The sequence below is a fragment of the Tamandua tetradactyla genome, chromosome 15 (genome assembly GCF_023851605.1).
Source record: "Tamandua tetradactyla isolate mTamTet1 chromosome 15, mTamTet1.pri, whole genome shotgun sequence".
Lineage (NCBI taxonomy): Eukaryota > Metazoa > Chordata > Mammalia > Pilosa > Myrmecophagidae > Tamandua > Tamandua tetradactyla.
This window is the reverse complement of record NC_135341.1, coordinates 90460388-90604566: the sequence shown is the minus strand read 5'-3', so window position 1 is coordinate 90604566 and position 144179 is coordinate 90460388. Positions and strand designations below refer to the sequence as shown.

Sequence of the window (144179 nt, the reverse complement as noted above, 5' to 3'; positions counted from 1 at the left end):
AAGAGGAGCATCAGACACAGGGATTTCACAATTACATAATCCTATTTTAAAAGCTAAGAATCAAGGCTACTGGAACAGAGCTCAATAGTTTCAGGTACTTCCCATAAACTAAAAAGAATCTATATAGTATTGAAGAATAATCTGCAGGATAATGTCTCAACTCTGTTGGAAATCTCTCAGTCACTGAGACTTTATTTTGTCTAATTTTTCCCTTCCTCCTTTTGGTCAACAAGTCTTTCTCATTCCCATGATGCCAGGCTTCAACCCATCCCCAGGAATAGATCCAACATGGCCTGGGAGATTTGCACCCCTTGGAGTCATGTACCATATAGGGGAGAGGGCAGTGAGTTCACCTGCCAAGTTGACTTAAAGAGTGATCTCACATCTGAGTAGCCAAAGAAGTTCTATGGGGGTGGTTCTTAGGCATAATTATCAATAGGCTTAGCTTCTCCTTTGCAGGAGTAAACTTCATCAGGGTGAGCCCCAAGATTGAAGGCTCAGCCTATTTGATTTGTTGTTCCCACTGCTTGTGAGAATTTCAGAAATTCCCCAGATGGGGAAGTTGAATACATCCTCCTTTCTCCTCAGTCCTCCTTGGGGACTTTGCAAATACCTTTTTATTCTCTGAACACATTATTCTGGGATATATCATGGCATTATGCTAACCTCTACAAACCAATAAGATTCATGCCTTATTCAAGATTCTATGTAATTATGGTGTTCAAATAAACTGACCATAACAGTTAAATTAGATAATGTAGTCCCAAAAATGCAAGTTTTGGTGTGTGTGCTTTCCAAGTACAGATGCACACTGACTTTAGAGTGCATTGTCACTCAACTAATAAATTTTTTTCTTTTGTAAACATAAAGCGTACTTTCCACATATGTTAATAGAGTGGTAATTCCTCTATAGATTTTTCAAAGCTTTTTGACAAGACTAATAGAACTAGCTGATAAAACACAACCTTACCTCCTTAGTGTTCTGAGGTGATGAGAAAGTTGAGGTAGACAGCATCCTTCTTATTGTTTCAGATAATATTATCATTAAGAAGAATAGGCAGTGTGAGTTCATTTTGGGTAATCTTAAAGAGAACTCCTGAAGCTGCAGATTATTTGGGGAATTTACTTCCATGTAAAGCTATCAAACCCAAGAACTTTACTTTTACTATATTATAAATAAGATCAAAGTAATTAGCCAAAAAAGGTAGCTAAACAAACTTTGGTTAACTTTTATTCTCAGTTGTAGTAATAGTAATTTTAGTGGGTTTTTAATCTGTAATGAATGTACTAGCACTCAGCATATTGAAACAAGGATTTCCATATATTCATCTTAGAAGAAATGCTATCATCAATTCATTCAAGTATGAAAGTACTTATATAGGAAATAAATGTATCAATTATCACCATTAAATTACCCTATTAAAAGAAATCATTCCAAAATGAATACTTATCTTCTTCAATATGAAAATTAAAGACTTTGGTTTTGAAGTTGACAATCACTTCCTACTCCTGGGTGTACACCATTTGATAAATGGAGCAATTAGTCTAATGTTCATTAAATCAACAGCTTTCTTTTTTTTTTTTTTTTACCTTCTTTCAATTCAGGTTTTATTAAAGTAGTTTATGAACATTTCATTTCACTCTTAATTTCTCCAATTTTGTTTTAGCGTTTAAAAACCTTTCTTCACCGAATTCATTTGCCAGGAAAGAGAGCACCCCAACACCAGCTGATGCATAACAGATGAGTTCATGCTCATGAGGGTCATATTTGTCACCAATGGGTGTCATCTTCTCCAGGCCATGCTTGGCAAACATGCTTTTCAGCTTTGCTTGCAAAAGTGACAACTCTTGAAAGACCTCCTTCAGAGTAAGTTTCTGCTACCCAGGCTCTGTTTCACCAGAAATGCACTCTGTAGTCTTCTCCTAAATGTCTGCCAGCTCCACCAAGTCCATACAGAAATTCTAGATTCCAAATATCTTGGCATCTTCTACACATCTTTGGGTTCACCTCCTTAGGTTTTCAGAATCAGTGACAGATCTCTAGCATCTCACTGTAAAATCCTGGACTTCCTTCTCCAGTTTAACAGCTTTTAGCCTTAAAGTTCATTCAGTCAGAGATGGCCCAAACTCATCAGGTGTGTCCTCACAGCTGCAGTCCCCACCAGCGATCCTCTGGGTGGCAGTGCTAAAAGGATATAGCCATTCCTTGCCATAGGATGTGGCAGTCCAGCCCAGGAGGCTCTGAACCCCATACCTGGCTACTAATAAGGACTGAGCAGTCATGATCCTGACCACCTGCTTTCTTAATGATGTACCTGGCTTGAGGATGTGTGCTGCACAGAAAGTCTATGTCTATCAGCCAATCCCATTTCTGTCACAGCCCTGTGTCTAATATTTATACATCTGGCCTGATGATGCCACAATCTCTAAATAAAAACAAACATATATTTAACTAACAAGACTCTCCTGTCTTGTGTACAATAGTAAATACATTAGCTTCCTTGAGTATAAGGAGTCCCTGGGCAATTTTCAATCTTAAAGTTGGTATCCTATAACTCAAATACTGTAACATGATGTTATAAGTTATGTCATGTGTTAAAGGGATAAAATAAGGGAGAAAACAAAGATAAAGATATTTCCTTTGTGTACACATACAAAAATATAACAAGACAAAGAAGAAATATTCATAATCATTACAAGCCTCATTTCTGTAACTAGTCACATGGTTGTAGCTCATTTTTAAACTACCTTCTTTGCCTACCCATCCTATATTCAATTTATCCTCATCAAATATATTAGCTGGCCATGGTTCTTTATCAGATGATGTGAACCAAATATTCATTCCTGAAGTTTCTGAGTCGTCAGTAGTCTTCCCTGGATTTGGTTGCTGCATTTTTTCATTGAGTTTAATCAAAAGGCATGGTAGTGCTAAGATGCCCTAGGGAATCTCCTGCATTCCAGGCATTCTCTTATTTATGACCATTGTGTAGTTGCAGTCTTATTTTTCCTTGATAATCAAGATCAATCACTGCAACCAGTACAGGATGCCCTTCTTTGCCTGTTGATTCAGAGGCATGAGGAGCCCAAAGTGTCCAAATGGCATTCTTAACATCCAGTTCAGTGGAATCATTATTGTGTCTCCTGGTGGAAGCACACTTACTTGTGGAACAAACACCTGTAATCCAGCAGAACTTAGGGTTGAAGGGACTGGAAACAAAAATTTTTCTAGAGGATCACAGTTAATACTGAGTGGTGTTTCTTCCATTGCTACCCCTTGATTCCTAGACCCATGAATCCTGGCTATGAGGTAAACCAACCATAGAGTAGATGCTGATTTAGAGCATATACAGCCCCTTGGATAACATTGCCCTAGCTCTGCAAGGTATTCCCACCCAGTTGGCATAGTAAGTGAGCCTTCAAAAGGTCATCACCACTCTATCAATCCACCTACTACAGGAAATAGGGAATATGGTAAAACCAGTGAATTTCATGAGCATGTGTCCATTACTGCATTTCACATACCATGAAATTAATTCCTTGATCAGAAGCCATGCTATGAGGAACACTATGATGATAGATAAGGCATTCTTTCAATCTACAATGATGGTTTTGGTCAAAGCCCTGCACACAGAGAGGGAAAACCCATACCAAGAATATGTAACCAGGTGTTCCCTGATGGACATGGTCTAATATAATCAACTGCTACCAGACAGCAGGCTGATCTTCTCACAGAATGGTGAGAAATGAATGTTGGTCTCTGTTTCTGGCAGAATGAGCACTCAGCTGTGGCTATCTTGGTGAGTATAAGTCCAAGTTGCTACACCCATGCACAACCTCCATCCCTACCACAATGGACACTTTTTCATGAACCCATTGGGCAATGGCAGGTGTAGCTGGGGAAAGAAGTTGACTAGTCATTACAGGATGGATCATCCTATCCACGTGAATATTAAAATTTTCCTGTGATGAAGTTGTTCTCTGTTGATCAGCCACTTGGGACTCATATCCTCATGCTTTTTTCCACTTATAAATTTCTATCTATATAAAAATTTCCCCCAGACCTCTTTGCCACTGATTTTCCAATCATCTTTCCATGCCCCTGAGCACCTAGCCAAGGCATTGGCAGTAACCCATGAATCAGTATAAGAAGGCACCTCCATCCATTTTTTCCCTCCAAGCAAAATGAACAACCAGTAGCACAGCTTTAAGTTCTACCCACTGGGAGGGTTTCTTTTCATTACTTTCATCAAGAAGGTAGCAGTTGTGCTAAAGCTGTCTACTTTCTTATCATAACTGTATATTGTGCAGAACCATTGTAAAGCAGGGCTAAGTTTTCTCTTCCTCTGTCACCTTATTGTAAGGAACCCCCCAAGAGGCCATAACTGTGTACTGTGAAAGAGACAGTGATGTGGCAGGAGTGTGGATCATGGATATTTGGGGCAATGTCTCATGTAATTTGCTTGTGCCTTCATGGCCTGCCTGAGCTGTATTTAACATATGCCACTTCCATTCTATGATGGAATGTTGCTGTGTATTCACAACAGTATGGGTTGTGGATCAGATAATATGCAGGTCATAATGGGAAATTCTGGTCTCATGGTAACTGGTGGCCTATAGGTTAAGCATTTGGTCTCTAAAAATGTACAGTAGCAGGTCAAAAGCTGTTTCTCAAAAAGATAGTACATATCTGCAGTGAATGGCAAGACTTGTCTCCAAAATCCTAAGGGTCTGTGTTTTGATTCTCCTGTAGGGGTCTACCAAAGTCATCAGACAGCATCACTGTTTGCTACTGACACTTCCAGCACCACATGGTCTACTGGATTACATGGCCCAATAGAGAGCAGTGTGCAAAGCGATCTTTTCAATCTGTTTCAAAGTCTACTCCCCACTCAGAATCAGACTTTTTTGAGTCACTCAGTAAATGAGCCAGAGTGTCATACCCATATGAGGAATATGCTGTATCCAAATTCAAAGAGACCAACAAGGCAAGACACTGTGCCTCTTTTCTAGCTGTGGGAGAAGACAAATGCAACAGTTTTTGATTCACTTTAGAAGGGATAGCTCAATATGTCCAATATCGTGGAACACCTAGAAATTTCATAGAGATGGATGGACCTTGAAATTTTTTTCATTATTCTCCACCCCCTGGCAAATAAATGTCTTACCAATAAGTCTACAGTAGTTGCTACTTATCTTTCACTAGATCCAAAGATGTAGTGATGTCTTATAGAAGGGTGAGACACATATGGGTGTGACACTCTGGCCCTTTTACTGAGTGACTCAAAAAAGTTTGATTCTGAGTGGGGAGTAGACTTTGAAACACATCTAAATTGCTTTGCACACTGCTCTCTATTGGGCCATGTACTCCAGTAGATCATCAATATAATGGACCAGTGGGATGTCTTGTAGGAGGCTGAGATGGTCAAGTTCCCTGAGGACTAGATAATGACATAGGGTTAGAGAGCTGATTTACCACTAAGGGAGGATAGTGGAGATGTACTGCTGACCTAACCAGCTGAAAGAAAACCATTTTTAATGGTCTTTACTAACAAAAATTGGGAAAAATACATTTGCCACATCTATAGCTACACATCAAGTACAGGGATATGTTTTGATTTTCTCAAGTGATGATACCATGTCTGACACAGAAGCTGTATTAGTAGTCAACGCCTGGTTCAGTTTGTGATAATCCACTCTTATCCTAAAATGTCCATCTGTTTTTTGCACAGGCCAAATAAGAAAGTTGAATGGGGATATAGTGGAAACCATCAACACTATATTTTTTAATGAAAATAAGCTTTATTACATCAAGCAATAAATATATGCAAGGATGTAAACAGTTTTAATAATTTTTTTGAGACATTTTGATCAACTTACAGGAAACACAAAACTGACATCTACAGTGTCTCAGTATAAAAATGTCAGGGGGTCCTTGTTAGGTATGATAGGTTACTCTTTTCTCTGTATATATAACTTGTGCACTTTATTATTTTTTTATTAATTAACGGAAAAAAGAAATTAACCCAACATTTAGAAATCATACCATTCTACATATGCAATCAGTAATTCTTAACATCATCACATAGATGCATGATCATCGTTTCTTAGTACATTTGCATCGGTTTAGAAGAACTAGCAACACAACCGAAAAAGATATAGAATGTTAATATAGAGAAAAAAATAAAAGCAATAATAGTAAAAAACAAAACAAAACTAAACTAAACAAAAACCTATAGCTCGGATGCAGCTTCATTCAGTGTTTTAACATGATTACTTTACAATTAGGTATTATTGTGCTGTCCATTTTTGAGTCTTTGTATCTAGTCCTGTTGCACAGTCGGTGTCCCTTCAGCTCCAATTACCCATTTTCTTACCCTGTTTCTAACTCCTGCTGGACTCTGTTACCAATGACATATTCCAAGTTTATTCTCGAATGTTGATTCACATCATTGGGACCATACAGTATTTGTCTTTTAGTTTTTGGTTAAACTCACTCAGCATAATGTTCTCTAGGTCCATCCATGTTATTACATGCTTCATAAGTTTATCCTGTCTTAAAGCTGCATAATATTCCATCGTATGTATATACCACAGTTTGTTTAGCCACTCGTCTGTTGATGGACATTTTGGCTGTTTCCATCTCTTTGCAACTGTAAATAACGCTGCTATAAACATTGGTGTGCAAATGTCCGTTTGAGTTTTTGCCCTTAATTCCTTTGAGTAGATTCCCAGCAATGGTATTGCTGGGTCGTATGGCAATTCTATATTCAGCTTTTTGAGGAACTGCCAAACTGCCTTCCACAGTGGTTGCACCATTTGACATTCCCACCAACAGTGGATAAGTGTGCCTCTTTCACCGCATCCTCTCCAGCACTTGTCATTTTCTGTTTTGTTGATAATGGCCATTCTGGTGGGTGTGAGATGATATCTCATTGTGGTTTTGATTTGCATTTCTCTAATGGCCAGGGACATTGAGCATCTCTTCATGTGCCTTTTGGCCATTTGTATTTCCTCTTCTGAGAGGTGTCTGTTCAAGTCTTTTTCCCATTTTGTAATTGGGTTGGCCGTCTTTTGTTGTTGAGTTGAACAATCTCTTTATAAATTCTGGATACTAGACCTTTATCTGATATGTCATTTCCAAATATTGTCTCCCATTGTGTAGACTGTCTTTCTACTTTCTTGATGAAGTTCCTTAATGCACAAAAGTGTTTAATTTTGAGGAGTTCCCATTTATTTATTTCCTTCTTCAGTGCTCTTGCTTTAGGTTTAAGGTCCATAAAACCGCCTCCAATTGTAAGATTCATAAGATACCTCCCTACATTTTCCTCTAACTGTTTTATGGTCTTAGACCTAATGTTTAGATCTTTGATCCATTTTGAGTTAACTTTTGTATAGGGTGTGAGAGATGGGTCTTCTTTCATTCTTTTGCATATGGATATCCAGTTCTCTAGGCACCATTTATTGAAGAGACTGTTCTGTCCCAGGTGAGTTGGCTTGACTGCCTTATCAAAGATCAAATGTCCATAGATGAGAGGGTCTATATCTGAGCACTCTATTTGATTCCATTGGTCGATATATCTATCTTTATGCCAATACCATGCAGTTTTGACCACTGTGGCTTCATAATATGCCTTAAAGTCAGGCAGTGCAAGACCTTCAGCTTCGTTTTTTTTCCTCAAGATGTTTTTAGCAATTCGGGGCACCCTGCCCTTCCAGATAAATTTGCTTATTGGTTTTTCTATTTCTGAAAAATAAGTTGTTGGGATTTTGATTGGTATTGCATTGAATCTGTAAATCAATTTAGGTAGGATTGACATCTTAACTATATTTAGTCTTCCAATCCATGAACACGGTATGCCCTTCCATCTATTTAGGTCTTCTGTGATTTCTTTTAACAGTTTTTTGTAGTTTTCTTTATATAGGCTTTTTGTCTCTTTAGTTAAATTTATTCCTAGGTATTTCATTCTTTTAGTTGTAATTGTAAATGGGATTCATTTCTTGATTTTCCCCTCAACTTGTTCATTACTAATGTATAGAAATGCTACAGATTTTTGAATGTTGATCTTGTAACCTGCTACTTTGCTGTACTCATTTATTAGCTCTAGTAGTTTTGTTGTGGATTTTTCCGGGTTTTCGATGTATAGTACCATATCGCCTGCAAACAGTGATAGTTTTACTTCTTCCTTTCCAATTTTGATGCCTTATATTTCTTTTTCTTGTCTAATTGCTCTGGCTAGAACCTCCAACACAATGTTGAATAATAGTGGTGATAGTGGACATCCTTGTCTTGTTCCTGATCTTAGGGGGAAAGTTTTCCATTTTTCCCCATTGAGGATGATATTAGCTGTGGGTTTTTCATATATTCCCTCTATCATTTTAAGGAAGTTCCCTTGTATTCCTATCTTTTGAAGTGTTTTCAACAGGAAAGGATGTTGAATCTTGTCAAATGCCTTCTCTGCATCAATTGAGATGATCATGTGACTTTTCTGCTTTGATTTGTTAATATGGTGTATTACATTAATTGATTTTCTTATGTTGAACCATCCTTGCATACCTGGAATGAATCCTACTTGGTCATGATGTATAATCCTTTTAATGTGTTGTTGGATACGATTTGCTAGAATTTTATTGAGGATTTTTGCATCTATAGTAATTAGAGATATTGGTCTGTAGTTTTCTTTTTTTGTAATATCTTTGCCTGGTTTTGGTATGAGGGTGATGTTGGCTTCATAGAATGAATTAGGTAGCTTTCCCTCCACTTCGATTTTTTTTAAGAGTTTGAGCAGAGTTGGTACTAATTCTTTCTGGAATGTTTGATAGAATTCACATGTGAAGCCGTCTGGTCCTGGACTTTTCTTTTTAGGAAGGTTTTGAATGACTAATTCAATTTCTTTACTTGTGATTGGTTTGTTGAGGTCATCTATGTCTTCTTGAGTCAAAGTTGGTTGTTCATGTCTTTCCAGGAACCCGTCCATTTCATCTAAATTATTGTATTTATTAGCGTAAAGTTATTCATAGTATCCTGTTATTACCTCCTTTATTTCTGTGAGGTCAGTGGTTATGTCTTCTCTTCCATTTCTGATCTTATTTATTTGCATCCTCTCTGTTCTTCTTTTTGTCAATTTTGATAAGGGCCCATCAATCTTATTGATTTTCTCGTAGAACCAACTTCTGGTCTTATTGATTTTCTCTATTGTTTTTATGTTTTCAATTTCATTTATTTCTGCTCTAATCTTTGTTATTTCTTTCCTTTTGCTTGCTTTGGGATTAGTTTGCTGTTCTTTCTCCAGTTCTTCCAAGTGGACAGTTAATTCCTGCATTTTTGCCTTTTCTTCTTTTCTGATATAGGCATTTAGAGCAATAAATTTCCCTCTTAGCACTGCCTTTGCTGCTTCCCATAAGTTTTGATATGTTCTGTTTTCATTTTCATTCAACCCGAGATATTTGCTAATTTCTCTTGCAATTTCTTCTTTGACCCAGTCGTTGTTTAAGAGTGTGTTGTTGAGCCTCCACGTATTTGTGAATTTTCTGACACTCCGCCTATTATTGATTTCCAACTTCATTCCTTTATGACCTGAGGAAGTGTTGTGTATGATTTCAATCTTTTTAAATTTGTTAAGACTTGCTTTGTGACCCAGCATATGGTCTATCTTTGAGAATGATCCATGAGCTCTTGAGAAAAAGGTGTATCCTGCTGTTGTGGGAGGTAATGTCCTATAAATGTCTGTTAAGTCTAGTTCACTTATAGTAATATTCAGATTCTCTACTTCTTTATTGATCCTCTGTCTAGATGTTCTGTTCATTGATGAGAGTGGTGAATTGAAGTCTCCAACTATTATGGTATATGAGTCTATTTCCCTTTTCAGTGTTTGCAGTGTATTCCTCATGTATTTTGGGGCATTCTGGTTCAGTGCATAAATATTTATGATTGTTACATCTTCTTGTTTAATTGTTCCTTTTATTAGTATATAGTGTCCTTCTTTGTCTCTTTTAACTGTTTTACATTTGAAGTCTAATTTGTTGGATATTAGTATAGCCACTCATGCTCTTTTCTGGTTGTTATTTGCATGAAATATCTTTTCCCAACCTTTCACTTTCAACCTATGTTTATCTTTGGGTCTAAGATGTGTTTCCTGTAGACAGCAAATAGAAGGATCCTGTTTTTTAATCCATTCTGCCAATCTATGTCTTTTGATTGGGGAATTCAGTCCATTAACATTTAGTGTTATTACTGTTTGGATAATATTTTCCTCTAAGATTTTGCCTTTTGTATTATATATATCATATCTGATTTTCCTTCTTTCTACACTCTTCTCCATACCTCTCTCTTCTGTCTTTTTGTATCTGACTCTAGTGCTCCCTTTAGTATTTCTTGCAGAGCTGGTCTCTTGGTCACCAATTCTCTCAGTGACTTTTTGTCTGAGAATGTTTTAATTTCTCCCTCATTTTTGAAGGACAATTTTTCTGGATATAGAAGTCTTGGTTGGCAGTTTTTCTCTTTTAGTAATTTAAATATATCATCCCACTGTCTTCTAGCTTCCATGGTTTCTGCTGAGAAATCTACACATAGTCTTATTGGGTTTCCCTTGTATGTGATGGATTGTTTTTCTCTTGCTGCTTTCAAGATCCTCTCTTTCTCTTTGACCTCTGACATTCTAACTAGTAAGTGTCTTGGAGAATGCCTATTTGGGTCTAATCTCTTTGGGGTGCGCTGCAGTTCTTGGATCTGTAATTTTAGGTCTTTCATAAAAGTTGGGAAATTTTCAGTGATAATTTATTCCATTAGTTTTTCTCCTCCTTTTCCCTTCTCTTCTCCTTCTGGGACACCCACAACACGTATATTTGTGCGGTTCATATTGTCCTTGAGTTCCCTGATACCCTGTTCAAATTTTTCCATTCTTTTCCTGATAGTTTCTGTTTCTTTTTGGAATTCAGATGTTCCATCCTCCAAATCACTAATTCTATCTTCTGTCTCTTTAAATCTATCATTGTAGGTATCCATTGTTTTTTCCATCTTTTCTACTTTATCCTTCACTTCCATATGTTCTGTGATTTGTTTTTTCAGTTTTTCTATTTCTTCTTTATGTTCAGCCCATGTCTTCTTCATGTCCTCCCTCAATTTATCGATTTCATTTTTGAAGAGGTTTTCCATTTCTGTTCGTATATTCAGCATTAGTTGTCTCAGCTCCTGTATCTCATTTGAACTATTGGTTTGTTCCTTTGACTGGGCCATATTCTCAATCTTCTGAGCATGGACCGTTATCTTCTGCTGGTGTCTGGGCATTTAGTTAGATTTCCCTGGGTGTCGGACCCAACAAGTTTGTAAGATTTTTCTGTGAAATCTCTGGGTTCTGTTTTTCTTATCCTGCCCAGTAGGTGGCGCTCGTGGCACACGTTTGTCTCACGTGTTTGGAAGGGATCCCCCTGGTCACCGTTCTCCGCGGCCTGCAGATTTCCGATCCAATTCTCTCAGTTGGTCCGGGGGGCCGCGCATGGTGGGGGCGTCAGCCGCCACCGCTTGAGGGGACCCTGTGGCTCCTTTATTAATTCCCCTATTGGTGTTTGGTTGGACCCAGTCCCTACCACTGTCGGAAATTCCCTCCTTTCCTTGGAGGGGTGTCGATCGCCGGCCGCAGCGGCTCTTGGAATTTGCCACTGGACCAGGAAGCCGCCCACGGGGGAGGGGCATCCATCACCAGCCTCCGCGGCCTGGGGAATTCGCCACCAGACCAGGAAGCCGCCCGCGGGGGAGGGCCTCCACGGCTTGAGTAGCCCTCTGATCCGAGACTCGTAGCTGGTCCAGGAAGCCACCCGCAAAAGAGGGGCGCCGGTCGCCGTGACTTGGGAAACTTGCCTCTCCGAGACTCTCAGCCAGCCCAGGAAGGAGGGAGGGAGGTGCTCTGGTCGCCAGCTGCCACTGCTCGGGGAGTCACACTCCACTCGGGGGTCTCACCGCAGCAGAATCTCGCAGTCAGTCTAGCCAGACCAGACTGGGGTATGCTGTGTGTCCATTCCCTGCCGTGGCCCCGGGAGCTGTTCTGCACTGTTTCTGTTCACCTAGTAGTTGCTCTGGAGGAGGAACTAAGACGCACGTACCTTACTAAGCCGCCATCTTCTCTCTCCACTTGTGCACTTTTTAATTGACTTCAAAGCACTAATAGCTAATAGTTGTATTAGCTTATGAAAATAAACAAGGAACAATTTAGGAAGCATAACATAACATAAAAGAAGATGAAAGTGAGAAACTGGTATCTTGAAGTCACACTACAGTTCGATGATAGGTAACTTTTCCAATGATTTTTTTTAATCAGTGCTTAAGGAAAAAGAATCCTGGGTACTTCCTAAGTATTTAAAATGCAATCCTAATCAATTGAAAAATCTCTTCTTAAGTTTAAAGCCTAGGTCAGAGCCTAATGAACCACTGGAGGGAAACAGGGAGAAATAAAAGCAAACTTAACATTCTGAGAATAAGAGTTTCATTTGAGCAAGGGAGATGAACTGTAACTTCACAACTTGTAAAATGATGGAAAGCCTTCAAAGCTACCAGGCAGTTAGGATCTGGCCTTCAGTTCTGTTTCAATCAAGCACTCCTGAACCAGTCCTCCAGCATGAGCAATGCCTCATTTTAACTTCTCCATGATATTCTTGCTCCCGGAGTAGGTGGGTCTGCTTTCTTTTCCTAACTCTTTGATGATGACCAGCAACTCAGCACATATGCTTTGGGGAACCTGGCTTTTCCCAGTTCCCTGGATGTAGCCAAGGGAGGGTGGCCCATAGTCACTGGTGGTACTGGGAGGACGTTGTTTTGCTGGTGGAAGGAGAGGGGACACTTCCAGCTGAGTTGACGGAAGAGGCGGGCATGTGTGCGTTCAAGTTTCGTTTGTAAGCCATCCCCTCTGACGGAGTGGGCAGGGTGGATTCCATGGAGTACGCACCGGCAGCAAGACAGCGCCACATCAGGGTCCCTGCACCCATTAGTGCACCCGCTGGCTCCCCCACACTTTCTGTTGTTAACAGTTCCAGTCTCACCGGTAAATATCACTATTGCATTATTAAAGTCCTTGATGTTGGCAATAATTTCCACAAATCCTTCAGGAATGCGGTGGTGCTTTTGATACACTTTGTGAAGTGGAAGCAATTCTAGGGCTTTCACCTGGCCTCTCCTATCCTCAGACCCCTGACTCCACAAGACAGGGAGTCAACTGTGGGTATTTTGCCTGATGTTGAGATTATCTCTTTTAAATATGCATTCTGGAACTGGGGATGTAACCACAGAATAGGACCAGGGACCCACTGGTCCCACTGTGAGATGGACTGGAGGTAAAAGTTCCATTCATACCTGACCACCATAAGCCTCTACACAGACTGTTGGACAAGAGTGAAATTTTGGATCTCTTGGAATTAATGTTATTTTTGTACTGGTGTTAATAATCTCCAAAATGTCTGATCATATATTTTTCTTCAATGCACAGTTACCCTGGTTAAAGGATTCAGGAGTCTTTGGGAAGGACTGATAGAAAGCTTAATGTTACATATTTTTGGAAGTGTAGCCTGGTCCTTTCCTAAAGGGACCCAGCCTTCCACTTACTCAAGGGAACAGGGCTTCAAGTTTCCAAGTTGATTAAGTGGCCATGACTCCATTTTTGTTATTCAAGTTTGAGTTCTTTTCTTTTTACCTAAAGCTCTTTTGTTTATACAAATCAGGTAAGACATTATTAAACTTATTCATGCATTTTACTCTAGGTACCCCATGATCTAAGGCAGACACCTTAAGTCTGTGAGAATCAGTCTATGTTGATTACTTCTTAGAGTCTTCTGTCCATAAAGGTAGCTGTGCATCTTGTCTTTGTTGATTAAGTGCTGCCACTTGGTTTCTGCTGAACCAAGAACCCATCAACCTCATGGTTGCTAACTCAAATTTAACAAAAGCAGCTCCCACAGTAATATCTTACCTACAGAGATGGGAAATCACAGCTCTTCAGGGACAATGGAATTGCTTTCAGAAAATGATTACCCACAGCCCTGGTGAATGGAGCTTCCTCTGAACACTGCTAGGTTGGGTCAGTAGGTCTTACATGATTAATTTACTCGAACATTGTAATCTCTCTAAGCCATTGGACCCCCTCATCTTCATTATACATAGGCATTTCTGGCATTTCACTATCAGGTAATGCATGCCACCTTTTGGTCAATGCTTTAGCCAACTACACAACTGTTTGAGCACCTTTTAAACCCTTGCATTTCAACCTTGAATCTAAAATATCTTAGTGGACCCATATCAATAAATTCAACTTGATGCAATTTGACATGCTCTCATCATTATCCCACACCCTTAATATACATTTCCACACATATTTTCCTGAATTATGTCTAAAGAAATTGAAAAAATCATGCAATTCTTTTGGAGGGTTCATACCTCATCATGGGTCAATAAGGTTGTATCTAACCTTTTGGGACCTATTGGGACTTCAGTCTAGTTGCAGATAGGTAGTAAGTTTAAGTCATGTGAAGAATTAGAAATATCTAGCAAGCCAACTTTCTCAGGACATTCCATTGCAGTTTTATCTCATGAACCATGATAAACATCTTCAGAGGAATGAAGGCTGTTTTCTTAGGGAAGGTGGTTTCAGGTTTCAAAGACACAGCAGGGTTAACATCTTCAATTTGATATTGGATGGCTAATTCTTCAGGGCAGATTGGAGATTGGGTATCTGATTCCAAGGAAAGATCATTACAGGTTTATCTGTAAAGATTTCTCAGAAAGTAGAGTTTCAGTGTCCCCACCATTTTTATTATCAACCCATATGTCCTCCATTCCAATTTTTGAGATCCTATTCCTTTCTAATCAATGCCATAACTTTAACAACAGACACCTTGCAAGGTTGGGGATTCAATTTATATTTTATTCAACCACTCACACAGTGAGACATTTGATCTGAAAGCAGTTCCAGATCAAGGGCTCAGACTATTGATTTGGTTGTCCCCACTGCTTGTGAGAATATCAGAAATTCTTCCAATGGGGAAGCCGAATATTTCCTCATTTCTCCGCAGTTCTAAAGTGGACCTTATACATTCTTTATTCACTGCCCCAATTACTCTGGGATATATCACAGCATCATATTAGCCTGGACAGACCAACAAGATCTCACATATACTTATGGTGTTCAACTACAGGTACCATACACATTAAATTAGGAAATGAACTACCCAATATATAAACTTGCACCAAATAAACATGTCTCCTTTAGTCACACACAGAAGTTTTAAAATATGGATAATATCATCCTTTGCCTTGTATTCTGATTTATCTTAGTCCTATCCAGATCCACTTCATTCAGATGTCTACTCAAAGTCTGATCACTTTTTCAACTTTTTAAACAGTTCCTGTATGGGGTACCACTGGCTTTCATATCTTCAGCACTCTAACTCTGAGTCTTAGGTGTCACATAAATACTTGAAGTTTCTGGGAATGAATGGGTTATAAACAAACAGCTCAGCATCTCAGAATTTAGAAATAATAGTTACAATTCCCTAACAGGATATTTATATATATATATATATATTTCATGAAATTTCTTATAGGAATTGACTTGCATGACTGTGTGGATGGGCAACTCAAAACCCCATACTGCTTTCCACAAGCAAGGTGCCCCAATGAAGATTTTTAATGAATTCACTATGGAGACTGTATGACTGAATTAGTGATCAAAATTCTCCCTTCTGATTTCTGAAGTTATCAGTTCTGCTTTAAAGTCTTCAACTGACTGGATGATACTTCTTTCATTGTTGAAGGCAATCTCCTAAATTGATTATAGATGAAATCAGTTATAGATGCAATCAAATTAATGATAATTTGAGTCCATGGTGTATACTCATTGTAGCAATCAGGCCAGTGTTTGCATAACAAAACAACTGGTCACAATCACCTGACCAATTTAACACATGAATTTAACCATCACAGAACAAAATACTATGTATTTCCCAAAGTGACAGAAATACATCAGTGGTTCCTAATCAGTGGGTACAAAACTGTGTGATATGGGGAGAATTATATCCTAGATAATGCAAATGATCAGTAGCTGCATGCCTACTAATTAGTAAATTCATTAATTTCAAGAAATATAGAAAGATCTGATGAAAGAGCACAAGAAAGGAATTATTGGTTTAGTTTATTTCTCTATATATCTGCTATTTTCTTTAAGGATTAATTTTGAAAAAACCCTGAACTAAGCTTTTTTTCTTATTTACTGATCCCCTTTAAAAATTAAAATGTTTTCTGATACTTTTGAGCTGGTATCAAGTTCATAATTACATGCTTTACATGTGTCAGTAATATTGGACCATCAATTTGGTAAAGTAATAAAGTTGAATGTGACTATTTGTTTAGGGGATATGTCATTATTCTTAAAATTTTTAACTGATTTAATTGGGAGATGTGTTATCTATTTTTCACACTTTGTTGGCTGCATAGCAACATTCAGGTCATTGCATGGGACATACTTCCCTATCTCAAACTGCCAAGCACATGCAAACTTGATTTTATAAGTGGTAAATCAATGTTCTTTTAAGCATGTTGGCTTGGTGGGTTATTGGTTATATCAACAAGAATTTCATACACTGAAACAGAAATTTATGCCATCACTAAACCCAAATGGCATATTGCACAAACACAATTTACATACACAAACACCAACTAAGCAGCCACTGATTTGTTTTGTCACTAGAGATATTAGTTCATTTTCTAGAATTTTGTATGAATGGGGTCATACAATATGGAGTGCTTCTTGTCTACTTCCATTCAGCATATATATTTTGTCTATCACCCATGTTGTTATGTGCTTCAATTGTGCACTTTTAAATTTTTTGACAAGTCTTCCATAGCAGAGGTTTACAAAAAATGTTAATCCATTACTTCCAGTATTTGATTATTAAAACTAACCATCAATTAACATTCTGATAAACAGCTTTGCATGGAAAAATATTTTCTTTTCTTTTGGGTAAATACTTAGGAGTGGAATGGTTTTATCATATGACAGGTGTATGTTCATATTTTTTTCAAAGCACTTTTAGTAATTTCCATTCCTCCCAGCAGTTTATGAGAGCTACAGTTTCTGTATATAGTTCCTAGTGCTTGGTATAGTGATAACTTTTACTATTAGCTATTCTATCTTATTCTTGTTTTAGTTGAAGCACTTGTATGTGTTTATTTCTATTTGAAGTGTTGTCTAATATCTTTGCTTTGTCTTTTTCTGTTAACTATACCTTTTGAGCAGCAGAGTTATTAAATTTGATAGGATTCAGTAATTAATTTTTATGGATTGTACCTTTTATCTCATATATGAGAAATTAATGTCTTACCATGTTCACAAAGATTTTCTACTGTGTTTTAACTTATAAATTTGAAAATTTTAATTTTACCATTTAGTTTCACAGAGTCAATTTTTTATATGGTATGAAATGTGAATTAAAGTCCATTTACTTGAATATAGATTTTTTTGTGGTACCATTTTTTGGACACCCTCTTATCTTTGAACTGTATTTGAAACTCTGACAAAAATAAGTTGCATATGGATGTGTCGGTATGAGTATATTCCTGAATTTGGGATTTTGCTCTAAGGAATTTGTATATAGTTTTCCCAGTACCACCATGTTTTCCTTTCCACAGCTTTGTATTTATTCTTAAAATAAGGTAGTGTTATCCCTGCAAATGTTTTCCTTTTCCTCAGAGCTGTTTTGGTTAATATAGGTTCTAGGTTATTTGCATTTCCTTATGAATTTCATAAGAATTGTAACTTTATAATTTTTTCCCAAAAAAGTCTGTTAATATTGTGATTTTGCTAAATCTGTAGATTAATTTTGAGAGAATTGACATTTTGTAAAACTCAAGTTTTATGACCCCTAAGCAAAATATATTTATTTAGGTTTTCTTTATTTCTCTCATCAGTTTTTAGTGTCCAGCTTGAAATTTAAAAAAATGTATTTGTAAGCATTTCTTTCTCTTTTTTTGGAGTTTAATTGCTTTGCAAATGCTGAGAATTTTCTTCTTTGATATTAGACCAAAATTCAACAAGTGTTAGTTTATAAAGCTTAATTGCAATGTGAATCTGGAATCTTATCAATGAACTTTTTCTGTACTTTTACATCAAAATTCATTGGTCAGCTTGCACTGTGAATAGCTCTTTTACCCACAGGTACTTAGGAAAATATTTTTCATTGAATTATGCAGAACTTCTGTATAGCAACATATCATAAAATAATTTTAAAAGTCACATTAATTTCACCACCAATCTTATCAGAGAAGTTGTTATATATTCAGAAAGTGTCAAGCTCACTGTGACAAATACAAATTTTCCAGAATTCTAATTTTTGAAAACTTAAATTTTATCACTGGCAAGATTGGCAGGCACACTTCATTCATTTTCAAGAAATGCTGGGTAACTACTCAAGTCTGAATACGCAACAATTGTCCGCCAATCATTCTTTCATGAAAAAATGATGTTCCATGCAACTGGCTCAGCCCAATCACACAAATGCTATTCCTTAAGACAACTGTCATACTCCAGTATGCAGCAGCTATGCTTAGAGGATAGGTTTGCATTTCATCACTCAGAATATTAAAGGGATACTTATTAGATAGATGAAATTTAACAAAATTACAGGAGAATTAATAAAATGTTTAGTCCTTCATCCAAAACAGTTTTGAAGAATTTGACCCTTTTGTTTTAAAATGCAAGTGTGCAGCAGGGAATAAGACTGCAGCTACACCTGCTTCAGTTCTGTGCCACTGCCTTGATCCATGCTTTGGTGCCATCCATCTTCTGTGCCACTGCCCTGGCACCAATGGTGCAGACATTAACAAAGTGCTCCAGGATAAACTGTGAGATTCAAAAAACTTTTTTCAGCCCTTTGAATATGTATCACCTCTTGCATGTATTGTCAAAGCATTCTCATAAAAGAAAATATCCTTCAAAGAGCAGCTGGTGCTGGTGCAGCAAGTCCAGCCCAGACTGTAGATCTGCCCATTTATAAGGCAAAAGTAACATTCCATAAGCAAGATATTATCTCAGTCTTCAAGCATGCAGCCAAATCTTTAATTCAACAAGTCACAGTGACACTGGAAGTGCCTCTGACAGTTTTTACTGACTATTCCTCCAGTGGGCATTTAGCAATGTCAGTTGTTCAGGACTTTATTGGTCTCTCAGCTACCGTGTGGGCTTCTCCAACCAAAAGAGGGATAACTTGCCCCATAGGAAACTTCAGTGGCTTTTTCTTTAAATACAAAACAACAATTTTAAATTATGAAATATAATATATATAGAAAAAAGCAAAAATTTCAAAGTACATTGTAACAAGTAGTTACAGATTTCAGAGTTTGATATGGGTTACAATTCCACAATTTCAGATTTTTCCTTCTAGTGGCTCCAAGACATTCAGTGATTTTTTTATTTCTAATTCGAAAACCTGAAACAATTTTGGCTTTTAAATAGGTCATAACGTGTACAATTAAAATGTTCAATTGTTTTCTTCTTTGAACTCCGGATGACTGGTCACAATATAATACTACAATTTCACAGTAGTATACAAAATGCTGTGCTGTATTAAGACATGGTAGGTATTAATCAACATCTATAAGCTGAGAGAAAGATAGCTTTCACTGTTTTCATTTATTTGATTTTTATATATTTTTCCATTTCTCACAAGTTTCAGCATCTTTAACCATAAAGGTTTCAGTTGTGGGTTAATAAAGAAAGTCTTCTAATTCCCTTTTCAAAGCCAACAATCCATCTTCTTGTGCTTCCTTGAAGGCACAAAGAAAATGCTGGGATTTCAGAATAATGGCTCACCGAACAACAATGAGGTTACAGAGATTACAACTGTAGAGGGCTGCTCCATGTTCCTCTCCTTCATGCAGGTAGGAACGTGGGTAGGGGTTTCCGAATGCTGGACATGGTTCCCATATCTCAAACTGAGAAGTTTGGAGAAAGGGGGAGGGTGCGGAGCCCAGCCGGGCAGGTTTCTCAACAGCGAGGGCACCTGCCACATGGTGCATGGTTGGGGTTGCAGGGAGACCAGGCAGCCGCTCCTGGAAGCCTGGGGATTCCCCGCTCCGGACCTCAGGCCCCCGACCCCGGCTGGTCTGCGCCTCTCCACCTACTCTCTTCCGCCACAGCCGGCCGCCTGCCTCTGTCCTGCCCTGCGCTCAGGGGCACAGCTCGGCGCCCGGAATGCAGGGAGCCGCCGCCGGACCTGCTGCTCCCAGCATGTCCACCACCACCGCCTTCTATTTTTGATAATATCAAAAATGGTATAAGTTTAAAATTCGGTTTCCAATTTTTATACCATTACAAAGAAATGATGTATTTTTGCCTTTTGTCCTTAAATCTTACTATTCTTTATATTAATTCTGGTAACTTTGCATTGAGTTTATTGAATTTTCTCTGTAAGCATACATCGAAAATGAGAATAAGACAATTATTTTACGAAGTGAGAGTTTCTTCATTTTTTCTGTCTTCATGGACCACACCACTCAGTACAGTGTTAAGATGGTATGAGAGGACTACTTGTCTTGTTACTGATCTTATGGGGAAACATTCAGTCTTTTATCAACTAGTATTCTGCTATCTGTAGGATTTTTGTTAATGGTCTTTAACACATTTAGGAAGTTCCCTTCTATCATGAGTTTGCTGAGTTTTTACATCGGGGTGGATGCTTGTTTTCGTCAATTGTATTTTCTGCATATATTGATTGAGATGTTTGTATGGTTTATTCTTCAGTTAATGTGGTTAATTACTTCAATTTATATTCTATTTTTTAAAATTATTCTGTACTCCTTGACTGAATTCCAATCCATTACAATACATTATCCTTCTCAGATGTTATTGCATGTGATTTGATATATTTTATTTTTTGGAATTGTTGCATTGATATCTATTATTCTGTAGATTTGTTTCCTTGTGATATTATCTGGATTTGAAATCAGGTGAACACTGGCCTTAAAGAATCACACCCCTTCCAAAATTTTCAGGATAATTTTGTATGTAATTGGCAGTACTTGTTCCTTAAATGCTTGTTAGAATTCTCTAAGTCATCAGCACAGTGAGTTTTCTTTTGAGGAAGATTTTAAACCAAAAACTCAAACTCTTTATTAGAATGTTTGTGCTAGTCAGATGATCTATTTCTTCCTTATTATGCTTTGTTCATTTGTGTCTTTTAAGTTTTTGCCCATTCAATATATGCATAAATTAATTTTATTATTTCCATTTTGACCAGAGAATATCCTTTGTAAGACTTGGATATTTATCAATTTATTGAGACATTTTAACTTCCAGGATATGATCTATATAGGTGAATTCTCCACACACACCTGGAAAGAATGTGTATTCTGCTGTTATTGGACCACAAAGTGTTCCATAACCATCAACTAGTCAATTTGTTTGATAAAGTTGCTCAAGTCTATTATATCTTTACTGAATTTTCTCTATTAATTGTACCATCTTTTAAGAGAAGTAAATTAAATCTTAGAATATAATTGTGGACCATTCTTTCCTTACATATTCATCAGTATTTTGTTCAGGCATATTAAAGCTCTATTATAATAGTCATTTTCATTTAGGATAATATGTCCTTTTGAATTTTAACTCTATTATCTTCCTTAACTCTGTTATAATTTTCTCTGAAGACTACTTTTTCTCACACTGACATAGACACTACAGTTTATTTTGACAGGTGATACTACAGTATATATTTTCCATCATTCTACTTTTGACCTATTTGCAGCATCATATTTAAAGTGACTTAGTCATAGATAGCATACAGTTTCATTGTCTTGTGTCTGATCTAGCAATAGGTGCCTTTTAGTTAAGGTTTTTAGATACTAATATTTATTATGATCACTGAAATCTTTAGTTTAAAGTACATTCTGTTATTTTTTTTCTATTTGTCTCAGCTGTCTTCTTCCCTTGTAGTCAAGGGAAGATAATGTAGTCATTTCTGTTTGCTTTTGGAATAAATATTTTTTAATAATTTAGTTTAACCTTTTTCTTGACCTATTAGTTCTGACTCTCTCTAATGGTATTTTAGAGTTGCTTTATACATTATTTATAGTATACCTCTTTAATCACTACAATTTACCTCCAAGTGACATAATGCCACTTCATATAAACCAGAAGATCAAAAACACATTCGTCCATTTTTTGTCTCCTACTAGTTAGGCTGTTGTGCTCATATATTTTGTTATTTGTTTTTTGGTTTGTTTGCTCATATATTTTGCATACACATATGTTATCAATCCAGGAATACATTTTTGTCATTTTTTGGTACTTTATTTTTAGACACTTTTAAACACTATTTTTAAAACATGTATTTACCAGTGTAGTTATTATGTACATCTTATAAATTTTTTCTTCTACTTGAAAAATTCCTTTAACTTTTGTTTCAATGTAGTTGGATATTCATGGATTATTTCAGATGTTTTATGACTTCTTTTGTACCTTAAAGATGTTCCTGTATGATATTCTTGCTTGCATTTTATTGCAATCAGCTTACCTTTTTTGGCTGCTTTAAAATTTTTCATTTATCACTATGCTTGAGCAATTTGATTGTGATGTTCCTAGATGTAGTCTATTTCATCTTTCTTTTTAACGTTTTTTATTTTACCTGTCTTCTGCTTGGCTTTCATTGGGCTTTATGGTTAAATAGCCATAGGGTTTTCATCAAAGTTGATAAATTGGTTACATTTCTTGAGATATTTCTTTCTACCCACTCTCCTCTACTTCAGAAACTCCATGTATGTGTATATTAGGCTACTTGAGGTACTGAGAACACAGTTCACAAATTCTTTGTACTTTTAGTTATTTTTATGTTTTCTTTTGGATTTGTATATATGCAAAATCACTGTTATTTTTTCCAACAATGATTATATTTCCATTGATTTCAACTAGTGCACATTTCATTTAAAACAAACTATTTTAAAGTCTTCAACTTTGATACGGGTGCTTTTGAGAAAAATATATTCTATATCCTATTTACTTGTTTTGAACACATAGTATATAACTATAACATCTGTTTTAATGTCCTTGTGGGTTCTTTCTGAGATCTGCATCAATTCTGGTTTGGTATAAGTTGATTAATCACCCTCTTTTTTATGGTTTTTCTGCTTATTTGAATGGCTAATAATTCATTAATTAGATTCCAGACATTGCTAATTTTATCTTTTAGGGTGTTGGATATTTTGGCATTCCTGTAAATATTCTTAACATTTGTTATGGAATGTAGTAGCATTAGTTGAAAATAATTGAATCATTTATAATGTGTTACAGAAATATGAAGCAGTGCTCAATCCAGGACTAATATTTTCCACTATAGAGGCAAGACCTTCCTAATGTCTCATTATCTCATAGGTTTGAGTTTATCTCTTTGAGCTCAACTTATTTTGTTCCATGTTTCAGAGATCAAAGTTCTCCAAAGTTGATGCTTGGCATCTTGAAAAATATGATCTCCACATATTTTGTCTGCTTATCTATTTTTTATTGTGGTTATAAGCTATATAAGACATGGTTGAAATATCACCCATATTATGTAATTCTTAGCACATCTGTGCATAAAAACTCATCTTTTTAAACATTTCTTTCCCAGAAGCTTTCACTTTTCAATACATCCCAGAAATGTAGACGATCAGAGGTACAAAAGATCAATAGCTTCTGTGACTAAGAATCTACCAATGACTGACAGAATTGGTGCATAAATAACCCAACAACCATGCCCCCCTGATAGGATAACTCTGAGGTGCAAGTTTTATAGTAGCTCCCAGAGTTCTCTTGTACATTTTTTAAACTAATGTTTCTCAAAGGATTAGGTTGCTTGATGCCTCGTATGTTTTTATCAACTTTCCATTTCCTGTCTCCTTTCTGGAATAACCTTCAAAATAAGGCTCTTCCCTTGAGTCTTTTAAGAGAATTGACATTGGAAATGGTTTATGGAGGCTTTTCCTCAAGAAAGATTTAAGCATTTGTTTTACTCACTAACCAAGTGTCAACTAACTCATTGCTAGTGGAAAGTTAAGGTGGTGGTTGTAAGCTCTGGCTTCTGAAATGTGAAAATTACTCATAATGTCACTGGTGAATTGGCACTTGATATAGTTAGAATGAGTTATGACTGTGATATTGTTTTAACATTAGAATTTTGTAAAAATTTTAACTTTAAATCATGGAATTGTTTGGTCCTGTTTTGCCACTGATTTTATGAGAGCTAAAATGACAAGCTTACATTAGGCAGTTCTTCACTCTGGGCATAGTTTGAAACCAGAAGTTCTCAATGCCAGCATTTAAAGAATCCTCATTATATCCAGAGGACAGAATGCAGTATAAAGCAAGGCTTACACTTGATTGCAGAAGTAGTTAAGCTATATAAATACTAGTCCCCTAGACATAGCAACACTTCTATACAAATGGCATGGCACTAAGAAAGAAGGCATTGGAAATTGAGACTCAAACCAGACTAGATTTCATAGGCAAGGAGCCTACCATTAGGAGAGCAGCATGTACGTGTAGGTTTTGGAAGCATGTATTACTGGTCATCTTTGGAGACATCCTACTTCATCCAGAGACTATGGAAAGACTTCAAATTAAGTTTGAATCTCAGAAGATGGTCTTCCCCTTCTCATCATCAACTTCTAAGTTTTCTCACTTTTTCTTGATCAATAAATAAGATCAAATGTCAGCAAATAAAATTATTGCATTGCTGTAGGATTAAAGGAATTATTCTCCAGAATATCTTTTTAATTTGGATAATATCATGAAATGGAAGAACATTTCTGGAACTAGATATAGATGGTGCTGGACAAAGAGGAAAAGAACAAAAGTCTGTATAAGGGAGATTTTATTATTATATGGGAAAATAGAAATGTCTCATGTTTCTGGATTTAACAACTCAACAGGGATTCCTAGGGCCAAATTAGCTTGTTAAAATCAATGATGTTTCTAGAATGGGCAGAAAAGATTGAGTGAGTCAAGAGTTCCTGACTATCTATGATATTAGACCATAGATAGAATAATGCAAGCAGCATTATGGAAGAATAATGCAAAAACAGGGTATGTTGATACAGTGTCCAGGCTTGAGTTTGTCCTCAAACCATGTCTTATTGATTGAAAAGTATGCCATGTTTCCTTGAATAAAGACCTTGAAAGCAAGTTTATTTAGGCAATACCAATCATTCCAATACTTCCACCAAAACTCTTCAGGCATTTACCATAGTAACTATATGGTGGGAGGCAGGGGAAGAATACTCATAACTTTCCCAGGCTTGGTATATAGTATTTCACTGCACATAGATGGCTGAAGAGAGCGCCTGTTAGAATGAAGACACATAGAGACCAGGTGATAAATAAGACTCTATTCCAATTCCATCTTCCAGTGTTTCATGATATGTATGGAACTACTCTTTGACTTTTCTTCCAGTCCTAGAAGAATATAGTACAGGCTATTATATAGAAGACATACTAAAAAATGGCAGGCAAGCTGTACACATATATGCCAGAGATTTCAATCAAAGATTTAAGGTCCTGCCAAGAAGTGACATTTATAAGAGTCCAACAGTCTGAGTAGAGGGGAGACAACCTTTCAAGGAAATTTTGTGAAACTTATTCCAGTAGACCAGCAAATGAAGAAAATGTTTTTATAAAACAAAAAAGAGAGTATTTTTCAAGTTTATTGCTGTTAATTGTTTTTTCAGCTTACTTCCTCATTGTTCTTCAGACAGGAACCTAGATCACCCTCATATCTGTTCTACACTTAACATCTACAAATTAATATTGTAAGCAAGGACTAAAATTACATATTAAAATAATGAAATAATGGCTTAAGTTCTGAATCCAATAAACTTCTGCTTTTAATAGTTATATGACCATGTACACAATGCATAACTTCCTTCACGTAATTATATATAGAGAAAGATAGATAGAGAGAGAGAGAGAAAGACTTTGAATAAAATATTTGCAATGTTCCTTCCAGCCAAAACATTCTGTATTCTGACTGACAAATTGCTAAAGTCATTTTAAAACTTGAAGCAGTATAGTGATAATTTTACCTTGGCATACTTTGAATGCATTAGCAAATTAGAAATATCTATACATTGAAATGGGTAAACTTTAAAATAATTTTCACTCTGTTCTAATCTGATAGGTTGGACTACTATCTTCTTTATTTTTTCTATGGTAAACACATTCATAAGTAATTTGTGTGAATATAATCAACATCCATTTTTGAACATTTGGAAAATCCCTCAGAGTATCATTCAATCAAGTAATTATTAATCTATATGCAAACAATTACAAACAATATTTTAGATATTTAAATTATAAAGAGTAATTATTAAAATGTGAGTTATTTCAGTTATATTTACAAAGCAGAAATATGATTTTTATTTTAACTTTTTTCTTTTTATGTTTATATAAATATATATATACACAGTATCCATTAGTGTGTTTGTTACAGTATTCATCCATTCATTTAACTGATTTTTCCAATATCTATTTGTTGATAGATTCTTTAACAAACATAAATTTAGTGTAAATAATAAAACATACAAGGATTGCTGTCACAGTGTTACCTATTTCACATTCAAATAAGTGAGAAATACTTATCCAGCATTAGAGGTTAAAATTTGAATGGATCACCATTAAATTCTCCATGGATTTTGTGCTTCTGGGAAATCAAAATGACTGATCAATTGCAATAGGGTGATACATATTTAAGAAAAAAGGATACCCCATAGATTTATAGCCATGTATCAGAGGAGATAGTTTGGAAAGAGTTTGGGAATAATTGGCAATCCAAACATAACCATTGTAGTATTGTAGCATATGTTGGTTTCTATAAGCAGAGACTGGTACATTTTTTGAATTTTGGCAGTTCCATAAGGTCAAAGGGAGATGTAGCATATGATGGAAACGTTTTTAAGATTTGAGTATTTTAATAATCTTTGAGCCAATGATATTGTTCTGAAATTTCATATTATTTACAAGTCATTGGGATAATTTGAAGTATAATTAATAGTAACAAGTATGAATTTGCCTTTATGTTCAGCTTAGTAAATTCTTGTACCAATTTTATTACTTACATTTAATTAACCTAATGAAAATCTAATAACAACTGTTCATTCAAATGCTGACAGTGTAATGTACCATAAGTTGTGATGAAATTCCCAGTTCACGTTATTTAGCTTTAATAAAATTGCTTGTATAAACATTACATCAAAAATCCCATACCTATTATCATTTCCAGCAATCCTGGAAAGAAAATGTGTATATACTAATCATTGCTCCTGTTATCTGTCCCCCCCTTTCATGATTAGCTGAGGGCTGTAAGTTCTGATGAATTCCATTATGAAACAGAGATATACCCCTTTTTGTTACATAGGTGCATGAATGTTGCAGGTTGTAAATGACATGAAGCCTTGTAAGATCAGCCTACAAATTCAATTTATAATTAAGTAACCAATAGGATAAATAATTTCATATACAATATTTCAAATATGAATTCAAATATGTTTTATAATTCATTCTGAAGATAACTTATATGTGTCAGAATAAAAATAATAATATTATAAAGGGAAAAAATCATGAGAAATTTTTGAAATATAGGGTAAGAATATAGCTTAACTATGAAGTGGTGGCTTTGTTTGAGTTCAGATCACTAGGACATACAAGAATTTGGTCTAAATAGCACTGTAGAAAAAGGAAAATTGAGACTCATGCTTGAATTTGTGTGTGTGTATATGTAGAAAGCTATACATGCATTTCAAGATCTGTGTGAATCTCTGCAAATATTTTAAGTCTGTTAAATGTACATTGGATAGGGATTAGGAAGTACCGATTTAGAATACTTGTTCTACTAAATTTCTCTCTTCTTGAATAGTAAAGTTTAAGTAGTTTAATAGTAAAAATAATTTTGTTGCTAGACAGAAAGAGTAATACATATATGGAATTCATTTAAAAGAACTTAAATTTGCTAACATAGTTACATACTTACTGATGGCATCTCTCAGGGATTCTCTGTTGCTCTCTTTATGGAAGCTGTAAATAAAAACATTCAGCCTTGGTGTTACAATAGTATTCTGTTGCAAATTTATTGACATCCATTATATTGCCCTTTTTGGAGAACATAGATGAAAATGGAGTTCCTGTAATAAAGTGTAATGATTGTCAGGTGGGAAACAAGTGTGAAAGGCCCTCTGCCATCCTTAAACAGAGAGAATCCTAAGGAACCCAAGAGCAAAACAACAGAAGAGATGAAGTCTGCCAGTCCTGCCATAGAGATATCTGTACAGACAAGCTTTAGCACTGGGGCACCACCACAGAACTGATGGATTACATTTGGCCCACCAAAAGGATGGAGTTGCTGCTAAGATGGACGATGGTAAAATTGGCAGAAATGCCCCCACTTAGGATCCCAACAGCAACATTATGTACTTCAGTTTGTTCATGATAATAGCATATCTCAATGGGCTGCCAACAGCAAAGTATCTGTCAAGGGACATGACAGCAAGGATGAAGAAGTCTGTGGATCCCAGGAGGAAGTAGAAGAAAGACTGTGAGGCAACTCTCAAGGGATATTGACTTGGTGAGTGGGAATGGTTGGGTGGCATCTTAGGTACCACTGTGGAGATGATGGTGACTTAAAGAAAGGAAAGATGTGCTTCAAAAAATACATGCATAAATGTGGATGACAGTCACAACACATGAGAACAATAATCATTGTGTTGTCAATCAGAGACATCATGTACATGAGCAGGGACACAGAAGATTTGAAATTCTACTTTTTCATTCTGAAATCCTGGAAGGATGAACTCAGTAATACTCTTCTTGTTTCTTTGGCTATACTGTTACCAATCAGCCTGACTGAATGGAAACAGAAGTTTATGGTGGTTTTTGCTTCTTAACCCTGGAAATACCCTACCCATGACAACTGATTAACTTCTGTTTGCATGGAGACATGATCATTTCTCCAGCATATGTACAACTTCTGTGACAAGCTATAAAAGCTCAAGTTTAGATTCATTAATACTAGCAGAATAACTGTCATAGTTAAGTTGTTATAACTAAATTTGGATAAACTTGTGAGCTTCCCTTAAATCTGGGGGATCTAACATTCTAAGTCATTCCCAAGTGATGTAAAATACACTCATATGGGGTTCCTTTTGATAGACATGGTACAGTAGCTTTAATCCATTAAGATATAAAGGTATTTATCTGGTGTGAAAGTTGCAGTAAATATAATTATATAATAATATGTATAATGAGGTATTTTAAGGTATTTTTTCATTAAGAAACCAACTATTTATGAAATAACTGAAACATGTTCATGTAAAAGGCATTTTCCTTAAAGCTCATGACCTTTGACCCACTGACTCCAACCTCCACATTGTCAAATCAACAGCTAAACGATGTGAAATCAGCCTATCTCATCTCCCAAAGAATCAACCTTTAGTGAGAATACTATTTTCATAATTATTTCAAGTGTAAGGGAAAGGGTAGAGTATCTTCATTTTAACCTTTGGTAATATTTCTCTTTGAATTCAGAAAGATAGTGCAAATACTCATAAGGGGGAAAAGAATAATTTTGGAATTTTGAGTATTTCAGGGAGCAGCAACAGCTACCAACTGTAAGTTATTTCATATAAAAATGCAAGAGCCAGCAATATAGAGAAACAGGAAAATTTTTGCAAAAACAGAGATTTTTACTTATTTAGCTGATGTTTTAGAATATGTACATTGCACTCTGAAACTATTTGATGGCAAGAATACAGGTTTAGTGCAGGATGTAATTTCAAATCCAAAATTACAAGACAAAAATGTGTGATGTTGGCAGGTTTTAGGAAAGCTAAATTTAATTGACTGTGTATTTTAATTGCTATTTTTAATAGATGTTTTACCAGGTAGTTTTTAGTAAAATATTATTTAACAGTAGTTAAGTATTAGCTAAAATTTGAGTACATTATAGAGGATAATGGTGGAAATGAGACAAAATTTTGAGATTTTGGATTTGGATTTGGCTTTTCTTTCTAACCCAAAATATTAATCTTCTTATTATTTCACTTGTAGTTATTTTTATATATTAATTTCATAATAAGAAAAATTAGTAAGAACACATATAACTTTCTTACATGCATGATATGCATTTAATGATAGAGGGAGGAAAATTAAGGTTAGATCAATGTTTGAGTTTGTACTGTGATTGCTTAAATAAACCTTCAGAATTCTCTCACACAGGTTCATTATCTTAATTAATAAAACCTGAAATTGTTAATATGGTGAAAAGTTGTGAAGGGGTATAATCAGGTTGTTTTCCTATAATCAAGCTGAAGGAAAGGAAATATTTCAGATTTGGAGGAAAAGGTAAAGGTAATTTTGAACAAAGGGATAATACTAGAAAGAGATTTTCCTGTGATCTGACAAATGGTAGTTTGAATGTGTGCAGCTTATGGGTATGTTTTGAGCACTAGCAGTGTGCAGGGCAGTTAAAAGAAAAGCAGAGTCTAAATGCACGAGTGAAGAGATTAAAGACACAGTCAACACCAAAAATTTGCATAAGGCTGTGCCTAAGTGAAAGAAGAAGAATAATGAACAAGAAGAAATCGCTGTGATAGGGAGAATGAGAGGAATAAGTGGTAAAGGAAGAATATTGAAAACTCTCTGTTTACATGCTGAATTGTACTTCAGAATTTGGGGGCATGCTCCCAAGTATATGGTTTCAGAGACTTGTTTTTTCATGGCTGCATGGTTTGTGTGGTGTCCTGACTGGAATTCCTTCCATAGATTAGGGGTTTTTGGTTTGTTTTTTCTAACAGTCTCAGAATGCCTTGAAACAAAGGAGTGGAGGATACAGCCTTGTCTACAGAACAGTTTATAAGGGCTTAACTGGGAATGAGCTACCTTCTTCACTTGCCTTGTAGCAAAGGCACCCAAAACTGTGAAGTTTCCATCAACACATCTGAAAATCATTGGAATTTGGAGAGAGTGAAGCATGAACCCATTATTGCTGCCTCCCTGGAGCTTCTAGTGAAGTAATGGTCTCCTGAGAATTAATTATGAAAACAAATGCAATTAAAAGAAATGCATTTCCTAAATTGGAGAAGTGAAGAAAACTACTAAACACAATAGCCATGAGAATTATGTTAACCCTAAAAGAAAAATCAACCTCTGTACATGTGTTGTGGTGAACATTCACTACTTTTCAGATTACGTAGTGTCATACATAGTCAGTGGACTAGGAGCCAGTTGTCAGGTTCATCACCATTGTCATTCTTATTATCACCATCATTGCCATCGATGTTTATTGAATACTTACTATATACTAGATATTCCCCTGTAATTGTGCAAATATTAACCTCATGAAAACCATTTGATAGGTTCTTCTTTTACTGATTTATATTAGTTATTTAACCGGATCATGGAAAAATTATAAAAATCTGAGAGAAATTTAAAGATATATATTTATATACTATAGAGCATTTAATAGCATGATAATAATCAAAACTTACTGAATGTTTGGTACATATTCTGATTTCCTGAAACATCATTATGGTTCCCCACCATCAGAAGCATATAATTCAGTCAAAATTTAAAAAGGATGCATAAAAATAGGATAAATTAATATGTAGTAAAGAAAACTATCTTTCTGCATATAGAAATAATATGAAACATTGCAGTAACAACTAATTTAATCCCAATCTTTTATTGATGAATTATTCTTGAATTATTCTGAACTGAAGTCAGTAAGTAATGATGCACAATCATTTTTACATAGCAAAAAGGTTTTAAATTTTAATTCAATTTTTAATCTACATTTATAAATCTCATGAATTTTTTCCAAGTCTCACTTTTACATTTAAGTTTTGTCAAGTGATGTAGGGAGTACCTCATAACATCCTATTAATAATAAATGTTATGGAAGATTTGAATCTTTTGTAATAAGAGCTTTGATAAACTTGGATTGTATACATTTCAACATGAATTTTCTTGGTGGGAAGATTTCAAATTAGTTACATAATTTACCTTGTTTTAGTTTGTAAATGCAGCCAGAGTGCAATATACCAGAAATGCAATGGCTTTTCTTTTAACTTTTTAAATGTATAGTATAACATCTACACAAAGTAAAGAAATAAAAAAACAACAGTTTTCAAAGCATTATTCAAAAAGTAGTTACAGGACAGATCCCAGAGTTTGTCATATGCTACCATACAATCATTTCAGATTGTTTCCTTCTAACTGCTCCAGAATATAAGAAAATAGAAGGCTTAAATTTTTTTTTATCATGACAATTGACATTTTTCTTTCTTTTTTTGTGTGTGTGAAAAATAGCATGTATACAAACAAACAAATTTCAAAGCACAGCACCACAATTATTTGTAGAACATATCTCAAAGTTTGACCTGGGTTACAGTTCCACGATTTTAGGTTTATACTTCTAGCTGCTCTACAATACTAGAGACTAAAAGAGATGTCAATTTACTGATTCAGCAATCATATTCATTTGTTAAACCCTATCTTCTCATCTAACTCCACCATCACCTTTAATCCTTCTATCCCTCTCTTTAGGGGTGTTTGGGCTATGGCCATTCTAAATTTTTCATATTGGAAAGGTCTGTCACTAATATGGGGTAGGGAGATGGAACTATCTGATGTTCTGGAGAGGCTGGGCCCTCTAGGTTTCAGGATTTACCTGGTTCAGGAACCCATCTGGAGGTTGTAGGTTTCTGGAAAGATACACTAGTGCATGGAAACTTTGTGCAATCTTCTATATTGCCCTAGGTTTTCTTTAGGATTGGCTAGAATGTTCCTGGTTGGAGTTTGGCATGTTATTATAGGTAGCAATGTATATCTGAAGCTTGTATAAAAGCAACCTCTGAAGTAGCCTCTCAGCCCTGTATGAACTCTCTCTGCCACTGATACTTTATTTGTTACACTTCTTTTCCCCCTTTTGCTGAGGATAAAATTGTCAATCCCTCAGTACCCAGGGCTGGATTTGTCCCTTGAAGTCATCTTTAACATCATCAGGGAGACTTTCACCCATGAATGTCATTTCCCACATAGGGTGGAGGGCAGTGATTTCATTTGCAGAGTTGGGCTTAGAGAGAGTGAGGCCAAATCTGAGAAACAAAAGATGTCCTCGTGGAGTAACTCTTAGGCATAACTATAGGTAGTCTAAGCTTCTCTGCTACCTGCATAAGCTTCACAAGAGTAAGACTCAAGATCAAGGGAATGGCCTATTGATTTGGGTGTCCCTAGAGTTTAACATAGATTGGGGTGAAGTTTAATAGTTCCATACTTTTTCTCCCATCCTTCAAGGGCCTTTGCCAACATTTTTTTATTATTTGCTTAGTATACTCTAGCATACATCCATTGCATTAAACTATACAGGATTAAAGGACCTCTTTCTTATCCTGGGCTCCCTGTGTTTCAACTGGTCAAATGATCTATACATATACATTGAGTCAGATTAAGCACTACAGAAAATTTCAGTTCCAGACCAAATAAACCTTTCTTCCTTTGGTCTCAAAGAGTATGTGTGGTTCCAAAATAAAAACATTGTCTTACTTACCCCTGTGCTTTGAATTACTTTAAACCCACCCTTGTTGGTTTTATTCTTATATCTAAATATCATGTTATATATATATATATCAGCCTTTTGAAATCTGGAAACAATAATTACCATGGTAGACTAAATGTGTCTGCTATAATAGCTTACAATTTAGGCCTCTTTTTTCTTGTAAGCATTTTCTAAAGCAGACCATGCCATTGTTGTTCTTTTGTTTCTAATATGTTTATAAATCTATTTTTGACATTCTTCAAAACTTTATTTCAAATCATAGCCAATTAGGAATTATATTGCTGTTGCACCAATAACTACATTTGATAGACTATATAAAATATTTTCTTGTTTTATTTATGCATTTCCTTCTTTCTATATTATTCAGCATTCCCTCTACAGATTGAATGCAATTCCCTCTTCAAAATCCAACACTTGTTTAAAGCATTTTATACTTCTTATGACCACAAATTTCTTTACTAAATGCCTATTTTATGTAGTTGAATTTTAATTTCCTGTTTTATTTCCATATACTATTTATACAAGCACATGTAAACATGCACATAAATTTTTAGCAGTTTGCACATGGATGGCTTACTATCTGTTTAATGTCTCTTTCTTTTACAATTATCTATGCTGTAGAGGGTCAAGAAATTATCTTATCCACTTTTGAAACACCAGCCTTTAGAAGAGTAACACTTGGAATGTGGTTAAAATATTTGATAAATAAGTAAGGGTATTAGTGAATGAATGAAAACTTGACCAAAAGAAATATGAAAATGAAAAGTTACATCTGTTATAATTCTGGCAATTTTATAGAAAAGCAATATTTGATAACCTTCAATATCTTTCTGGAAGAAAATTCAAAATGAATATTAGATCAGAAAGCTGAATTATAATATTGCATGAAGGTGTCATCCATGGTGAGTTTGGAGTTTAAGTTTTGTAGAGATATTGAGTAGGATATAATATGATGGATTTAGAAATAACATATAGAAACTAATAATTGGGTCCTGTGGCCAGAATGTGAACTTGAGGACTGTAAGTGGTATCAAATTTCACAGGATTTTGATATTTATACTGTCTATGGAGTCAAAGTAGAAGAGGACTTGTTTAATCCTTCCTTCCTCATGTCATGCAAAGACCATGATAATTTTCAGAAGTCGTATAAAGTGTGCATTATGAAAAATTCCCCACATTACTTTTAAGTTTTCAAATAGAAGAAACTTTACCCATAGGTTTCCTAGAATGTCATTTTCTTCTAGAAATGGCTTAATACAATCCTAATTCATTGTTAATTTCTATAACATCTACAATCCACCCAAAATTATTCCTTATCTAATTTATGTTGCTGTGAATTTCAGAATCATAGAACTGACCACTTGTGAGATACTTTTCTATTCTAGTTATTTCATAGGCATTATTGTTTTATATTTTTATTGAGAAATCTTCACACACACACACAGTCCATCCAAAGTATACAATCAATGGCTCACAATGTCATCACATAGTTGTGTATTCATCACCATGATTATTTTTGAACAGTTGCATCACTCCAGAAAAAGAAAAAAAAGAAAAACTCATACATCTTATACCTCTTTAACCTCCCTCTTATTGACCACTAGTACTGTTATAATTTATACAATTTTTTTTACCCCTTATCCACCCCTACTATTTATTTATTTTTATCCCTATTTTTTTACTCATCTGTTCATACCATGGATAAAAGGAACAGCAGGCCCAAGCTTTTCACAATCACATGGTCACATTGTAAAAGCTGTGTAGTTGTACAATCATCTTCAAGAATTGAGGCTATTGTAACACAGTTCAATAGCTTCAGATTCTTCCCTCTAGCCACTACAATGCACTATGAACTAAAAGGGACATCTATATGATGCATAAGAATAAGCTTCAGGGTAACTTCTTCATTCTGTCTAAAATTTCTCAGTGACTGAGATACAAATATTCCTATTTGGTGAGGGTGTGTTTATTGGTTTTCTTTCTCTTGGGAACAATGAAATTATCTAAAATTGAGGGTATTGATGGACTGTGGACTTTGGGCACTATACATGATGCCTGATGAATGTGGGTGGCTGAAGGATGTGCTGACTGAGAAGTAGATTGACAAATGATGGTGTATACTTATGAACAAAGGTTGAGCTGCTACAAAAAAGAACAAAGTCTTGAGGCACGCAACGATGTGAATGAATGTGTGGGACATTTGGTGAGGCAAAATAAGCCAGAAACAAAGGACCAACAATGGTGTGGTCTGCTTTAAAAAACACTTATAAGAAAACAGGGGCCTAGATTATAAGCTTCTATAACAGACACATTTAGTTCAGAGTCTTAACTATTATTTCTGCATTTTGAGAGGCTGTTTTATATATGCACATAACCTGATATTTAGAGATAAGAATGAAACCAATTAAATTGAGGTTAAAGTAATTCAGAACACAAGGGTAAGGAAGACAATTGTTTATATTTTAGAACCACACATATTCTTTGAGACCAAAGGAAGAAAGCTTTATGTGGTCTGGAACTGAAATTTTATCCAGCACATAATCTAACTCAACCTATCTGTAAAAAAAAAATTCAAAAAAATGGTCATGGTGATGAATACACAACTATGTGATAATATTGCAAGCCATTGATTATAACCATGTCAAGAATGTTTGTATTTTTGTTTGCTGTTTACAATAAAAACATGTAAAAAAAATTCTCAGTGATTGAGGTTTTATTTTGTCTCATTTCTCTCTTCCCCCATTTGGTCAAGAAGGCTTTCTCAATCCCATGATTCTGGGTCCCAGCTCATCCTGGGAGTCCTGTCCCACATTGTCAGGGAGAATACACACCTGGGAGTCATGTCCCACATATGGGGTGGGCAGTGATCTCACCTGCCAAGTTGGCTTAGAGAGAGAGGAAATATCTGAGCAATGAAAGAAGTTCTCTAGGGTTCTCCTTAGGCATTATCATAAGTAGACAAGTTCTCTTTTGCAGGAATAAGGCTCACAGTGGCAAACACCAAGACTGAGGGCTCAGCCTATTGAATTAGTTAACCCCACTGCTTGTGAGAATATCAAGAATTTCCCAGATGGGGAAGTGGAATATTTCCTTTCTCCCCAGTCCCCAAGAGGAGTTTGCACATACTTTTTATTTTCTGCCCCAATTACTCTGGGATATATTGAGGCATCAAACTATACAAACCAACAAGATCTCATGCCCTATTCAAGATTCTATGTAATTATGGTGTTCAAATACAAGTTAAATTAGATAATGCAAATAAACTTAGTTTTAACTCTGAGAAAAATTTTACATCATTTAAAGGCAGGATCTCATATGTCCTCCATACTTACAATTGTCAGCACAGAGTAAAAATAAAATATGTGACCAATTCAGTTATGCTTGACAAGTTCAATTTCCATTAAGTGATTCTCACACAGTTTTAAATCAAGAAATTTCTATGAATAGTTCATCAAAGAACAACAAAACTGCATACACTAAAATATGAGGCCTATAGCTCAAAGTCATTTCAATGAAGTTCTTTCTTAAATAATGATCATTTGTCTTAGTTTCCTAGGAATGTTTCAACAATATATCACAAAGTAAATGGTTTAAAATAACAGAAATTTATTGTCTCATTGTTCTGGAAACTAGAAGCCAGAAATCAAGTTTCCAGCCAGGTGAGGATTCCCCTGAGCCCTGTATGGAGGAGACTCCTTTCTTGCCTTCCAATCTGGTGTTCCTTGACTTGCTGTACTTCAGTCTGCCTCAATCTTCATGTCACATTCTCCTCTGTGTTTGCTGTATCTCCTCTCTCCTTCTTATAAGGACACCTGTCATGGTGGATCAGAGCCCTCCCTAATACAGTTTGGCTTCATTTTAGCTTATCACATCTTTGAAGATTTTACTTCCAAATAAGCTCAAATTCACATGACTGAGGTTAGGACCTTAACATATTTCATCAGAGGTTTCCCAGTATTATACAAAGGCCTTGATAGCACATCAGATGTTTACAATATTATATTAATGCCTCCATTCATAACCTGGAGATTCTGAAATTCATTTAAAAAATTCCCATATTTTATAGTAGTGCCCCATTACTCATCAGGTGTCCCAATATTAACCAGTGCCCTCATCCAACACAAGTTTACCACTATAACACCAGTGCCCAATTTCCTCAACCAAAGATTCTTTTCCTTTTTTCATTAGAGAAATTGTTGGTTTAAAGAACAATTATTCATTAAATACAAGATTCCCATGTACAACTCTATTAATGCCTGGCTTTGGTGTGGAATGTTCATTAAAATTGATGATAGCACATCATTATAATTGTATTATTAATTACAGGGCATCATGATCTTAGAGTTCATTATGTGTACAGTTCCATGGACGTTCTAAAAATTTTATTCTGTTACCATATTTACAAGCTGACATTGCCCCCTTTTAATTACTTTCAAAACTGTTTTTATAAATGAATACAAGGGGGAACAAATGTTAAAATAAGTTGAGTAGATTGAAATACTAGTGATCAGTGAAAGGTAATGGTAAGGGGTATAGAAAAAAAATAGGGGGAACAAAGGTTAAAATATATTGGGTAGATGGAAATACCAGTGGTCAATGAGAGGAAGGGTTAAGAGATATGGTACGCATTAGCTTTTTTTTTCTTTTTATTTCTTTTTCTGGAGTGATGCAAATGTTCTAAGAGATGATCATTATTATGAATATACAACTATGGGATAAAATTGTGAGTTATTGATTATATACTGAAAATGGAATGTTCATATTTGTATGTAGTTGTTTTATCAACAAACATATTTTTTAAAAATTTATTCAGTAAATTTTGTTTTCTGTTTGATTTAGAATGATTTTGCTTTTTTTTGCAGTTAAATTTAGAAATTTGTAGTTTTTCTGCTAAAAAATGCAACATGCTCTTATAAACTGTAATCTCTGGTTTCCCTGTCAGCATGCTTCGAAGAAATCTATGTATTTAATATGCTTGCTTGTATTTTAACCCATTCTAAATGATTGTCTAATCCAAATATCTGATCATCAAACTGAGCTGAACCTTCTGGAGAAAGTATGATTAAACAGCCAAGATCACTGGGTAGTTAGAGAAGACCATGCCTTCTGTGCCACCAAGTCTGGTGTGAGGGGAGGGCAGTTGATGACTGGATATGCAGAGTAACAAATCATCACTGGTCCTAAACCATTGCTTCTGCCTGCTACTGCAACAGATACAGCAGGAATACCATCCCCTTCATACTCAGCTTTAGTCCTTAGCATTTCAACTGATCCTTTATGGGCAAAGGTTACCCAAAAGTTCACATAGAACGCCAAAACTTCCACATACCTCCTTGATTTTTTTTACAGTGACCAAGATAAAAAATTGAGTCCATCAATACTACAATGCTGCATTGACTTTCTGATTTCAGAAACAATTCTACTCTCTCTGCAACTCACTCAAATTTTTTCTTTACCATGTGGAGTCTTTCAGATGTTACTTCTTTGAGGTCATGGTATGAGTGCTTGTCTGTCTTTCTGTTGGATTCAATCTCTTGATGGCCAGAGTCTCCAGAAATCATCATTGATAACATCAGCAAGTACAATTTCTTTGGTGGTTATATCAACACCAAACACAATCTTCATATCAACCAGTGTACAGTTCTGAGGCACCCAGGACTTTTCCAATATTTCAAAAATTGACTGTATCATGACTCATGATATCAACTTCAGCTTGGCCTATAACAAATCCAGCAAATCAAAATTTTGCAGCAATTAACTGATCCTCAGAACACTGAGGATCATTGTTGGTATCATGCTTGAAAAATATCTACACTTTAGGTAGATCCTTCCTTAATGCCAGGTTTCTTTTGAGAAAAGAAACAGTTGCTACTCCTCTAGAAACCCATTCAATTGGAATCATTTCACATTGGGGTGCAATGAAAAATGTCTTCCCACACTTTCTCGCGAAAGCAATTTTGATACCTATTTCCTGTAACAGCTGAAAAATACAGCTGGGAATTTTATTTGAGATGGCAGATTTTCCTTCCAGGTGATTCTTTTAGCTGCACTTCTTGTCATTACCTGGTTCTTAGACTGCAGGAGGACTTATCCCAGACTAGCTAATACTTCATAAACTTCCCTTGTTTTACCCTCATAGAGCTTTTTACCAATGTTCAGTACTTCAGCCATCGCTGTTATCCTAAGTGGGCTGCAGGCAGTGACTTCACTAGGAACAGAGGCAAGAATTTTGAACACTGGAGCAGTAGTCAAACCCGGAGGGTATCTTTAGAGCAAGGTGCCATTCAACTTTGGGAGAAACAGCTGCCCAAGAGGCTCCTATCATGCAGGGCCAGCAACACACCCTGCCTCTAGACTGCCCCAGGCTGGGCACGTGTGCTGTTCCTGGAAAGGAGAATAGTGGCACAGGCTCGCAGCCCCACCCTACCCGACAGAAGCTCACTGACTCAGCTAAAAATATTTTTGAATGCTGTAAATGATATTCACAATGTGTGCCAGTGTAACCAGTGTCCATTACCAAAACATTTCCTTCATTCCAAATATGAGCACTATACATTTTTTTGTTTTGTTTTGCTCTTTAACTTTTTATTTTGAGTTGTGCATAAACTTACAGGATACTTATAAAAATAATAAAAGCCTGACACAGAGAACTTGACAATAACCTTATCCCCCAGATACCCAGATTCACCAATTCTAACTTTTTCACAATTTCCCTACAGCATATTCATCTATCTATTCATCCATTTTCTGAACACTTGAATCTAGACCATTTACATTATACTCCTTGAACACTTAATACTGCCACGTGTATTTCCTAAGAAGAAGGATACTCACATTGGTGAATATATAAGGTGGTTATATAACCACCTTAATTGCAGCTATCAAGTTCAAGAAATTTAACATTGTTATATTTCTAATAGTCTATATTCAGTTTTATCTTATGTCCCAACAATGTCCCTTTAGCCTTTTTCTCCTCCCTTACTAGATCCCATCAAGGATGATGTATTGCATTTAATTGTCAATGATTTATTTGTGTTTTTTTAATTGTGGAACACATATACAACATAAATTTTACCATATCAATCACTAAAAAGAATACCACTCAATGGATTACTACACTTGCTTTGCTGTGGTACCCTCACCACCTTCCATTGCTAAAACTTTCCCATCTCTTCAAATGGAATCCTTACACCCATTATGCAGTAACTTCCCATTCCCTCTAATCCCTGCTCCTGGCAGCCTGTACTTTAATTTCTATCCCTATGAGCTTGCATATTTACTGATATTTTCTTTTTAGTTACAATGGGGTTTAACTTTAACATCTTAAATCTGTAACAACCTTGCTTGCTTTGATACCAACTTAAGTGATATATACAAACTATTTTCCTATAACCTTCTTTGTCCCCACCTTTATGTAGCTCTTATCACAAATTATGTATTTATATTTTGAATCAATACCCCCTGCTTTAGCAATACATTTTATGCACTTGCCTTTTTAGATCATGTAGGAAGTAAAAAGTGGAGTTACAAAACAAGAAAAATATATTAGTATTGACATATATATTTACCCAAATCAGTTAAAATATCCTAACGATGCTCAAAGAGCTAAAGGAATTCATGAAAAAGATAAATAAACACAAAGAGAATGTCAGTGTAGAGATGTAAATTATGATAAAGAACTAGGGTCAAAGGCCACAGTAACAGAGTTAAAAATTAGTTTTAAGAGTTTAACAGAAGATTAAAGCTGGCAGAAGCATGAATCAGTGAAAGTGAAGACAAGAAAGTTGAAATAGTTCAGTCTGAGGAAGAAATTACATCAATTGCTGCAACATAACTCTATTTGGGTTTATACTCTTTGGATTCTGTTGAGCATCTCGGATGTGTGACTTCATGCTTTTCATTACATTTGGGTAGTTTTCAGCCATTAGTATGGAAACATCTGTTCCAACCCAATGTTTTCAATTCTTTGGCGTATATACCATTACTATTTGGATTGCTTGGTCAAATGGTAGTTATATGTTTAGCTTTCTGAGGAACTGCCAATCTATCTTCCACCATGGCTACATCATTTTGCATTACCATCAGTAATGAATGACTATTCCTATTTCTCTGTATCCTCTCTATTTCTTTTTATTTTCTCTTTTTTAATGGTAGCCATTCTAATGGATGAAAGTGGTATATAATTTGTTTTTGATTAGCACTTCCCTGATGGCTACTAATGTTGACCTTCATATAGTTTTTGATCATTTGTATATCCTCTTTGGAGAGATATCTATTCAAGTATTTTGCCCATATTTAATTGGGTTATTTATCTTTTTGTTGTTAAGTTGAAGCAACAGTACTGGCATTTATATTTACCCTGATCATTAGCATAATCTCAGAACCTTATTTCTTCATTTGGCTTTCATCTATTGTCTACTGTCCTTTCCTTTCAACCTTGATAAATCCATTTTTGACAAGACACAGCTCCCATTTATGGCACTGGGTGTTCTCTCCATAAGGCTGGATTATTCTTGGAGAAACCCTATCTGTTTACTTTCATTTTCTGTGTTCAAATTATTTTATCAGGAATAATTACATAGCCACTATTTACAAATACTGAAACATTTTTATTTCATGCAGCTGATAGGCATTCCCTGACTGATACTGCTAAGTATTTTATAGGCAGACTTCAGCCTCACTTCTTGGATGTTTGTGACCCATATTGTTCAAAAATCAACTGCAAGGATGGTTACTTATAGAGATTCCTCCTCACAAGGTTGGCAATGACTAACTAGCTGTGGCTTATTTTCCCATGAAAGCAACCCTCATCCATGATGTATGTGGCTGATCAAGCAAACCATAGCCTATGTGCCAGAATGCAACTCACCAATTGTCATGGTTAGGGACAGGTGTCAACTTGGCCAAGTTGTGGTACCTGTTCATCTGATTGGGCAAGCACTGGCCTGTCTGTTGCAATGAGGACATTTCATAGGATTAGGTCATGATCACGTCAGCTACATCCACAGCTGATTCCATTTGTAATCAGCCAAAGGGGAGTGTCTTCTGCAATTAGTGATGCTAAATCCAATCATGGGAAGCCTTTTAAGGAGGACTCAGAGGAGACAGATTCCATTCCTGCTTTGGCTGGTGAGCCTCTCCTGTGGAGTTCATTCAAGCCATCCATTGGAGTCATCGGCTTCGCAGCCTGCCCTGTGGATTTTGGACTCTGCATTCCTACGGTCACGTGAGACACTTTCATAAATTTTATATTTGCAAGTGTTCCCTGTTGATTCTGTTTCTCTAGAGAACCCTAACTAATACACCAATTCTTCCCAAGGATGGGCATAAAACATATAGTTCCTATTGGCCCAAAGATGCCCATAGCTAAGTCTCACTACCTATCTAAAAATGTCACTTCTCCTTACCCCAATCTTCTGCCAATCATATTATAACATATCAGCTATACTAACTCTTCCTTGCCCCACATTACACAATATATATAATGTTGTACAACCTTCCCAGGAGTGGGCTGAAGTCTATTCTTCACAGACCCTCTGCTGAGACACTTCTCAATAAACTTCCTACCTCCAATCATCAGTCTCTACATCTCAGTGCACACTGGTTTTCCAAACAGTTACGTTACAAACTAATGTCAAAAGAATGTAGAAAAAGGTAAAGAAGGTAAATTGTTCTTCTACTTAGGCCCCTCTTCATTCTCCAGTTGCTGCAAGCTGTCAGTTGCAATTGATCAACATATTAAAGCTGCAAAGTTAGAATTGAAGAGAACAAGAACTGTTCTACATATGGATGAGTTCAAATGCTGCAAGCATGTTTTAAGATAGTTTGGATTTCTTACATCTGATGTCACATAGGTGAAAGGATGAGTATCTTGTGAGATATGCAGTACTGATGGGCAGCTTCTAAAGCCATGATATTTAATGGCTTTCTCCATTACTTTCTTCAGAATAGGCAATAGCATTACTAAACTGCTTTGTGTTTCAAGTGAATTCTAGGGCAGATGCCCAAATTAACAAAGCAATTAGAAGGACCACTTTCTCAATGCAGAATGTGCTAAATGATTGCAAAAGTTTCAACAGAGGCCAAATTGGAAATTGACAAGGAAACTTAACTAAGCTTATTCAAACCTCACTTAAGGGAGGAAGTATGTACTTGGATAACTGGAACCACATTTGCTTATATCTTCAAAATGACAGATATCTTTGAAGACAGCATAATGTATTGTATGAGGAACCTGGAATAATTGCTTTGGCAGATGTGTCAAGCAGAAGAAACCATTGGAAACACAAATCTGGAGAATAAATTTGCAGAAGGTATCACCAAAATTGGGACTGTGTTCACTGCAAGTCTGAACTTATAGAGCCAATTTAAGGAATATGTGGTTTTAAATTGCTCCTGCCTATCTGCTTGAAGTTGACTGGAAATGCTTACAAATATTGATTTTATTCTCCCATCACAAGAAATTTATCCTCAAACATTTTAATGCATACTATATTTAAATCAAACATCATTCTATTGAGCATATTACATATATGTTAATACAATACATAAGAATTAAATTTTTAAAATAAAAATGCACCACAATGTACTGTTTTATTGAAAGGCTTTAAAAATTTTTAATGAATTTAGAACTATTAGATAACCACTGTGTTAACTGTAAATTTATACACAGATAAATATGTATACAAGAGGTACAACTGCAGCAGTACCTTGAAGGTTTGTACACTAGAAAAATGATGCATCTTTTTGTATTGCAGTGTAGTTGCTTTCCTTTAGAAAGCAGGCCAACTTCATCTGGGAACCTTGACACTCTTTGAAGTTGGTAAGTGCTGCAATGATGGTTCCCCTTTTTGCTATTTCATTCAGAATTGTATTAGAGTCCTCCACTTTTCTTTCTTTAAAAAAGAATCTTCTTATTTGAAGAAATCTGATACACACACAGCCTATATAAAACAGATTCTACTTAGAATGAGGGAAAATAATTTAACACAATTTATGTAATTTAAAAAATCATATATCAAGTTGGAAGCATTTTGTGAAAATGAATATATACACAAAAAGAGTTTATACATTAGGTTTATTGATTAGGAGAATATAAACTTAGTGGCTAAAGGAGATTCTTCCAAATTGAGAGTTGCTTTATTATTTCTTAGGCAAATAGCTTCATCTTACCAGAACTTAAAAAGCTATTCTCCACATAAATTATTTATTTTCCCATTCATACCCTAAAGAAAGCTGCTGACATATTTTTAGTGAGAACCTGTTTCAATATAAACATACAGAGAATTTTTATAACTTTTGTAAAGAATAACTTAGTTTTTAAAATTTATTAATTAAAAAATTTAACAAACTAAAACATTAACATATATAATCAGTAATTCACAATATATCACTTAGTTGCATACTCATCATTTCTTAGAACATTTGCATCAACTCAGAAAAAGAAACAAAAAGACAACAGAAAAAGAAATAAATGAAAACAGAAAAAAAAGATTGTACATGCCATACCCCTTACTGCTCACTTTCATTAGCATTTCAAACTAAATTTATTTTAATATTTGTTCCCCCTATTATTTATTTTTATTCCACATGTTTCTCTCATCTGTTGACAAGGTAGATAAAAGGAGCATCAGACACAAGGTTTTCACAATCACACAGTCACATTGTGAAAGCTCTATCATTATACAATCATCATCAGGAAACATGGCTACTGGAACACAGCTCTACATTTTCAGGCAGTTCCCTCCAGCCTCTCCATTACATCTTGAATAACAAGGTGATATCTACTTAATGCATAAGAATAACCTCCAGGATAACCTCTCGACTCTGTTTTGATCTCTCAGCCATTGTCACTTTTTCTCATTTCACTCTTCCCCCTTTTGGTCGAGGTTTTCTCGATCCCTTGATGCTGAGTCTTAGCTCATTCTAGGATTTCTCTCCCATGTTGCCAGTAAGATCTACACCCATGGGAGTCATGTCCCACATAGACAGGGAGAGGGTGGTGAGATTGCTTGTTGTGTTGGCTGGAGAGAGAGGCCACATCTGAGCAACAAAACAGGCTCTCTTGGGGGTGACTCTTAGGCCTAAATTTTAAGTAGAATTGACCTATCCTTTGTGGGGTTAAGTTTCATATGAACAAACCACAAAACTGGGGGATCTGCCTATAGCTTTGGTTGTCTACACTGCTTGTGAGAATATCAAGAATTCAACTTGGGGAAGTTGAATTTCACCCCACTCTCACCATTCCCTGAAGGGGGCTTTGCAAATACTTTTCCACTCACTGATTAAATCACTCTGGGATTCATTGGGGCATCATTCTGGAACAACCAACAAAATCTCATGTCCTACCTGAGATTCCAAGTACTTATGGTGTTCAAACTATCTACATAAGTTATATTAGGAAATGCACTAGTCAAATATAAATTTTGTACCAAATAAACATTTTGTTGCTTTAGTCTCACACGTAAGGTGAGATTTTAAAATATTAATTACCATCTATTTTCAGCACCCTGAAGTAATGACATACCTTTGTTCTTCCTCATGCGAAAACATTTTTAAAATTTGTACATTTAGCCACTATTATTATACACTTTAGGCATTCCTAGATTATACCATCTCAATATTTAACATCTATCTTTCTTTCTGATTTCATTTATGCCCCCAACCCTCCTCCCTCTATCATTCTCACATGCAGCTTCATTCAGTGTTTTAACATAATTGTATTATAGTTAGGTAGTATTGAGCTGTTCATTTCTGAGTTTTTATATTCAATCCTGTTGCACAATCTGTATCTCTTCAGCTTCAATTACCCAATATCTTACCCTATTTCTGTCTCCTGGTGGTCTTTGTTACCAATGAAATAGTCCAAGTTTATTCACTAATGTCAGTTGATATCAGTGAGACTGTACAGTATTTGTCCTTTTGTTTTTAGCTAATCTCACTCAGCATAATGTCCATTCATGTTGTTATATATTTCATAACTTTATTCTGTCTTAAAGCTGCATAATAAGAATAACCTAGTTTTATCTGCTGTTTATCCTGATACCATAAAATCATGACTTTCAATTGTTTTGACTGCTGTATTTAGTGTCAAACAGAGAAGTGAGTCTCTTCAATGTGTAGGTGAGTTTTATTACAGGTGCATACGTAAGGATCTGGAGGAAATTTTTTCCAAGACAATTTCAAAGAGAAAAAAGGGAGCTTGGGCTTTAGAGCTTAAGGAGACAAATAAATGGCAATGGTCCAGAGGAAAACAGAAAAAATAATGAAGAAAAATAAAATAGGCACAAGATTCATTAAAATTGAGTTAAGGTCACCTGCTTCATTCATGTTTTGTCAACATATACTGTTATCTTATAGGTAGTTCTATTTTACTGAATATGGCATCTCAGCTCTTTTGTCATTCAAGTCAGGAAGGTGCTGATTTATTAGTCCATGTGGTGTTTCTAGTGCTGTTCCATCCTGATTTAGGATATTTCCTCATTCCTTCAAGTGACACTGAGGAAGTCTGATTAATGTCACCAGGAAGGGAGAAAACTTTTGTTATTAGATTAACAGCAAGCCATTATAGAAAGAGATTTAAATCAAAGCTGTTTGAAGAGATGTTAATAAACATTTTCTAGCTACCAAAGGCTACATCAAGCATTTTCCAGCTAAAGCATTATATTAAGTGTTCTAGTTTGCTAACTGCCAGAATGTAATATACCAGAAACAGAATGGCTTTTTAAAAAGAGAATTTAATAAATTGCTAGTTTACAGTTCTAAGGCTGATAAAATTTCCCAATTAAAACAAGTCTATAGAAATGTCCAATCTAAGGCACCCAGGGAAAGATACCTTGGTTCAAGAAGGCTGATGAGGTTCAGGGTTTCTCTCTCAAGTGAGAAGGCACATGGTAAACACAGTTAGGGCTTCTCTCTCATCTGGAAGGGCACATGGTGAACACAGCATCATCTGCTAGCTTTCTCTCCTGGCTTCTGGTTTCCTGAAGCTACCTGGGAGGCGTTTTCATCTCCAAAGGTCGCTGGCTGGTGGACTCTCTGCTTTGTTGTGCTGCAGCATTCTCTGCTTTCTCTGAATCTCTCATTCTCCAAAATATTTCCTCTTTTATATGACTCCAATAAACCGATCAAGACCCACCCAAATGGGTGGAGACATGTCGTCCCCTAATCCAGTTTAACAACCATTCTTGACTAAATCACATCATCCATGGAGATGATCTGATTGCAGTTTCAAACATACAGTTTTGAATAGTGATTATTCTACCTTTATGAAATGGGACTTATATTAAAACATGGTTTTCCTTAGGGGGCATACTTCCTTTTTAAAACAAGGATCAACTTCCTTCCAATCTGTAATGACACATGTTTCATTTCTGTCTAAGACTGTATCAGAAGTGTCTTTAAAATTCATGTTTCTACCAACAGTCTCTTCAAAGCTTTCTAGGCCTTCTCTATCAAGCTTCTCACAACTCTTCCAGAATCTTCCCCTTATCCATTTAAAAAGCCGTTTCCAACATGTTTGGTGTTTGCAAACTGCAGCAGCAGCACACCACTCCTGGTACCAAAATCTGTGTTAGTTTGCTGGCTACCAAATGCGATGTATCAGATCCAAAATGGCTGTATTAGTTAGGGTTCTCTAGATAAACAGAATGAACAGGGAACACTTGCAAATATAAAATTTATAAAAGTGTCTCACATGACTGCAGGAATGCAGAGTCCAAAATCCGCAGGGTAGGCTGTGAAGCCAATGACTCCAACAGAGGGTCTGGACAAGCTCCACAGGAGAGGCTCATCAGCTGAAGCAGGAATGGAACCTATCTCTTCTGAATCCTCCTTAAAAGGCTTCCCATGATTAGATTAAGCATCACTCATTGCAGAAGACATTCCCCTTTGGTTGATTACAAATGGAATCAGCTGTGGATGCAGCTGATGTTATCATGATCTAATTCTATGAAATGTCCTCATTGCAACAGATAGGCCAGCACTTGCCCAACCAGACAAACAGGTACCACAATTTGGCCAAGTTGACACATGTCCCTGACCATGACATTGAGCATCCCTCCAATTATCCAGCTATCAATTCTAAATGACTTTTAATGACATTGGGATTCTTACCCACTAGTAATCACTGAGCCACAACTCCATGTATAGTTTTCTCAATGGGAATTTTTTCTAATTTATCAAAATATGTATCAACATTAAGATGCACACTGCTGCCCTGTATACTTACAACTAATCTTATAACCAGAACTCCTTAAATAAGTCCAGTCAACACATCACTCTAATGGTGTTTGTAATCAGAAACTCACTAAAAGACTATATAAATTGAAAGGCAAACTCAGCAAACCCACCAGAAATGAGATTGGAACAAAATAGTTCAGGCCAAGGCTTTATTTCAGGAAGAAACAGAGCCAACTGGGCAGTATTTCAAAAGAGAGAAAGAAATAGCTGCCTTGAGGTGGCAAAGGATAGGGGTTTTATGGCTTAAGGTTAGGGAGTTGGGGGACAAGGGTTAGACAGGTCTCTATTGGCTAGTTTTCAGAAAGAGGGAGCTAAGTTAAGAATTGGCAGCTTTCCATTGGTAAAGTTTGAAATTTAAGAACTGCCTTAAGCATGCATGGTTGTAAACACCAGAGGGCAGTTAGTGTGTAAGGGAGTTTACCACAAGAATTGTATCTGCTGGAGGGTGGAGGCTGAGTAATGGGAGGTTATTGCAAGAGGCCAGCTGATGGAGTATGAAGGAGACACTGAGCTGGCATGGTGTTCTAGTTTGCTAGTTGCCAGAATGCAATATACCAGAAATGAAGAGACTTTTTAAAAGGGGATTTTAATAAGGTGCTAGTTTATAGTTCTAAGGCTGAGAAAATGTCCCAATTAAAACACATCTATAGAAATGTCCAATCTAAGGCATCCATTGAAAGATACCTCAGTTCAAGAAGGCTGATGAAGTTCAGGGTTTCCCTTTAAGTGAGAAGGCACATGATGAACATGGTCAGGATTTCTCTCACATCTAGAAAGGCATTGTGGCAAACACAGCATCATCTGCTAGCTTTCTCTCCTAGCTTCCTGTCCCATGAAGCTCCCTGAGAGGCAGTTTCTTTCTTCATCTCCAAAGGTTGCTGACTGATGGACTCTCTACTTCTCATTCCTACATCGTTTTGCTCTCTCAGAAACTCCCACTTTCTTCACAATTTTTCCTTTTCTTATATTCCAGTAAAGTAATCAAGACCCACCTGTAATGGGTGGGAACATGTCTCCACCTAATCTATCTTAACAAGCACTCTTGAGTGAGTCACATCTCCAGGGAGATAATCTAAGTAAAGCTTCAAACAAACATTACTGAATAGGGATTAGAAGAAGTGGCTGCCTTTACAAAATGGGATTAGGATTAAAATGTGGCTTTTCTAAGGTACATACATCCTTTCAAACTGGCACACATGGGTTTGGGTAAGAGAGAATTTCTGAAACATTTGCCAAGAATAAGTTACATCCTGGGGGGATGGGGACACATTCTGGACTTTTTGGTAAATGAGTTCTGCAACTGATTCCAGGTGAAATGAGGCATAGTTGTCCTAAGGGGAAAAAATTGGGGGGTATCCAGAGATATCATGGGACAGGAGGAAAAAGTTGTTTCTGCTCCTTCTCATGTTGGGAGTCATCATTCATGTATTCTTGAGTTATTTACTAGATGACTTAGTATATGAACTAGGAGGGGAGCTGTAAGAGACAAGGGCCAAAGAGAAGAACCAATAATAACTACAGTAATGGTGTTATAAGGGACACAAGAAATTATTTTAGCAGTGAAGTGAAATAGGAGGAAAATAAAGATAGCCATGATTGGCTACCATAACTAGCATCACAGGATTTTAAAATAATTTCTATGTTTCCTTTCAAAATTTTAGGTTTTTCTCTCCTTGTCCAGTTTTGTTATTGTAAAAAACAGAAGGTGTCATTTATGATTGTTCAGGTGCCTCTTGTAACAGTGGTGAGAATATCTTATGCTCTCCTGTTTTGTATAACTGAAGCTAGGTTTATTACTTGTTCATTATTAATAGCTCATGTGGTTGCATTCTTGGGTAGTTGTAATGAGAGAAGAATACTTAAAATTGGTTGTTCTCTCTTTTGTTGCTCAGATGTGGTCTCTCTCTCTCAGCCAAAATGACAAGTAAACTCACTGCCCTTCCCTTCTCTACGTGGAACATGACTTACAGGGGTGTGGACCTTCCTGGCAATATAGGACAAAAATCCTAGAATGAGCTGGGACTCAGCATCAAGTGGTTGAGAAAATCTTCGTGACCAAAAAGGGGAAGAGTGAAATGAGACAAAATAAAGTGTCAATGGCTGAGAGATTCCAAAGAGATTTGAGAGATTATTCTGGAGGTTATTCTTACATATTATATAGATATCACCTTTTTAGTTAAGGTGCAATGGAGAGGCTGGAGGGAACTGCCTGAAAATGTAGAGCTATGTTCCAGTTGCCATGCTTCTTGAAGGTGATTCTGTAATCATCATAGTCACAGTGTGACTATGTGATTGTGAAAACCTTGTGTCTGATGCTTTTTTAATCTACCTTATTGATAGATGAGTAAAACATATGGATTAAAAATAAATAAATAATAGGGGAAACAAATGTTAAAGTAAATTTAGTAGATTGAAATACTAGTGATCAATGAAAGGGAGGGGTAAGTGGAATGGTATGTATGAAATTTTTTTCTTTTTATTTCTTTTTCTGGATTGATGCAAATGTTCTGAGAGGTGATCATGGTGATGAATATTCAACTATGTAATCATATTGTGAGTTATTGTTTATATACCAAGAATGGAATGACCATATGGTAAGAATGTTCATGTTTGTATGTTGTTATGTTTAAAAGAAATTTTTAATTGATCATTCTTATAGTGGAGTTTCAACAAACCCAAACAGACTGTGGTAGATGGTGTATCTAATGTCAGATTTTTCTAGAATAGGATAATCATGAGCAAGGAACCCAAATTCTGGATCTTCTAAGAACTACTCTTTTCTCCCATTTTTGAGGTTTATGTGAGGTTTTGAGAAAGAAACTTAGATCAGGTATTTGCCCGGAATAGGCCTTTTCTTGGGGTTTTAAGATAGTGGCATTAGGAATGATGGATACTATAGTACAGTTTCCAGCCCATACTCAAGGATGTTATTAAGTACATGAGAAATAAAATTGAATAATGTGAGCATCAGGGCTGTTGCAGATCCAGAAGGGATAAAGTATAAATTTGGATGGGTAGAAAAGTTGAATTCTTGGGTTCTGCCATATATTACATTTATGTATAGAGGAGAGTAATGAGGGGTTAGTGTTAGGGTTTGGGTTAGGGTTAGGGTTAGGATTCAGGTTAAGGTTAGGGCTAGGGTTAGGGTTAACATTTAGCTTTGTTTGACAGAGGAGATTGCAAAAAAGAAAAGTGAAAAGGTTTTTTGGGGTTTTGATTTGATTAAATTATAAACTTGTCCTGATTGGTTCCCAGACTAAACAACTCAGTTATTTTATAAGAGCTGTTAAAGTACAGAGAGTTGTCACTGTAGTTTTTATTAATTATGTGCATAAGGATGATTTTGTTAATGCCTGGATCATCCCAAGTAATGGTTGGGTTGAGATATTTTTTGGTATTTGTTGCTTTGAGTGCCACTATAAGGTGGTTGTATTAAAGAATAGTGTATGATTGCAGAATGTAGATGATATATGCCCTAATTCACCTGCATAGGGTTGTGAAGAGTTTATTTAAAGCATGTGGAGGGTTTATCTATTAAGACTGTGAATATGCCAATTGAGTCTGAATTTTCTATACATTGAGAGATTTCTATTTTGTTTATACTTTAATGAAGAATAGGTATATCATTGTTTTCTGTGAGATTTGAGAGGAGTTTTTTTTAAGAGAGGAGTTTTTTTTAACCCATTGGTCACCAAAGCTAGTATATTGTGGATGGACTCATAAAGAGAGTTTTAGGGCTTAAAGGAAAGGCAAGCAGGGATAGGGTGACAGTGTGGGTGGATTCAGGTCATATCTAACAATTAGAATGATTGACTGTGGTTGCTGTTGTCTGGATGGTTTCTGTAAGAAGATGGTGAGAAGCTGTTTGGATATATAATGTGAACCAGAGCAAGATAGTAAGTAGAAGAGCTGGTGGGGTTAGTAAAGAAGTTAGTGCCATGGTTTAAGTAGAAGTAGAGAAGTAGAATAAGGATCAAATTTGCTGCCACTGGAAGTCTTGGAAGGTGCTTTGAAGAAATTTTTCTAGCAGGAATATTAGGAATTGTTTTAATGGCTCTGGAAGGTGAGGAAGTAGAGAAGTGATTTAAGTGAGGAAAAGGTAGAGTGAAGTCTGAATAAAATGTCACAACCTTGAAGTGGGGAAAGACAGATAAGGATTATAGGGAATGGATGGGAGGATCTTAGATCTATTGAGCATATGATTGGTTCAGTAATTAAAGGGGAAGAAAGGAGGATGCTGTCAACCACATGCTAGAGATTGAGGAATGGGGATAAAGGTTCTGAATGTTCAAAGAGAACCAAATATGTGGCCCCTGTATCAATTACAAATGAGATTGGCTTATATCCCACCTGGATAATGATCCTTGGTTCACACTTACTGATGGAGATGTGGGGCTGTTTCAAACCAGGGACTCATCAGTGTCTTATTGTCAATCTGAGAAGGCCTGGAAAGGAAGATCCTGACTCTGAGAACATTGGGTGTGCTGGAATAACTCTCTTGGAAACAGGGTTTTCATGATGGCTTGACTTCCAGTGATGCTTATGGTGATACACCAGACACAATCCCAGAGGGGGGCTAGGACCTCTCTCAAGACAGTGTAATTTCCAATGACCATCATAACATAACAGGCAAGGTCCCAGTGAGGTTTTAGGATAGCAGAAGAGGGGTTACATTCTGAGATTTAAACTTGAGGGCAGCAGCTAGGAGGGAGGCTTTGGACTGATGTCATTTGTGTTTTTCTAATTTGTCTTTATCCTTTGTATTATTAAATATCTTAAAGGCTGCTTTAATTAAGTCTTTTTGAGGGGGTTGAGGGTCAACCTCTAGTTTTTCCAACTTTTGCCTGATATTGGGATCACATTTTGTGATGGAGTTAGTGGGTAGGTATAGTCTGCTAGTGTCTGATTCAGGGTTTAAATTAGTGTATTTGAGGAGAGACTCCATCAATCTATTCATGAATACCTCTGGATTTTCATCAGGTTTTAGTTGTCATAATTAACTGCCTAAAGGGCAGCCTTTTTTATGCCTTCTATTAGAAAGGTTAAAAAGTGGGCTATGCCATGTATTTTGAAGATGATTGTATAATGATACAGCTTTCACAGTGTGACTGCGTGATTGTGAAAACCTTGTGTCTGATGCTTCTTTAATGTACCTTATCAAGAGATCAGTAAAACATATGAATTAAAAATAAATAAATAATAGGGAGATCCAATGTTAAAATAAATTTAGTAGATTTAAATGCTGGTGATCAATGAAAGGGAGAGGTAAGGGGTTTGGTATGTATGATTTGTTTCTGTTTTCTTTTTATTTCTTTTTCTGAATTGATGCAAACATTCTAAGAAATGATCATGATGATGAATATACAACTATACAACTATGTGATAAAAAAGAATGTTAATTTGTATGTTGATTGGTTTTATTCATAAAATTTTTTTTAAGTGGGCTGTGTGGGTAAGGTCAGGGGAGTAAGGTTCTTAATTGGAAAGTGGAGCAGTGTTGGCCTGATAGGTGAGGTAGTAGGAGAAGATGAGGTGTTGGAATTCTTTAATGTATATGGCAGGGTTTTCAGAGTATGACCCTAGTTTGTTTTCTATTTTACTTAAACAGAACGATAAAGAAATATATACTTTAACTATTCCTTCAGGTTCTGCTACTTCCTGTGGGGTAAAATCAGAGCCAGCATCCATGCCTAGCTAAGAAATGGGGGATTAGGATCTGCCTTTGGGTTGACACATGGGGGTGGTGATGAGAAGGGGGGAGGGTATAGTCCTCATGAGTGGGCATGAGGAGGGGGGAAAGGTGGGATGGGAATCAGAGTTGAGGATGGGGAAGAGGAACTGGGACTGGGGGAGAGTCCAGACATTATAGTGGAGGTATGTAGGGAGGAGGTACAGGAAAACCACAATCTGCTGGATCAAAGTTGAAATTTTCAGGGGATTTCAGGGAGGGGAGAGAAGAAGAGAAAGGTTTTGATGTAAGTGAAGAATTTAAGAGGAACAGAAGTGACAAAGAGAGGGACAGTTACACAGTACACAGATAAAAGAAATCTTGAATGTAAGAAATTTCAGACCACCTGCTGCTGTGCTGGATGAATTTCTCTATGTTGTGGAGCATTAGAAAGTCAAAAAGTGCCATTTTTTGGCCCTTAACTTTCATTATCCAGTTTGTATCATGGCCACCTAGTGGTTGAATAGAAAAATGAGAATTTGGGTCTGATGTTTCCTTCTGGGTACAGAGTTTTAAGGTTAGGGAGTGGGCACCTTAAAGGTGTGAGGTTTTTTTGGAGGGTTGCAAAATGAGTTCCTCATTTTAGGTGGTGTGAGTGAGATAAGGAATTTCAAGGTGGACCATGCTTGGAACTGGATGTCCCAGAGCCAGGGGGTTTTCCCATGAGAATATAAGTGTCCTTCCTGCTGTGGCCCTTGGGGATGGTGGGGATGGCTTTTTTCCCACAAAGATGTGGGCATGCTGCCTACCATGACCCTCAGAGATGGTGAGGACCTGGACAATGGAAAAAGTAGAGTGAGAGTGAGAAAGAGCAGGATCCTCCAGGGGAAGAATTCTTAACTCATCCCGCTGTGATTTGTTTCTGGTGTTGGGTGAGTGGTGGGCAGCAGCAGGTGTTGGATGGGTGATCGGCAGCAGCAGGTGTGGGATGAGTGGTTGGCAGCAGCAGGGTGGAGCTGTGGGGGTGCAGAGCAGAAGGATGTGGTAGGTTGAGCAGGAAATGCATTGAGAGAGAGAGACAAAAGGTGAATGGAAAAGAAGGATTGAATAAATGGAACTTCACCCCATTTTCCAGTACCTAGTATGAAATTGAAAAGGTTTTGCAGTATTTTTTAAATTAAAGGTTGCATTCTCTGTCTAATTTATATCATGGCCAGGCAGTATTACAATAGAATATGAGATGCTTAGGTTGAATTTGATCTCAGTGACCTGAAGTTCTGTGTTGTTTAAGAAAGCACCTTGGGGGGTGGCTGTTGAGGGAAGGGAGTGCCCCATACCCATGTCACCAGCATAAGAGAAGGTTTCCTTAGAGTTGGGCATTTCCCAACTTAAAAGGAACCAGACAAATGTTTCCTCAAGAGCTGGGCATCCCCAAACTCAAAAGGCACTGGACAGATCAGAGTGTTTCCTCAGAGAGAAGCCAGTGTCCTGGGTTCAATCTGGAGACTAGGCACACTCTCATTGAGAGGGATTGCCAGAGCTGCCTCAGAGCCTGGTGTTGGGGTTTTCAGAGACTGATAAAATCTGATGAGTAGGATAGGAAATAGATAGTGACAAGGGCAGGTGGGATGGACTTACAGTTTTGGGTCCAGCAGGCTGGGGTGGGTGAAGTTCCAGTTCATTTACAGGTGGCACAGCCATTATCAGAGGTGAAGCTTGTAGGCTGTGTCCAGAGGGTAACTTTGGGACTTCAGTTCTGACTGACCCTCCAGGATCGGGAGTAAACCCAGGATGAACTGCTGCTGCCCATTGCTTCCCAGGTTGCAAGACTGGAGGGCTGGGTTCGCCTCACTCTGAGTCCTGGGTTTCAGCATCAGATAAAAGGCAAAAATCAGCAACTCACTGGGAACAGGGTGGGGACAAAAGAATTTAAGCAAAGGCTTTATTTCAGGGAGAAACAAAGCTGCCTGGGGAGTATTTCAAGTGGGAGAGAAATGCCTGCCCCAAGGTGGCAGGGGATAGAATTTTTAAGACTTAGGGTTAGGGCATTGGGGGCACAGTTTAGGCAGGTCTCTGTGGGCTAGCTTTCAGAAATAGGGGGCTAAGTAGTGACTTGACAGCTTTCCTTTGGTAAAGTTTAAAATGTAAATGCTGCCTTAGATATGCAGGGTTGTAAATGCCAGAGGGTTGATTATGTAAGGGGAGTTAAGGCAAAAATGCATCCGCTGGAGAGTGGAGGCTGACTAATGGGAGGTTACTGCAAGAGGGCAGCTGATGGAGGGTGAGGGAGATGCTGGGCTGGCATGGGTTAATGTGAGAGAGGCTTTCTGAAATATTTGCCAAGGGCAGGCTACATCCTGAGGGGAAAGGGTCCTGTCCTCCAGGCCTAACATTTACCCTTTCTTATATTTTCTGAATATTCTAAAATAAGCATGTAGCACTGTCCTCATCATAAAAATTATTAGAAATACATGAACAAAATGGTCCTAAGTTTTCAAAGTTTGATAAAAATTCAAAACCTCTGGAAGGAGGAGTTTAAATAATAAATAGAACTTTTTTGTGGTGGAGTTTTTGGTGGGCCTGGGTGTTCAGAAATCACCAAGCAGAACCTCCTTCTGACCCCCATCCTGGAGGGGAGGGAGCAGCTGGTTCAAACATCACCAACAACCCTAGAATTAGAATCCTAGGCCCCCAGTGCCCCCAGCACTGTGAGCCCTTCATTTGAGTTACTTTGCAATCACATCATTCCTAAAAAAGCAGAAACATTTTAAAAGCTGGAGACTAGGCATTTTCTGCATCCTTAGTGAAAGCATTGTTCGGTTTTTATAAAAGTCATTTGCTTCTGAGGGTGCCATCTCAAAACTTTCTTAAAAGACAATGCACAACCTTAAGTAACTGAACATACTGGAAGGAAAGCTTTAAACAAGATAATCCATTTTATCAGATAAAAACATTCCTTGAAATCAGCTTTGTTTCTCAGAACCATACTGTAAAATACAATTAAATTTCTCCTCTAAAATGAAATGCTGATGATCGGTGAGGGGGAGGGGTGGGGTATGCTATGTATGAATTTTTTTCTGTTTTCTTTTTACTTCTTGTTTTGAATAGATGCAAATGTTCCAAGAAATGATCATGATGATGAATAAGCACAAATAAGTCATTAACACCCAGCGATGAAAGTCTTCCTGGTGGCATGGATATGACTCCCAGGGCTTAATCAAAAGTGGGGGAAGAAGTGCAACAAATAAAGTATCAGTTTATTTGTTGAGTTTATTTGACTGAGAGAGTTCAAATGGGCTTGAGAGACTACACTGGAGGTCACTCTTACACATGCTTAGACGTTGCTACCTACCATAACTTGCCAAAGAGTTTAGTATGTGTTTCAATTTCAAAATTTTAGGGTTCTGTTTCTAACTGCTCTAAGGTACTGGAGCCTAAAATAAATATCAGCATAATGATTCCCATTCAACTACTTTTCTGTTGTCTGAAGAATTATAAAGAAGGCGAGAGAGTTTGGGAGAAAGAATGGCCTCTTATCTTTTGTTTTTCCTTCTCCTCATAGATATTATTAAAAAAATCACCTGGTATATAATTTTTTTATAAAAATATATATGTCACTGAAGAACACTCAAGCAATTTAGAAAATACAGAGTTAAGTAAATAAAAAACAAAATACCCAATTCTGCTACATGTGGCCATTGTTAAAATTAGATGAACTTAGGTCTCTATCTGTGTTGTCCAATGATAGCCTCTGGCCAGATGTGACTGAATAATACTTGAAAGATGACAGTAAAACTGAAAAAAATGCATTCTGAATTTTATGTAATTTCATTATTTTAGATTTAAATAGCCATATGTGACTTGTGGCTAATGTATTGTACTGCACAGTTTAAACAACATATTACATAATTATCTGGTTGAAGGGTTTCTCATTTTGTGAGTGTACTCTTGGGCTTAAAATCATTTTTATAATTTCATTTAGTAGCCCTGAAATCATTCCTATTGTCCTCTCTGTCAGCTTTATTTCTCCCTGGACCTATATACCTGTATATAAAAGGACTACAGTATTTTCTCTCTTCCTTTTTCTCTCCATATAACTAATAAAAAATCAAGGATTGCCAAACAATGAGAAAATGATGTCTTGATTGACATGAGAACTTTAAAATAGAACTTCTAGGCATATTTTTAGGGGGTGCATAGTCCAGGAATCGAACCCAGGTCTCCTGCATGGAAGGTGAGCATTCTACCAGTGAACCACCCATGGACATGGGCCCATACATATTTGGAGGCTTAAAAAGAAAAATTCAAATCACAAATAAATCCACTTTCTTTCAAGCTAGTATCCTACAATATTTCTTTCTTTCCTGAATACAGGAAGAATTGAAACTGAAGATTCCCCTCAAAGAAAGTTCTAAAACATGCACAGTTTTAATGGAAACCATTTCATTGATGTTGTTCATGCTGCCAACCAATCCCCTGATGAAAAATACCCAAGTGGTGGCCACAGAGAGAAGGTGCTAGCATCATCTTCTGTGTTCTTTAAATTCCATTAAGAATTTTGCATCTGTACATCAGCTATGATATGGATCTCAGTGATATAGGTGTGCTACATTCTAGATAGGATAATTGGCTTCTATTTTCTCTTTACCTTTCAAACATTTCTAGGCAGAAATCATCCAATAGCAGCTGCAACTATTCTAACCTGAACAATTGCATGTATATGAGAAGAGAGGTTGTTTTCAGATAAGTGAAAATGCAGCCATTAGATAGCTAGTTGGAAAAAAAGACAAAACATTTTGCACCATTTTAAAGTTTGACTAAAATTATGTACAAATAGATGTCAGACAAAAAACCTTGTAAGTTGTAATAAATGAGTCTGAATCATTTTATTAACTTTTTAAAATCTACCATTTAAAATTGACCTTTCTAAAGTTGGTTAATTCAATTAAGTTATTAAAACTTTGAACAAAACTTAAGATATAGAGGTATTTTATTACTGTGAGACCTTGTTAACTATTCAAGGAATTCTCAGGAGAAACTGTGTGGGGGTAAACGTTTTAACTGATAGTCTTCATTGTACCTAATTCCATTTTACCAGTAGCAAACACTTGGAAATGAAAAAGTATCAGTTGATGCTTACAATCATAGGCTCACAGAATAATAAAATTGCAAATAGACTTAGAGACTATTTAATCTAAATGCCTGATTTTATAATATCCAAATAAGTTAACTTGATTGAGAGATTTGGTGTCATAAGATCATGCAGCTGATTAATAAAGTGTCATCACTAGAACACTAGTTATCCAGTTCATCACCCACTTTTCTCTGTGCTAACTACCATCACCTTCCTATAAACCCCAAATTAGAAAACATATAGATTTGCTCCCAAGGAATAAACATAAAGAACACAGATTTTGATGTCTCTTACTGGCTTTATGTCCATGGGGAAGTTACTTATCTGTCCTGTGTTTCAATATTCTCATTAGAAAAAGTATGACTAATCACACTTATTATCTTATAGGTGTACAACTGTTTAAAATTTCCTATCACTATTCTACATTCTACCATTTCTTCATGAAACTTCTCCACATATATCCATATATATTGACCTCTTACTGTCAAAGATGGCCATGTCTTTATTTGACAGATAAGTAACAATTTTATATCCTTGTCAAAAGATGTGCAAAGTTATACACTTCAGCAAAAATCCTTTGTTTTATCCCTTTGTTGCATTTAAATGTAGTACAAGAGTCATACTTTGGAGAGTATATGTTTCCCTCTTTGTAGGCCTTCTTAAAGCAGCTTTTTTCTGTGCTCTTCTGTCTGGAACTTAACCTTCTCTGTTACTTCCTTCTAAAATAATTTAAAATTCTTTGGGAGGGAAAAAGCAACAACAAATTATCCCAGGTATTACCTTTTAGGTATGATCCATTCTTGTCTTCCCTACAGCTTACATGCTTTTATGTCCACTTTTTTCTTTATCTTCTCTTCCAAATCAATTTATTAATTCTTATTATCCCAACAGCTGGCATTAATACTTCATTTAGCATAACCACTTAAAATTAGCCAAATATCTAATATACATACAAATTACAAAACTTGCAAAATACATGCAAATTAAAGCCATTTTAAAAAGTAATTGATACCACAATTTGTAATTGACCATACATTTTGTATTCAGAAATGATTGCAAAATAAAACCTAAGGTAAAAACTGTTCAATATACAAATTGAATGATTCACATTTCAGAAAGCAAAGGCAATTTCTTCATTGTTGCACATTTAGTGTCTGGTGAGTTAAGGAGAGAAACACCATGATCCTTTGAATGTTTGTATTTTTCTCTTATTGACTGGTGTGCATGTTATGGTGTTCTGAGGTGGGCCTTGTGACAAGGCTTCCAACTTTCCAGGGTATATCCAGTATTTTGTACTAATGAATCTGGCCAGCTTTGCCCCATAACTGTAAAGAGTCCTATGTGAAAGGCTGTTCCAGCAGTAACTAATGACAAATACTTTAGGTATGGGTCAGCATCTATCCTTCCCCCAAAATACTGCTGAACTTTCAACTTTGCAATTTGCAGATTGATGATGCAGAAAGTATTGGGAAAGAAGTTGATTTATTGTTGGTGCTGGTAAGCTAAAAGCAAGGATTTCAAAACTAGATTCTCCATACTCAGTACTTGTTTATTAGTATAAGTATCATGTTTAAGGTAAACAAACTCTGCTGCTATTTGGGGGGGGGTATATATTTCTTCAAATTTTGAAGCTAATAGCATAGCAGCAGTGCCCACAAGCTTATGTTTTCCCCTCAACACAAACACTGATGAAAGGAACCTATCAGTATGGTTTACAGCCAAGTATAGGGTCTCATTCTGTAGTTTATTTTCTTCTCCTACTTCAACTAACAAGTCCATGAGGATAGTCCCCATACTGTTTGTGATATCTGGCTGTTTCTTCCTGCAACCCACTTTAGGCTTACATTTAAGCTCCAGGTACGGGTGAATGTCCTCATTGTAGTCTGGCACTTCATTAATGTGCATTGGTTTTTCATCTTCTAATACAGTTGACATTGCCAACAGCATGCAGTCACTCAAAAACCAGCAGCTTTCTTGGTCCAGGTAAAGTCATAAGTGAATTAAAAGCCAGGACATGTTCATCTTCACATTCCCTTTGTTTGGATTCTGCCAGCCTCTTTTGGGTCTCTTCTTCTGCTTCAGGCACATGAATGGTCAATGCAGCTGTTTAGTGTTTGCTTTCCAAGGAGGACAGTGGCATGCTCATCATTTACAGGAGGTCATTTAGAGGTACAATCCATCATGTCTTGGGCCTCTGCTGTGGAGCTGGACCTCATGCATTCCCCACCTTCAACACCAACTGTTTGTGTTGGAGGCTGCTGGAGAGGCTCCATCTTCTCACGTGGATGTTCCCCTAGTTCTCTTGGAGAGCTGGCTGCTGCAGTGTTAGCAGTGTCAAGCCTGTTGGTGGACCAGAGGCCCTGGCATCCTCACTTTCTTTCTATGTCCACTGAATCCTACTCCATTCATGCTACAGGTGAAGAAAATGAATCCAGCCCCAATCCTTCTGCCTGAATTATTTTCACCTTGTTGTTTAATTCAGTTCTCAGTCTCTGAATGATCTCAGCTGCATTTGGCACAGCTGACTGCTAAGTCTTTTCCTTTGTATATTTCCTGTTTTTTGTTTTGTTGTTTCTTTGTTTTGTATCAATCTGGTCAGAACATTTGAGCCTTCTATTTATAGTTCTCAGTCTCTACTTGTCCATTAAACTGTCATAGTTTTCAGAGTTCTTACCTATATAATTTTTCTTGTCATTTGATACAGATTACACAGGAAATGTAAACACTTCCCATGGTTTAAATCACCACCAATTTCCCATCATGTTTTTTATGTCTCAATATAGGTCATCCTCAAGTCTCATTCAATAGCACAAAAATCTACCAAGGTATTCAAGTCAGAAATTAAGGTGGTATCATATTGTCCTTCATTTCACTTGCCCTTCAATTCAATCATTCATTGATTCCAGTCAAGTTTATTTCTTATTTATTTCTACATTTTGTTCAAGTATTAATTCTACTTTCACTACCTTAACTTAGAAAGCCATTATTCCTTACTTCAATTACTTCAAAAGATCCTAATTACTATAGGTATGTCTGAAACATCTGTTTTGTTTTTTCCTTATAGACTTTGTATTCTGTCCACATTCTTCCTAAATTGGTTTCCCAATTTCTATACAGTCCACATTCTTCCTCAATGAACTTAGAGATATTTTTATAACACTTGATCAAGTAACTTAATTGCTTTAAATGCTTAAAGACTTCCTTTTGCTTTTCAAACATCATTGTCCTTAATAGGTGTGCAATGTCCTGCAGAGCTTCATCCTTGTGTACCTATGAAGAAACATTTCTAAATAGTCCAATTCCTCTACCTTATTATTGCCTTGACAATGTATTTATCCCTACTTCAAATCACTGGTCACTACAGCTAAGAAGTCAGGCATGCAGCATCTCAGCCACCATTGTAGAGGAAGCTATAAAATACTTCTTGAAAATAGTAGTATTCAGTACATACTAGCTGAGGAAATGAATATATTTTAAGTGTACTAATGCAATGTTGAATTTAAAGTTGGTTTATTAGAATAAAAATATTAGCATTGATAGAAATATAATCATAGAATTAACCATCTGCACATTGCTGATGGCATGTTCATATTGTAAGTTTAATATTAGCTCAACATAAGAATATAAGCATATTTCTTAGTATTGCCAAAGGACACTGAGCAAGTGATACTATGATTGCCCTGAAGTTTATTGTATTTAAAACTTTATCTCATTGCTTGTAGGTAAGAAAATCATCGAGCCAAATCATGTAACCACTCAAGATTCCATGTACACTATTTTAAAGCATTCAGTTAAGAGAAGAAATTGTGAAAGAAAAATAATATAACCTTGGAAGGGACAGAATACAAAGTCTATAAGGAAAAAACAAAAAAGATGTTTCAGACATACCTATAGGAAATACATTTCTCAGCAATTAAGAATGTTTTTCTTAATTTTCATGTAATGCCAGCATCAATGAAATGTTTCTATTTTTCTGGAGTAGTTAGTGCAAGCAAAAATACTCTAAGTATTTATTTAAATAACTTAGAGATGGTAAAAATAAGTAATATAAATACTTAAATCATTTTGAAATACCTGGGGAAGTGGAGGTAAATAATGTTGACCCTAGTCTAAAATATTGACAGAAGGTATCAAAATCTTTTCTGGAGGTTATTGAAATTCTTGAGCCCATTAAAATTGCTTCCTACCATCTTTCCCAGTCTGCCATAGAAGATTATTTTCCAAAAGCTTGAAATTCAAAGAAAATTTCTCATATGACTATATGTCCAATAGGAATTGTCTGAGAGTTGAATGGCTTCAGCTTCACTTTTGTTGTCTAAACCTTGGAAAATTTTCTATAATTGGCACTTACTGAAAATCTCTTGAAGAAAAGGGTCATTAGAAAGCATATTGTCAACTTTAGAAGTGAGAAAGTGCCAAATTGACAACAGACTAGCCAACACAATACACGCCTTTGCCAATTTGGCATCCAAAACAACAAGTTCATTATATGTAAATTGTGATGAAGAATACTAACATATTTTGCTTCTGACCAATATGATGAGGCTGTCTCTTTTACAACTGAATTTATGCAAACTCTCTTCCCCACAGAGGAGTCACAAAGTTTCGTATGTCACCTTATCCTTTCCTGGGTGATGTTCATTACTGCTGTATCAAAATCAAAATAACCCTCTGATAACTTGTAATTTAATGATTATACACTATCAGTACACTCTATATTAAGCAGGGTGTGCATGGGAGAAAAATGGACAAACAAGAATGGCTTAATATATACAGCATGTGCATATAGATCAAAGGAAAAATACAGATTACTTCTGCAACTTTTCCCATGGCTTTAGCTGGTACAGACAACGTGATTTTTCCATTATTTGTTCTATATTCTCTTTTCCCTTAGCAAACATCTCAACTCATTATAATTCCTTCTCTGCTGGGGACATAGTAAATCTTCATTTCTGAAGGTTCTGTACAATTAGAGGTAATGCCTACATTGGGGTTGCTGTACTTTATCATTACATTTACCATAGGATTTGCAAGTACTAAGAAACACTGCAGAGAATTTCCCACTAACCACATCCTCTCTATTCACTTTATTTTTCCTCCATAATAAATACTGGTATACTTGCACCCTGGTGGCTGGGAGTGACAGGTAGGACATGAGGAGAGAGGCACAATGGGGGCTGTGGGTGTGCCTCTCCTCCATGCCAGGGGAGGGACTGAGGAGACCAGGTGGGAGAGAGAGAGAAAGCAGGACTGACTGCCTGGCAAAGAGCTGAATGCCATGGTGGGAGGTCCAGCCAGCTGGGGCTAGAGCTCAAGTTTGGGTAGTTTCTCCATGATCCCTGGCAATGAGTGTGGCTGTCTGAGGCTGTCTCCCAAGACTTATGGCCCAGTGCAGTTTGAGGATGCAGAAGACAATGCCGAGGACCAGGGAACAGCTATGTCACCAGGTGCTACAGTTGCTGGCTGAGATCCGTGTCTGTGGGGCAATGGAGCATGACAGCTGCCAGGATTTCATCTATCACCTGCAGACCCAGCCAGACCCAGACATCTCAATGAGCTGACTGGCTCTTGTGGCTACTGCCTGTGGTCTCACTTTATGTGCCTCTCTTTGTGTCTTGGAAACTCTTCTGGGTTCCTGTGGGAGAAAGAGGCCTGGTCTCTGGTAGCAAAGACAAAACCTGGAGCCTCTTAACTACATGGACACAGAGACTAGTGAGAAGAAATATGAGAATGTCCTAGACCCTCCAACTCCCTGCCCTGACTCCTCCTTGATGATCAGCCATACTTCTGATATTTCCTCCTTCACACAGGCAGGGGGCCAGGAGAACAGTGCCCATGGTAACTGTGTACAGTGTATGTCACAGAGCCAACCTTGTCACCTGAGCATAGTTCAATCAGAAGACAACTCAACCTGTCAAACACAGACTTCAATATCCAGCAGCTTTAAAAACAGGAGCAGCTGACTGGAATTGATCAAATTAAACCAGAGTTATATAAGCAGAAGTAAGTGGATAATGATGATGGGAGAAGGAGTAACAGCAAAACCTGTGGAAAACTGAACTTCATCTTAAAATATGCAAATTAGTGCAGCTCATAGTGAAGATTTCCAAAACTGTCAATTTGCCTACAAAAGACTTTCCTGGGACTTGAGATCCTTATGTCATAATCTATTTGCTTCCCTACTGGGAAATAAAATACCAGACTAAACTTCACAGAAAAACCCTGAACCCTGTGTTTGATGAAATGTTTTTATTCTTGGTTCCCTACAACGACCTGGCAGCAGGAAGCTTCGCTTCTCTATGACTATGACATATTCTCTTGCCATGAACTCATTGGCCAAGTGGTAGTGGATCACCTTTTAGTCTTGGCTGACTTCCCCAGAGAGAGCATCCTTTGTAAGAATATTGAATTTGTCAGCAATCACACCATGGATCTTGGAAAACTGATGCTTTACCTCTTCTGTCTTCCACCTTCCAGCAAACTGACCATTACCAATGTAGAAGCATGGAATTTAAAGGTTATGGACACAACAGGGGCATCAAATTCCTATGAGAATGTCTCACTGATGTGTCCCAGTAGATTACTGAAGAAGAGGAAAACATCCACCAGAGAAAAGCATGCTGAACCCTGTTTACAATGAAGCCATTGTCTTTGATGTCCTTCCCAAGAACATTGATCAAATCCACTTGTCCATAGCAGTCATGGATTATGACCATGTAGGTCACAATGAGATCATCGGCATGCATCAAGTAGGCAATGAGGCTGAGAGACTAGGCAGAGAGCACTGGAGTGAAATGTTGTATCCTCAGAAACCAATCACATAGTAGAATTCCTTGGTGGAGAAACAATGACTATGGGTAAGAGGACAGTTTATGCCAAGGACACAGTGGACAAACATCTTATAATGATCTTAACTTTTCCCACCCAACAAAACTTGGATGAATTCAGTGACCAAATGCTCAGCTGTAGCCACAGCAGTAACTGGTCCTCTTTCCATATTGTATGTGATGAACATGAGAAATTCAACCACAGTTTTCAAGTGGTCCAAGGTAGTATGTTGCAGGGGAAGAATATCACTCATTGTCAAGAGACAAAATCAGTCTATGGAAGGAACCAACTGATAAAATGCAGGTACCAAGAGAATCAGGAGTACCAGGACTCCTTGTGGTTAGTGTAAAGGCACTTTGGTGGTGGGGATTCAGTACTGCCCTGGCAACAGTTACTCTGACTCATTATTATTTGCTTGATTTCCCTGGAAGGCAGAATATTTAAAAATATATCCAGATGCTAAATAGGCAGCAGATCTCAATTCATACTAGACTACATGTGTACTCATGATTGTCTATGGAAGATAACTTCACCCTAAGAAGTGCTCCAGCTTTGCAAGGAATGACCCTAGAAAAATAATAAAGGAAGCAAGCTGTTCCCCTGGCAAAAAAATAATGCAAGTAGGACACATTCACAGACATTCACTGCCCCCTCCAATGTACACAGCAGAGAGTTCCAGGTGAACATGGCTTCCTTTTCTGCTTAATTCAGATTATGAGGAGTTCTGACTCCCCAACACAGATCTCTAGGTAAGTTCTACTGGTGTTGGCATCAGAATGAAAGTTGTCATCCCTGTTAGAGAAAAATGCATCTCAACAGTACCAGCACTCTATATCGTCCTTTCCTTTGAACTTGTCCACTCTATCAGTTTTAAAAGGCTTATATACCCTAGAAAAGCCATGCGTTATTCCTAATCAACCTTGTAGAACCAATGGTTTTTTCTAATCCCTATTCAGTACTGTACATTGGAGACTTTAATTAGCTTATCTCCATGAAGATGTGACTCAATCAATGTGGGTATTAAACTTGGTAGGTGGAGATGTGTTTCTACCCATTCCAGGTAGGTCTTGATTGGTTTTACTGGAATCCTTTAAAAGAAGAAGCACTTTGGAAAAAGTTAGGAAACAACAAGAGAGAAAGTCATGAGGTTTGGAGAGAGCAAAGAAGGATGACAGAATGCCACAAAACCACAAAGCAGAGAGTCCACCAGCCTGGCAATTTTGGGAGATAATGAAGGAAAATGCCTCCCAGGGAGCTGGAGAGGAAGCTAATAGAGGATGCCTGTTTGCCATGTGCCTTCCCAGATGAGAATGAAATCATGACCATATTTGACATATGCCTTTCCACTTGAGAGAGAAATTCTGAACTTCATTGTCCTTCTTGAACCAAAGTGTTTTGCCCTGGATGTCTTGGATTGGACATTTCTGTAGATTCATTTTAATTGGGATATTTTCTCAGCCTTGAAACTGTAAACTAGCAGCTTATTAAATTCTCCTTTTTAAAAGCCATCCCATTTCTGGTATATTGCATTCTGGCAGCTGGCAAACTAGAACATCCACCAAGGGCACAACTTCAGAAATGGGTATACAAATGTAATCAGCTCTGTATGCAGCTTATGTGATCATGATTTAATTCTATGAAATGTCCTCATAGCAACAGGGAGGTCAGCACTTGCCCAAGAAGAAAAACGGACACCACCACCAAGTCACGTTGACACATGAACCTGACCATGACAGTCCAACCCTTGTCAACTTGGCAGCTATGCACATCACCTTAAACCATATTTAGTCTCAAAATAGAAAACAATAAGACACACATTTTCCCTCACTAAACAATACTCAACTGTCCCACATACAACCAGAAATGCATTAAATCTCCCCAGAATAAGATGCAAGTCCTTGGGTAATATTCATCCTTAAAGTTGACATCTTACAACTTAAATACTATAACATGAACACAATAGCATTACGGTCTTCATTTCTGTAACTGATCACGTGGTCATAATTCATATTTATTACTAACTTCTTTGACTACCCGTTCCATGTTCCCCTTACCCTCGGCAAGCACTTCAGCTGGCCATGGTTCTTTGTTTGGTGGGGTGACCCAAACCTTCATTCCTGAAGTTTCAGAGCCATTGGTAATCCTGCCTGGATTGGGTTGTTGCAGTTTTCCATTGATTTTAATCACAAGGCATGGTAGTACTAAAAGACACCCTAGGGGATCTCCTATATTCCAGGAAAACTCTTCTTTACCTCCATTGTGTAATTGCTTTCTATTTCCCCTTGATAGTCAGGGTCAATCACCCCAGCCAGTAAAGTAATTCCTTTCTTAGCTTGTTGATCCAAGGGCATGAGTAGCCCAAAGTGACCAGGTGGCAGCCTTAGATTCCAGTTCAATGGAATCATTGTTGTTTCTCCTGGTGGAAGCACTCCCCCTTCTGGAACCAAATCCTGTAGACTAGCAGAGCTTAAGGCCACAGAGACAGGAAGAAAACATTTTCATAGTGCATCATGAGGGGTAATAGTGAGTGGTGTCACTCCCATTTCCACCCTTTGTTTCCTGGACCCATGGATCCCAACTTTGGGAGAAACTGCATCATACAGTGGATGCTGATTCAGAGAATAAACTGCTTCCTGGAGAACATTACCCTTGCCCTGCAAGGTATTGTCACCTGGTTGGCACTGTTATTGAGTTTTCAAAAGGCCATTCAACCTTTCTATCAATCCTGCTGGTTCTGGATGGTGGGGAACATGGTAAGACCAGAGAAATCCATGAGCATGTGCCTGCTCCCAAACTTAATTTCTGTTAAGTGGGTTTCTTGACCAGAATCAATACTGTGTGGAATACCATGATGATGGATAAGGCACTCTGTAAGTCCATGGCTGGTAGTTTTGGCAGAAGCATTGTGTACAGGAAAAGCAAACCATATCTAGAGTATGTGTCTATTCCAGTTAGAACAAGTCACTGCCCCTTCCATGAAGGGAGTGGTCCAATGTAATCAACCTGTCACCATGTAACCAGCTGGTTACCTCAGGGAATGGTGCCATATCAGGGGCTGAGTATGTTTCTCTGCTGCTGGCAGATTGGACACTAGGCAGTGGCTGTAGCCAGATCAGCCTTGATGAGGGAAAGTCCATGTTGCTACCCGATGGATAACCTCCAACCCTACCACCATGACCATTTTGTTCATGAGCCCATTGAAATGACAGAAGTTGCTGGGTTAAGAGGCTGACCAGTATCCACAGAATGGGTCATCTTATCCACTTGATTATTAAAGCCTTCCTCTGCTGAATTCACCCTCTGGTGCATGTTTACATGGGACACAAATATCTTCATGTTTTTAGCCCACTCAGAAAGGTCTATCCACATACCTCTTCCTTAGACTTCTTTGTCACCAATTTTCCAACTAAAGTCTTTCCAAATCCCTGACCATCCAACCAAACCATTAGCCACAGTCCATAAGTCAGTACACAAATACACTTCTGGCCAGTTCTCTTTCCAGGAAAAATGAACAACCAGGCACACTACTTGAAGTTCTGCCCATTGGAAGAAAGGAGTTGTAGTGCTGCAGCTGCCCACTTTCAGGTTGTACCTGCTTATTGTGCAGGCCCATCTGTAAACCCAGACTGAGTTTTCTCTTTCTTGGCCAACTCACTATAAGGAACTCCCAAAGAGGCCATAGCTCTTGTCTGGGAAAGAGAAGGTGATGTGGCAGAAGTGTACACCATGGACATTTGGGCCACTTCCTTATGTAACTTACTTGTGCCTTCAGGACCTACTCTGACTCTATCTCATATACACCATTTCTTATGCATGGAGTGCTCCTGTGCATTCCCAACTCTATGGCTTGGTGGTCAGACAACACCCAGCTCATGACAGCAACTCAGGTCTCATGGTAACTTGGTGGCACATGGTTAAGAGTTCAATCTCTACTAAGGCCCAGTAGCAGGCCAGAAGCTGTTCCTCAAAAGGAGAATAGTTATCTGCAGCAGAACTAAGCCTTTGCTCCAAAATCCTAAGTGGCCGTGTTGTGATTCTCCTATAGGGGTCTGCCAAAGGCTCCAGAGAGCATCTTTATTGCCACTGACATTTCCACCACCATTGGGCCTGCTGGATCATGTGGTCCAAGTGGTAGAGCAGCTTCTATAGTAACCTGGACCTGTCACAGAGCCTCCTCTTGTTCAGGTCCCCACTCAAAATTAGCAGTTTTTCTGGTAACTCAATAAATGGGCCAGAGCAGCATACCCAAATGAGGAATATGTTGTTGCCAAAATCCAAAGAGACCAACAAGGCATTGTGCATTTTTTTTGGTCATGGGGGGCCAGATGCAGCAACTTACCCTTCATCTTAGAAAGGATATCTCAACAGGCCCCACACCACTGGACACCTAAAAATTTCACTGAGGTGGAAGGCCCCTGTATTTTTATTGGATTTATCTCCCATCTTCTGACATGAAAATGCCTTACCAATAAGTCTAGAGTAGTTGCTTTTTCTTGCTCACTAGGGCCAATCCACATGATATCATCAATATAATGGATCAGTGTGATGTCTTGTGGGAGGAAGAAATGATCCCTGCAGACAAAATTATGACATAGGGCTGGAAAGTTGATATACCACTGAAGTAGAACAGTGAAAGTATTTTGCTGACCTTACCAGCTAAAAGAAAACTGTTTCTGGTGGTCTTTACTAACAGCTTTTGAGAAAAAAGCATTTGCCAGATCAATAGCTGCATACCAGATACAAGGGGATGAATTGATTTTCTCAAGTAATGATATCACATCTGGAACAGCAGCTGCAATTGGACTTACCACCTGGCTGAGCTTACAATAATTGACTTTCATCCTCCAAAACCCATTTGTTTTCTGCACAGGCCAAATAGGAGAGTTGAATGGGGATGTGGTGGGAATCACCACCCCTGCATCCTTCAAGTCCTTAAGAGTGGCAGGAATCTCTGCAATCCCTCCAGGAGTCCAGTAAGGTTTCTGATTTACTATTTTGCTAGGTAGGAGCAGTTCTACTGGCTCCCACTTGGCCTTTACCATGATAATAGCCCTCACTGCAAGAGTTAGAGAGCCAATGTGTGGATTCTGCCAGTTGCTCAGTATGTCTATTCCAATTATGCATTCTGGAACTAAGGAAATAACTACAGAATGGGTCTGGGGGCCCACTGGATCCACTGTGAGATGGATCTGAGCTAAAACTCCATTGCTCACCTGACCCCCATAAGCCACCACTCTGATTGGTGGACCATAGTGACATTTTGGGTCTCCTGGAATTAATGTAACTTCTGAACCCGTGTCTAATAATCCCCCAAATATTTGATGATTTCCTTTTCCCCAATTCACAGTTACCCTGGTAAAAGACCATAGGTCTCCTTGGGGAAGGCTTGGAGGAAGATTAACAATATAAATTTGTGGCAGTGTAACAGAGTCCTACCCTAAAGGGACCTGCCCTCCCCCCATTCAAGGGGCTCTGGGTCTGTAATCTTTAAGCCTGGAAACTGATTAAGAGCCCATGACTCTGTGTTTTTGTAATTCAAGTTAGACTTTTGTTCACTTGCCCTAGAACTCTTTTGTTTATACAGCTCAAACAAGAATTTAGTAAATTGCCGATCTATTGTACTTCTAGGTTCCCCATGATCTACTAGCCAACACCACAAGTTTCTGAGAGTCAGATTATTTTCACTCCTGCTTTGAGTCTGTTGTCTATTATAATAACCACATCCACCTTGTCTTTGGTGATTTAGTGCTGCCACCTGGCTTCTGCCAACTTGGGATCCAGTCATCCCCATTGTGTTTAAGGATTCCAACTCAGTGACAGCAATATCCACAGTAATATCTGACCTACAGAGAAACACAAATGTAGAGCTCCTCCGGGATGATGGCACTACTCTCACAAATTTATTTCTCACAGTTCTGGTAAAAGGTGCTTCCTCAGGACATCACTGGGGTATATGAGGAGGCTTTCCATGATAAATCCACTCTAATATTCCAATCTATCTAAGCCTCTAGATCCCGTAATCTACATTATACCAGGGCAATTCTAGCATTTCAACCTCAGGTAATGTCAGCCACCTTTTGATCCATATTCCAGCCCATCATCCAAACAAACTATTAATGGGCCCATATCAATAAATTCAGCCTGATCCAGCCTTATATTCCTCTCACCATTATCCCACACCCTTAAAATCCATTGCCACACATATTGCCCTTATTTCTGTCTATATAAATTGGAAAACTCACACAGTTCTTTCAGAGTATAATGTACCTCCTCATGGGTGATACTTTGTGCCTCACTTTTTTGGGTCTTTTGGGGCTTTAGTCTAGTTATAGGCCTGGAAGAAATGAGGGGTGGGGGGGTGGGTCATGAAAATAATTAGAAGTTTCTTCCAAGCCATTTGCTTCAGGGCATTCACTTGCAGTTTCATCTGGTGAAACATGATTAATCACTCTAGAGCTAATTACTTCAGGTGGAGGTTGGGTGGCCAACTCCTCAGTCAGAGAAGGCTGGAGGTGGATTAGCTCTGTCCTCAGGGCAGACTATTACAGGGTTATCTAGAGAAGACTCAGCATGACCAAAAGTTTCAGTCTTCCACAGACATCATTGTCAATCCATATGTCACCATCCCATTTTCAGGGTCCCACTCTTTTCCAATTAATGCCCTCACTTTAATGGCTTACACTATGTGATTGATATTTCAGTTTATGTTGTAAAGTTACTACTCTAACAATAAGATTCCGAGTCTGATTTTCAGATATCTCAAGTCTACAGCTACAGGAAATAATATTTTCCTTCAGGATACTCATAGAAACACTTACATCTGTCAGACGGTGTGTAAGCCTCTCATTTGAAGCCTTAAGCCCCTCCTTTTCACTCACTAATGTATACAGTGTATCTAACAACAACCAGTCAACATCTCTATACCTTCTATTTCCACAAAACTCTGTAAAGGTGTCAAAAACATTACCCCCCCCCCCAGAGCCTGGCTTCATATAAGTGAAGCATTAGAAGAATCCAATGGTGATAGTTTGATTATCTCTTTTGCCAACTCACCCCATGAATTGACAGTATCATTCTGATTATGGGAATCAGAGTCCTTAGAGTTTTTGGTCCCATCAGAGTAGAAACCCAATCATAAAGACCCATTTTTAAGATCTGTTTCTTAAGAACCATTCCCAGTACCAAGTTGTATTTGCTAGGAATCTCTAGAGAAACAGAATCAACAGGAAATATCTATAGATATAAAATTTATAAAAGCATCTCACATAACCATGGGAACATAATGTCCAAAATCCATAAAGCAGGCTGTGAAACTGACAATTCCAATGAATGATCTGGACCCACTCCACAGGAGAGGCTCATTTGCTGATCAGGAAGAGAGACTGTCTCTTCTGAATCCTCCTAAAAAGCCTCCCGGAGATTAGATTAAATGTTACTCATTACAGAAGATACTCCTTTTGGCTGATTACAAATGCAATCAGCTTTGGGTGCAGCAAACATGATCATGACTTAATTCTATGAAATGTCCTCATAGCAACAGAGAGGCAGCACTTGTCCAACCATAAAAATGGGCACCACCACCTGGCCAAGTTGACACGTGAACCTGGCCATGACACAATGTTATAAAGTCCATAAGAATAACCTCCATTACTGGTAGTGTATTCTTCTTATTTATGTGTGTGTTGAGAAAAGACTGAGATTAACATCCACAGAATGGCCTCTTACCACCTATCTATTGTCATTTTCCTCAGTTTGTGTTTTCCATTAGTGAACATTTCTATAGGATACAAATATGCTCACACTTTGTGCTCCTTCCAAGATACACATCCATAGGCAACCTTCCAGATATCCTTTTTCATCAATTTTCAATCTCGTTCCTTATAATTCCTTAACAATGACACTCAACCAATAGTTACTTCCTATGAAATAATGCAGATTTATAAATGTGGCCATCTTTGCTTAAGGGCAAAATGACAGTAGGAAGTATTAATCAATTTTCTGCCTACTCTGGGAAGATGCTACCCACTCTGAGTAATCCCACACTGCTCAAGCCATTCACTCTCAGGTAGTACCAGTTTATCATGTGAACAGAACTGAATTGTTTCATCCTTAGCCAGATGATTATAGGAAACTATGCACAAAAAGCATTACTGTGTGCTGATGAAGAAGATAATGCAATAAAACAAGAATAGAATTCTGAGGCATTGTGCAGCTAATCAAATTTTCAGAAATTGGGTGGACACAATCTAGTATATACTATTTCCATTCTAAATATGTTGGCTGTAAAAGATCAGAATTCAGGTTGAAACAACTGTTGGATAACTGGTGGATTGGAGGATAAGGAAATTGCCATTAGAACTCAGAGAGGTACCACCAAATTCAGAGTTGTGAACACTGAAGAGCTCTACGTGATGCAATGAAGAGAGTGGTTGTCAAAAGTTTGCTGAGAAGTTGTTCAAATTTTCAAAAATTTCTACTTATTGGCTATTATTTTATCTTCTTGGGAGAAATGGATATCCTTTATTTTGCAAATTTTAAAATTGGATCATTTCTCTTTTTTATATTCATTTTTAAGTATTTTTTGTGTATTCTGTGTACAAGTCTCTTATGAAATATGTATGACATGCAAACATGTTCTTCCAGTCTGTGGTTTGTTTTTTCACTTTCTTAAAGGTGTCTTTTGAAGAACAAAACTTTTGTATTTTGATCAAGTGCATTTAATTAATAGTATTTTATCACATGCTTTAAGTATCATATCTAAGAAATCATTGCCTAATCCAAGATAATGAATAGTTATGCCTATATTTTTTTCAAAGAGTTTTTAGTTTTACCTCTTTTATTTTGATCTGTGATCTGTTTTGAGCTCATTCTTTTGTATAATGTGAAGCATGGGTCCAACATTTTTTGTGGCATGTGTATATCCATTATCCCTACACAATTTATGGAAAACACTATTTCCCACAAATTTTTCTTTGATTTTGGTTGAAGTCCAGTTGAATAAAAGATATTATTTATTAGTTCTTATTTCTATACAACTCATCTATGTATCTGTCCTCATGCCCTTCCACACTCTCTTGGTAACTGCAGCTGTGTGGTAGATCATCCCAGCACTGGTGGATGCAGGAGACACAGAAGTTTTGCCTATAGTCAATAGTCACTGGGTCTCCCGGTACTCCCAAGAAGATGGGGCACTTGGCCTCTGCTTTGAGGTCAGCCATGGAGGCTATAAAGGCCACTGTGCCATGATGAATTCTCCCTTCAATGAGGTTTGTACTTCCAGGAACTAGAGAATGTGAGGATCTGAATTCTCCTCAGTGTTCTCTCTCTTTCCTGGTATGCAGGCTGTGGATTTTCCAGGGTCCTCAGGAATCTATAGCTGTTTTGTCCTATTTCTTCCTCCTTCCATTCTCCTCTATAAGCCCCAGTTAACCACTGTAGATGTCATTATCCCCAACTATAAATAATGGTTGGCAATTGCAACAGTTGTCCTCTTAGTCAGGAAAGGGCCACAGCTCCATGAAGCAATGGAAATTCTGGTAATATAGAGACACAATTAACAAAATCCAGGCTGTGAACAGCTCTGTGAGACAACTGCCAGGTTTCTTAGCCAAAAAATAGCAAACATAAAACAGTACAACATATATTAGTGTGCTGGTATGAAAGGATGTATGTCCCTTAGAAAAGCCATGTTTTAATGAAAATCCCATTTCATAAAGGTAGAATAATCCCTTTTCAATACTGTATGTTTGAAATAGTAATCAGATCATCTCCCTGGATGATGTGATTTAGTCAAGACTCGTTGTTAAACTGGATTAGGTGATGACATGTCTCCACCCATTTGGGTGGGTCTTGATAAGTTTCTGAAGTCCTATAAAAGAGGAAAAATTTTGGAGAGAGAGAGAAATTCAGAGACAGAAGAACAAAATGGCATAGCCACAAGAAGTCAAGTCCACCAGCTAGTGACCTTTGCAGATGAAGAAGGAAAATGCCTCCCGGGGAGCTTCATGAAACAGGAAACCAGGAGAAGAAGCTAGCAGATGACACTGTGTTCACCATGTACCCTTCCAGATGAGAGAGAAACTCTGTGTTTGCCATGTGCTTTCTCACTTGAGTGAGAAACCCTAACTTCATCAACCTTCTTGAACCAAGGTATCTTTCCCTGGATGCCTTTGATTGGACAGTATTCTATAGACTTGTTTTACTTGGGATATTTTCTCAGCCTCAGAACTGTAAACTAACAACTTATTAAATTTCCCTTTTGAAAAGCCATTCTGTATCTGGTATTTTGCATTCCAGCATCTAGCAAACTAGAACAATTAAAGAGATAGAAAACATGTACTGGACAAAATGTTACCTGCATTTTTCCAGATTCTGGACTTTTCATTTTGAAAATAAAAAAAAATAATTCAGACAGTGGATATGTGATAATAACAAAAGAGATCATTGTTGTAAATGTGGTAATATAGTATGATTATTTTTTGAAAGGACACTCTGTACTCAATAGATATATGATATACTATGGATATACAAAAACCTATGATTCTAGGATTTACTTCAAAACAATGAGAAGTAGGTGATTAGTGGTGCATGAATTGGTGGATGTTTAATGGGATTTATTATATAATTTTCCCTACTATTCTATATGATTTACATATTCTACAATAAAAACATTTTTCTATAAATGTAACCATTGTTTACAGTGTCTTCTTGCCTCCCTCTGGCTAAGCCATCTTCTCCTTTACTCCTCTATTTGACCAAATACTCTCACTTTCTCCCTGCACATCAAGCTCTCAAATCCTTTCCTTTTCCACCCTAGGGAACAGAGCTATTAGACTTAAAAGCTCTTTAATCCAATTACAGTATAGTTCTACTTTCAAACAATATGTTCTTAAATAGTTTAATTTAACTGGGAAGGTGGATATCTGATCATAATAAAATATTGCTAATATTTTGTTTCAATATTAGTATTAGTTTTCTTTTAATTTTAAAGTGTATTTCATAACAAATATATTAAGAAATGTTCATTCATATTATCAAAAAATGCCTATGGATTTGCTTCAAAGTAATGTGATGGAAAGAGAGCTGGTGGTGGTAGAGATAAATAAAAACATCAATGAATTTATAATCATTTAAGTTGGTTTTTTAGTATATGGAATCATTAAAATATTCTTTCTACTGTTTAGTATAATTAAAATATTCTGTAAATAGAAAATATTTTTCAAATTCTAATTTTTTGAAATTGGCTTGTGTATTTCTTCTCCTTTCCAGCCAAGGTAGGTTCTCTCTGACTCCCTTCTTTGAGGCTCATCTCTCATACTTTCATCTCAAAGATTTCAGAACCCTTTATTTTCCCTTAACAACACAAAAATAACTGACATAGATGTAAATTGATATTGAGGAAATAGCAAGGCAGATAGTAGGGCTCTGCTTACTTATATGATATGGGAGTAAACCTAGAGGCCTGCTCTCATACAACCTGTGATACCTGGGTCTGGTTCCATGATTCCCCACCATTTCAGGGAGACTGGAAGGGTGATACCTTTCCTCAACTTCCATTTTAGTTTTGTTTGAGAATAAACAAAACAAGAGATACATCTCTTTCAACATTTTATTTTTAAATAATAAGAATTTAGCATAGCACAAGATTCAATAAACTTTTCAAAATATCAGCATCTTGCTTCCTTATTTTAGTGATTGATTTTAGATTTGCTGATTACTCTGAGCACTTGGCTCAAAATTTGATTATTCCATTCAATGATGACTAAATCCTTCTAAGGTCAACCTCTCACAAGCCTAGTTCTTAGGCCATCTTAATTTTCTCTCTTCCTAAAAAGGCACACATTTCCAGAATCTACACTTGGCTGTCTCTTCTGGAATCCCAAACTCATTCATAGAATCCTCAACTTCTATAGATTTACATTTAGAGACAAACTCCTTTTAGCAATGTTTCTCCTTCCTCTATGTTAACTGTAGATGTTGGAGGTTCTGTAGGAGTGTTGGAGAAGGGAAAGGCAGTTCTCTTGTGGGCTGTGTCAAGTCAGGGTTGGGAGCAAATATCCTTAGGCATAATGTACCAGAATTGTACTTTTGAAGGACCTGAACATGTAGTTTACTTAAATTCTCTGTGGTATATGGTTTCAGCTGCTACCAAAGTTGTGATAACATTTGAATCTGTATCTACAGACCTGATCTTTCTTAGTGACTTTATATTAAGTTATACAATATCTAATTGACATCACATCCATTGACTTATTATTTCATTCATTTATTATTTCAACAAATTTTTGAGTGCTCAGGTTGTATGCATGTTGACCAGAGCCTGGAAGCAAGGATAACAGCTTCCCCAACCAAGGTGCCACAATGCAGAGGGAGAGGGGAGCAACTGAATGTAGACTTTTCCTCCTCATCATGTGAATGACATCTACTCAGAAGAGAGCACAATTTTCATTTAATTTACATACACTACTGCTCTCAAGTCAGATCTGATGTAAAAAGCCTTTAAGATATAATTATATATGAAATGTTACAGAAAAATTTCACTCTGTAGAATGGGTGCACAACAGCTTCTATCACTATCCTCTATTAGTTAATGATTAATGATTTCTTGAATTTCCCAAAGAGTTTCTGTATAAAAGCAAACATTTATATGATTTATATGTGTATATGTATAGAATATTCCCCATCACATATATCAAAATGAGAGCAACTTATATATGCTACAAGTACTTTCTTCTGTTATTTTTCTCTTATGCTGGCACTTGCATTGCCAAGGAAAAGCCTGAATGGGAAATATAAATTCAGTGGGTGTTTTCTGAATACCTGTGAGTATGCACTTCTCTGGCTTGTTTCTCACAATGTATTTGGCTGTCTAGTTTGTTTCCTAAGTGCAGCCAGCACTTACTGAGTTAACATTTTATATATACTGTTTCAAGTGCTTCACCTAAACATCCAGTTGAATCTATGCACCAGACTTGTGAGGTAATACAGAAATGCAGAGGTGGAAATTAAATACTACAGTGAGTAACTTTTCAACTCCACAGGGTTTTTCTGTCACATTTCCATCTTCCCATATCATTCTCTCCATCCATTCATGTCACCCTCAAACCACTTAGAGAACTGTCATTGTATTATCAGACTTGGCAGTTACATTTGAGATTACATCCCAAATAAATCACATACTTTAAAATGGAAACTTGGAAATGTAGAAGATGCATAAGCCAGAGTTAAAAGGTAGAACTAAGAAAAAACATATGGGTAAAGGAATCTGCTTGGGGGTTGGAGTGCCTTCACCTGGGTTTAGATCTTGCCTAGCCTCTGAAAATGTAGGTTGTCCTGGAAAAGTTTATGAATTGCTATCAAACATTACAAAGTGTATTATGTCACTGATCTAGAATTCTAGAAAATGTAAACTAATATATAGCAGCAGAGAGGTCCTTTGTGGTTTCCTAGAGATTACGGTGTTGAGGAGGGGTGGAGGAAGGGACTGCCTACAAAGAGGCATAAACAAACCTTAGAAGGTGAGAGAAATTTTTCTTATCTTGATTCTGGACTTGGTTTCATGAACATTATCATTTGTCAGAACTTACCAAATTTTTAACTTAAAAATTCAGTTTATTATATGCAATTGTTCATCAAAATGGTGTTTTTAAAAGGGGTAATCGTGGTAATAAGACTCAGTTGTCAACTTGGCCAGGTGAAGGCACCTAGTTCTGTTGCTGTGGACATGAGCCAATGGTATGTGAACCTCATCTGTTGTTTATTACATCTGCAGTCAGCTAGGAGGCATGCCTGCTGCAATGAATGATGTTTGACTTAATCAGCTGGTGCTTAAATGAGAGAGCGCAATGTAGCACAGCCCAAGCAGCTCAGCATACCTCATCTCAGCACACAAGCTCAGCCCAGGCCTTCAGGGATGCAGAAATAAATCACCCTGGGGAAAGATGTTGGAACCCAGAGGCCTGGAGAGAAGGCCAGCAGAGATCACCCTGTGCCTTCCCATGTAAGAAAGAACCTCAGTGGAAAGTTAGCTGCCTTTCTTCTGAAGAACTAACAAAATAAATCCCCTTTTATTAAAAGCCAACCCATCTCTAGTGTGTTGCATTCCAGTAGCTAGCAAACTAGAACAGTAGCAAAACACTTTCTTATTGTGCATCTGTTTCTTATCTTGAATTAATTTCACTTAACTCTCTACCTATGTTCTTCTAATAACCTTGAATTGTCATGTCAGATTTGTTACTAGGCAAAATTGCATATGGCAAAAATGACCCAACTGGCAAATTTCATCTGGGCTTGGAAGAATTAATAGACACTGTACAGACCAGATGGAGTCACTACAACTTTGACCTTTGTGACTTATTGTATTTGGACAAGTCCTTGGAATGGATGATGAAAGCTATGCCCCTGTAGTTGTTGCCAGAGACAAGAGGTCCTGCGGTGCATGAAGCTTTCAGCCAGGGCAATACCTGTATTTTCCCAATGTGGCTCCCATCTGTTCATGGATCTTGTCTCATATGATGTTCTTATATTTGGCAAAATAGGCATTAATTCCATGTTTTCTGTGAGACTTTGACTTAGGACACAACACTGGTAATTAGCAAAACCCAAATCCTTTATAATGAGCAGTAAACCAGCTGACATTTGCTTTGGAGGGAGAAGATAATTTTTATTTTACACTAGAGTAAACAAAATTGCCCTTTGTTCCAGATGGAAATACTTAATCTACCTTACAAGACTGCTCCCAGTATAATCATCCTTGAAAAGATAGGGCAGATCAGTCAGCTCCTCTGCTCACAAGATGTACAAAATCCTGAGAGATTCACAGGGAATTGTCTGTTCAGATTGTGTCCACAATTTTAAAGGTACTTGTAAAATAAATAAGTCTTTTAGAACACATGTATAAGTGTTCAGAACACATGTATATATATCCACAATGTATTTGTTGGAGGTGAAAAGCTACAGTTTTGTACACTTTCATATTGCAATTCCACAAACAATTTACAAAACTCTACCCACAAGATCTGTTAATTCCAACAGCATCTATTGAAACAATTATGAGCTGAAACAACTTTGTGTATTTCACTCATAGAAGCATTAAAAAAAAATCTTAGTGCTAAATTCATGGACAGTTGTGCACCATTCTACCTACTCTCCACAAATTACAGGAAGACAATGCAGCAGTGAGTTTCTCACTCATCATCTGTTACTGTACAGATATTTAAAAATTTATAATTCTATCCAATACAGAATTAAAGGTTGAGTATTTCAGAAAATCTGTTAGTGAAGGTATGGATATAAGACCTCTCATTCAAACCATAAAATGAAATCTTACCCAACTCATAGTCCAGATAAATGCTGATTCCTCTGAGCTTTTCTATTAATGGAAGAGTGACTGGAGCAGTGCCTTCTGCAACATAGACTCCATCCAACAGCTGGATTGTCCAGCATCTGTTCTGTCCTGACAGGAGTTGCTTCCCCTTCCTGGAAAGTGAGTCTTTACAAACCCCCACAGTCCATTCAGGCTTGTCACCCACCTGGACCTCCCAATAATGTCTACAAAATCAAATCCTTCAGAACCCAGTACTACCAGATCAATCATAAGTCTCTTTGGATTAGGATGGAACTTTTGCTTTTTCTTCACAAATGTCCCAGATTTTCTATCCTCAGAGAAAAGCAGATTCATATATGCTGTTTTGGGGTCAAGCCTAATGTCTCCTGTAAATTTCTGTTTAATTTTCTGCAGAGCTGATTACTGCAGAGGAAACCTCAGTCCTTTCCTTAACTGGAAAGAAGAGAGGGCTGGAGATTTAAGACTTTCATGCCTCTGGTGGATACTCTTGATATCTGCCAGCAATTTCACCTCTGACATCTCACTCTTCTCTGCAACCTCTTTTAGCAAACTTCTGAGTGCGGAGATATAATCTGAAAATGATGCAATATTTTCAGGTTTCTGTCTAATTTCCTTCTCTTCATCAGCCAACCTTATCAGAACTACTTCTTGCTCACATTCTAAAATCTGATTCAGGTGTTCAAGTTCAGAGAATAATTTCTACCTATGGATTTCCACCTTCTCTCTCAGTTTTAATAGTTTTCTGTCATAGGTGGCTGTTAGTTTTTCTAGGTATGCTCCTTATCTCTTCAGGGACATAATGTAACTGTGAAGTCTTTTCCTGAGTTAAGAGGCAGCTTCCTTTATTGGCTTCATATGGTGACCCTGGTGGTCAGGGGACTGAGCACACAAGAGACACAGCACCTCTTGATCCTCTTCACACAAAAGGGGCAGGATCTGACTGTGCTGCTTGCACAAGTGTGCCTCTTTCTGCCTCTTCCTCTTGCTTCTGATGATGTGCAGGAGCTTGGAAATTTCACTCATCTTTCCCAACTGGACATTGCTCCTCAAGTGTTATTCTCGGCATTGGTGCCCACAGATAGAGTAAAGGGAGCCTGTCCTATAGATTCTCCCAGGACTGTTGGAAGCAGGAGTGGCAGAAGTTGTGCCCACATTTGATAGTGACAGAGTCTGTCAGGAAATCCAGGCAGATGGGGCAGCTTGCTCCTACTTGGAGTTCTGCCAGGTATGTTGCAAAGGACATTGTGCTGTGACTGAAGGTCTGGGCTGAGGGTTTCCTTCAAGAGAGTTGGGCAATGTGGGTCCTCTCCAGTGAGAAGAAATTAAGGGCAGTTGTTAATTAGGGTCAACAGGTCCCCTGTAGCTGAGTTAAGTACCAAGGGGAACTCAGCTCACAAACTGCAGCCACACAGACTAGTCTGACAATTATTCTTCTATTCCTTGGCAATTCAGAGGTTATGAATCCAAGCTCTTGGTCAGGAAAACAGTGCTGGTGCCAAGTTGTTTCTTTGTTCCTGTCAAAGAGAAAATATTTTTTAGCTTAGAAAATTATAGCAATTTTTGGGGGCCTTGCTTATTGCCACATTTGAGGGCACCACTGATTTTTCTCTCCACCCCATCAATCCACCTACATTGACACGCTCCACTCTGGGACTGCACAGGACTATTGGAAGAGTATGGACCTTGGGACTAGGTCACTTGTGCCTGGGTTTGATTCCAGCTGTTGTCATCTTGGAACCCTGGAAAAGTTCCCATTCCCCAGCATCCTCAACTTGGACCTCAGGTAAACAGGATAAAAATCCAAGTTTACATATCTCAACACTTTAGGGGGAAAATAATAAAAGTATCTGGCAAAGTAGATTTTCTGTCACCACTGAATTCATAATGTATGATGGTCTGTTTTTTTCATATAAGCTTCTAAACTAGATCAACACCCATCCACTTATGTACATAGTATATCAAACTATTACATAAGTGGATGGGTGTTGATCTAGTTTGACTTACTCTGAGGACCCTGCCAACGTGGAAATGGATTTTCACATAATCCACAAGATGAAACTGCAGATCAGGATTCCAGCATGAAAAAAACATGGGAAACACACATACACAAGCACATTTATGCACATAACAACTATTCTATCATGTCACCATATGGGGGCAATGTCCATGGAATAAGAGGGCCTAGGAGCAGATATTTCCCTTCAAAGCAAGGACTGACTCTTAAATGAAGGCTGGGAGACTGAGTGGACCTCAGGGAACAAAACCTAGAGTTCAGGGCACCCCAATGTGGATGGGTCCTGGTAAGCACCCCAAGATTTAAAATAGGGTCATTAGGAACAAATATGAAGTAGAAACAGACCAGCAATAAAAGATATGTTTGATTTGGTCATTTCAATCCCTTGTTGGGTTACAGAAGCCTGGATATGATTGCCAAAACCCCTAAATTGAAATTTACAATGTTAAAATTTAAAAACTACTGATGAGCAAATTGCATGACTGAAATGCTCATACACAGCAGGAGAGAGTTTAGGTTGGTACTAACACTTTAGAAAGCTACTTTACATTATCAAGTAACTTTGAACATACTCATATCCTATCACCCAGTTTTCTTTTCCAAGTTTTATAACCATCAGAAATATGAACATATATGTGCACCAAAGCATGTACAAAAATGTTCACATCAACATTATTTATAAAAGACCTGAGCTGGAAATAGAGTTAACCTCTGCAACAGTAGAATGGAACAATAGAATATGACATCAAATAAAAGGCACTAACTACTCTACATGTAACAGAGATGAACCGCATAAATATAATGTTGTGTGAGAAAGTCAGCCACTAAATAAATAACATAGAATATTTAACTTCATTAAATAGTTAAGAAAAAAATAAACCTTTACAGATTTTTAATACATTAAGGTTGTGCTTTTGAGAGTAGAGGGTGAAGAGATTGGGATGAGACCTGAACAGGGCTTTTGGGTGTAGGAAATAACCTATTTCATGATGTGCATAATGGATGTAGGGGTACAGGCTTGGGTAATTTTCTATATGCAAATGTGTGCTGGTTTGAAAAGAGTTATGTACCTAGGAAAGCCTTATCTTAATCTTAATTCAGTCAAATTTGAAGGCTTTTAAGGAAGATGAGAGGCTCTTTTACTCCTTCAGCCAGTGAGCCTGTTCATCCAGAACTTTCATTTACCATGACTGCCTACATGGGGAATCAAATGATTGCAAGCCTGCACACCTCTGCTCAGTGCCACAGCATGGGAAAAGTGGGAACTTTGGAATAAAACTCTATATATTCACATTCCTGCCCTTAACTTTCTTTCCTTCTTTTTCTGTTTTTTTAAAATATTTTTTGATAGGTCTTAACACCAACACATTTCATTTATGGTGGACAATCAACAGCTCACAATATTATCACATAGGTGTGTATTAATGACCATGATCATTTGGAACAATATTTGCCTTATTCCAGGAAAAGAAATAAAAAGAAAAATCTAACTCGTACAAGCCATATCCCTTATCCCTCCCTCTCATTCACCACTAGCACTTCCAAATACACAAACTTACCCTTTGTCCACCCTCTTGTTTATATATTCTGCATCCACATTGTTTTTACTCATCTGTCCACACCCTGGATGAAAAGAGCAGCAGAAACAAGGATTTCCAATCCCACAGGCACATTGTCAATAGTGTTTCTGTATATGATCATCTTCAAGCCTCAAGGCTCCTGGAACATAGCTCAACAGTTTCAGGTAATCCCTGCAGCCAGTCCACTGCACCATAAAAGACAATGTGTTTCTGTACAATGGCTAGCTATAACCAAAAGGATAAAATGTGGACTCTGACATCTCCCAGCCACTGAATTATTATTTTGTCTCCTTTCCCTCTTTCCCTTTGGGTCAAGCAGGCTTTCTGAATTCCTTGAGTCTGGGACTTGGCTCATCCCTGGACTTCTCTCCCATGTTTCCAGGGAGATTTGCAACACTGGGAATCATGTCCACATTAGGGGGTGGAGGGGCACAGAGACTTCACCTGCTGAATTGGCTTAGAGAGGAGAGACTCCCATCTGCACAATGAGAGGGCATCTCTGGGTGTGTCTCTTAGGCCTCATTTTACCTAGGTTTACCCTATTCTCAGCAGGAATAAGTTTCATAGGGACAAACTGAGAGATGTAGGGCCCTTTGATTCTGTCGTCCTGTGCTTGTCAGAATATCACAACTTCTCCAAATGGGGAAGTCGAATATTTCCTCCATTCTCCCCAGGGCCCAAGGAGACCTTGCCAACAGTTCTTTCTGCGGTGCCCAAATGACATTGTGCTTTAGCAGAAAATCACAGTATCCTGCACCAATTAACAAGATCTCAAACCCGACTGAAAATCCCATCGGCTCATGGTGTGCAACTAAACTGCCCCTAAATGTTGAATTCGGAAGAGCACTACCCTGAATATATGCCAAAACCTTTTGCCAGGCGCTTTGTGTCTTGGCGCCTCCCTTTCTCCTTCTTTTGTTCCCCGCTGCCGGGTGCACGGCGCCCCACTGCCAATGCCTCAGGGCCCTATGCTCCCCCCACGCAGAGTCTGGCGTGGGCACCATCGCCTCCAGGGTGCCAGCCCCTCAGCCCCCGACAAGCGCAGCAAAGCAAGGCAGCTGGCTGGGTCCGGGGCGGTCCATGACTCTCACGAATCCAAGACACCCAGCACGGAAAAGGCGATCCGAGTCGCTCAGGCCTGGGGTGGGGTGCGGACAGGCCTGGGCTTGTGAGGTGCATGCAGGGTGGGAAAATATGTGCCTGTGACACGGAGTCAATCACAGGGGCACCAGCCTCTGCGTCACAAATCAGGGGGTGGGGCACCTTAGGGGAGCTGTGCGGGAGGCGCCACCCTTTAGCCAGCCCAAGACCCGCGGCTGTGGCGGTGCTGGTGACCCCGGATGTGGGAATCCCACGGAGGCTCTGGGGCCACGTTTCCAAACCGGCCCCGCAGTTCTGACAGACTGAGACCTAGCGCTTTTACCCGGCATCAAGGCATCTAACTCCTCCGCCAAGAGATGATGCCAGCAGACAGCCTTGCCCTCCCCCGCGCGAAAGCACAAGCTGCTAGCCTCGATCTCGGACCCCGGTTGGTCTTCGCCGACAGAGCAGAGGGCATCGGAGCCGCGAGGTGGCCCCGACTGCTCAGTGGGCCCGACTCGCCTGCCACAGAGAGCGTGTGTGGCGTGAGAGCAGCGCTGTGCCAGGTGAGACATTTCGGCTTGAGGACGTGGCTTCCAGAGCAGCAGTTTCCCCGATCCCAGGCGGGAGCCTGGCAACAGACAGGTGCTGCGCCCAGCCCAGGGAGCCCAGCGGCAGGAGCGCCATGGCCGCAAGGAGCAGAGGAGCTGTTCGGAACGCTGGACAAATGCGAGGGGCCAGCTGGGAGCGGAGGTAAGTGTTGTAGGGGACGTCTGCCTGGCGACAAGCTAGAGGCAGAGAACGTGCCTGTGGTTGGACGGCCAAGCAGGTGTCAGGCTTTCCCGTGCCCCTGGCGCGGCCTGGCCTGGAGCGATCCTGCCAGTGCACTGGGCTCACGGGGCCCTGGCTGGACTGGGCGGCGCGTGTGTTGTGCGAGGAAGGGACCGGAGAAGCGGCGTGGCCCCCGGCTGGGCTGGCCAGGTGACAAGGGGCTCTGGTGGTTTCGGACAGGTGGTTGGGGAAAGCTGGAGCCAGGCCCCGGTGGCAAGTGGGATGCGTGGGCTGAGGAAAGGGGCTGGATGCGGCCTGGCAGCAGGGGGCGCGTGCTGTCCGGACCGAAATGGGCCTGGCTGCAGGCAGGGGCCTAAGTTGCAGGTCAGCATGCCTGACCTAGCAGGATTTATTGCGGTATCACTCTGGACAAACCTATCAAATTTCTAGCCGTAGTCAAGGTTCCATGTATTTGTGGTGTTCAATTAAGCTGACCACATAAGTTATTCTAGGAAATGCGCTAGTCAAAATATAACTTTTGTGCCAAAGAAATATTTTCTGCCTTCGTCTCACACATAAGTTAACATTTTAAAATATTAATTACCATCTATTTTCAACATCGTGCAGTATTGACATTCTTTTGTTCTTCCTCATGCAAAAACATGTTTAGATTCGTGCGTTTAGTCACTACCATTATACACTCTAGGCATGCCTAGATTATACCATCTCAGTCTTTATCATATATTTTTCTTTCTGATTTCATTTATGCCCCCCAGGCTTCCTCCCTCTATTATCCTCACATTTAGCTTCATTCAGTGTTCTAACATTATTGTGCTATAATCAAGTAGTATTGTGCTATCCATTTCTGAATATTTACAAATAGTCCAGTTGCACGATCTGTATCCCTTCAGCTCCAATTACCCAATATCTACCCTATTTCTATCTTCTGATGACATCTGTTTTTTGGTGAATCTTCCCACACATATATTCCATGCCTGGTGTACAATCAATGGTGGATATTCCCATTGCATAGTTGTATATTGATCACCATGATGATTTTTCAGAACCTCTGCATCACCCCAGAAAAAAACACAAAAAAGAAAAATAAAAACCCATACATACCATATCCCTTATCCCTCCCTGTCATTCACCACTATTATTTCCAAATACACAATTTATTTTTGCCTTTTTCCCCCATACCATTCATTTTTCTTTTTCAACATTTTTTTATTTATCTGTCCTTAGCCTGGATAAAAGGAGCAATGGGAAGAAGGTTTTCACAATCTCACAGTCACATGGTAGAAGTTATATCTTTATATAATCATCTTCAAGAATCTAGGCTACTGGAACATAGCTCAACAGTTTTAGGTCATTCCCTCCAGCCACCTCACTAAACCATAAACATGACCAGCCAGTACAAAATTGACAGATATTTTGACAGAATATATAAATTACAGAACTAAACCTTTAAAGTTACTGAGAAATAAATCTGGACATTATGATAGCTTCTTAAAATTTAATATAATTTGCCAATAATATTATAAGTAGCAATTATATTTCATAACAAATAGATATCATTTATATACATTCATATATGTATAAAACAATTATTATAAAATTATATATATAATTTCCTGTAATAATATTTTTAATTTGCTCTTATGTAATATAGCAAAATCTCAAGAGTACAGCTCAAGATTCAGGTCACCCTATTTTATCTCCTGGTTCTTCCATTGCTCTCTGTATCTGGGCAGTTCCTCAACTTCTCAAGACTCAAATTCTCATTTGAAAACTGTAGCAAATGAGGCTAAGTACAGCATAGATTTGCTATGAAGATGATGCCTGATGTCCTGTATAAGTGCTTCCAGTGTTTGCACATGGAGGGAACTCAATCTCAGCAACTTTGATGATGTGAGAAAAATGTTCAGAGAATGAGGAGAGTGGTGGCGATTTTGAAAATAAATATGTGCATGGAAGGGGAATAGAAATATGAACAGCTTTATCCAGGGGCCTATTTGGGTTTTTTAAAATTATTAATTTAAACATTTTTTTCAATACCAAAAGACACCAAACAAATGCAAACATTCTTAATTTTGATCATTCCATTCTACAGATACAATCAGTAATTCACAATATCATCATATAGTTGCATATTCATCATCATGATCATTTCTTGGAACATTTGCATCTATTCAGAAAAAGAAATAAAAAGAAAACAGAAAAAATTCATACATACCATACCCCTTACCCCTCCCTTTCATTGACCACTAGCATTTTAAATGAAATTTATTTGGTTTTCTTCCTTATTTTTATGTCATTACTGAAATTTCCTAAATGATACAATATTTATCATCAGACAAAATAGGTGTTTTGATTCCTCCTACAGTAAATAGTGTGTTTTTGTAGGTGTTTTGATTCCTCCTACAGTAAATAGTGTGTTTTTGTACAGCTTGAGTCCAATAATTCTTTTTTGCCAAAGCCAATTTGTTCCTCCTTTATAGATCTGAAACAGTAATTGTGCCTTTAGAATTAGAATGTGCATGTGTCACTAGGGAGAAAAAAAGAAGATGCCAATATAATTGCATTTGTGCCTATTAGTTTTGTGCACACCATGCATTGCATGAATTAGCTGATGCTTTGGGCCAAAGGGGGAAGAAAAACCAAAGACAAGATAATGAAATTTTTGTGGAGGCCAGCTGGGGTAGAAGTTAGTCTGGGAGAGCTCTGCAGATGTGGGGCTGACTGGGGTGAGAAGGCATGCCAGTGGGGATGGCATGTCCGGACAGAAGGCTCAGGGCACCTGAGGGAGACTTCATGCTGGAAGGGTTCAGTCACAAGGCTGGAGCTGAAGTGCCAAGGGGTGCACATGGACAGATTTATACAATTCCAACTTTGCCTTCCATGCCGTGCAGAGTGATGATGTTGCTGAAGATGCTCACTTATCAGTTTCAAGCTATTCCCATATTTTAACTTTCAATTCTTTGTTCTATACCTACCAAAACTCGCTTTGAGAAGGCAAAGCCTATTTTCCAGCAGTTTATTTTGATAATGTCTCATTTTTACCTAGAAGCCTCTAAATGTTTATATTTCAGACTCATAATTCATGCCTAAAATAATATTTAATTAGTTTTATATCACCTCTACAACAGTGATCTTTGAAACATTTTCTCTGGATAGGGTTTCTTGCAAGAACCTCAGACCTGTAGATATTTATGTGGACATTCCACAGGCATTTAAATTCATGATGCCCTGGGGGAGCTAATTATCTTCCTTTCCCACCATCCACAACTCCACTGCCTCAGAGACTTGGAGTAAAGCTTTCATAACTTTTTTTTTCCACCTGACCCACAAAGTTCTAAATTACTAATTTTCATTTCCCATTTTATCTCATGGCAATTTTTTTTTCATTGGGATACCATATCAATTAGTTATGCCACAGGGGAAACAAATTCCACCCTTATTTGGTCAGGTAATGTAATTACATTGCTATATATTCTGCAGATTCCATTCATATTTTCCAAAATAAACCCATTAAGCTTTGTAGTCTGAACTCATGCAAACTCCTTTATTTTAAAGGACACATGGATTTCTTTAGTGTTTTATAATATTCAGCAGGCCTAGGAGAAATTTGCCTCCAAATTTTCCAAACAGAAGGAATGTTTCTATCAATTATTAAAGGCATCCCTCTAATTTTGTAAATTCTCTTCTTTGGTGTCTCAACTGACATAGAAAATAATCATGAAAACTTAGTGATGTATAGACTAAGTGAACTTTCACATCTATTGCAGAATTCAAGGGACATGTTCTGAAGGGACAGATTTTGTCACTTTGTGATGATCATCTGTCTTTAAGTAGGCTTGTAAATTGTGTTTTTTTGAAAAAACACAACTGATATATTGTAAAGATTATAAAACAATTACAAAATATAATTACTTGATTTGCTATAATACTTTATTCCTCATTCACATTAATCATGTCTACACAGCCTCCCTCTATCACCCTTGATGAAACCTGGCCTGATGGTTCCCTGTAGATTCCAGCACTGGACCTTGGATTAACAGCATTTTATAGCAAGTGTTTTCATTACACGTATTCAGGCAGCAACTTACCATCTGAAAATATGTATTACCTTCTATTCATTTTTTTTCTCAGAATAGTTCTGTGAATCATTCAAAGCTGATGAAGAAAATGCTGTTGTTTAATATTGCCCATTGCATTCTTCCCTATTTTTTATACAATTGAGCTGCAAGATGCAAACATTTCAATATTCCCAAGAAAGTCTCAAGAATAGTGGAAAGAGAAAGAGCCAAATGCCATAGGGTTTTGCCTGTTGTGGTGAGAAAGTTGGGCTCTCAGGAGGTTAGCAGGGATCCTCTGACTGGAGAGCAGTTGAGAATAGGGATGTCCCTGCAGAGGCCAGGATGGTGAGTCACTGTGCCTGAGATCCACCCTGGATGGCCTACATCTGGGCAAATGTCAGTGCCCCAGGCAGCAGTGCCCCCACCAACCCATGTGGCCATGCCATAGAGTTTTATGTGAATATCCTGGAATTTAGAAGCCACCTCAGGATGAAAAGTGCTGAGGGGATAATGAATTGAGGTGGCATGCACCTAAACCCAGTCTGTCTTCTGGGACCTTTCCACTCACAGCTTCTCAAATGGGAATAAGACAATGATCTTATTCTTTTCTCCTGGAACTTAGAATCCATTTTTGTCTTTTCTGCTTGACACATTGAAATGCATTTTCAATGTAAGAAAATAATCACCTCCTTGGAACCAAAGATGAATGTTTTATTATTATCCTCACCCATGTCTCTAGTTTCACCCTGTCTTCTTCTACATATAATTTCAAAAGGGTGATGATGACTATCTAAAAAGCTGTCTTTATTTATCAGCCTGGTAATTTACTGAAATGATTATTGAATTTGGAACCTGGTGTCTCTGTTATATTTATGCCACTGTCCTGTGACCTTGAACACATAATTAATTGGTCTACACCTTTATCTCTTCATCTATAACAGGTAAATTTGTATTTCATGATCCCTGATATACCTTAGCTCTAGAGTCCAGAGTCACTTTTTCTTTCTTTTCACTTTTAATTAGGATTGACTCTCTTTTTACAACTTGGTGTAATCTGCAAATTTGATTTTGCTTTTTAAGTACTTACTGAAATAAAACACTGAGTAAGAGAAAAGTTGCCATTCTGGACTGCTGCTTACAGTTAGGTTATATTATTCTCCTGATGAACATAGAAAAATCTCACAGAACACCCATATTATCACTCTGATAAAGTGATACAAAGCAAGGTCATTGTGCACCTACAAAATATCAAACACACCCTTCCCTTGCCCACTCTTTCTTTGCCAATCACATTTTTATCCTCATTCTAATCTGTCTTTCCTACAGATAAGGTTTATTGAGGGACTGAATCATGCAGTTGCCCCATTCCTGACAATCCAGAGCAGCACCCCACTTCCTTAAACCTTCTGCAACTTTTCTCAGCCAAAACCCAAGTCATATAACAGATTTTCCCCTGGTGAACATCCCCCCTCACTGCAACAATTGGTACATCCCTTTGATGGAAGGGATGGGCATCACTGATTTAAAACAAAACATGTCCTGGGACAAAAGCAAGGACAAAGCCTGAGAAAGGGACTTAGAGCCCCCACTCCTTCTCGCCATTGGTCCTGAAGGCAGTAACATCATCGTGGTGGCTCAATCACATAAATCCACCTGATTGTATATTCCACATCTTTCTATTTTCTTCACAAAGATGTCAGCAGGAACTTTCTCAAATTAACTTATGTTCAATTATATGATATCTTTAATATTGTCCTGATTTTTTTCATTGTTGAATTGTTTGGTTTGCATATTACATATTTTACCATTAGGAGGTGGGGAAACATGATTGTAGTTTCATGTTTTTAGTAGTTTTTACTTGCTTACTAGTTTTTAGTAAAACCATGTCAGAAACTACAAGCTCCCTACAAATATGATATCTTCCTTGTTTTTGGTTGATCAAATTCTCCCTTTAAAAATCAACAATTTTTGCCATCCCAATATGGAATATTATTTTTACTTAAAGCATCTTGAGTTCCTCTTATGTCCTTATCCATTTTTTCTTCAATTCCCTTATGAATATGTTTATTAATTCATTACATTTAAAGCTAAAAGACAAAGCACAAAGTAAAATGACTCATTGGCAGGTTCTCTTTCTCTCTGTCATGTAAATTCTGTAGCATCTATCATAAGCAGTAGGACCGACACAGTCCTTTATACATTTACTGTTCTAATTATGACCAAGGACCATTAATAATTAATTACCAAAATTAACTCACTAGGTGCTTAAGAAGTGTGAACTAGGTCTAAAGCTGTTAACTAGGAAAGGATCAAAAGGGAACACAAGGACCCACAAAACAACTACAGGAAGCAGCAGCTTTGCTGGGCATGGGGGCAATGGACACAGGTTGGAGTTGTTCTGGCCTTGAAGTTGGGGGAAGTAGGGGCCTGCAAACCTGGTGCTCAGACTTCTTAGGAGAGGACAGCTGCTGGGTGCAATGAGCCCACTTTTTCAGGTGAGGGATAGTTGCAAACTGTATTCAGATGCTGCTCCCTGAAGGTCCCACTCTGCTGAGGTGAGTCAGTACTGCTGGCTGATACTCACAGGAGCTGTAATAGACATTCACTGGAAAAGGAGCATCTCTCTTCCCTCAGCCTCACAGCTGGGGTACCTCTTTGGCTGAGTCAAATGGGTGCATCGACATAGCAGTATGGGGTCTGTAGAACTCCAGCTGGCATCACAAAATGAATCCCAAGAAGGCAGATTTGGAGCTGAGAAACACAAGTTTAATAACTGGCACAAACCCTACAGCAAAGCTTCAGTTTCGGCTTTTATTTTTGTCCTAGTTTAAATGTTCTTCTTTTCCATCTTTATATATATCCCACCACTTGTTAACTTCTTAAGCTGTTTTTTTTCGAATTACCAAAATCTATTGATGGTTCCTGGTCAGAATTATGATTTACCAGTTTATGTGATCACCATGTCCTCATGTTCCTTTGGCTTCCTTTGACCAAATCATCCTGGTAAGTCATAATTAAACACAGAGATAGTTCTCTTCATTGGTTCCTCTTCTTTCTGAAATATGTCACTTTAACTTTCCTCGGGGTTATATATGCGCTCATAAATCTGCTCACCTCCTCCTGAGTCCACCACCACCAACATACGCCTTGCAATTTAGATGGAGCATACTATTTGAATATTCATAAAACATTTAATGAAAACTCTGGCTAGCTTCTAGAAAGCTTTTTTCCTAGCAATAAATACAAAAACCCATGATTGTATCTCTTCACAGAAAATTGATTTTCTTCTTTGTATTCAGCCAATTACTTGCCTAACTTTTCTTGCATTAAAACCATTTGTTTTTTCCCTTTGAATATAATGATTAAATTTACAACACCAAATCATGTGACTTTATTTTGTTCCTAATTCAGCATCTATACCTCTTCTCTTCCACTGTTTCATCTTCTGTGCTTAGGTCCCGTCACCACTACAATGATTATTCCTATTCTATTTGACTGTCTCCTCTATTTATATCTCCCAATCCCCCACTGCCACAACCCCTTTCTTCCACTTTGGCTGATCCTACATCTTCAGAACTCAACATCCTGTCTCCTTCTTTCAGCAAGAACTCTTCCTTTTGCTGCACATGGGCTGCTTCTCCCCTGTTACCACAGGTGCTTGTTTTCACCCTTATTTTTCCCACCACCTTCCTGCCTGCAGCAACTCCTCACTGTCTTTTCAGTTTTGGCAGATGAAGGATTCACTTTCACTAACCTCTATTGAGCAAGGGTTGCTGATTCATCATTCCTTTTTTGTTTGGGCCTGGGACATGGAAATCCATCCAACTGAACTTCTGTCATTCTAACACCATTTGGTTTTCAGTTACTTGCTGGAAGAAATTGTTCTTCATCACAAACATAATACTTGCTTTAAATGGAAGGTGCAAACATTTCTTTCTTACATGTAAAACATATTTTATTACCTTATATTATGTTAAATCATTTTTAAAAACTTGTTTGTCTCTATGTATGTACACTTTATCATTGGCTTTTACATATACAGAATGTTCATCTCTCTTTACAGAGAATAAAATTCTTCTAGTAAATGGATAACCACACTTCCCTCTTTCCACAATTACTTAACAATTGGATTCTCCAGCACAAACTTTATGTCAGTCAGCCATATACAGGAACTGTTCAAATAATGCAAAATTAGATATAAAAATAACAAATTCTGCAGTGACGAGAAAATGGAATCTGTCCAAACTCCTCAAGCAGCAGAGATTCATTTCCTCCTGACATACAAGTACCAAAATCAAATCTCTCTGATAATCTAAATCGAATATCACATTCCCCACTTCCCAGAGTTGGTACTACTATATATTTTTTCTGCAAGTTTATTCTAAATGAGTTAAAAATAATTACAGTACTTTAAATTTTCCAAATGCTTTCAAATATTTGATTAGTGTAGTATGACAAATCAGGATAGAAAAGGAAAAATTTTTTATGTAACTGGTGAAAAATTAGGAAAGATGTTAAATTGTTAGTTCACAGAAGTGTGACAAAACTAAGATTAAATTTAGCTCTTCTAATTATATATGCCCTTTCCAAATACATAAGGGAGACTTAGTGTCCTTACCACATCATGTTATGGTAGCTAGATCCCTACACAACTTGAGAAAAAAATTGAAATGAAAAAATATATATATATCTTCCATTAGACATTGTCATGAAATGTTACAAATTCTTTTGGAAAGTCACTTGGCAATGGACATCAAATACCATAAGTACTGTTTTTCTTTTCACCCTAATTATTCTTTTCCATAATTCCATCTTGAAGGTTAATCTGAAATACGAAACTTATTCATGCACAACTTTATTCACTGCAGAGTGTTTAAAATGGAATCCAACTACTTAACAACTATGGAGGAGAGGTTAAACAAATAACAGTAAGTCTCCAAGGGGGAATTTTGTGTAGCTGTTAAAAGAGGCCTATCATCAGTTTCTATTATCATGAAAATTATTATTCTATAAATGCTCATTGAAAAAGATAAGATTCAAATTTACATGTAAATTATCATCACGACTACCACATACCTACATCTAATTCATTTTTTCATTTGTATACATTTGGAGTGGTTTCTGTTATGTTTTGTATCTGAAATAAATTATTAAGTTGGTCTTGTAGCTTCTAATTAGTGGCATCCTACACAAGGAAAAATATTTTTTTTAAATGCATAAAGAGAACTATGCAATAAAAGTTAAAGAATGTGGAAACTTATTTGGAGTAGTAAAATATGGATAATTTCTCCTTTCACCATTCTATATTTCCACCCAAATCTGTAACAACAAACAATGATAGCACATAAACTTCCACTGATGGGTCTGCCTTTGTCCACTTACTCACAGAAATGATATACATTTTCTTATCACCCCTCTTCATTCTATTATGGAAACAATGTTTTTAAATCAGAAGTATGTTATGTCTTTCTATTAGCTCTTTCTATATTTCATGTTTTATCCCTGTCTATTGTCTTTTTGGTTTGAATTCTGGTCTTGTTTTGTTTCATTATATTTGCTTCCCAAGGTTGAAAATAACTCATAAAAATTTTGTTCTGGATTCTCGCTTCCACTCTCCTCATGGAACCCATTCTCTGCTCTGGCCTGCCAGGTCGCATATACTGACAATTTCTCAGATCATCTCTGGACCACAGTGCATAGAAAAGAATCATCTCTTAAAGTTTTTCAGCCAAAATTCCCAGTGCCCGGCACCACTTAAGATCAAACCTTCAGGAGTCTGTTTCTATGAGGACCTGGGGAGGCTCCTGGGAAGAAGTTGGCATTAAGTAGACAGAAAAGGCTTCCCATGTCTATGTGTGATAGGAAAAGCTTTGTAATTGGAAAGTATGTGCTTGTCATACAAACATTTCTCCTACTAGTAACATTCTGTAAGAAATGCTGGTACAAAACGAAATTACAGTTTTCGTTTTGAAATTTCTTAGCTGTTTAAGCAGAAAAAAATGCATTTCCTAGAACATAAATTTTATGTGAGGGGAAGTGGAGACTTATTACCTAGGAGGTCAGCAACTAGCTGAGCCTCCAACTTAGCTAAATTAAGCTAGCTCATTTAGACTTGAGGCTAAAAACAGTTTCCCTGTGATGTTTGACCATGGAATTATGGTATCAAGTGACAAGTATTTATTAAGACCAAGATACAATGGTTCATCAGATACCACTGAGACCCAAACAGATACAGTGAGTGTGATACTCAAGTCAATGTTAACATGGGGCGAATGCCCTGGTCATCACTGAACCTAAACCCAGAGAATCAAAACTATGCTACACTATGTGAGTTTAATAATTGAGGGTTATTTTTGCATTTTTATAAAATCAATGATTGGAAATAAGTATTTTTCCTAATCTTCAGAGACAGTTTCTTAAGAAATTGGAAACCATTTGGCACCACAAAAGATAGCATAGTAAATTAGTGAGTACAGATGCTCTGAACAGGGTCACTGGATTCAAGTCTTATTTTTGCTACTTGAGCAAATTGCTTAACCTCTCTGTGCCTCAGTCTCCTCATCTGTGAAATGGGAAAAATAATAGACCTACATCAAAATATTACTTAAGTACATAATTTAGAAAGTGCCTAGAAAAATTCTTGGTCCATACAAATAACTATATAAGTTTTGTTAAAAAGACAAATAAATAAGCCTTGAAATAAGGTCAAGGTTTTGCTTTGAGTCATGTTCTACTGGTTGAAACCAACACCCCCAGGGGTCTGAGCAGAGCAGGCAATTTGTGTAGTAGTTAGATTCAGGTTCAACTTGACCAGGTGAAGTTGTCTGTTCTGTTGCTGTGGACATGAGCTAATGAAATGTGAACTTCATCTGTTGCTGTTTACATCTGCAATTAGCTAGGAGGCATGCCTGCTGCAATGAATGATGTTTGATTAATTGGCTGGATTCTTAAATGAGAGAGCTCAATGCAGCACAGCATAAGCAGATCAGCATTCCTCATCTCAGCACTCACAGCTCAGTCCAAGCCTTTGGAGATGGAGAAAGGAATCATCCCAGGGAAAGATGTTGAAACCCAGAGGCCTGGAGAGAAGGCCAGCAGAGATCACCCTGTACCTTCCCACATAAGAAAGAACCTCAGTTGAAAGTTAGCTGCCTTTTCTCTGAAGAATTATATGTTAACTAAATAAATCCCCTTTTATTGAAAACCAGTCCATCTCTAGTGTTTTGCATTCTGGCAGCTAACAAACTAGAACAATTTGTATTATGGCTTCAGTTTGTTTGTCACCACATATGGCCTGAGGTTGTTGTGATGGTCAGTTTTATGGGTCAACTTGGCTGTGATATTCAGTAACCATAACATAGTTCCTTAATCAACCCTAATCTTGTTGTTGTTGTGAAGGTATTATAGGTAGTGACAAAATTCGTAATCCATTGACTAAGTCAGGGAGATTATTTTAGATACTATGGGTGAGTCTGAGTCAATCAGTCAAAAGACCTTAAGAACAGAGCAGAGCTAAGGCTTCCTGGAAGAAAAGGAATTTTTCCTGTGGACAGCAGCTGCCTTCCATCCCAGAGAGTTTCCCATCTGCCTTTCCTGACAGCCTGCTCTAAGGATTTCAGACTGGCCTAGCCAGTCACTACAATCACAGAAGTCAATTCCTTGTGATAAATATCTGAGTCTATATTTATTTCTACTTTAAATAGATAAGGATTATAGATAGGTTGATAGATATAGATATCAATGCAGATACAGATACAGATACAGATACTGTTCTAGTTTGCTAGCTGCTGGAATACAATATACCAGAAATGGAATGGCTTTTAAAAAGGGAAATTTAATAGGTACAAATTTACAATTCCAAAGCCATGAAAATATCCCAATTAAAGAAAGTCAATAGAAATGTCCAAATTAAGGCACCAACAAGAGGTTACCTTCATTCAAGAAGGGCTGATAATGTTCAGGGTTTCTCTCTCAACCAGAAAAGCATGTGGCAAACATGGCAAGGTCTGCTAGCTTTCTCTCTAGGCTTCTTGTTTCATGAAGCTCCCTCAAGGACAGATACAGATACAGATACAGATACAGACACAGATACAGATAAAGATATAGATACAGTTGCAGATGTAGTTGTAGATATAGATAGGTAGATGCCTGCTGTTTTGTTTCCCTGAGGAACTTTGTCAGATACATCTGTCAGAAGGGCTGATCTGCAGGCAGAGGGATGGATTTTGTATTTTCTTCACACATATAATACTAGAAGAACAGATGAGATCAGCTCAGAGGCAGAAACACCACCAGTGATGAGAGAGTGTCAGGCCCTAACTGAAGCTTATTGTGGAGTCAGCCATGAATGCTGACAGTTTTGTGCAGGAACACTTCACTGCAAGGTGGACCTGACTGGGATCCAGGTTGCAAATACATAACCACAAATCAACTACTTGGAGAAAAACATTTGTTTGGATTAGAAAAAAATACTGCAGCAGCCATTCGTGGAGTGTCAGTTAATTGAATTTCCAATGGGTTGGGGGAAGTTGGAAGGAGGAAAAATGTCAGAAGTTAATCACAATTTTGAACTTTACTCACTACTCTATTGAGCCATCTCATTAGAATTTTGATCTGTGGGGAAAGCAACCAGGTTCATATGCTTCTGTTAAGCTTCTTTGGGTCCAAACAGCAAACAAAGGATACAACTAAGAAGAATTAAACTGGGAAATCATTCAGGTCTCTGGAGACAGAGATGACAGGTGAGACCCAGTGAGTCACATTAAGCCCTGTGCCAGCTTCCAGCAGACCAAATCAGTTTGAAGTCATTCAAAAATAAATTGCTAAATTCCACTCAAAATGAAATTGCCAAGGAACAGTATTGTCATCAGGAAATTATGAAACAATACTTCATAATAGTATAATATATAATATAATATGTAACAATATAAAGAATTAGAAAATGATAATTTATTCTTATTATATGGCATATTTTCAGTTCTATATGTCTTTTTCTGGGACTCAAACCTGGGTCTCCTGCACAGCAGGTGAGAATTCTGCTTGTTGAGCCACTGTGGCCTTCCCAGTTCCAGATGCTTTTAATCTGCTAAATGTCAGGTTATCTAAATCATATTGTAGTCTGCATTTCAACTTTAAAAATCAAATTCAGTATTATTCAATGAGGTAATTAAAATTGTTTGGTAGAAATTGTACCAGTTCAAAACTTTCCTATTCTGAGCACTATTCTACAAATTTTAAGTCATATGTGTGTAAAAGTAAATTCACCAAAAATGTTGACTGTTCCTATCAGAAAATGCTGAGTCATTCTTATCAGAAAATAATGACCCATTTCCACCAGAAAAAAAAAACAAGCTTGGTTTCTTTGATTGTAAAAAGAAATAAAAACTGCATTAAGTTTAAAACCTCTAATTTATGTCAAACAAATAGAAATAAAATGAAATCTGAAATTAAAACCAAAGAAAAGTTACTTGTATCTTTGAGATCTTCAGATTCCAAATTAGCTGAATTATTTTTAAGAGGAAGAATGCAAGATCAAAGTCATGAATAAAATTGAAGCCAAAACCTTATCTCATATAAAACAGGCCACTGAGGGATATTCTATGATTTTAACTCTCATTTGGGACAGAGATGAAGGCATGATGCTGGCTGTAAAAACATTTGGAATAAAGTTACATTTGTTCAATTCTTATGGAAACCTAAAGAGAGTCATTTGTAAGATTTTATACCTTGTCAGGTATGACATTAATCAGGTTCCTACAAATTTGAAGGATGTGCTTTCCTAGAGTGAAAAAAAAAAACCTCATAAACTGTTTTGACCACTGTGAGTTGTTTTTGTTTTGTTATGCTTTGCTTGAAATAAGCACTATACAAGAGGTTCTATCTTTTAAAACAATGACTAAATAATAAGGAAAGGCTTTATTTATAGCTGAAAACATGTGACAGGGAACAAAATGTGGCTTGAATAAAGTATGTGTCTGTTTTGATAAAGGACAGAAGTTCTTGCCTTTGATAAGGAACTAATTGTAACTTGTCATCACAGAATGTCAAACTTTTAGAATTGCCCCATAGTTCATGGATTATCTTTTGGAACGCAAGATTTGTAGAAATATACATATTTTCCATGACCTGAGAGATGCTCCAAGGTCAAGTAGCTAATGGGCAAACATCACTTTCACCTGTTCAAAGTCTCCTTATGGTCACCTCCCACAGGTTGGAATTAGCTGAGCCAGTGTGTTTCACACTTTTATGACTCAGTATAATTAATTAATTTTCCATCTATTCAGCTTGTTTTATTCTGTGGAGGTGCAACAAGAGTGGTGATTAATATATTTTACTGCATACTTAACAAAACTGAGTGATAAGATATTAAATCTGGAATTAGCTTCTGTCCAGAGCCTTCCTAAATCTATAGGCTTGAATGTGTTAATAGCTAACTGCCTCTACCAGGCAGCTCTTATTTTTTAATTAAATTTTTTTTTTAAATATAGCAACAAACAAACACTAACATCTTAACTTATGGTCATTCCATTCTACATATATAATCAGTAATTCACAGTATCATCACATAGTTGCATATTCATCATCATGGTCATTTCTTAGAACATTTACATCAGTTCAGAAAAAGAAATAAAAAGACATTGGGAAAAAATTCATACATACCATACCCCTTACCTCTCCCTTTGATTGATCACTAGCATTTCAATCTAAATTTATTTTAACATTTGCTCCCCCTATTATTTATTTTTATTCCTTATGTTTTACTTGTCTGTTGTTAAGGTGGATAAAAGGAGCATCAGACACAAGGTTTTCACAATCACCCATCACATTGTGAAAGCTTTATCATTATACAGTCATCTTCAGGAAATATGGCTACTGGAACACAGCTCTACATTTTCAGACAGTTCCTTCCAGGCTCCTCATTACATCTTGACTAACAAGGTGATATCTATTAAGTGTGTAAGAATAACCTCCAAGACAATCTCTCAACTATATTTGGAGTGTCTCAGCCATTGATACTTTATTTTGTCTCTTTTCACTCTTCCCCATTTTGGTCAATGAGGTTTTCTCAATTCTTGATGCTGAGTCTCAGCTCATTCTCAGATTTCTGTCCCATGTTGCCAGGAAGGCCCACACCCCTGGGAGTCATGTCCCACATAGAGGGAGGGCAGTGAGTTTACTTGTGTTGGCTGGAGAGAGAGGCCACATCTGAGCAACAAAAGAGGTCCTCTTGGGAGTTACTCTTAGGTCTAATTTTAAGTAGGCTTGACCTATCCTTCATGGGGTTAAGTTTCATATGAACAAGCCCCAACATTGGGGGCTCAGCCTATTGCTTTGGTTGTACACACTGCTTGTGAGAATATGAAGAATTCAACTTAGGGAAGTTGAATTTTCCCCTTTCTCACCATTCCCTGAAGGGGACTTTGCAAATACTTTTTTATTCATTGTTCACATCACTCTGGGATTTCTCAGGGCATCACTCTGGACAGACCAACAAAATCTCATGCCCTACTCAAGGTTCCATGCACTTATGGTGTTCAATTAAGCTGTCTACATAAGTCATATTAGGAAATGCACTAGTCAAAATATAAATTTTATACCAAATAAACATTTTTTTGCTTTAGTCTCACATATAAGTAAAAATTTTAAAATATTAATTACCATCTATTTTCAACTTCATGTGTAATGATATTCCTTTGTTCCTCCTCATGCAAAAACATTTTTAAAATTTGTACAGTCACTATCATTAGTGACAATATTCCTAGATTATACCATCTCATTCTTTGTCATCTATCTTTCTTTCTGATTTCATTTGTGCCCTCAGCCCTCCTCCCTCTATCATTCTCACATCACCTTCATTCAGTGTTTTATCATAATTGTATTACAGTTAGTTAGGTGTCCTAACTGTAATTAGTTATGATATTGTGCTATTCATTTCTGAGTTTTTACAATCAGTATCTCTTCACCTCCAATTACCCAATATCTTATCCAATTTCTATCTCTTGATGGTCTCTGTTACACATGAAATTCTCCAAGTTTATTCATTAATGTCAGTTCATATCAGTGAGGCCATATAGTATTTGTCCTTTTGTTTCTGGCTAATCTAATTTAAATATATCATCCCACTGTCTTCTCACCTCCATGGTTTCTGCTGAGAAATCTACACATAGTCTTATTGGGCTTCCCTTGTATGTGATAGGTTGCTTTTCTCTTGCTGCTTTCAAGATTCTCTCTTTTTCTTTGACATCTGACATTCTGATTAGTAAGTGTTTGGAGTACATCTATTTGGATCTGTTCTGTTTGGGATACACTGCACATCTTGGGACTGTAATTTTAAGTCTCTCATAAGAGTTGGGAAATTTTCAGTTTTAATTTCATCCATTGGTTTTTCTCCTCCTTTCCCCTTCTCTTCTACTTGTGGGACACCCACAACATGTATATTCATGTGTTCAGGTTGTCATTCAATTCCCTGAGTCCCTGCTCATATTTTTCCATTCTTTTTCCTATATTTTCTTTTGCTTGTCAGATTTCAGATGTTCTGTCTTCCAGTTCACTAATCATATCTTCTGCCTTTTGAAATATGACATTGTAGGTTTCCATTGTTTTTTTCATCTCTTCTACTGTGCCTTTCATTCCCATAATTTCTTTGATTTGTTTTTTACACTTTTGACTTCTTCTTTTTGTTCATCTCTTGCCTTCTTTATATCCTCCCTCAATTCACTGATTTGATTTTTGATGACATTTTCAATGACTGTTCAAACATTCTGAATTAATTGTTTCAACTCCTGTATCTCATTTGAATGGTTGGTTTGTTCCTTTGACTGGGCCATATCTTCAATTTTCCTAGTGTGATTCATTGTATTTTGCTGGCTTCTAGGCATTTAATTACCTTAATTAGATTATTCTGGAGATTGTCTTCACTTCTTTTAGCCAGGATTTTCATGCTGATGACTTTGTTGCTTATCTGTTCTTTAACATTCAATTCAGCTTATTCTGGACCACTAGCTTAAGTTTTGTTTAACAGACTGGAATTTTTCAGTTCTTATTTTCTTGTTTCTTGGCCTGCCTGTATAGGCCTTTACCCCCAACTCTTAGGAGTGTCTACTTAGGTAATATAGACCCCAGCCAGATTTTCTCAGGCCAAGTTGACCTCCTGTCAGGAGGAAAGAGTCACCTGCATCAGTTTTCCCTGAGGGTGAGACCCAGCAATTTGAAAGACATTCCTGTGAAGTCTCTGGACTCTGTTTTTCTTATCCTGCCCAGAATGTGCTGCTTGTCTGCCTGTGGGTCCCACCAGCATAAGGTGATGTGGTACCTTTAATTTTGGCAGATTTCCCAATGGGGGTGTGGTGGAAACATAGGAGAAGTTGTAGGCTGGCTTCAATAGCTTCAGTTTTCAAAACCCTGGGGTCTGAATTCCTTGAGGGAGGGAATCCACCTGAGCTGGGCCCCACCCCTCTCCTGAGGAAGACACAGGTTTGAGACAAGCCCTCAAACGAGCTTGTTTCTGCCTTTGCCTGGGGCATTTGCAGCCTGAGAAGCCCTGGCACTATATCCAAGGGTATTCAGGCCATTGTAGATACACAGCCACAAAAAGAAAGAAAAAAATCCTTCTCAGAGCAGGACCCCCATTCCTCAGATTTGCTAATCAAGAGCATAAGTTGGTCTGTCTCTTTGTGTACCTTCAGATCCCTTTTGGCCCCTCCTTTCCTTTAAGGCCCAGACCCTTTCAAGTATTATGTGCTATCCAATCTAAAAATCCTGTTTCTGTTTTTCTTTTTTCTTTTTCTGTCAGCCCTGCCACCTTGGCACTGGGGCAAAAATCAGCAACCTCTGCTTTGACCAGGTTCAGCTGAGCTGGGGGCCTATTTGTAGCAGTAAGAATTTGTGAATTCAGTTGTGCTCAGCTCCTGCTGTTGGTAGTCTCCCTCCTTTCCCCTCTTGGAAGCAGCCTGTCAGGGAGGGGCACCAGCCACCACAGCTTGGGGAGCTCATGGTTCTGGGGGTGGGGGGGGCTCACAGCCGGTTCAGCTGATCCAGACTAGTTTATTCTGTGTTTCTGGTCACTGACGTGGCTCCAGAAGTTGTTCTGTCCTGTTCCTGGCTATCTAGTAGCTGTTCTGGAGGACTAACTAAATCCCACACCTCACTAAGCCACCATCTTGGCACTCCCCTCCAGGCAGCTTTTCTAAGCAGTTTTGTGTCTTAATTCTTAGGGCTCCAGGTTCATCACTGCTCCTGCTCTGCAGAGGAAGTAATAACTTTATGGTGGTTTGAAAGGATTTATTTCCCCTAGAAAACCCATGTTTAATCTTAATCATCTTGTGGAGCAACCATTTCTTTTAATCCCTATTCAATAGGCTGGAAATTTCATTAAGTTATCTCCACGGAGGTGTGACTCACCCACTTGAGAGTATTAACCTTTCATTAGAGGGAGATGTAACTCCACCCATTGCAGGTAGGTCTTGATTAGTATGCTGGAATCCTTTAAAAGAGGAAATATTTTAGAGAAAGCCTGAGAATGATGAGGCAGCCATAAGAACTACCAGAGCCCATGCAGCCAGAGACCTTTGGAGATGAGGACAGAAAATGCCCTCTGGGGAACTTCATGAAACAAGAAGCCTGGAGAGAAAGCTAGAAGATGTCACCATGTTTGCCATTTGCCTTTCCACTTGAGAAACAATCCTGAACTTCATCAGCCTTTCTTGAGTTAAGCTAACTATTTATTGGTGCCTTAGTTCAAACATCTTTATAGACTTGCTTTAATTGAGATATTTTATGGCCCTAGAACTATAAACTTGCAACTTATTAAATTCTCCCTTTTAAAAGCCATTCCATTTCTTATATATTGCATTCAAATGAGAACACACTTTAACAACCCATAAGGCTGGAGCTCAAGGAATCTTATAGCTGAACCATTACCTGCAAGGACTTTGAGTACTATTTCCAAAAGTGAAAAGCAATCTTTTTCCTTACAAAATACTTATTTGATACAATTTAATGAAATTTACTTTTAAATGTGGCAATTTTTGAATGGTCCTACTTAAAAATTTTGGTTTATCCCATTAATTTCTGGTGGAAATAAGAATAGATGGTTTTGAAACTATGCAAATAACTCATTGCCATGAAAAGTAGTTTTTATATTATCTGCTCATTTTGAGGAGAAAACTAATTAATACATGTAACCATTTTCTACAGAAGAAAATCTTTAATTTCTGATAATTGTTAGGTTACAATATCAACTATATTAAAATTCCCTATAGGATATTTCCCCTGAATTCTGAGTGGTCAATTGATGCAAGATACCATTCAAAATTAGTTTCATTTAAATTTGCAAAGTAGTGCCTGTTAAATAGAGGGTTGGAAAGGAAAAAGTAACTTATGTCCATGAAAATATATAACAGCTAAATTTCCTTATATCTCTTACATTCAATCATACATACTTACTTATTTATAGCTAGGATTTGGCTGAGCATTCTGCTTTCATGGAGCCATCTGTTCTAGACTGATTGTCTCCTGGATATGCCAACCCAATCTCCTGATTCAGTCTGTCAAGGGTCAGTGTTGCCAGTTGACTCTGGAGACCTATGTCCTGAATTTGAGTGATAAACTCTACTCTGAATTTGGGAAAGTCAATATCAGTAAGAGTTATCAGAGGAGACTGGCCAAAACCTAAGGAAAAGAAAATGATTACCGTCATGATAGCAATGTTAACTAGAGTAATTATACTTTAAATTTAAAACATCAGAAAGTAACATTAATTACAATGAGTGTGAGCTCTTGAGAAGGACTTCAGATTTTTTTTCTTGAAAAGGTTTTACAAACATTGACAAAAACCACACAAAGGCAGAAAAAGTTAACACATCCTTGTCTGAAGGCTTTCTCAAATGCACAAGACAAGGCAAAAATCATCCCTTGAGCCAGTTACAAGGAAGTGGGAGCCAGTCACTGGGGTTTCTTGAAATTCTGTAGCCATATAACAGAGAATAAAGAGAAGTACAAATATCAACCACTCATGGAGCAGGCTTAATAGTGCTTAAGGCAAGACTAACCCATGTGTACATGAAGATGAATTAATCAGAAATAGAATTAGTGAGAGTAAAAACTATACCTGTATCTATCAAGAATCACCTCAGAGGCCATGAAAAGTGAGCTCAGGCACAGGTGCCCAGAGGATGCATTTCTTGAAGTATGCATTTTGTCAGTTCCAGGGTAAACCTGGGAGAATCTTAAGAGGACCTCCAGAAATGATATAAGTAGGAAATGAATAGGCAGAAGTACACATAGGCAATTCAGATGAACAAGTGGAGACTTCCTGACTATGATATTTCTGCTAGTAAAGCCCTATGCAAAGCAATTCAATTTTCAGAAGTGGGTTTCAGAAATAAGGAGTGGGACTGTGTTTATAGTTCAAGTACCTATATATCCATCATCAATTCTGATTAGACAGCATTTGGATAAGTTTTGATAAAAAAGAAGCTACAATCTTTCCTAGAAAAAATAGCATATTTCTGAATGTAGTGTTCAAAATTTCAGATAGTAAGAGCCAGTTGAGGGAAAGAGAAAGAAAAAGGAAGCAAATAAGAGTGAAAAAGAAAAATATATAAATATGGTATAATAATAATAATGAAATGAGTACATTTTATTGAAAAGCTCTTTCTGTGTTCATGAAGACAAAAACCTTTTCTATAATCTTGTAAAAAATAAAATAAAATCTGAGCTAAATAATCTTAATTGACTTTGCTGCCCAGACCCACAGTCATTCTTGTTAGGCTAATATGAAAATATACACTGGGAATGAAATGTTTTTCTTGATTTTGGAGAAAATACTGTGTTTTTTCATGGTTGCTTACAGCTCTCTCATCAGTTATATCATAAAAGAACTCTGTTTTGAACAGGACTCACATTCTAAAACCAAACTGAATTGGTCCAGCTTCATCATTGGGAGACTTTTAATGCTCACTTTTGACTTAACAATATGCCTGACTTCATTCCTCATATACCTCTAAAAGCAGGTTTTAGAAATATGAATTTGCAATTCTTTGTCTGTTTAAAATGCACCATTCTTACAATGAACAGATAAGCCTTATCAACTCAGACTTCTCAAGGGGACTGCAATTAAAGTAGTAAAATATTTTCATCTAGTGAACATTGACTGAGCACCTGTTTTGTGCTGGACATTTTGCAAAAACTGTGGACATGAAATTATGAAGCTGTGAGTAGTGTCATTGGGCAGCTCCTCTGTAGTGAAAGAATGCAAATATACCCAGGATTAATCAAATCACATAGACAGTGCCATAATGCAAGAATAAATATAGTGCTCTGAGCATTCTGAGAGAGGCAGAACAAATATTGCTCACTTGAACTTGAGGAATGAAGAGGATGCAGTCATCCTAGGAGGTAGGGAAAACAGTATTCCAAAGAGAGGTATGAAAAATTAAAATGACCTGCCACAGCTTCTCATAAAAAATATTTTAACTATCCCTGTCCCCATCCCCAGTGACTGCCACTCACCTAGTCTACACCGCTGTTAACTCTTAGCAGGACTTCTATGATTTTTGCTAACTGGCAGATGTGTCTCCACTCTCCTGCCATGAATCCTCCACAAAACAGCCAGAGTAAATTTTTTGTTGAATCTTGTCTCCCCTCTACTTGAAACCCATCAGTATTTAACATCGCATGAGAATGAAGTCCAAACTCCTTTGCAGTACTTATTCTGCCCATTCTTCTCATTTCAAGTTCAACAATACTGCTCAATTCTGATAAAAATAAATATAATGCACCTCTTTAAACACTTCCCCCAACCCACTTACTCTTGAAGCCATAGTTTAGAATGTTCACATATATTTCAAAACTAGATTCCATTGTAAGTAGTATTGTATGAAGAGTATTCAGTGCTTTTTAAAGGCTATTGGCAGCATACAATTTCAGATGAAAGGTTTCTGAATTATAACTATATGGAAATATCTATTGATTTAGTAGATGTGTTTCTGAAAAAATTGAAATAAATAGTATTTCTTTAAACATGAAATCATACTTTAATTGCAAAAGGAGACTTCCTGTACTCAGGGACTAGGGAATTCAGACATGTCTTCCCAGTGAGGATAACTAGAAAAGCAATTTAAAAATTACATACATATGCTTGTAGGAAAAAGAGAGCTAACAAGGCCCTATAAAGTCATTGGGCAAGATTTGGGAGACAATGAAACCAGAGGTATGAATCAGAACTGTGAGCATACCTTTCCTTTGGAGGAGTTTGGTTTTTCCAGAGAGAGTAGGGAGGGCAAAAGCCTGAGCAGGTGTGTGGAGCTGGGGGTGCCAGTGTGAATCCAAGGCAGCCAAGAGGTTTACTTCTAAACTCTCCAGGCTGAGTGAGGAACTGATGGGTTACCAATTGGGAATATACCAGGTCTCACGGGGACTATATCCAATTTTGAATTACCTCACGGTTTAAATTGGATTATGGTTCCAAGTGATATAATAACTCCAGATGCCAGGTATAAGCAAATACAAGCCCTTTCCTTAGGAGGATAGCATCATCCTAAACCTTGAATTATTTGTGTAAATAATTTTTCAAACATAGCATCTGGCATAGAGTGAAAAATCATGAGGCATATAAAGAGAAAAGACACAGTGTCAAGAACCAGGAAAAGTAATAAATAATAGAAATAGAGCCATTATCTGGAGATGGGGCAATGTCTACACCAAATATATAACTTCACTAAGTAAAGGGTAAATGTTGACATTTTATAAGATATTGATTTAAAAAAGAGTAAAAGGGTGTAAATCTTCCAAAGTTAATAAAGGGAAAAGTTTGGACCCATAAAAAGTCAGTCAAATGAAAAGAAGTCAAGAAAGGAGAAAAAGAAATAATTGAAACAGAAAACAGCAATAATGCAATATATGTGAAAGTAAGTATATCTGCAACAACATTTAATATAAATGAACTAGATATGCCAATTAGAAAAAAAGTTTGTCACAAAGGATAGATATGACAGCATAGTATTTAAGAAAAATGACAAGTCTGGGGGAAGAGTGCCGAGAATTAAATCTCAAGCATTACCACTTGAAGCTGTGAAAACTTGGGAAAATTATGTCATCTCTTTGGGTCCATCTTTCTTCTCTAGAAATTGGAGAATAAAAGAAATGCTGTGCACACTTCCAGCAGTCATCTGGCAGTAAGTTCTTTTAGGTAAGAACCTGATGTGTTGTGTGGCACCCTTAGTACAGGAAATGTGATTTTGCTGCTCTTGTATGTCAGATTTCATTAAGTAAACTTCTCAATTTTAATCAGGCATTTATTATGTTAATACATTCCATTAGAAGTGGATATTTATTTTCCACACCTAACAATCTACCATCTTGAGAACTAATTTAAATAGATATTTTTATAGCAAATATGTGAAAACTGTGTATATTCATTAAATTAAGGATCATTCTGAATGCCAACAAAACCAAAATTTTTTCTCAAGTGGTATTTTTCTTCAGGTGCTGAGGCAACATGTTCAGTATTTAAAATAATTAATTATAAAGATACAGACACAAGACTAATAAATTATTCCTTTGGGTACTTGATTCAATATTTCAGAACCAGTGTGGTTCTGAAATATTCTACTATTCTATTATCTGTGCTGGATTTATAAATGTTATTATTTTGTCAAGAAAAGTACCTAATCATTTGGTACAAGTCGAACAGATCCCCATATACTTCCCCCTCTCACTCACTGTTTACTGTTTGCCTCCCCAAAGAATGTTTGACATTGGTTTCAGCTGTTTCAATGATAACTGAAATAAAATTTTGAGAATTACAGTCTAGATTTCTAAACTTCAGGAAGAACTGGGTTGGTAACAGGGTGGCTGTTTTCTCATTCTTTTCTTATCAGTAAATCTGATGTTTTGGAACCTTCTCTTTTCCTATTCCTGCTTCCAGTCAACCTTATTAATATGTATTTGCTTTTTACCTATGCATACAATTTCATTCAGTATCTTTTCTTTTTACTCATTTTGTACTAAAAAAGGTGAAGATATCACTAACACTTTTTACAATAACATGAACATTGCCATTCAGTCATGATTTTAATTTTTGCTGATGGGATAATGGGGCTGGAACCCCAAAGTTACTGCTCTTGCTGCAGTATATATAGCTAAAGAAGGTGCCCTCTGGGGCTGCAGGCTCCAGCACCAGCAAGCACAGCACCAATGGTGGCTCCTTTGTGTCAGCACCTCCAGATAACCCCATCTTATATCCAAAGTCCACCATTCATGTTGAGAACTTTGCTTTGGTTTGAGTTGTGTTTCAGTTGTCATCAGATCCCCCATTTGTTTCATTCATTTCTTCCTCCAGCTATCTAATTTTCTTTCTTTCTCAGATACATGAAGTTTGAGAATTCAAAATGGGTCACATGGCCAGCAGCTCCCTCTTGTGCAGTGAGCCTTCTTTTCTATCCATTCACTAGGGTATCCAGCTAAGGACAGAGTGGTACCCTCAGATGAGGCCAAAGACCTGGTAAATAGCTGGTTTCCAAAAGCTATTTTGTCTGACTGCAGCATCATGGAGTTATCTCACTCTAAATCTCCTCTATTTCTGCTTCTTATATATATGCTTGTACTATGGACCTGTGACTTTCTGTTCATGGGTAGATCTGATGAAGTGACCACTTAGAGACACTTTATAGGAACAAAATTGCACTTAAGAAAGGTGGAGGGATTCAAATTTGCTACTTCGAACTGCTAGATGAAAATTTGCTTCAACAATGGCTTCACTTAAAAAATAAAATGTCAAAACATTGCTAAGGGTAATGAATTCCAAACCTATAGCTCCCAGACCTTCCTGTACCCATCCCTGCTAGCATAGCTTCACCAAATAGTTCCTCTTACTGCCCTTCAGGAAAATGAGCTAGTCCAGGATTCTTTAAAGACTAAGCCTTCACTAGAGAAGAATGTATATCCTAGAATTAAACTGAATTGAGAGCTAAAATTAAAGGTATCTCCAAATAAGACCACCAACTTTTCATAGAAGAATTTAGAATTATTTTGGGGTGCATGTGATCCAGGGCTGCTTGACCTTTATCAGCTTGTAAAGATATTGGTTGGTCTCTCTGAAGCTGAATCCTGGATGTCAAAAGCTGGGTGGACTGGCCCAAAAATGGGGCTATAAAGTTTCTCTTTCCACAGTGAATCTGAGACCCGAATAGGCCTGAGAAATAGTGCAATGTTTCTGTAAGATTATACATGAGAGTAAACAAAATCTCAAAAATGTTCACTACAGAACACGTGGAGAAAGCTTTAGCCTTTATGTTAAATAAGTGGCCACAATTTGTCCCATAAGCCAAGAACAAAATTATGATAAAATTTTAATAGTGGAGCAAGGAGAGAGTCAGCTCTTTTATATAAACAAATGAGTTTTGTATTTCTGTTTATTATATCTGACTCATAGCTGGGAAAATGTTTAATTGAAACTATTAGCTCTGTATTTGTGTCTGTCAGTGTGTTGATGTACATTTTCCTACCTCCATATATAGTACAAATAAAACCCTTTAAAAGAGTTCTATTCAAATCACCTAAAGATAAATTAAGCACTTATATCTAAATTAACACTCAAAGCTACAGAAATTGAGGAAGCTGAATATCTAATATTTCCCATGTAAAGAGAGTATTCATTGAGCTAAACCCAGATGTTTCATTAAAAACTCAAGTGCACATAATGTAAGTAAACTTTTGGCAAAATTTAATATTGTATGTCATTGGTAACAGAGACCATCAGGAGATAGAAATAGGGTAAGATAGTGGGTAATTGGAGCTAAAGGGATATGGACTGTGCAACAGGACTGGATACAAAAACTCAGAAATGGACAGCACAATACTACCTAAGTGTAATGTAATTATGTTAAAACACTGAATGAAGTTGCATGTGAGAATGATAGAGGGAGGAGGGCTGGGGACATAAATGAAATCAGAAAGAAAGATAGATGTTAAAGATTGAGATGGTATAATCTAGGAATGCCTAGAGTGTATAATAATAATACTGAAATGTACAATGTACAAATTTTAAAAATGTTTTTGCATGAGGAAGAACAAAGGATTGTCATTATTGCAGGGTGCTGAAAATAGATGATAACTAATACTTTAAAATGTCACATTATGTGTGAGACTAAAGCAAAAAAATGTTTATTTGTTACAAAATTTAGATTTTGACTAGAGCATTTCCTAATATAACTCATGTAGATAGTTTGATTGAATGTCATAAGTACTTGGAATCTCAGGTAGCACATGAGATTTTGTTGGTTTGTCCAGAGTGATCCCCCAATGAATCCCAGAATGATTTGATCAGTGACTGGAAAAGTATTTGCAAGCCCCCCTCGGGGAATGGTGAGAGTGGGGAGAAATTCAACTTCCCCAAGTTGAATTCTTGATATTCTCACAAGCAGTGTGGACAACCAAAGCTATAGGCTGAGCCCCCAGTCTTGGGGTTTGTTCACATGAAACTTAACCCCACAAAAGATAGATCAAGTCCACTTAAAATTTAGGCCTAAGAGTCACCCCCAAGACAGCCTCTTTTGTTGCTCAGATGTGGTCTCTGTCTCCAGCCAATATGATGAGCAGTCTCACCACCCTCCCCCTCTCTGCATGGGACATGACTCCCAGGGGTGTGGACCTTCCTGACAACGTGGGACAAAGATCCTGGAATGAGCTGAGACTCAGCATCAAGGGACTGAGAAAAACCCTAGAATGAGCTGAGAATTAACATCAAGAGACTGAGAGAACCTTCTCTACCAAAAGGGGGAAGAGTAAAATGAGACAAAGTGTCAGTGGCTGAGAGATTTCAAACAGAGTCGAGAGGTTATCCTGGAGGTTATTCTTATGCATTAAGTAGATATCACCTTGTTGTTCAAGATGTAGTGGAGGGGCTGGAGGGAATTGCCTGAAAATGTAGTGCTGTGTTCCAGTAGCCATGTTTCCTGATGATGATTGAACAATGATATAGCTTTCACAATGAGACTCTGTGAATGTGAAAACCTTATGTCTGATGCTCCTTTTAGCAACTATATCAACAGAAGAGTAGAACATGTGGAATAAAAATAAATAATAGGGCGAACAAATGTTAAAATAAATTCAATTTGAAATAGTGGTAAATAAAAGCGAGGGGTAAGGGGTATGGTACATATAGTTGTTTTTCTCTATTATCATTTTATTTCTTTTTCTGTTTTTTTCTCTATTATCATTTTATTTCTTTTTATATTTTTTTCAACAGAAAAAAGAATATTCTGCTTGTGAGAATATCAAGAATTCAACTTGGGGAAGTTGAATTTCTCCCCACTCTCACCGTTCCCCGAGGGGGGCTTGCAAATACTTTTCCAGTCACTGATCAAATCATTCTGGGATTCATTGGGGGATCACTCTGGACAAACCAACAAAATCTCATGTGCTACCTGAGATTCCTGAGATTGATTTTCTGAATCGATGCAAATGTACTAAGAAATGATGAATATGCAACTATGTGATGATATTAAGAATTACTGATTATATATGTAGAATGGAATGATTTCTAAATGTTTTGTTTGTTAATTTTTTTAATTAATAAAAAAAGTTAAAAAAAGGAAAAAAAATTAATATTGTTATTTGAATAAAACAACACTGTCTTCTGAGTTATCAATGTCAAGTACAACATATCCATATAATCCATATAATTTTGTTCTACTTGGTTATGTTCTTCCTAAATTTATAGAGGTTTACTTATCAAATAAGTTAGCATTATACTACCAAGTGTTTAAAATAATGAAAATACAAATTTGTGTCTAACCCAAATGAGTTATTCTGAGAGATTTTATTTTAAGAGTAATTGTGTTTTATATGATGTCAGCTTGAAGATGATTTAAAAAAAAAATGCTACCTGCCATAAAATAACCAAACTTCTTTGTAAATTGCATTATTTCAATCTGAAGCATTTCTGAAAGTGCTTGCAATCAGCTAGAGCATCATCTTCAGATGAAAAAAAAGCAGGAGTGGACTTTAAATGAGAAGCAATGCAAGTACATAAATTATGTTATACCTGTCAATATAATCCTGAGAAAACTGTAAAGGTGAGACAGGGCCAAATCCCCAATTGACCAGGTATTTTTGGACATCTTCAAATGGACTTTACCCAGCTACCAACTTCTAAGGGACACAAATATATTCTTGTTACCCTATGTCTCTTTTCTGGATGGATAGAGTATTTTCCTTGTCACAAGGCAACCACCTTCACAGTAGCTAAAATCTACTAGACATATTTTTTGCCCCACCAGGGGAATTCTTGCTAATCTTTCCAGTGAAAGAGGATCCCAATTTCTTGCAACTGTAATCAAGGAACTGTGCAAGCTCTCAACAATCAACTAAAAGCTTCACTGTCCCTTCCATCCTTAGTTGTCAGGAAAGTTAGGATGAACAAAAAATGTCTTAAAACTTAAATTGGCTGAATTATTTGAACCCCTCTCTCACCCTTAGCCTAGGGTTCTTCCTGTAATCTAGAAATCCTAAGATCCAGCTCACTGGGAACCCCCCAGGTAACCTTCTGTGAAGTCATAATGGAAAGACACATAAGGCTCATTATTTCTTCTACTTTACTAGACTCCAGAATATTACAATGTGAAATTGATAACTACTGCCAGGGACCAATTGTATATACCCATTTCCATCATTCACAGATCTGGCTGTCTTTTCCTGAGACTTCTCTATAGTGAACTCTACATGACCTTCAACTAGAGACTTGATATCCTCAAAGGGACATCAATGAAATACTGGTTCAAGACCTAGTTGGAAAGGACTTTATGAAGGATTATTGATCACCAATACAGCAGTAGAAAGACAAGGATTTGACCTCTGGTTCCAATGTCATAACTAAAATGTGATCAAAGCCCTTCTTTAGTGGTCACTACCATTTTGAATCTCAAGCCAAAACATGTCAAGAGGATTCCAGAATCAGATGGCATCTGGTGTAGACAGCTTCTATCCAATATATTGAAATAAGTAAATGATGCCTTATATCACAGAACGAGATGTACTGGAATTTCCTTCTCTTAGTCTCTTGTTTCTCTTCACTGTATTTCTGAACATTCATCTTATAAATCTCACGCTGTCCATTTCTCTCCCAATAGTAGCATACCTTCCCTAGGCTGTTATACTATCATTTCTTTACCCTCCTTATGCCTGATATACTCTTGCTTTGAGCACTATTCATTTTTCCTTTAACATATAGCAAATGAAAAAACAAAACCAGAGTCACTTCTGGGTCTGTACCCATCCCCCAATTAGTCCTAACAGAGGTATTCCTCTAATGACCATCCCATTTACATGTGTAGACTTGGCCCTGATAGGAGACATCAGATATAATCAATTAGAGTGATCTCCTTTACCAAAGGACTCTGGGCTGCCCCTCCAGAGCCTCCAAAATTGGGTTTATAATGTTGACTGTAATGTGGTGTTTTACTAAAATCCAGACAGATAAAAATGTCTACCTCATAGGGCATAGTGAACATCCAGTTTCCATGAGACAGGAGTGTACTGCAGCATACTGTAGGGGCCAGACCCACTTTAAAGTCAGCACTTTAATCAACATAGTTTACTCCATCCAAGACAGAAACTTCTGCTGGGCTGAAAAGCCAAGCAAAGGAAATTGTGGGTTAAATGAGACTAAGATATCAGATAACAATGCCAAGATGATGGTTATGAGTCTTCTTTTGAAGTTTACACTCAATTTAGTTCTAGAAGCCAACAACCTGTTACTTCAAGAGAACACTTATTAAGCTTTTCAAGGATTTTATTTTGTACACAGATACACCGCATACAAAGTACTACCTGTAAATTGGGTTGGTTCCTATTATACAGCTATGCTGTTCCCCAGATAGTTATTTATAATAAGCTTCCAACAGAAAATAAGCTAAATGACCTCTTTCCATATTACAGAAACTCATGAGAAGATCATTGTCAGGATAGAGGTGGCTCCAAATGGATCATAGAAAAGCCCTCAATCCAGGCCAAACACTATGGTTCTTGGTAGCATGTTTGTCACTGGGACAGCTATCACCTGTGTTGGTAAATACACTAAAATTACAAGTGATATTAGAAAAGGTAACTTCAGAGTCAGAAAAATTCATCTCCCACCAAGAGCAGGCTGTCAGCCCATTAGCTGATTGGAAATGGCACAAAATGACTACAAAATTGATTGAGCAGCCCTAAAGAAGTGTGAGCATTAGTGGAGAGCCCAGTGTTGTGAATTTGTAAATGACAATCAAGTAGATATTTGCCAAGAGTTAATGGCAGGCAGCAGAAACCCAAGCTAGAGAAGCCTCCAAAGCAGCTTACACACCTCTCAATTCTGATTGTTCAGGTATCTTTTTTTGGTTGACTTCTGGAGTCATAGGAACATTGGCTCAGAGATGTCCTAACAGCACTCACTTTCCTTTTAAACATAATATCCCCATTCATCTGATTTCTCAACCCTTAAATGATTCACCACCACTAACGTTATAAAACCTAGTATACAAAACCAGCTGGACAAATAAAATCTTGAGCTTTAGTGAGCCCATGAAATTGATGATAAAACACAAGACTTTTAGTGGTGAATGAATGTAAAATCTTTGGTCAAGCCCCTTGTTTCAGTTTGCTAAATCTGCCAGAAAAACAATATGCCAGAAAGCAATATACCAGAAATGGACTGGCTTTCACAAAGGGGATTCATTAATTTACCAAAATATGGTGGACTCCCATGCGTTCATAAACAGATGAGTGGATAAATTAAATGTAGCATACCCATTAAATGGAATATTATTAAGCCTTAAAAAATGAAGTGCAGATATTAGCTACAACATGTATGAACCTTGAATATATCATGGTGAATGAAATATGAGAGACATAAAGGGACAAATATTGTATGGTTTCTATTATGTGAAATACTTAGAATAGCAAACTCACAAAGGCAGAAGGCAGAATAGTGGTTACAAATGGATGGGGGGATGGGGAATTATTGTTAAATGAATATGAGCTTAGGTTTTAAGTAAAGATAATAGGAAGTAGTGGTGAGGGTTACACAATATTTTCTATATATTTAGTGTCAGAAAATTATCCATTCATATTAGCTAGGGTTCTCTAGAGAAACAGAACCAGCAGGAGATATATGTAAATATATAATTTAAAAGTGTCATATGAACTATGGGGATGTAAGAGTCCAAGATCAGTAGGACAGGCTGCAAGCTGGCAGCTCCAATGAAGGTCCTCAACAAATGCTTAGGAGAGGCTAGTTGGGTAACTGTGGAATATAAGTGTTCAAGATCTGTTGGGAAGTCCACAAGCTGGCAGCTCCAATGAAGGGCCTCAATGAACTCTCAGGAGAGGCTGGCTGGCTGAAACAGGAAAGGTGATTGGATATTCTGAATCCTCCTTAAAAGTCTCTGGCAACTAGATAAAGTATCACTCATTGCAGAATACACTTGTAATCAGCTGTGTATTCAGACAATATGTTCAGGATTTAAGTCTATGAAATGTCCTCATAGCAATGGACAGACCAGCACTTCTCTGATGAGAGAACTGGGCACCACCACCTGGCCAAATTGATACATAAACCTGACCATGATACCATTTAAATGATTAAAATCATTTTTACATTAAAAATATTTTACCATAATGAAAAATAAAGTCATTAAAAGGTAGCTGAAGTGGCTGTACTAATATCAGGCAAACAAACTCAAAGACAAACCAAATACTGATACAAAACAAAGTAGGAAATTTTTATTGATAACAGTTTAAATTGATCAGGAATATTTAGCAATTCTATATACTTATGAACTGAACAAAAGAGCCCTTAAATATGTGAAACAAATATGGAAAGAAGTAAATGAAGAATTAGATTATTCAGCCATACAGCAATTTCAATGATGGAGGATCCCCTGGACAGAAGACCATTAAAGAAATAGAAGATGTGAACAAAAATACAACCAATAGGACTTAACAGATATATAGCAACAATTTCTGTCCAACAGAAGTGCACCTTTTTCTGAGGTACACAGGGAAATTTCTAAAGATGAGACCATTTGTTAAGTCATGAAAATGTATAAACAAATTTTAAGGATTGAAACTGCACAAAATACATTTTATAGCAATAGTAAAAAGATGCTAGAAATCAATAACAGAAGTCAAATAAAACTTATAAACATGTATAAATTAAACACACATTCTTAAACAACAATAGATAAAAAGATAAATCACAATAAAAATTTAAAAATTAGTGAAAGTGGATGAAGATAAAAAACAACATGTCAAAACTCATGGGTTGTGGTGAAGGCATTATTAAGAGACATATTTATAAGTGTAAATGCTGGCATTTAAAACAGAAAGTTATGAAATCAGTAAAAGTAATAAATTTTCACCTTAATTATATAGAATAGATGAAATATGTAGTCCTATTTAGAGAAGGAAGAAGGAAATCATAAATAATAGAGTTGAGATAAATAGAATATAGAATAAAACCAAATAAACCACAAACTCACATGTTTTGGGGTGAAGAAAATCAATAAAATTGATAGAATTTTACCAGACTTACAAAATTTATGCAATGAGGGAATACCAAAAGCAAATAAGAAATCAAAGTGGGAACACTATTAGCACCTTGCAGAAATAACAATTATTGCAAGAATATACAGTGAACAGTTGTACTTAAATATTGTGAACAGTTGTACTTAAATATCTGGATAATGTAGATGGAATGGATTCATTTGTGGAAACGTAAATTATCAAAATTGGTTCAAGATAAAATGGAACATTTCACCAGATCTTTAACAGAACAGTGAATAGGCAATCAAAAACTCCCAACCAGGTAGGCCACAGTGGCTCACTGGCAAAGTTCTTGCCTGCCATGTGGGAGACCTGGGTTTCATTCCCAGTGCCTGCCCATCTTAAAAAAAAAACTCTCAACAAAGAAAAGTACAGGAACAATCAGATGCACTGATGAAATGTACAAAAATTCAGAGAAAATTAACACCAACTCTTGTCAAATTCTTCCAAAAGATTGAATAAACAGAATAATTCCTAAATGATTCTTATATATCAGCACTACCTTGATACCAAGCCTGATAATTACATCACAACTAAACTATAAACTAATGTTCTGTATGATTATGGTTACAAAAATCCTCAGCAAAATATTAGCAAAATAAATCAAACAGCATATTAAAAGTAGTTTACAAAATGAACAGGATTTATGTATTTGAAGAATGGAAGGGTGATTCAATGTGTGAAATTCAACAGATATAATACACCACATTAATAGAATGAAGAGAAAAAATATTATCTTAGCTGAATTGAAAGTAACTTGAAAAAGTTCACCACCTTTCATGATTAGAACACACTAAAAAAGTACAGAAGTTCACTTATTCAAAAGGATGAAGGACATTTATGAAGAACATACACTACCATCTTAATTGATTGTAAGAGATTGAAGTCCCTCCTACTAAAATCAGGAGCAAGACAAGGATGGTACTTTGATCAACACTGTTCAAAATTATATGGAAGACTAGCCAAAGCAATTGGAAAGAAAATAGTAATATATCATTCAAATTGGAAAGTGTATTAGTCATGGTTCTCTGCAGAAACAACCAGCAGGACAGATCTTTAAATATGAGATTTATAAAGGTGCCTAATGCAACCGTGGAAATGGAAGAGTCCAAAATCTGCAGGGCAGGCTGTGAAGCTGGTGGCTCTGATGAAGGGTCTGGATGAACTCCATAGGAGAGGATCACTGGCTGAAGAAGCAGTTAAAGACTTTCTCTTCTTCCTTAAAGGATTTCAACTGATTGAATTATCTCATTGAGGGAGACACACTTTAGTTGACTGCAAATATAATCAGCTGCAGATGCAATCAATTGACTCATGATTTAATAATTCAGCTTTCCAATATATCAGCCAGCCATAAAATATCCTTTCAGCAATGGTCAGGGAGTGCTTACCTGACTACAGAACTGGGCACACCACCTGGTCAAGTTGACACCAATACCTGACCATCACAGAAAGGAAAAAATAAAATTAACTCTAATTGCAGATGATTTGATCCTACAGGTAGATAGTACCAAAGAATGTACCAGAAAGCTACTGATTCAGAAAACACTCAGGGTATAAAATTAACATTCAAAAACTAAACAGGCCATTTTGAAACAATTCAGTTTACAATAGTATTTATAAGAAGAAAAATATCTTAGAGTATCCTTAGGCAGTTGGGTGAAAGATTTTTGCGTGGAAATCACCACCCCAAAAAAACAAACTGCTGAAGAAATAAAAGAAGATATAAATAATGGAATTATATTAGGATTGAAAGACCTAATATTGTTAATATGAGAGTACTCCCCAAATTCAATCCCTATCAATATTATAAGAGATATTTTTCAGATATTAAGATGCTATGAAATTATGCAGCCCCATACAGCCAAAATCAACTTGAAAAAATGTTGTAGGACTCATACTCCCTGATTTCAAAACTTAATGATACACGAATAAAACAGTGAAGTATTGGCATAAAGATGTAACTCTCAGCAGTTGAATAGAATTGAGAGTCCAGAAATAAGGCCAGTTGATTTTTTTTTTGCATGGGCAGGCACTGGGAATTGAACCCAGGTCACCAGCATGACAGGTGAGAACACTGCCACTGAGCCAGCATTGCTTGCCCAAGGCCAGTTGATTTTTGACAAAGAGTGCTAGGTCCATTCAATGGGGAAAATATTCTCTTCAACAAATTGTGCTAGGAAAACTAGATATTCAAGTTAAAAAGAATGAATTTGGCCTTATCTGTGACACTATATACAAAAACACTAACTCAAAAAAGGACAATGACCTAAATATAAAAGCTAAAATAATAAAATTCTTCAAATAAAGCCTAGGGGAAATTTCAAGACTTATTATTTGGCAACGAATTCTTAGATATAGCACTAAAAGAACAGGGACAAAGGAAAAGTGGATAAATTGGACTTCATCAAAACAAAAAACTTTTATGTATCAAAAGACATTAGCAAGAAATTGAAAAGACCATCTACAAAGTGATTAAAATATTTGGAAACCACATATCCAATAAAAGTTTAATATCCAAAATATATCAAGAACACTAACAACTTGAAAAATAAAGAAAACTCAATTTATAAATGAGCAAAGGATTTGATTAGACATTCATTCAAAGAAGATATACACATGAACAATAAATCTGTGCACAGCTGCTCAGCATCATTAGTAACTAGGGAAATGCTAATCACAACCACAATGAGAAACTACTTCATACCTACTAGGATTTCTGTTACTAAAATAATAATAATAATAATAATACAATAATAAGAAAATAAATGTTGGTAGAGTTGCAGAGATACTGGAACCCTTGTAAAATGTTGGTGGGAATTGTGATGGTTTGAAGTTGTATAACACCCCAGACACAATCATGCTCTAAAAAGATTACCTAGTTCATTCCTGTGAGTTTAGGATCCCCATCCTGTGGGATCCGTTATGTGGATCCATTTCAAGTAAGATCTTTTGGTGAGTAGAACCTTAAGTTGAGATGTGGCCCATTCATTCAGTCTTAATTCCCTTATTGGAGTCCTTTATAACAGGGTAAAAGACAGAAAACAAAGAGAAACTGAGAGAGAAAAAACAGAGGCAGAAGGTAATGAAACCCAGGAGATGAGGACCCGCAGACACTTTTATGTGCCTTCCTCAGTGAAGTAGAGTTCCAAATTGCTGCCTTCTGGAAGAAGCCCTGTTGCTGCCCTGATTTAGATTTCTTTCACAGCCTCAGAACAGTAAACTTAAGTAAATTAATAAATCCCCATTGTAAAGGCCAACCCATTTCTGTATATTACATTTCATCAACTTTAGGAAACAAAAACAGAATGTAAAATGTTTAGCAGTTCCTCAATAAGTTAAATATTGAATTAGTTTATGACCATGAAATTCTACTTGGGAGTATACACCAAAAAATGGTTGGAATTTTTTCTTTCAAAAAATTTTAGAACAAGATTGGCAATTTCCTCAGGACAGCTGATGGAAATTTTAATATGATTTTGTTGTATAAATAGATAATTGACTTAAAACATGAAATCATTTTCTATGTGTATGGAATGCATAAGCAGGTTTACAAATTTGTTTCTCATATTTAGGTTTTGATGGTAATTAAAAATATATCTTTCAATCCCAAGAGGAGGGCAGTGAAAACTGAGAAAAGTGAAAAGAGAAATGTAGGTGAAAATCAACCCCCCTGTTTCTTGGTGATAAAAACCATGTGAAGCTGAGGTTTGGCCATGACTCATGTCTCAGAAGACATATGCAGGGGTAGAATTTGGTCATGATAGATTGGAGGTATGTTAACCTACATGATATTTTAAAACAAGAATGATTTTAGGAGCATTTTGGAAGATTAGGATCATAAATAGTCAATATAAATAAATGAAGCAAATGTCAATATAGTGCGTTATTATTTCCAAGAAAATAATAACATAAGAAAGAAATTTTACAAAGACAAACTTAACAATAATACTATTTTGATAAATATGTAAACAATTAATTTAATTTGTGATATAATAGTTTTGGAATATTGTGGGGTTCAGAAGTGGATAGATATTTTGTGGGAGTGCCTTCTTTGGCAAGAAGTTGAATAAAAATTGGGAAATAGAAAATTTTTGCATGAAATTGCACAATCAACATCTCTAGATATACATCAATAGAAGTAAATAATGAGAAAGAGTTACCTTCAAAAAGTGGGAGTGAAAATGTGAACAGGCAGCACATTGTAGCTTGTCACCCTAAGATTGGCTATATTATTCAGTATTTTCAGCTAAGATCACTTCATTTTTGAGCCAGTAAAGAAAGCAAAGTAACACTTTTGGGAAATGAGTTGCTTAGAACATAGGAGTCAGGAACTTCAAATCTTAAAATGTAGAAAAAGGATAACCTTTGCTGGCAATGTCTGTTCTCTTTTTTCTGTAGAGATGTATTTGTTTATGAACTGAGTAAGGCAGCGGTAGTATGGAAATTTTTTGGCACAGATTTCATTCATGGTGTTGAATCTAAAAGGCAGTTCAGAACCAGTGTTTCTCATGCTTTATGTGGGCCTATGTTTTCCTAGAGATCTTCTTAGAATGAGGACCCTCATTCCACATTGCCCTGATGAAGCCTTTGATTGCACTTTGCTGCTGAGCTCCCAGGATTAATTGATGTTCCTGGCCCATGACCCTTCACTGTGAATAGCAAGGTCCTAAGGCAGGACTATATTGATTAGAGAATGGGTTCCCCAAAACTGATACCTATCGGTATCACCTGAGGACATTTTAAAACAGTGAAGGCAAAGAGCAAAACAAGAAGAATTAAATCATTTTCTAATCAGAATTTTTACTCCCCCCAGATAATTTCAAAGTACAGAGGGGAGCGATAGCCACTACCTTAGATTTTGTGATTCAACGAGGGAAACATCTACCTTTGCAAATGTGGGGGTAGTACAAACACAAAATTTCCATATATTTTAATAAAATAAAGCTACTTTTCTTTTCTGTACTCTTCAATTTTTTCTGTTTTCTATGTTTAAATGCTGGAGAAAGACATCAGAAACCCAACATTTTGCTGGGCCTAGAAATACAAGTCTTAAAAAGACATAAACAATTGCTCTTTTCCCTCAAAGGTTTGTTTCTCTCACATTTATTTTTTCAAATAAATTTATACAATAATATTCAGACAAAATAAAACTAAAATTGGGGAGTTGTAAACAGGAAAATTGTTCATTTCCACTCAAAGGTTTTAATTTTGATTGAGGACATGATAAAATTATCAAGTACATTTTTGGATGCCTTAAATTTTTATTTATTTTCTCCCTGCAAAACAAGAAAAAATAAATTAAAAAATGGCTTCCTGTTTCCTTTCAGAGTTTTTAGGATCATTAACCTGTCTTGGAGAGTACTATGTGGTTTCTACTCTACCACTTCTATTTTGATTTTCCTTCTTAGTAATATGACCACCTTTCATCCCATCATTTATATTCATATAAATTTTCATATTTGATAATTTTACCTTAGTTTTAATTCCAGGTTTCCTGTAGAAAATTCTAGGTCTTTTTCCATAATGTGTAAGCCTGAGTCCCTCCCTTCTTGAGGAACTATGTATTTCTTGGTTTTAAGAATTCCTTCAAAAATATTTGCTGAATAAATAAAGGATTATGCACTTTCAGAATGTGAAATAATATCTCTTCATTCTTCAGCATTTTATGAGGGTTTAAAATTGCATCTGGCAAATCCATTCAGAGCATCTGAGTCCTGATAAGGTTAAGTGTATGTGTAGTGTGGATGTGTCTCCTGGAATGTGGCACTGATAGGTTTATTAACTGTTTTTTTCCCCTATATAAATGTGAGAAAAAATAGAGGAGGCATTTGACAAGAGAAGACAATGCTGGACAGTTCATCTTTGGAAAAGGGCAAGCTTTCCTGTGAAACTGGCTTCAGAGTCTAGTTGGAATCTCTATCTTCTACAATTTCAGATCTGGTAAGTAAACCTTAAAATCAGGTGTTATTAGATTTTTTCTGTGACAGAAATACTTAAAATCTTTAAATTTTATTAGTGTGTACTTTTATTTCAGCATTTACTTTATCTCTCTTGTACAATTCAAAGAAGTGCATTTAAATTTCTATCTTAACATCTCACTGCTCCTCAATACCCTCCATTTAGGTTTACACATTTTTCACTTAATAGTTGTTAATATTGATAACCAAGGTTTCTAAATAGCTCTAAATCCACTGAATATTTCTTCATCCTATATGATCCCTCAACAAATTCAACAGTTTCATCTACAAGTCATCCATCTCTAGATTGTAACAATCTTTTGGGTTTCTTTCCATTTCTCTGGTCAGCTTTCTTGACATTTGAAGAATCTTCCTCAAACATTAAATGTGTAAATCCTCAGGAGTCAGTCCCCACCATTCTCTTCCTTCTCCCTCTCTCCTCCCTACCTAAGCAATCTCTTTCAATCTTTTAGTATAGCAACTGTTCAGAAACACAATGCTGCATTCTGTATCACACAACGGAGCCACAGATTGGAATGCAAAATTCCCCACCAAGCTATCTGAGATGTGTGTCATCAGCTACTCTCATGGACTGTTGCCCAAATTGCTCTTCTGTAAAAATCTGAACCATAAAGAGTGGCCTTAAATGCCACACCAGGGCCTAAAACCTGGAATGATTCTCTTGGTGCCTATGTCTTCTTTTTTCCTTGGACAATTGCCTGTAATTAAACAGCATCCTAATCAAATTATCAGTAAATGTTCCCCTTTCTATTTGGAATATTCTTACTTCTTCTCCCTCTACCTCTTTATTATCCATTGCTGATTTTTAGCCTATTTCCTGGTTATTAGCATTCTGAAAAATTTTAAATAATGCTTCCTTATGCAAGTCTTCTCTACACTGTCCAAAACCAAATATAAAGTAAGTTCTCTGCTAAGAACTTCTCTATTAGGCTTATGTACTAAAACATTGCATTGTAATCATGATTTTTTATTAGATTTTTATGTATTGAGGGCAGAAATTTAAAAAAACACAGCAATTACCTGCTCCGGCTTTTGGCAAAAAGCCTGATATATCATTAAAACATAATTATATTTAAAAATAAATAAGCAATTGAGTTTGTTTATATACTTCTTTCCTGAACTCCCCATTTTCACTGCCAAACTACTAAAACAGGAAATAATCATTTAATTCTTAAAAGTCTAACAGATCTCCTTCTTAATTATTTCACTTATTCTACAAAGACTCTTTCACAAATATATATGATGATATTATTTACTCCTTAACATTTTTCAGTGGGTTTCTGCCATCATTAGAAGGACATTTGTATTTACCACACATTCAAGTCCTGAAATCCAGCTGGCTGTCCCCTCTGTTTCAGGCCACTCAACTGCCATCATATCTGCTCTCACTTCCTGAAAGCACTATAGTTTCTCTTATATCTCTGGGATACTTTCATACTCTTCAGCACAAAAAGAAAATCACAAATTATTTCTAATCTCCAAAAAGGTTTCAAAGACTTTTCCAAGCCAAGATTTTAAAAGTCTGAAATAAATACAGCTAAATGAGATATATTTTCCAAGAGAGCTTTCTCATCTCTATAAATCAAGTCTTGATACTAAAAATGCTATTCATTAAAGACTAGCTAAATCCATCTTTTAGGAAAACCAATAATGAAATTACTTAATTTATTTTGGTGATCACTAATCTCTTGATGGTTTTAGTGTCTCACAATCCTTATAACACTATGTAAATTTTATTTGAGATGACCTCCTCTGGATGGCCTTTCCCTTTTGTGATAGTGAAATATGCACCTTGAAGAATCAAGGAACATACTTTTTTCCTTTATATGAATATAAAATTTCATCACAAATATATTTAAATATAGATCACACTGAACATGCACCTTGAGAAAACGTTGGTAACTCATAAGGTCTCTTAGAAATAGAGACCATTAAAGATTCACTTGAAATTGCTCTACAGTACATCCCAGAATGAAAAAAAAATCATAAAAGAGTGAGGAATCTCCAGAAAAGCAGGAGAGATTCTTTTGAGATGTTCAGAAGGATGGCAGAATTAAAGGGCATAATCTGTTTTCTATAATTCCATCTAATGTGTTTTTCTAATTGGAGGAAAAACATTTTGTTATAAGAGATATTTCTTGATTAGACTTATCTTAATCAGCATCCAATTAATCAGGTTGCATTCTTTGGATTATATGACTCATGAGAACATCACCTGCATAAAAAGAGTTTACCAACAAATCAGCCTTATTCTAGATGAATAAGCTGTGAGATCTTGAGTGTAATGACAGTATCGTCAATGAAGACATGATTTCTCTGGGTTTTCCAATCTATTTTGGTTCTGTTGAGTACTGGAGATAACAATCACCATGACTTCTTTTATTTTCTAGATGTACCTGTAATCAGAAGACAATTACTTCATTTCACTACAGACATTTTAGTTAGGTCTTCAGAGGGTATGTTAGGTTAAACACATTTCTCCTAATTTAAAATGCACACATAATGTTCTAATGAAAACTTCTCTCATCTTAGTATTCAGGAGTTAATTTTTCTGTGTTTAGACCAAAAAGGGAAACCAAAGAGGGAGGCATACCATACTTACTTATATGAAGACAGAAAAACAGGAATATTAAAGTTTTAACTAAGTCAAAGTGGAAGGAAATGCAAAGGCCAATATCAGTGGGAATTAGTGATAGGATTTCTGAGGAATTAATATTTAAACTAAGAATGCAAAAAAAATGAGTATGGGGTGGGAAGGTGATTTTGTGGATTGGGGTATGTCATGGTCAGGTTCATGTGTCAAGTTGGTCAGGTGGTGGTTCCCCAGTTGTCTGGTTGGGCAAGTGGTGGCCTGTTTGTTGCAATGAGGACATTTCATGGACTTAAATCATGACCACATTGGCTGCATCCCCAGCTGATTGCATTTCAGCTAAAGGGAGTGTCCTTCCATGAGTGACACTTAATCTAATCACTGGAAGGCTTTTAAGGAGGATTCAGAAGAGACAATCACTCTTCCTACTTCAGCTAACCAGCCTCTCCTGAGAGTTCTTTGAGGAGCTTCATTGGAGCTGCTGCTTCTGGCCTGTCCTACAAATCTTGGATTCTTACAAACTCACAGTTGTCAAGCCAGCCTCTCCTGGGAGTTCATTTAGAACCTTTACTGGAGCTGCCAGCTGGTGGCCTGTCCTACAGACCTTGGACTCTACATCCCCATGGTTATGTGATACACTTTTGTAAATTTTATATTTACATTTATCTCCTACTGATTCTGTTTCTCTAGAGAATGCTAGCTAATACAGGGTAAAAATGTGTTCACTGTAGACATCATGGCACTGTTTTATTGTCTTGAGTCATTATGAGTGGACATGTAAAGGAGCAATCTCTGGATTCCTGGTGGAGCCATTAATTAAGATGAAGACTAAAAGAGAAACTATAAATATTTTTAAAAATGTTTCTTTTGCGGGTGAGAGGCTATGTTCTGAAATACATTCCATTTTGGGTGCATGTAATGAAACAAATAACCATGATGAATCAGCAAAAAATCCAACAAGTGTTTTGTCACTTTCAATTCAGAGATAAAGATGGAAGAAATTAAAAAACAATCAAATAAATTTATGAGCATGTTAGGATACTGTGTAAAAGAAGGAGTGAAGAAGGAAAAGGATTTAGTTTTCAGATGTTCCAGAAATGGCTTTTTGTGTGGGAATGTGCATGATCAAGGATTTGAACCTGGGTATCCCACATGGAAGGTAAGCATTCTACCACTGAACCACCCAGGTACCCCTCCAATAGTTTTTTGAGTTGTTCTTTGCAGAGGGGAAGTGGAAGGAGTGATTAGAGTATTTTGAAAACAGTTAAGAGACTAAGAGATCAGATGAATCAAGGAAAAATAAAGTTCTCAAATGAAGAACATGGTTGAATTCTTCTTTGGTTCCAAGTTAGGATTTGTTTATGGGAAGATCATTGATTATTCCATTAGCAAGATTTACCTTTCAGGAATTGTTGGTGATCTTTGAAAGTCAAAGGGTGAGTGGGGTGTGAGTAAAGAGTAATAGCACTTTAGATTTTGCTAAGGAGAAAGCAGCATCTTGAGGGATAAATAGGTAAAGAGGAGGTAAAGATTCTAATATGGAAGAGACAAATGAGCTTAAGTGATCATGTGGATTGTAAGGAGAAAGGGGTTTCTGGTAAAGGAGGCTGAATTTATAATTAATGATATGGTTGCTAACAAAATAGGAAAGGAAGAGTTAATTTGGAGACAATGGATTCAGCCAGAAGCAATACAAATTTTCAAGTTAGTAAGAGAAAAGTAGCAATTGCCTATGAATGCAATAAATGTTTGGAGATTTTAAAGTAGTAATGGTAATTTTCAAAACTACATGACCCATCTGTTAATTAGGAATTGGTTTTATCTGTTGAACATGATGGGAAATATGAGAATGAGTGAGAATCAAAGGGTATGGAGAAGACTTAAGTATTTTTGGAGGATGGAAGAAAAATTTGCCAAGAAACTAAAGTTGCAAAATGTATTCAATAGCCACTAGAAGTTGTGATTCTGTTTTTATACCAAAAACATTTTACTCATGTACTGTGTTAGTGGCAATTGTGGAATGCAGGTATTTGGAGTCACCTCCTATTTGGGTCTTTATCAGTAGATATAACAAATAGTAAGAGAGACATAAAAATAAAATGTTAAACTTAGTAAGTATTTATTGAAATGGGTAAATGTGGATTACAGTGGTCAATAAAGATGAGGAGAAATATGAGAAAGGGGCTGATGTTTGGCAAGAGACATTGTGTTTATTTGAAAGGATTATGTACCCTGGGAAAGCCCCATTTTAATGCTGATCTATTCTTGTGGGAGCAGTGGGATCTTTTTTTGTATGCTGTGTGGCAGGGGTCACATGCACACACTCTTTCACTCTTTTCCATGTGAGTATCCCCTTATTGCTGCAGCATTTGTTGGATTTTTGTTTGTGTTTTTCATTTGTTTGTTTTGCTTATTTGTTTGGGAAGTGCATGGGCTTGAAACTGAACCCAGGTATCCTTCATGAGAGGTGAGAATTCTACCACTGAACTACCCTCACACCACTCAGCAGGATCTTTTAATCCCTTTTCAGTACTATAGTTTGGAAACTTGATTAGATTATCTCCACGGAGATGTGACACAGCCAACTGTTGGTATTAATCTTTCATTAGAGGGAATTGTGACTCCACCCATTCCAGGTGGGTCTTGATTAGTTTCTGGAATCCTTTAAAAGAGGAAACATTTTGGAGAAAGCCCTATTTTTAGATCCATGAGAACCATGAGAACCCACACAGCCAGGGACCTTTGGAAAATGCCCACAGGGAGCTTCATGAAACAAGAAGCCTGGAGATACATCTAGCAGACTTTGTCATGTTGAGCACATGCTTTTCCAGTTGAGAGAGAGAAACCCTGAGCTTCATCAGCATTTGAGTTAGTTGCCTTCATTTATACAGACTTGTTTTAATCGGGACATTTTCACAGCCTTAGAACTATAAAATTTCAGCTTAATGAATTTCCCCTTTTTAAAAGCCATTCTGTTTCTGCTTTATTGCATTCCAGAAGCTAGCACACTAGAACAGTGATCAATACAGGGGGAGTAATAATGTGGACAAACAAAAGAGACATGATTGTGATCACAGGTTGTGGCTTCTGATTGATATGAGATGGGATATTCTGGGTAAAATTTTGATGTGGTGCATAGCACCGTGGAAATTTAAGTTTGATGGACAAGCAATATATAATTGTAGCTATATAATTTTCCAGCCATGTAATTTATTCATGTTACCAAACTTTTCTGAAGTTCTGATCATGTCCTATGTTAACTTGATAAATAAACTATAATCATGAGGACTAAGATGATGACAAAATAAATGAATCTATGTAAACTTTCAAAGTCACTTTTAATACATTTTTCTTGACTTTGTGTACAAATGATGTTTACTTCTATTTATTACACCCTTCATCATTTGTAAAAGAAATAAAATTTATTATTAACCAAGTTCAGGGAGATAATTTACAGTTCATAAATGATTAATACCTTCACACAAATATATTTTATGTAAGAATATTCCAGCTAATGATGATAAATATAAGACATAATTTCAGTAAGCATTTTATTAAAATATCAGATGGAGCAAACATATATCCTCTGACACATCCATCTTATATTTTCACAGCCTATTTATTTTAGAAGAATTTTGACAAATAGAAAAAACATTGTAGCCCTTGTTTAGGTTTGCTAAAGTTACTGGAATGGAATATACCAGAAATGGAACAGCTTTTGAAAAGGGACTTTTTTAAATTGCAAGTTTGCAGTTCTAAGGCCATGAAAATGTCCAAATTAAGGCACCAAGAAGAGATTACTTTCACTCAAGAAGGGCTGATGCCATGTGGGAAACCTGTTATTTGAGAAGACATGTGGCTAAGTCTGTTAGTTTTCTCTCCTGATTTCATAAGGCTTCCTGGGGGTGTTTTCTTTCTTCATCTCCAAAAATCTCTGGCTGTGTGGCCTCTGAAACTTTTTCCAAAATGATTCCCTCTTAAAGAACTCCAGTAAGTGACCCCATCTTGAATGGGTGGGGACACATATAAATGGAAGCCACCTGATCAACAGGTCCCACCCACAACTGGGTAGGTTACATCTCTGTGGAAACATCTTAATTAAAAAGATCTCACCCAGAAATATTGGAACAGATTAAAGAACATGCTTTCCTGGGGTACACAGCAGTTTCTAACCAGCACACTTCTGTACCCCTGCTACTTTCTGTTGAAGGGTATATTAAGGGCTAGATTTTGAGGATGGGTGGCATTGATCACCCCAAGTGAAATAGTACCTCAAGTTTATTAACTCCATCATGAAGGAGATTTTAATTTTCATGACAAGTACCCAAATGTACAAGGAAAGTATCTGAAAACCAAAGTTGAAGGAGTGATATATCTAGAAATCCATGTGGGGAAACAATAATGACTTAGGTCAGGTGTATATTAAAGGGTGCAAGCTTTGTAGAGCACGAATGGAGTCAGTATCCAGAGGATGGGAGATACTGATTAATCAATGTTAGTTCATAAACCAAGAAAACCTGATTCTGAGAAATTCCATGTTTGACTGTAGGTAATCTAAATCTGCACTATGTTTTGGAATCAGGGAGAGAATATAAAGTTCTGAACATTGTGGGCTAATTAGCACACAAAACTCAATGGTTTTCATGTTCATATCTGTAAGAAATTTGAGTTCATATTTTGTTTCATAGAAACTGTAGCCATGGGCTTACTTGTAGCACTGGGAGATGAGACTCTTACTCTTGTTTTTCTTTGGCACTCTGCCTGTTTCTATTGTTTGGCTCCTGGGATATTCCCAGTGAAGGTTTTGGAATTCATGAGAGATGGCTCTGGAAATTGTGCACATATCTTGAGTCTCATGGATTCTTCATCCATTTTCAGCATTGCCTGATTGTGATTATCCTGTCTGACTGTGAAAAACCACACAAAAAGAGAGAAAAGTCAAACTATTGACAATGCAACATTTGGTGAGTAGGGCATTGCTATCTCTACTGAAACCACATCCCATTTGACAAAATATGGGCAGAATTATCCAATATGCCTTAATTTTCTAAGTGCATTCAGAAGATATTCAAGGATCTGAGATCTACTTAAGTGACCCAAGGTCTCTGGGATAATCACAGCAGGTCAGGGACTAAGAAATAATCTCCTTTCCAACATTTACAATAATTTGTTCCAGCCTCAATTAAGGCTGCCTATTCAGAGAAGAGATGTAACTCATGGCCTTGATAGGTAACTGATTCCCTCATTAGCCCTGTTAGTAAAAGTGATGGGCTTAGGACTGTGGTGACAATATGTGATACAGATGAGTGAGAACACAACTTAAAAGTTCAATGGAGAGGCTAGTGTTTGAATAAAGACTGATTATTTCAGTCATTCTAGTGTTAAAGGTGTTGAGATGAGGGGTTTGTGGTCTTCAGGAAAGCACAAGAGAGATTAGGCCAAAAAAATACTGTGAGAAATTATTTTTCTGCAATAGTAAGCATCTTAAAGTGCATATAGATAGAATATATCTTCAGATTTTGTACAGATGTTTGAAATTCTCATTACCACCTTATACCTAGTCAATGATTTTCCTTCTTTATAAGTAAACTTTATGTAAATTTGAAAAGAGGGAGCAATTAATAGGGAATATTAATTAATAGGGAATATTGATTTTGCCTGTTCATATGCAAGAAGGACTGTAGTAATTATGGTTAATTTTTTTTAAGAGAACTGGAGAGACTGATAAGTATTTGTTGGTAGGAAGTACTTTACACATAAGACATAAGATCTTTCTTAATTGATAAAACTTTGTTAAACTGTTTCATAGATGAGAAAACCAAGGTCATTTAAGGGGCAGGTAGAATAATCAAACTGTGGTCATTGTTGAAATGTGATAGATCAAGGACATTGCTTCTATTGTTGTAAGTCTGAAGATTTATTTGAAATTGGTAGAGAAGAGTGTTTCATGTATACTTTTCCAAGTGCAAAATGTATGATCACTACCTGGAAATCATTAATACCAGGTTTTTAGTCAATATCCAGTTTATACTACATCACAACTCCTGTGATATTAATTTATAATGAAACTTTTCACTGTGTGAAAATCTTTGCAAGTGTATCTTATGTAAAAGATGCCAAGCCAACACTGAGAATGATCTGACTGGAATCCCAAACAGAACTTGAATTTCTATATAGGCAGGCTCTCCATTCATCAATGCTGTGATCTAAGTCATCTTACTATAAAATTAGTGTGGATGGTGCTGTTGGAATCTGTATGTGTGATGTTTTAGGAACCAGTGACCTTCAAAGATAGACTTCACCCAAGAAGAGTGGGACCTGATGGACACACTCCAGAGAAAGGTTCATAGATCAATGTTCATGTCCACAGATATTTCAGAAGTTTATTTTTTGGTGTATTTATCTGTCTGTCTGTCTCTCTAATCAATTTAATCTATCTTTTACCTATTTAACAAGTATCTGGAAGAGCTTCCCCATATGCCACGACAACCTCTGCCATTCTTTCATAAAACTTAAAACTACTTGCAAGAAATTTTGTTCTTCAATTTTTACTTAATTCTCATTTTTCACATCACTGGAATCTAAATTCCATGACTAAAGTTTAATTTGTTTTTTAATACTTAATCTCCAGTATTCAGAGCTATGCTGAGAAGGCAATAAATTTTATTTAAATGATATATGAATTGATTGAATATCATCTAAATAATTATTATGCTATGCAAAACTGCAGAAAAAAGCATGCGTTTTTCCATATATAACATCTTCTTTCTGGTGGATCTTATGTTTACTGGATTCTTTTAAAAATTACTGTTTAACCACTGTGGAAACATAATTTCTCCTTTTATGGAAAGTATAGTGACTACAGTCTTTGAATTCAGACACTGGTATCAAAAACCACAGATCTCTAATGTCATTTGGTACAATGTCTAACATCCCTTTGTCATTGAAGGATTGTCAATATCCTGTGTTCAAGTTGTGCTTCCCTATGTGATCTTCAATGTTAACTTTTCTCATAGCCTGCCATGACCTCAATACTAATGCCCAGTAATCAACAGATATATCAAAAACCCTTGTATTTCTTTCCCATAAACAGGTATCAGCTATGTGAATTGGATCTGGTTTTCAAATTGGAACAAGGAGAGGAACTGTGGAAAGAAGTGTTAGGATTTTCCACACACAGGCCAGGGTTTAGGTTGAACTCCAAGAACATGTCCTTCAATGCAAGAGATACTTCGTCAATGAATTAGTAGATTCTTGGAAATATTAACTGAAATTTTCTTTAAGTGGGTGATATTCTCTTACATGTAGGCAAGAATAATGGCAAGAAAATCTCAAATGAATCATTAGTCTTCTCATGTACCAATCTCTATTCAAGTATCCATCTCCCATTGTCTTTGAATTTTATTAATATACTTATTGCAGTTAACCTTTAACATAATGGCCTTTGTCACCACCATCCTCTTTGAGGATTCCCCTCCCTTTACTTCCCAAAATCCAATCTTCATTTTATTTTCCTCTTATTTTAATTTTTAACATATTTTTAACTGTCAAATTTTTGAAAAAATGTTTTTACTTACTAGGTTGTTCCTTAATTTTGCATTCCTTCCCCCTTCTAAGAGACTATGTTTGAGATATATCACATGAATTTTGGCAGTTTTAAATTTTTTCAATCTGCTATTGACACTCTAACATATTTGTTTGCAATTATTTCAGGCAGAGAATGTGACCTTAGAATACAAGAAAAGATACCTATGCAACATATCCTCAGGAATGACACATCTACTACCATTTTCTCAAAGCTACATTTCTTGGGTATGAACACTAGTCATTCAAATAGAGACCTTAGAATGGAATAAATCGTGAATTCAACAGAATTCCCTGACTTCAATTTAAGGTGCAGTTAAGCACTGTACCAGTAAAAGTTTGGGACAGTTAACATGAACTCAAAACGATAAGATGAAGTCTTATACAAGTACAATTGCTGAAATACCATGTGTATATGTAATTTTTGAAACAGTGGAGTCTTCAAAATTTATTAGATAGCCCATAAATTAGGATGCTATAGGGGATAAAATCTGTTTCAGCAAACTATGTAATGTAACTAATGTGAAAAATTTTAAGTGGCTCCCAAAATAATTAGCATAGAATTGATACATAGATCGTTGAATTAATGAATATGTGTGAGCAAACTTTTAAACATCTCTCCTCTCTTTCACAGCAGCAGAGGCCTCACATTCAAGGGGATAACTTTGAATGAAATAATTTGGAAGAATTCATTCACAACTCTATATTGACTCAATATGTGTCAACTCAAGGTGGAGTGAATCCTATATCATCAAAATACTTCAAGAAGTTCTTGGTGAGCAGGCATCCCTCAATCAATGTAAGTAAATTAACACTAGAAGTAAATCACATAACAGTCATATATGTGGGGAAACCTTCATAAAAAGTTCTGATCATAGGCAATATGAGAAAACACACACTGTAAGAAAAAAGTATGGGTGCCAAATATGTGGGAAACCCTTCAGTAAATCTTCCAACCTCAGATGACAAGAAAGAACTCACAATGTACAGAAACTCACAATGTACAGAGATCTATGTGGGAAAACCTTCAATCAAATATTTACCCTTAGACAACATGAGAAAACTCACACTGGAGAGAAACCGTATGAATGTCATCTATGTGGGAAAACCTTGAGTCAAATATCTACCCTTAGACATGAGAAAATTCACACTGAAGAGAAACCAGCAAATGCCATTTATGTGGGAAACCCTTAAGTACATCTTCCAGCCTCAGGAAACATGAAAAAATTCACACTGGAGAGAAATCTTATGATTGTCATCTATGTGGAAAAGCCTTAAGTCTAATATGTACCCTCAAATGACATGAAAAAATTCACATTAGAGAGAAACCATTTGAATGTTATCTCTGTGGAAATGCCTTCAATTGAATTATGCCCTTAGACAACGTGAAAAAAGCCACACTGGAGAGAAACCATATGAATTTTATCTATGTGGAAAAGTCTTAAGTTGAATATATAACTATAGATGACATGAGAAAATTCACACTATAGAGTAGCAGCATAACTGTCATTTATGTGGGAAAGCATTCAGAAAAAGTTTTAACTTTAGAATATGTGAGAGAACTCACATTAGAAATCAACAAAATGGGTGTTAAATATGTGGGAAAGCCTTCAGTCAAAATTCTTCCTTTTAGACAACATGAAAAAACTCACACTGGAGATAAGCCATAAGAATGTCATTTATGTGGAAACCATTCGAAAAAGTTTTAACTTTAGAAGACATGAAAGATCACTCTTTAGAAACAAACAAATATGGGTGACAAATATGTGGGAAAGCCGTCAGTTAATATTCCAAATTTAGACAACATGAGAGAACTCACCTATGAATGTAATGAATACAGAGGAGCTTCAGCCACAGCTCTAATGTTCAAATAAATGAGAGAACCTACACAGGAATATAATTCTGTGCCAATGTAATCAATGTGATAATGCCTTCATTTGTCATTTATCCTTTAAAAACATGAGTGAACTACAGTTTGAAGAACTCTGTCTGTAATGACCTGGAGGTCATGTCAGCTGAACATCAGCCTAGGTGCAGATAAGAAAAATACAGAGTAATAATAATTCCTAAAACTGAAAATATAACAGAAAAGTACTTAACAGGAGGAAAAGACACTAGAGGAACAACAAATAATTAATGTTGGAGAAGATATCTGGAGAAATTTTTAATGAAATGAACATGAAAAATTATTAAATCTCAGTTTAATGAATGAAGGAAATATTTAGTGATTTCAAATTCCTCCATCAGCATGAAGGCTTTCATGCAGAAAAAATTCCAATGCAAAATCAATTGAAAATTATTCAGTTAGTGTTCACATCAGAATCACCAGATGGGGAATAGATCTATAACAAGAATTCTCCACCACATAATCCAATAATGAACCCAGAATATGGCATAAGTAGGATTTTGAAGAAAAGATATATGGCAATGTTGAATGCAGAATTTTATAACAACTAGTAGGACAGAAAATTAAATTTTTCCCCAAATAGATTAGTACCTGCAAAATTATGGGAAGTAAATGGTGCTTCTGAAATTTCTATTAAATGGTCCAGTTCTTATATTTTCTTCAACACTGATTGAAGTCATAATTACTGGGGTGTATCAGAAAGTGACATTGAATGAAACTGAAATGTGTACAGTACAAAATGATGTGCTATATCTATTACATATGGTTGAAATGTATATGTATAGATGTGACTAATGGAACAGATAAATAAATAGATAACTTGATAAAGTGTGATGGTGTATACATTTCCATTTAAAATGTCATTATTGCTATGAGTTAAATGGAATTTAAATTAATTTAAATAGGAATTATTAATATTAATTATTTATATATTAATTTAAATATGAAAAGTAAATAAGGTTACAGGCCTAAAGCCAGGTTGTTTTCATTTTATCAACTTATCTTAGAAAACTGAGTTACAGTTTTCAGGGTTAAAATGATACTTGTAATGTAATAGACTGAATAATGGTCCTATAACCCCCAAAGATATCCAAGTCTTAATCCTTGCAGCCTTGAATGTTATCTAAAATAAGAAAGCTGTCTCTTCACATGTGATTAAGATAAAGGTGTGGAGAACTGATGTTATTCTGGACAATACCAGTAAAATACAAATTTTCTTACAACACAGAGTAGAGAACATGATATGGCAACCAAGGCTGATGGGGACATTTCAGCATGTCATGCTGTAGGATTTGATGATGAAAGAGACCAATAGGCAAGGAATGCTAGCAGCTACCAGAACTTAAAAAGGGAAGAAATGAAGCTTTAGAGGCCAGAAAAAGTAAGGATATGGATTCTTCCTTAGAGTCTCCAGAGGGAACATGCAGACACATTGGTCTCAGACCAATCCAATTTGGAATTATGGACTGCAGAACTGTACCATAACGAATTCTAGGTGTTACAAATGGTGATTTATAAAATAAGAAAACATGAGGTAGCCCTCATAATAATTTTTAAATATATATTATTTCACAGTTCTCTGCTTTAGGTCACTTTTACATAGTTGTTGAAGAAAATATATTGTTATGAAAAATTGGCTTTAAAAATATTTTAATCCTGATCCAATCTTGTGGAAGCAATCATTTCTTTTAATCCCAATTCAGTACTGTAGGTTGGAATCTTTGGATAAGATTTTCTCCATGGAGATGTGACACACCCAATTTTGGTTATTAACTTTGATTATCTGGAGATGTGACTCCAGCCATTTCAGATGGGTCTTGATTATCTTACTGAAATCCTTTAGAAGAGCACAAAGTTTTGGAGAAATCTCACAGCAGACAGAGCCTACAGAAATGACAGAACTGAGAGAAGCCTCACAGCCAATAGAATCATCACAGAAGAGCTGACACAGATGACAACAAATGGAGTACAGAGTCAAAGACAGTTGTGGAGGCTTGGAACTCAGCAGATGTTGTCATGAGATTTTAAGCAAACCAGAACCTGTAGAGGCAGATGCCAGCCATGTGACTACACAGCTGACAAAAGTGTTCCTAACTTGTGGACCTCCCTTGAATTAAGGTAACCTCTTCTTGCTGCCTCTGTTTGGACACTTTCATTTCCTTAGAACTGTAATTTGTAACTTTTAAAATTCTCCTTTTTAAAAGCCATTCCTGTTCTTTTATATCTCATTGTGGTAGCTAGTAAACTGACACACACAATATATGTTAAACTATATTACAGTATAATTTTATATAACATACAATTCAGTGGCATTTAGTATAGTCACAATTTATCACCTGTATATATTTCCAAAATATTTTCATTGTGTCAAAGGTAACCATGTACCAATTAAGCAGCCATTCCTTAATTCTCATTCCAGCTACTCATCTGCTTTCTATGTTATGGATTTATTCATAATTTATTTATATTTCAATATACATATTTATTTTTATGCAAATATTTATATATTTATCTCAGACATATTTGATAAAAATGGAGCCACACAATATGTGATCTTTTCAGTCAGTGTCCTTTCATTTATCATTTTTTTAAAGTTAATCTGTTTAACATGAATCAGTACTTCACTGTTTTTTAAAACATTTTCAGTGTATGATTAACATATATGCAAAGTGAAGAAAGATAAAAGGAATAGTATTCAAAGCACTCTACCACAAGTAGTTACAGGAAAAGTCCCAGAGTTTGTTGTGGGCTACCATATCATCATCTCACATAATTCCTTCTAGCTGCTTCAGAATATTAGAGGATAGAAGGAATATATATTTTTATCATCATTCATTTTCTTATTGTGAAAAATAACATATCCAAAAAAATCAATAAATTTCAAAACACAGCACAATAATTAGTTATAGAACAGATTTCAGAGTTTGGTATGGTTTACAGTTCCACAATTTTAGGTTTTTACTCCTAGCTGTGCTAAGATACTGGAAACTGAAAGAAATGTCCATATAGAGTTTCAGCAATGGTATTCACTTGTTAAACCCTACATTCTCTGTATAACTCCACCATCACCTTTGAACTTTCTCCCACTCCAAGGTATTTGAGCTACGGCAATTCTAAGTTTTTCATGTTGGAAGGGGCTGTCAATAATATGGAATATGGGGATGGAACTAGTTGATATTCTGGAGAGGCTTTGACCTCTGCATTTCAGGACTTATCTGGTCCAGGGACCCATCTGGAGACTGTAAGTTTCTGTAAAGTGCACAGAACCTTTTTAGAATCTTATATTTTGCCCTAGATGTTCTTCAGGATTGATTGGAATGGTTTTGGTTTTGATTTGGCAAGTTATGATAGGTAACAGTATCTATTTGAAGATTGCATTAGAGCAACTTCCAGAGAAGCCTCTCAACTCTATTTAAACTCTCTCAGCCACTGATACCTTATTTCTTACTCTTCTTTTTCCACTTTTGGGCAGTGCAACATTAATGGTCCCATGGTACCAGGGCCAGACTCATCCCTGGAAGTCATCTTCCATGCTGCCAGGGAGACTTTCACCCTGGATGTCCTGTCCCACACAAGGAGGATGGCAATGATTTCACTTGTAAATTTGGGCTCAGAGAGGGTGGGGCCACATCTGAGCAGCAAAAGAGGTCCTCTGAAGGTGACTCTTAGGCACACATATAGGTAACCTAAGCTCTTCTGCTACATACATAAGCTTTACAAGAGCAAGATTCAAGATCAAGAACTTGGCCTATTGATTTGGGTGTCCCTAATATTTGACACAGTATCAGTGGTTTCTCTGGTGGTAAAGTTCAATAGTTCTATATTTTTTGTCCCATCCCTCAAGGAACTTTGCCAATACTTTTTGATTATCTGTTTAATATATTCTGGGATATATACAGAAACTATATTAAGCTATACAGGATTAAAGGCCCTCATTTTTATTCTGCACTCCATATGTTTCAATTGTGTAAGTCAGCTATCTAGACAGGTTGACTTAGATTATGTTCCACAGAAAATTTAGGTTCTCAACAAAATAAAAGTTTCTTCCTTTGGTCTCAAAAAGTAGGTGAGTTTCTAAAATATAGACAATGTCTTCCATACCCCTGTGTTCAGAATTACCTTAATGCTGACATGATCACCTTTGTTCTTATCTCTGAAAACCAGGTTATAAATGTATAAAACAGCCTCTCAAAATCAAGAAATTATAGTTACCATTCTGGACTAAATATGACTACTACAAAAGCTTACAATCCAGGTGCCTATTTTCTTATAAACATTTTCTAATGGCAATGATTGCTCTTTTGTTTCTGGCTTATTTTGCATCACCATCTGTCCCACAGATTCTCTTACAAGGCTGCATGCCTCACTTTTTTGGTAGCACAATATTCAATTATGTGTATACACCGTCACTCACCAATCTACTTCTCAGTTAGTGCACCATTCAATCACCTGCGTTTATTAGGCCTCATGGGTAATGTCCAAAGTCCACAGTCCATCACCATTCTTAATTTGAGATAATTTCATTTTCCTAAGATAAGGATAACCAACAAACACACCCTCACCAAATAAGAAATCTAAACCTCCCCTTAGCTCTTGTCCCTCCCACCATTATTTACAGCTGGTGATGCTGTTGGTACTACTGATGTCTTCCTATTAAACATAACCCATAACGTGCAATAACAGTTTTCCCCATATACTCTGAACATAAACATTTTTTGTGCAAGAATCATACCTTTGAAGTAGTTCACATAAGAACTTCTTTATATTTGTAGTGATAATCAATAGGACCCATAGGTCTATACATTCATTTTCAATCATGTTTGCCTTCAATATGATACTATTACTTGTAGACATATTAGTGAACCACCTTCACTTCTATCTATTCTCTTACATTCGAGTTCTACCTCATTAACTAACTGTTCACCCATTTCTAGCTTCTATGTATATCTAAATCACCTATAATTTATACTATAAGCCTCTGATTTTATCTTTACTGTGGTCATAAAAGTGGAGTCATACAGTATCTATACTTTTGTGTCTGACTTATGTCACTAACATTATGTCCCCAAGGCTCATCCATCTTCACATATGCTTCAGGATATCATTTCTTCTTACTGCTTCATAATATTCCATCATACACATGCCACATTTTATTTGTCCATTCATCTGTTGATGGGTACTTGGATTGTTTCTGTCTTTTGGTGACTGTGAATGATGTGGCTATGAACATCACATGCAAATGTCTCTTTGTGTCACTGCTTTCAGCTCTTCTAGGTATATACTCAGTAATGCTATTGCTGGGTCATAGGGAAATTTGGTATTTAGTTTCCTACAGAACCACAAAAATGAATTCCATAGTGGCTGTACCATTATACATTCCCACCAGCAGTGGATAAGTGTCCCAATTTCTTCACATTCTTCCCAACATTTGTACTTTCCTGTTTGTTTAATAACAGCCATTCTTATCTGGATTTATTATACTTGGAGTTCATTGGGTTCCTTTGATTTGTACAATTTTGTCCTTTATAAAGGTTGCGATGTTTCCCCCTGTTGGGCCCTCAGTTAATCTTCCTGGCCCTTTACACTTCTTTTCTCCTTCTGAGATACCAATGGTTCTTATATTTGTGCACTTTGTTTTGTTCATCATTTCCTTGAAATCCAGTTCAAAATTTTCCATCCTTTTTGTTATTTGTTGTTTTGAGTATTTGAAATCAGTTGTCCTGTCATCTAGTTCACTTATTCCTTCTGCTTCTTCAAATCTTCTGTTGTGCATCTGGAATATACTTTTTTCTTGGTCTTCAGTATCTTTAATCTCTGTGATAAATGCTATTTTTCTATTTATTCTTTCACATTTTCCTTTATGCTCTTCTGGGGTCTTCTTGATCTCCTTTATGTCATTAGCCAGCCCATTGATATTATTTAGTAGAATTATATGATCATCTTTGATTAATTATTCCAAAGCCTGTGTCTCCTGCTTTGTTTTAATTTCATCATTATGCTCAGCTATATCTCTCTGCATCATGATATGCTTAGTGATCTTCTTTTGTTTACTGTCATATAAATATCTTGATTGGTTTGTTTTGTAAGTTGATTTCCTTCAGTAGTCTAAAACTTTATATATGTGGGCTGTATGTGGAGCAGAATGTGGGATGCTGGGTGGTGCATATCTGTTTGGTGATGTGTTGCAGTGC

The 144179-nt window shown here is 36.9% G+C and overlaps 1 protein-coding gene, 1 long non-coding RNA gene and 5 pseudogenes across 7 annotated transcripts; 2 read left to right on the top strand and 5 right to left on the bottom strand.

Annotated features, from left to right (window-relative positions):
* Window positions 1-1632: 1632 nt before the first annotated feature.
* Window positions 1633-2283, bottom strand: LOC143656889 (grpE protein homolog 2, mitochondrial pseudogene; annotated as a pseudogene).
* Window positions 2284-12551: 10268 nt separating this feature from the next.
* On the bottom strand, window positions 12552-12891 carry LOC143656765 (cyclin-dependent kinase 2-associated protein 1 pseudogene; annotated as a pseudogene).
* A 25625-nt stretch (window positions 12892-38516) lies between these two features.
* LOC143656888 (bifunctional phosphoribosylaminoimidazole carboxylase/phosphoribosylaminoimidazole succinocarboxamide synthetase pseudogene) lies at window positions 38517-56215 on the bottom strand (annotated as a pseudogene).
* Window positions 56216-56217: 2 nt separating this feature from the next.
* LOC143656887 (cyclin-A2 pseudogene) lies at window positions 56218-62057 on the bottom strand (annotated as a pseudogene).
* A 1886-nt stretch (window positions 62058-63943) lies between these two features.
* Window positions 63944-68275, top strand: LOC143656763 (synaptotagmin-9 pseudogene; annotated as a pseudogene).
* Window positions 68276-80750: 12475 nt separating this feature from the next.
* Window positions 80751-86588, bottom strand: LOC143657705 (uncharacterized). The gene is made up of 3 exons (XR_013162964.1): window positions 86286-86588; window positions 81805-83336; window positions 80751-81282 (listed from the first exon to the last, which is right to left on the bottom strand). It is a non-coding gene; the product is annotated as an uncharacterized LOC143657705 (long non-coding RNA).
* Window positions 86148-137517, top strand: LOC143657704 (uncharacterized). Of its 6 annotated transcripts, none has more exons than XM_077130330.1 (4): window positions 86148-87249; window positions 125750-125870; window positions 136212-136310; window positions 136720-137517. In XM_077130330.1, the coding sequence occupies exons 1-3, from the start codon at window positions 86874-86876 to the stop codon at window positions 136222-136224; spliced, it is 510 nt and encodes a 169-aa protein (XP_076986445.1). In that variant the 5' UTR covers window positions 86148-86873; the 3' UTR covers window positions 136225-136310; window positions 136720-137517. The 6 variants fall into 6 exon arrangements, with proteins under 6 accessions (XP_076986445.1, XP_076986444.1, XP_076986446.1 ...); XM_077130329.1 differs by having other exon boundaries at window positions 136717-137517; XM_077130331.1 differs by lacking the exons at window positions 136212-136310; window positions 136720-137517 and adding exons at window positions 133377-133462; window positions 134771-134841.
* The last annotated feature ends 6662 nt before the right edge of the window (window positions 137518-144179 follow it).

Bases quoted from the DNA above. Each gene is read 5' to 3' on its own strand.
- LOC143657704 (XM_077130330.1), top strand. From the start codon at position 86,874: ATGATGCCAGCAGACAGCCTTGCCCTCCCCCGCGCGAAAGCACAAGCT. The intron at 87,250-125,749 runs GTAAGTGTTGTA...GAGAAAAAATAG, and splicing joins GGGGCCAGCTGGGAGCGGAG to AGGAGGCATTTGACAAGAGA.